The 144179-nt window shown below is 34.9% G+C and overlaps 4 protein-coding genes across 4 annotated transcripts; 3 read left to right on the top strand and 1 right to left on the bottom strand.

The window, feature by feature from the left end:
- Window positions 1–23886: 23886 nt before the first annotated feature.
- On the top strand, window positions 23887–68749 carry Smp_137480 (serine esterase, putative; the record flags this gene model as incomplete). Its single annotated transcript, XM_018790981.1, has 14 exons — window positions 23887–23970; window positions 24012–24383; window positions 30088–30261; window positions 31919–32021; window positions 39265–39397; window positions 42952–43001; window positions 44311–44454; window positions 45464–45537; window positions 47669–48132; window positions 54868–55282; window positions 56460–57017; window positions 64140–65121; window positions 67006–67366; window positions 68706–68749. Exons 1-14 carry the CDS (start codon window positions 23894–23896, stop codon window positions 68747–68749), a joined length of 3951 nt encoding a protein of 1316 aa, XP_018645773.1. The 5' UTR covers window positions 23887–23893.
- A 2366-nt stretch (window positions 68750–71115) lies between these two features.
- On the top strand, window positions 71116–73228 carry Smp_137440 (hypothetical protein; the record flags this gene model as incomplete). Its single annotated transcript, XM_018790980.1, has 2 exons — window positions 71116–71479; window positions 73023–73228. 2 exons carry the CDS (start codon window positions 71116–71118, stop codon window positions 73226–73228), a joined length of 570 nt encoding a protein of 189 aa, XP_018645772.1.
- A 22803-nt stretch (window positions 73229–96031) lies between these two features.
- Smp_028210 (calcyphosine/tpp, putative) lies at window positions 96032–99521 on the bottom strand (the record flags this gene model as incomplete). The annotated part of the gene is made up of 5 exons (XM_018790979.1): window positions 96032–96133; window positions 97062–97190; window positions 99053–99133; window positions 99164–99341; window positions 99388–99521. The coding sequence occupies 5 exons, from the start codon at window positions 99519–99521 to the stop codon at window positions 96032–96034; spliced, it is 624 nt and encodes a 207-aa protein (XP_018645771.1).
- Window positions 99522–104034: 4513 nt separating this feature from the next.
- Smp_028200 (Troponin I (TnI), putative) lies at window positions 104035–126563 on the top strand (the record flags this gene model as incomplete). The annotated part of the gene is made up of 11 exons (XM_018790978.1): window positions 104035–104094; window positions 105738–106028; window positions 108660–109272; window positions 111258–111380; window positions 113393–113599; window positions 115654–115808; window positions 116749–117062; window positions 118628–118778; window positions 119402–119716; window positions 121848–122200; window positions 126464–126563. 11 exons carry the CDS (start codon window positions 104035–104037, stop codon window positions 126561–126563), a joined length of 2682 nt encoding a protein of 893 aa, XP_018645770.1.
- Between the last annotated feature and the right edge of the window lie 17616 nt (window positions 126564–144179).

Raw genomic sequence — 144179 nt, 5'->3', positions numbered from 1 at the left:
GACTGAATGAATGAGTTCATTTGAAGCATATTAAAATTCAGTTAATCTATCTTTCAATATACAATTAAACATGTTTATTTATTAAGATCTCTTTTGATGAAGTTTTGTTCTCTGAGCTGGATGGTTTGGTCATAGAGCTCAGAGAACAAAACTTCAAAATCATCCACCTAAGCTACAAATCTTCTCCACTACCTCAAAAATAAGGATCTCTTAATTATTTCTTCAAATAGATTACTTTGATTTATCTATTCAATATGAATAAACAAAATAAATCAAGTGAACACTTGTAAAACTTTCTTCAATTTTTTTTCTCAATTTACAAATGAAAACATTTGTGGATTAAATTCTCATTTTAATAATCATAATAAATAAACTGTCATCATCATTTTCTGTTTTAAAAAAGCAGAATAGTTATTGACAATCACTTCCCATTAGTTATTTAGTTTGTTTATTTGCATGAATACATACATTCACAATGATAATTTACAAAATCCAAATTAGAAAACTAGTAAAAACTCAAAAAAACATTGGACAACTGTTTCCTTCTGGTGTGGGACTCTTTGACAGTAAAACTATATCAGGAGTCGAATCCAGAACCTTAAGGTTTCCCATGAAGCACTTAACCGTACGATCATGGAGCTGATATTCAGTGACTTACATGCATAACGTTAACGGTATGATTTTATGAGGTAATTCTCACAGCTCCAGTGAAAAAATGTGACCATCATACTACAACCATATCTCATGTAACTCAGTTAAAGTCATTTGAAAATAACTTGATAATATAGCAAATCAAATGAAGTCACATATTTTCACCATTAGACTCGATTCATTGTTCAGAATGTTTAGCATTTTGACTGGAAGATTCTGGGTTCCATCCCAAATGCGGTTATTGATCATAACTCCTGAGAAATTAGATACTAAAAGGAAGCTCCTTACCAGTCATCCCTGGTTTATAATGATTGTATATCTAAAACTAAACAATAGTGAAGAATATGAAATCGAACATTCTATATTAACCGCCTGTGGCAAAAGTTAATTCACTAACTACATAACAAAAAAAATAATAAATCAAAGTACGGAATTATCTATTACACTAAACTGATTAGATTATTATTTGCTTACAACTGCATAGTTAATTTCCATCTAATACGTTATTCATTGAGTTTGACTGAATTTTAAATAGAATTGCTTCTTAAAATATAAGATCTATGCAGAGTAATGATTCTCCTACAATATATACTGAGTTGAATAAACTATCAAAGTTATAAACTTGTTCAAGTTATGTTGTCGAGCCACCTAGACTAGTGACCACATTGCCACTTGATCGATTCGATCAGCACTAAGACGGACTTGACACGCATGACATTGATCACTACCCAGTGATCAATCAATTGTGATTAAATTTTTCCCAAGGAATATAAGATTTTAAGATGATAAGTCGTGGGTTTTTTCGTAGCGTGACGTTCAAACTCGTTTTTAACAATTTAACTCAAAATCATTTAGAATTGAGGAGACGGTTAATCCGAAATACCTGCTTACCTACGTTTGTTGCCTCTTGTCGAAGAGCATAGGCCTCACATGAGCAATCTTCGTCCAACCCTGTCCTTGGCAGTCCTTTCCAGTTGCTATTCATCCTTTTCATATCTGCTTCCATCTCCCGATGTAGTGTATTTTCGGCCTTCCTCCTTTCCACTTCACTTCAGGATTCCAAGTTGGAACTTGCTTCGTGATGCAGTTTGATGATTTTCCGTAATGTATATCCTGTCCACCACCAGTATCTTTTTTAACTTCCTCATTAGTTGAAAGCTGATTTGTTCTCTCCCACGGTAGATTGTTGCTGATGGTATTCTCTCAACGGACATTGAATATCTTGTGTTGAAAATTGATTATAAATTATCAGTGTCTTCATGATGATGGTTGTAGTAGTTCCCCATGTTTCAGCTCCGTACAGTAGGACTATCTTGACGTTCGTATTGAAGATTCCACCAGTAGCTCTTCTATGTTTGATGCTGGTCCGTAGCTCAAGTAAAGGAGGAGAGCTGGGTATGGGGTCAGCAACCCCATACCATAGAAAAGAACCTTGCGAGAAAAGGCTTACCAGAATAAACAAACTAAATTGAAAATACACTAAACACATATTTGAATGATTATATCATTGGTTTGGAGAGTACTATTTAACACAAATATTAGATAAATTTTAGAAGTTTTCACCCTTGTTAAACTGAAAGTTCCTATTCGTTTAAAAAGATTCAGTTTCATAAGAGAAAATGTGTGGATACTTTTATCGCGCTGACATTTTGAGATCAATATTTTGAAATCCCTTAGAATATTTATTGGTGCTTTGTTAAAGCTATGTATAAGAACATTTACACTGGAAGCATTTCACATTGATCAACACACAACCAATCAGTACATGCATGCATAAGTTGTTTAAAATGAAACCAACCTTCATATTGTACAATATTCAATTAAGCCGATTACCGATTCAAAAATAAAACCTAAATGTCTCACTAAATTAAGATTCATGAGTTAACGCTTTGAAATTTGTTGATTTGTGTTGACAAAATGCGATTCATTTTCAAATAGAGTTCATTGATATTATATAAACTGATATTCCGTGATCCACGTTTGCTATTTTCCAGACTCATCTATTTATTGTCACCTTTTAGTTTTCCTTATACTACTGATTAGTTTTTCTCACAAATTCTGTATTATGTATAACATTTATTCTGTCTCATTGAATTCAAACTTCTGTAGACTAAATAGATAATTAAGTTTGTTTTCTCTTGTTTTTTCTTGTTTAAAATCTAATTTAACGAAAAATAATAATGATAACGATACTTTATCGATGTCTGAAACCTTCCTTTATCAGATACCAGTCTAACCGTTTACATGGTTTAGTAAGCAGAAATATTTTACTTAATAATATTACTTATCTATGATCAAGTGATATAAAATCAGGCTTGACAACAGAATAGGAAGCCAACACAGTTTGTCAATTATTTCACATTGCTTTTGTTTTCTGTTTTTATATGGCTATAAACTACTTTCACGACTGATTAGTAGTAATGTAAAAGATAAAACAAATATTTACATATATTCAAAGTGTTCAATTACTTAGCATAAACCATAATTCGAAACTTTTACATCCATTTGTTGTATATATATATATATGACTGGGGTTATTCTCTTTAGTTGTGAGCAGTGGAAAAAAGGATGTCCGAAATAAATGGTTGTTCTCTTGGTCGACATATTAGCTATTATCTTCTGAATTCAGTGTATTCGCTTCCATGAAACTAGATATATTAGTGACTAGGTATTTCCATTTGTCTTATTATTTAACTGTCGATCTTTTGTACCATTTATTAATGGTGAAGTGACTTAGAAATCTGAAAGTCATCCAAATAATATTTATGAATGCCAACAACATAGTTACCTTTAAATAAATAATTCAACAATTGGCATAGTTTTCCAGATGTTTTTTAGATATATTTCAACAGGTTCACAATCAACATACTTGATTACTTCTACAGATCATTATTATGTCATACACTATAAAACACCTTTCTAGTAACGGAACCTTGTTATCGTCTCTCTCTATAAAACAGTTATAAGAAATTAGTATTCTACCAATTCTTGCTATATATAGTACTCAAGCGGCCACATAAACAGTCATTATTTGTGGCTCACTCAATGTAACTTCAATTTGAAACATGATTTTATATCCTTTGAGCGTATCCGTACTAATAAGATGACAATATTTTGTAAGAATAAATCACCATTGGAAGATACCCTTAAATGTTCGAGCAATAGTTGACGAAGTTAATTTCGGTGGCCAAAAGGTTCAGCAGATGATAGATATACTACTTAGGAGAGAAAGTATTGTTTGGAGAAAAATATAAATCATTTTATTCTGTGTAAATAATTTAGCTAGAGCAATCTGTTTCATCATAAACAAAGCAGTTTTATTCCTATTCAAATTAAAACAATATATCAATTCTTCTGAATCAAAACTAAGACTTTTAAACATCCTCAGCAACGTAAGAGTTTTCATTAGAAGTTGGTAGTGCCAGTTATTCTTTCATGTCATAGCATTTAGTGACATAACAAAATGGTCACCTAGATACGCAGTTCATAATTACTTGTTTAACAAACTCAATACTTGGAAGAAATAAATGATGAATTACTGAGTTACAAAGTTTTAGACGTAATTTTGAAGAAGAAGGAGTAATAATAATACAGCTAACTTAAGAACTGATGTTAGTGGCATTTTGCAAGTTACGTAACAGTCTAATTTTACAGACGGAAACTGCAATCGAAACTGTTCGACGTATTATGGTTATTAAAATCGGAAGATAGATTAGTAAAAACTTTGAAAGAGATACCTAGGAATTATAACTATAAATCATGAAAACCGTATTTTTTAGACCGTCTTTTTCATCAGCAATGTCATAAATGAATATGATAATGAAAGCTAAGAATAATCTACTTAACTTAGAGATAATGGTTACTTGAATAAAAAGGATATAAGTGATCGCTTAGTAATAACCCGAAATTCCACAAAACAACCTTCGCCAGTTTGATTAGGAGTACATAAAAGTAGTGACACTATTGTTACGATTATAGAAATTTATTGAAATCATGAACCGATTAAACTTAGGCCATCACAGGAAACGGTAGATTGTTTGGAGTTAAACATTAACCCTGTTGGATGCTGGCTCAGTGGTCTACAGGGTGACTATTCTGGCCCAAGACAAGAATTCCTGGATACGAATTGCACAAGCGGGATCTTGGATGAGCACTGTTGAGGAGTCCCACTGTAAGACAAAAAGGGCAGTTTTGTGATTCTAGGTTTTCATTAGTGGACCAAGTTAGAATGGTTCATGATTTCATTGAAAAACACCTCTGTTAATATAAAAAAACCTAAGTTTCTTCGTTGACTTAAGTGAAGATACATCAGAAAGTGAAGCTGATTAAGATTAAGATCGGATAAAATCTAGCTGAAGTACTTTGATAGTTAGGAAAACATTCGTTCTATAGGCAATCTTTAGAAGCTTAAATTGGTATGTATTTTTAAAATGCTGACTGATTTGAAACTAAAATTTCGGGCTTTACACTATTCTCTTCAAAACATTACTTTCGAATAATGATTTTTCTGAAATGCGTCTTTTTGGTATAATAACTAATGGATGTTCACATTTGAATGGTTTGCTATTTAAAAGAGTATTATACTAATCTTCAAGCACTAACCAGTCTCAAATCGAATATTCGAATAGACGGATATTGAATTATGAGAGTGAGTAGAAATGGTCGTGACTACATCTTGAAGTGTAGAAGTTCAGTTCATATCTATGTATAATGTACCACCTAAAAATTGAGACATAGAATCTATTAGTTAGAATTAATATTAGACATAGTTAAAGTCATAAAAATAATTGACTGTGTGAATTATTGAATAGAATAAAATCTCTTAAATCTAATTTTAAGAAGAACAAACCCTGAAGGAAAAAATACTTTTCTCATCAGTAAGCTAAATTTATTCGTCTTTCGTAGTGAAAAAAGTAAACAAAAGTTCCAGTCAGTAACACATAAGAAAAAAACTAAATAAAAATGCGATTACAGCTATGGAAATTTTGATCATATGTAAGTGTTTAGAAGTATTAGTTGCATTATAATGAGCAAACCTCATAAGTTACAACAAATGTCCGATAATAACATAAACCACTGACTTCATTTTGAAATGATTTGAATTATCTTGTTTTTGGCACTTCAATGAAATTTGATCAGCATGCGAATCTTGTGCGGATTGCTTTGATGTAGGCATTATTCCACAGGTCCAAATAGAATAGATGAACTATGGCTATTGATAGTATTTAGAACCTTGAAAATTCAAACATAACTAGTTCCTCTCATTAGGTAACCAAAGTTTCACCATGCCTGATCGTGATCGTTGTACCCGAAATTGTGGGGTTATAAGTTGACAAATAGTAAACACTTTCTTCATTTTAATATATATCAATAACTCTTAGTTACTTGTACAAAACTGTTGTGCTAATTATTAATTGCTCCGTACATTATTCTGAGCATGATTTAAGTTATAAAATGCAATATCTTCCAGTATTCTCATTATTTTCTCTATGACTTGAACACCTATCCATTCTTAACTACTTGAGTACAGACTTGGTTAGCCAGTTTTATTACCTTACAAATCGCTCAAGCGATAACTGTTCTGTAGTATACACTGAATCGTTTTTGAACCCATAGAGAGGCCTAACTTCCATAAAATAGTCAGGTAAAAAGAGCAAAACGTCAGAGATTTTATACTTGAAGTACAAAGAATCATCCTGTAATCGAAAAAGCATTTAATTGAAATGCATCAAAGCTCTTTGATGTAAAGTGAAACTGCTAGTAATAATTATGAGCTTGTAGTGACCGGCTGGTCTCGATAAGAACACGATTGGAATAACAGAAACAATTATTATTATTGTAACCAATTGTACCAGAGATTGTTTTACTGTATTTGTTTAACTGTATCAGAGTCACTTCTTGTTCCAATATCCGCTTGTTCGGTTCGAACTTTCTTACGCTCTGCCCATTTTGCCTGTACTCGTTGGCACGTCTCGGTATTTTATCGATATCATGAGATCGCCAATAAATATACTTGATCTGGATTAATTAAAGCCTTCTGATTTACGAGTTATCAAAGGAACCAAGTCGTTTTTAGGCGCGTAATCGAATTGTGGTAGTGATCATAGTCCATTCTCGACTCGACCCTACTACAATCTAGTAAACGATCTTATGTGCAAAATGATAAGCCTTGAATGCAAACTTTTTGTTTGTTTGTTAGTTGAGGTGTTGGCGAATGATATAATGATGAACTTCTGGTTTCGTGATTGAATATGTATTTGGAGGACAGAGTTTTTATTTTTTGCCTTAATTTTCTGCTGCTGAGGCTTTGCATAGATATGTAGATGGCGTTGAGTCGCGATTGACCATGATCACCACTATAAGAAAATTACGTGCAAGATATTGACTTGGATCCCTAGGTAGGCCGAAAACCAGAAGGCTGTCGATGGTTGAAATAGGATGTATTTGTTGACGATCTAGTGGTGTCGAAAGAATACCGAAACGTGCCAAAGTTTACGGGCGGAACTGCCGAGCGCAAGCAGGTTCGTGCAAGGTCACAGGCAACGGGAGGAAAAGTGTTTTTGATACAGTTAAACAAACAAGTACAGTAAAACAATCACTGGTAAAATTGATTATAATCGCGTTCTCGTTATAAAAGCAGGTCACTACACATGCATTTTGTAATTGATCCTTCTTGAAAGATCGCCCTTTTCAACATTTTGACCGATACAGACAAAATATTTGGTGAACGAACCATACACTTAATGTACAGTTAAGCGTTTTATGCTAAGTTTAAGCCTATCATAATAATACAACACAATCTCAAACCACGTACTTCGAATTTGATTTCTTTATTGTCTCTAGCTAAAGTTATAGACTTAATGTAATTATTTCTATTTCGTTCTGTCATTTCAAATTCATGTCTGAGATCTCAGTTCAAATTGATTCAAGTAACCTGGAGGAATCGCCCGTCAACGCATCATCTCGGAAAGTGGAAGATTATTTAGGATGCTTTGAAGCTTGATGTTTGTCACATAACATTAAGCAAGATAGCATTTTAGCTCGATTTGTTACTGCTATTAGTAGAGCGGTCCGTAGATTGTTGAAGAACCTTGCATATCTTTCAAAACCTATTCTGCTTTCGTACAACAAACTGAAGAGATTACTAACAAATCATTTTCACGTGACATCACTCAAGACACGTGAAAAAGCACGGTTCAAAAAATTAGTTCATTTTCCAAACCGCACTATTATAGGTTTCAAACTACAGCATCAGATATATATTTCTAGGTTCAATTTCAGCAAACAGTTGCGTATTCAACTTCGTAGCCTCCTGATCGTTGTTATAAACGAATCTAAACTCGAGAAGCAGATCATACAAATCACTTACTGAACTTTCCAGATAGCTAAATACCTCTGTTTCACTTATGGTTCTTGTGGTGCTTTTATGGAGTAACATGAAGTTCTGTTATCGAATGTAGATAAACCTTCTCTACTACAGAAACCTCAGAATTTCGACAACAACAGTTTTGACTCATTCAAACAAGTGAATAATTCGAAAATCACTTGTTACTCGTCTTTGGATATTAAACCCTGTCATTTATGTAGTAAGCTGCATTTTAGTAGTACATAACAATCTCGTTATGCACATTGCCGTGGGCGTGAAAAGGTTGAACATTTACAAAAAGTTTGTAAACGTTCCAAGTCTTTCACTATAAAAACACTAAATGATGCTGTCTCAAGATCAGCCAATTAGGACAGAAGATTGTATTTATCATCGTCCGTTGCCACCTGCAACAGTGCTTCACATCTAATGCGAAAACTAGTTGCTAACATAGGTAAGTATCATTCATTTGTCGTAGAGTCAATTATTTCTAATATAAATTTGTTGCTTCTTTATAATGATGTTCATTTAAGCCCACATATAGTACATTTACTGGCATCACTGACCATCAGTTACCCGTTATTGGTGCAGTTATTATTCCACTGAGGAAAGAAGAGGGTGGTTGAGTCAATATTCCTTTCCTAGTTAATGAGTGTGGTTCATCTGTGATTGGTTTAAAGGGTCCCATGTTAGTACGACGCTCTGCTTCAACATCTGAACTACCTGTCCCTGTCACCTGGATATTTCAACAACTTGTCCAATTTTGTTTGTTTGAATACATCATTATTGCCATTAATCTCATAATCAGGTGTTTCATAAACGGCGGTGGTTGCGTACTTGTTGTGATTAACGTTGCTTTTGTGTACTTGTTGCATCAAAAAGCGTTCTTGGTCTACTTAAACTCGAATTAGTTCGGTTAAGGTTTAAAATTTTGCTAAGAACTTTGTCTTGTGGTAGCTTCTTTCTCAGTGACTCTGACACTTGTGTTACTATTGTGATCATATTATGTTTTAAACCCCAATCTGATTTAAATGGTTGGCAGTACCTACAAACGTGGATAGCCTAACTGATTATTCCCCGTGGATGAAGGAATGCAGTGTGATGAGTGCAAAAGTGGTTCCACAAGATGTGTACCCGTCTAAGTCCCGCCGCATACAAAAGATGATCCAAGCCTAACTCGCACTGGCTTTGCATGTCTTGCTGTACAAATAGAACGTTACTAATCCAGGAGGCTATAACCCTATTGACTTTGACCTGTAAAAAGAACGATAGTGTTTGCGCTGATAACACAAGTACTGACAGTGACGACTGTGTCAGTGTTGTACGTGCAGTTGCAGGACTCGATAAACACCCTACTGTGACTTACGGAAAAGTGAAATTTACGTAAAAAATTAACGAAGAGTAAGGCACCACTTGATATTGACATGTGTAGTCATGCATCTCCAGTGGAATAAAACCGTCACTGTCTCAAATAGTCCCGATGTGACTGTCCTGAGTGATGAAAAATGAACGCCAGTACGGAGAAAAAGAAAAAAAGCTAAAAGTAATACGCACTTGGTTGGCGATTCATTGGTGAACTCGCATTCTGAATCACACAATACACTACCAAACTCTGGTGGTAAAGCAAAACACCCTAGCGTGACTGAGAAAAATTTGATATCATCAAATATTATTGTGGGTAATTTTCTGGAGTCAAACTATCCCGATCCTAAAATTGGACACGCCCATAACTTGGAGAGGCTCGGAGAATATATCCGTAGCATATAACCAGATAACTCTAAAGGTGTTTATGTCAAAAAATTGGTCAGAATAGGTAAGTGGGCCGACTATAGTGTTCAACCCCGACCATATAGACTCCTTAAGGCAATCTTAGGGTCGGAGAAACAACGTGATCTTCTGTTAGGTAGTGCTCGTATTCACGACATTTCTGACATTCAAGTAAGACCTGATATTTCTTTTGAAGATAGAATAAAAAGAAAGACAGCACTAGCTGAACTAGAAACCCGTCGACAAAACGGTGAGGATAATCTCAGATTAGTGGGTTTTCGAATAGTTAGGTCTTGAGAGCGAATGTTGCCAAGGTCTGTGTGGATAGGTCATTCTCCCTAGGAGTTTTACATGCCAACGCTCGTAGTCTACGACATACATTCTATGAACTAGGAGTATTAGAGGACAAATTAGGGCCGTTCATTGTAGCTGTGACAAAAAACTTGGTTAGTCCATGACTTTGACATTACCCCAGAATTATCCGGATACCACTGCTTAAGAAGTGATAGACATTCATGCAGGAAAGGAGTTGGCGTCTTTTTATACATAACCAATAATACAAATATCTGCTCCTCCGTTTGCCAATCTCATGATAGTGGAACTTGTGAAGTCATTAGCTGTGAGCTCACTATCGGATGTTGTACGTTTGTACTCGGTGTTATCTACCACAATATAATCTGCTTAGCTGATGACTTTATTTTAGAGCACATTCGGCTATGGAGTGCAAAAAACAGATGCTTGGTATTGGGAGACTTTAATTCACCTAACATCAGTTGTACTGTGATGATCATGGAAGGATCAATAAACTCCTTTGATAGTAGGTTCCTGGTAACCGTGATGGAGCATGCATTAGTACAGCATGTATCCAGACCTGCATGTTTTGGTGTAAACCAAGCTTCTTCTCTGTTGGAAAAAGCACTGGAATATGTTCATCCCCACTGGCTTAGAACAGCACAGATCCAGTTATGGTAAGATTAGAAATACATGTAAAGCGTTAATTAGTAAGACGAGACGGTTATATGAAAAACGATTGGTTAGGGATTGTAAATATAGTCCAAAACTTGGACCTGGATCAATGTTAATTTGGTTATATATTCTCTAAAGAAGTGGCCTACACTGAGTCACGAAACGTCAGAAAAGCTAATTTTTCTGCTAATTGGGATACTACAAATGTCTTAATTTATTTATAACAATCTACCCAATGCTCAATTTATTCAAAATTATCAAATCAAAACTTGATAATGATACCTATAGACCAAAACGGTTATTCTCGTATATGGAAAGGCGAACTCAAAAAAGTGATGGAATGCCATCACTTTTGGTACAAGAAGATCCTTTAATTTTGGCAAGAAATGATATCGAAATAGCCGGAGCTTTATCGGAATATTTCAGTAAAGTATTTTCTATCCATAATGAGGAACGACCACCTATTCATTGTGATTGTGGCGGCTTGTTGGTGGACCTAGTAGTTATTAAGAAAGATACTGCCTTAAGACTACTTCAGCATCTCAAACATGATAAGTCCAGTGGTCCCCATGATTTGCATCCTAGGATTATGAAAGCCCTATCAGATGTAATTGCTGAACCTCTAGCCATACTGTTTGATATGTCCTTGCGGCAGTCCAGATTGCACAGAGACTGGAAAGACGCGATAATTAGTCCGGTTATAAGGCTGGAAGTAGAGGTTTAGTTAGTAACTAGTGCAGTTAAAAAAGTGATGGAAAAAAATTATTCAGATGGCTGTTATAAACTATGTGGAAGGACATGATCTTTTATCCAGGGAACAACATGGTTTTTGGAAAGACCTATCATGTTTGACAAATCTTCTCAATGCAAGAAAAGATTGGGCTGAGGCAAAAGATCGCAATATTCCTGTAGATGTGATTTTCGTAGATCTAAGTAAAGCCTTTGATAAGGTCTCTCATTCTGGTCTTAAATTAGAACCGTAAACTTTTGAAATTCATTATGCAGTCATAGACTGGACAAGTGACTTTCTTCATGACAGGAGACAAAGGGTAATAGTAAATGGAGCTCTCTCATAGTGGGAACCAGTAAAAAGTGGAGTCCCCCAAGGCACTAACCTCGGTCTTCTCTTTTTACTTAATGTAAATGAATTACCAACTGTAGCTAGGTCATCCGTCCTACTCTTCGCCGATGACACAAAGATTTGGAGACCCATATATAGCATGTCAGACAGAATAGTATTACAGGAAGATCTTAACTCATTAGTGGCATGGATGAACGGGTGGTCACTAGAAGTGAATCCTAACAAGAGTGTAGTGATGCAACTAAATAACTACGATGATTCGTATTACTACACAATATGTGGACTCGTATTGCCCAAAGTAAGAAACTATAAAGAATAAGGAGTCATACTAAGTAATGATCTCAAAACAACCAGTCACTGTAAGGCTGCTGCTGCAAAAGGTTATAGATCTTTCCAGTATTTTGATGAGGAAATGTTCAGATTATTATACCCGGCTTTCGTGTGACCATATTTGGAATAAGGGATTGAAGCAGCGAGTCCTTGTTTCAAATATGGAGTGGATATGCTGGAACGAGTCCAACGCCGAGGGACTAAAATGGTAAAAGGTCTCTGTGGCCTATCTCATGAAGACAAACTGAGACACCTCAACTTATTTCCGTTATCTTAACGTAGAATACGGGGTGATCTAATATTGGCTTATCGTATCCTGAACTATGACCTTGGTACTAATATGTTCTATCTTTTCCTTCCGTGTAGGACTGATAATTAGAGAGGACATTCGAAGAAAGTCCAAAAACCGCGATCAAATCGTCTACGTCTGGAGTTTCGTTTTTCTCATCAAGAAGTGAATTACTGGAATTCTCTACCAGAACACGTAATATCAACACCCTCTGTTGATGTATTCAAAACGAGATTGGACCTCCACAGTGTAACAAACTGGAAGAATTAGTATAGGTCAATAGGCCTCCTATCCTTATTACTGATGACTGAACCTATTCAGCTGCGTTTCTGAAAAATGTACAACCTTTCGTTGCACAAGTTACAAAAGGCACAATCAGAGATATCCTGGTTGCTGGCAGGCAATATGCAGCGAAAAGAATGTACATTATTCAGATGTCGATTTATTGGACTACTAACTTCTAACTGGTTATCACTCAATACTTGCCGTCAGGATCGACCAAGAAGTAAGAAACTTGTTGAAATACTTTGTACTAAAATATATATTGAGCAAAGCTAACAATAATAATCATAGTAATAGATGTACTTAGTTCTTTGTGTACTAATTCTTCTGACGGCACTTTGATCAAGGATCTAGCCTTAAAATGCTAGAAGGCTATGTGAGGTATGAAAATTCACCTACTACACTTAGAAGTAGGAGGATAGCCTATCTTCTTGAAGCTTAGACTAATGTCATATGGTTAAAGAGAGACTGTAAAGAATTAGTTTGATGAGCTTGTTGGAACAGGGATAACATTTCTATTTGAGTCGTCCAGTTGGGCTACACCAGTTTTGAATCCATTAAAGGCGGATGGAAAAATACCTCTAATTTGTAATGATTACAGCTTAATATCAAATGCTCAGCTATGGCAACCAAGTTGTAACACTAAAGAAATCGAAAATATGCCATATAAATTACAAGGACCAAAGCATTTTTCTAAGATTTCCTTTAAAAATTAGCATCTGCAAATTCCATTGGGTCGAACTTCCAGTTTACTGACTACTATTAATACACGATTCGGGCTGTTCAGATACTCATTCCCACCATTCGGAGTAACTGTTTACCCCCTGATATTACGAAAGATTATAAATCGGATTGTCCTTGGTCTTGATGGTGATGGATTGTACCAGGATGATATCGTAGTTAATGCTGAAAATGTTAAGTTGCATAATGAACGTGTTTCAAAGTTACTTACACTCTTTTGTTAGGTAGATTTGGCCGTAAACCCATCAAAATGTCAGTTTCAACTTAATTCCATCAACTGCCTAAGATATGCTATATATGCCAAAGGTATTAAACCTAATGTGAGTCACCTGACTCCACTGATTCAGGCACCATCACCTACGATTGTCTCAGTAATCAGATCATGAAATGGTGTTCTTCAGCTTTATTTCAGATTTGTTCCCAACGTTACAAAAGTATTATCTCCACTTCTGGAATTGAGTTCTGGTAAAGAGTTGGTGTGGGAACAAAGACATAAAAATATATCAAAAAACTCTTTAGTTTTTAAATAGTGAGGCTCTCCTCTGAGTGTTTTCACCGATTGGATAATCTGTCTTTGCTGCAGATGCATCTCCATTGAGTTTGGTGGGGTACTAGAGTAAAGATGAGTTTCCGTTATTTTTATTTCCAGGCGACTATTAAATAGTGAACAAGGACACTCTCAGATCCAAATGAAAGCTTTAGTTGTGGTATGGACCGTTTAAAGGTTTCAAAAGTACTTGTTTGGTGTTAAGTTTATTATTGTGACTAATCACCAGACTTTGAGGTCTGTTTATCATCCAACTAATTCACTCCATTCTCCATCCGCTGACATGGTCCAGAGGTGAAATTTAAAGTTAAGTGCTTGTGATTCCACCAATGAGCACTGAGTGTCCAAAATCATACCACATTAAGGTTTTCTGTTGCCCTGTGGCAGTAAATAAATCCCCAAAATAAATAACTCTGTAAGTATTCAACATTAGATCTGACCACATTAGTTTTAATGGACTCACCTAGCTGAAGGGGCTCGACCATGCATCCGGAACAGATCGTGAGTGGAAAAGCCTTGCTCAACATTTACTGCAATCGCTAGCCAGATTTGATCAGTCGATCCACCATATATTGATAACCTATCAAATATACCTTCGAACCTCCTCACTTCTGTCTTTTGATTTCACTTGGTGGGTACGATTCATAATAGGTGTTACTGGTTAGAGAGTTGTCAAACTCCGAATACCTGCGGCTTATTCTACCCTATTCCTAATTTGAAAGACCACCTAACGGAAAAAGAGAATATACGTTGCTTCATTCTGAAGGCTTTTTGTGCTTTAACGATACAGTAATCATTCTCCCTACACTTAGATCCACAGTATTAGACGAGCCTCATTCCTTCCATCACGGAGCAGCTAAAATGAAATCACTTGCTTATCAGGCGGCCTAAGATTGATGATGATATGGGTCTGAAATCCCAAAACTGTCCTACTTGTTTACATGAGCTGACGCATAATAAACCTACTTGCAATCCTTGGCTTACATCTTATGAATTGTGACGGCGTATTCATGCAGATTATCGTGGCTCATTTCCAAACTCATGAAATACTTTTGTTATTATTGACTCATTCGTACTGGCCATAAGTAGTCGTAACGGACACCATACTTAAATTGTGATGAGGAAGATTTCTAGTCATGAAGGTATACCCAATGTATTATTATCGTTTAATGGAACCAATTACACAGAAAAAAGAAGTTAACAGCTGACTTATTGATATTGGGTGTCATCATCAATTTACTTCTCTACGACATTCTCAGTCCAACGATTTAACAGAAAATTTCATCAGAGCTTCAAAGAGTTCCATCACATCAGTGAATCCAAGTGATCCGGAAGAGCTAGAGAAGTGCACTGACAATTTATTGCTTGAATATCATGATGCAGACCGCTCAACAACTCATGACCGTCCGACTAAACTCTTTGAATTTCGCATACTTTGAACTCTTTTAGTGAACAAAACATCAGAAGTTCAGTTTTGTCGACAAAGTGACTACCAACCATCTACGGCGACTGTAATTCGGAAGATAAGTTATCAGATGGTTCAGACTCTTGATTTAAACGACCATTTAGTTCACAGCCAACACGAAGACCGAGTGAATGATAATGAAGTAGGTGATTCCAATTTTGATTCTAATCGTCCTCTAAATAACCACAATTCTGTAGAAAAAGTTATATTCGTGTTGGCAGATGTGTGCGTCGGTGCATGGATGTGTGTGTGGACGAATTCTAGAGTGAATGATGGTGATTATGCGATGAATTTTTGGTGTCATTCATTGAAGTATTGATTGATTCCAACTGGTCGGACAGCTTATTAGCTCTTCGGTAACTCGCAGCTAAAAGTAATTACTAGAGGCTTTACATCAGAAATCTATACGTCATGGGCAAATCATACACCTAGCATTTGGTGGCGAATTGTCGTTATTGTATGAGAATGGTATAGACTGCACGGTTTAGTTCTAGGTCGGCAGTAGTGCACGTTTACACCCACGACATCTACATCATCTGGGGCATTGTAGACATGCACCAAAACTAAGGCTACACTTGTTGTATGGTACCAGTGATGGCTCTTCTTTCTCTGGAAATCAAGTAACACATCAGCACATTATATTGTTTACTCAGTATATGACAAAGTGGAGCAATTTTATCTGCACCTCAACTCATTTTAACCTCATCCACTTCAGTCCAACTGGCTTCTTACTTCTCCGAGTCTCGTTTCACAAGTCAGAGATAGATTTCACCACTCCCCACTCCAACTCAACTCCACTTCGTATTTGGAAAAAGGAAATGGTTGACGGATTTTATGTTATACATCCTGAGCAAAGGATATGATTCGCTAGCAATATAAAACGTGGTTTGTCTGTTATAGTGAGACATATATACAAGGTTCAGCTGATCTGTACGTCTAATCGAACCTTTCTACCAACCATGATTTCGCTTGTGCATTTATTTCTCTAAATCTGTAAACATCTGGGTTTCTTCATGTGATGGTTTACAGCGAAATGTATGTATATCTGTGAATTCAAAGTCCAGTTTCCTTGAAAGGTTTATTTCTTCGAAAGTTTTAGGAAGACCCTAAAAACTGTAAAAGTATTCTCGTTACTGATCTCTTCTCCCTAAAAAATTAGTCCTAACTTACATACAGACTTAACAGAACGTTTTAGTTTATTCGAAAACACAGCTCAAGATGCCCTCTTGGAAACCAGTGAATGATTAACTAGATTGCGATGTATCGTTGTCAAAAAAATCACTGTCTTTTCAAATGGTTCAAATGGTTGAGGATGGAACAGAAGAAGCTTTCGCTTAATGGGCTTCCGTGTCTAGTAGCAGTGGATCACTAATACCTCCAGGCAAAAACCTAGGTATATGAACGATAATAGAGGAAAAAAAGAGAATTTGGTAAATCATAATAATATGTTATCCTTAGTCCTTAAGAATAAGTCAAGTTTCCTCTTAAAGGACTCCTGGGAGGTCGCTTGGACTAGCTCAGTCGGCAGCGAATTCCAGTATTTGACAACTCTAACGGAGTAGAAGTTGTGTCTGCAGTCTGTTCTGCTATATAGGGTCTCCAATTTCTGGGTGTTGCCTCTCAGGTTAGTGTTATGACTAAGCTTAAGAAGATGTTTAAGGGGATGACCAGAAGTATTAAGGATACTGTAAGTCATAAAACGGTCACCTCTAAGACGCCTGTACTCTAACGGGTAAAGGTTAAGTGATTGAAGGCGCTCTTCATAAGGCTTGAATTTGAGTCCCCGAATTGATTTCGTGGCTCGACGTTATATACGTTCCAGAGTGTCCTTATCCTTTTGGAGGGAGGGAGGAAATACTATGTTTCCGTACTCTAAATGGGGACGAATAAAACTGTTGAAGATTATGTGGAAGGTTCTACCGTCAAACTGGCCAAAAATGCGCTTCAATGTTACCAGTGCAAGGTTAGCTTGAAAGGCGTTTTTGTCACAGTTTGCATACGATTTCAGGTCATAGGGTACCAACACTCCTAAATCTTTTTCAACTTGGGAAACTTCTAGAGGGGAGTTACCTAAGTTATAACTATAGTCTGCAAAATGTCTCAGATGGACTACTTTGCACTTTGAAGTGTTGAAGGTAAGTCCGTTGTCGTCTGCCCAACTTTGAAGTCGGGTCAGATCCTCCTGAAGAACTAGTATATCATTATGATTACGTATCTCTCTCCAAAGTTTCACATCATCAGCAAAAAGCAATAAGTCAGATGAAACTTGTTGAGGAAGATCGTTAATGTAAATCAAGAAGAGAAGAGGTCCTAGTATTGAGCCTTGGGGGACCCCACTAGGACATTCTATAGCCTGAGAGAGAGTGAAGTTAACCCTGACCTTAAAGTGTCGGTTTTCTAAATATGAAGAGAGCCAATCAATCAAAGGGGGTTTTATACCCAATCGTCTAAGCTTCTTGATAAGACATATATGGTTGACCCTATTAAAAGCTTTTGAGAAGTCCAGGTGGATGACGTCAACCTTCCCCTTGCAATCAAGGATGGTTGTCCATCTATCCACCGCAGTCAGCAGGTTGGTCATACAAGAATGACCTTTTCTAAACCATGCTGTTGAGGTGAGAAGAACTTTGAGGATGATAAGTATTCTAATATACCGTCGTATATTAGGGATTCCATAATTTTGGAAGTTATGGAGAGAAAGGCCACTGGTCGGTAGCTTGAGGGTTCACTGCGTCCACCTCCTTTGAAAATTGGTGTAATGTGGGCCAGCTTCCAAATTTCCGGTAGTTTGCCTCTGCTTAGCGAGTGTGCAAACATCACGCTAAGTGGTGTCGCCAGGATTGAAGCTGCTTCCCTCAAAACAGAGGAATGAACCATATCCGGACCAGGAGAAGTGTCTTTTCTTAGGTGCTGCAGTTTACGGAGCACCAGGTCAGCACTCAGATCCACTTCGGAAAGTCCTGCACAGGTGCAGGTGAAGCTTTCGTCAGTATAGTTGATGTGGGTCAGATGGAATGTCTGGGAGTATTGTTCAGCCAAAAGGTTGGCGGCATCACCGTCGTTATTGGTCGGGCCATTAGGACCAAGCAGTTGGGAAACTCCAGTTTTGCCTTGTCGAAGAGAAGCTGCGCAACTGAATAAGCTTTTCGGATTGGAGACGAATTTATCGATAAGCTTGGTCTGGAACTGAAGCCTGTCTTCTCTTATTGCCTTTGAACATATGTTCCTTATGCGTTTATATTGCCTGTATGCGTCGTTATTGTCGGTTCGTTTATATTCGGCCCAACAGTGCCTTTTGCGGCTTAGCAAACGACGAGTGCGGTTCTTGATGATTGGAGGTTGTTTGTAGCTTTTTGGGACCATTTGAGGAACTGAATGCTCAGTAGCACATAAGGTCGTGTGCAGTAAAAAATCCCAATGAGCATCCACTTCAAGTTGAGGGTGAACATCCCAATCCACCTGTTGTACATAGTCCTGTAAAGCTAACACATTCAACCGTTTGAAGTTCCAGCACTTGTTGCTAGTAGGATATCTTAGCTCCGTTTTGCTGACAAAGTTGAATGATAAGACGGCGTGATCACTTTTCCCCAGGGGAGCCAGGATTGAGAGGTTGTCAACTAGGAATTCTTCATTTGTGAATACCCAGTCTAAGCGCGACGGCGTCTGACTGTTTCTCCAACGAGTTGCCGACTTCACATTTTCGAATAATCCCAGGTCACCGATGCGGTTGAAGAACAGAGCTTCAGCAGAGTTGTCACCTCCAATGTATGTATGTTCCAAGAGGTTGATTTTAGGAAGATTGAAGTCCCCTAGAATCAGGATTTGAAAGAATCCGAGACGCGTAGAGCGAGTTAATCCTTCCAGCAGACGTTTGTCATACTTGATGTCGGCAGTGGGCTTCCTGTAGATGACCCCAACTAGACACCTCGAGGTGGTAGACAATCTTACTGAGCACCATACTGACTCATCAAGATTGAGAAACTCTTGGTTGTGAAGTCGGTGCGCATCCAGGCATGACCGTATGTATAGTGCTACCCCACCCCTCATTCCTGTTTTTCTGTCGTTGCGAAATAAAGACATTCCAGTTATTGCTAGCTCCTGGTCCGTAAACTGAGACGATATCCAAGTTTCGGATATTCCTATCAGATGGGCATCATTAGCGTTGCTAAGTTCACGTAGCCCATCCATTTTAATTGGCAAGCTCGCGGCGTTCGTGTATAGGCAGTTTACGCTTTCAATTTGGAACGCGTAAGCTTCTTCCTGTTTGTCTATATGAGCCGTGCGTGAGTGGACAGGTAGCCTACCTATACGATGTTTACCGAGTTGGTAGTCCCTGTCCTTTACACGTTTTTTTATGATCAGGACAGTCCACGAGTGGAATTGTCAGCTCCAGCTTTCGTTTGTGCTTGATCCTGCTGTCGTGGGGCCTATCCGGATGCATATGGATGCCAGTTGGCAACCGACGTCTATTGGCACGAAATGCTTCCAGAGTTGCAGCCGCCATATGGGAGGAGGGGAAGGTTATCTTCAACAGGCGGGGCCTAGAGTCTCCGTCTCTCTTGGCTAGTCGCATTACCTGTTGGGTCAATATGTTCTTGAGTTTCAAGGAATGCTTAATGAATTTCCATTCCCGAATATCAGAGTTTGCTTGAGTTGGGTCCATATTTTCCGGTTCACCTTGCACAATGATATTTCGTCCACGGAAAAACGCCTCGCGAGATTCCTTAGGGATGTTCCGGATGAGATTTCGTTCAGAATACGGTATGTCGGGCAGTATTCTTACGTTCCCATCGGATTTCAGTAAGTGACTGGCTAGCAGGACGTCCTCAACGTCGGAGGCATTCTTAAGTGTAACACGAAGCAGCCTCGGGTGGTTTAGGTGGTTAGAGTCCTTCCCCCGAGTGAGCCGTGTGACGGTCAAAGGCTCTATTCTAGGGAGTTTAAGCCTCTTGTTTAATTCTCCCCAGAGCATTCTATCATTTTTGTCCTGCAAACTGAGAGGAAGGTCGGGGTTGTCAATAAGGTTCATGATTATGACAGAGTCGTCACGAATCGTAATTGATTTCCCAGGTTATCCGGGGCGTCTAGGTTTGGTATCTTGTTGTTTGGATGTCGAGGCGCGTTTTCGATTCCTGGGCTCAGTGATGACCGGGCGGACAGTCTTGGGTGTAGACTGTGCGGCCAAAGCATCAATTGATTTCCGCACGGTACTTGGGATGTTCAGTTTCGACGGGGACGCTTGGGCCTTTTTACTCCTGTTAACGTGAGTCCAACCACCTACATGATTTTTGGGAACCACTGTCTCATTCAAGGACTCCTCCCTGGGGGACCCAAGTTTACTGAGGGAGTCGATGACAGTCGATGTTAAGATGGTGCTGAGTTTCAGCACATCATCACTCGTGCTGTTAACAGCACCGTTGATAACCGACCTGTCAATATCCTTTTTCCTGTTTGCCCTATGCGTTCCAGTTTTGTTACCCGTCATGATACTATCATTTGCCAAATTTTTAGGCAGCTTATCTCTCAGACCTGTTAGTAAAGTAATGATGGTACCCAACATAACTACGGTATCAGTATTGCAGGTAACACATACCCACCTACGATCAGACTTGCTGAGTCTGCTATAGGCTGCTGCTGTTAGATCTGTACATGCTTCGTGGAACCAACCTTTGCAGTTGTCACATTGCATGCCAGATGTAACAGCGAAACGGCAACCAGGTCTTTTGCATGAATTTTTCATGGCTAGTGATTTAGACTGTCTTAAAAATACAAGCAGTAAATTAAGAACCGTTAAAAAAACACACAGTAAACAGAAACTGGCAAAAATGTATAAAAACAGTTAACGACAAGTTAAAGCTAGTCTTTACGTGAAAACTATAAAAAAAACCGATAGTGAGCTGAGGCAAAACCACAGTTAACTGTTAAGTTGAGTGAAACACAAAAAAAGAAGTAATCTACCGAACGTATAGCTCAGAATAGATTCTTCAGATCGGAAATGGTACTTTTGTTGCGTAAGAACACAGCAAAAGTTTGAGAAATGTAAATCACATTAGGACTAAACTTCCCGTTCGAAAAGCGCGCGTAATTCATTGTCGCATCCACTTAGTCTTAGTTGAAAGAGTCTCTTACGATCACTTTTGTAGAACAGGCTATCATGCTGCTACAGTAAAATACAAAAAATGTCCTGGCCTGGTGAGCATGACTCTGTTGACGGAGATGGATGATAAATAATCTTTCGGTTATTCGCCCGATGAAAATATTCACGAATTTACCACACAGCCTCCCAATAACAATGTGTTTTTTCCCCAGACAAGGCATCTAATACAATTCGATTTGTTACTTTTGTATCTGGAATTTTCGACAGAAACAGCATTGTTTTCAATACTGAAAAACGTAGAATTCCAATGGTGAATACGTAGAAGGATTAACATATAGGATATAACATGGAAAAGATATCAAAACATTTTATTTAGACATTATGACAAATGAATTCAATTGGCTATCAAACTCCTTAATGGGAGCAATAGTAATGATAATCCATACGGAATCCGCCAAGAGATGGCTCCATGTATATTTTAGTCTGGGCGATATTTCACTGTTCAACCAATGCCACTTCTATCACAAAATTTATTTTACACTTCAGTCTCAGAAGAAGACAACGCGATGACCACACCATTCCATGATCACTAACACACTTCTCTCAAGTAGCAAACAGGTTTTCAGTTGGGCCTTGAAAAGTTCCCTGTTTGGAGGACAGCTGAGAGAACTTGTGACGACAAATAAAGCTCTGAAATAAATGGTTTGTTAAGTTTCTGATATTCACGCTGACCTCAATAATTTTAATGGACACCCCCTTGCTGAGGGTGTTCGGTCACGCGTCCGAACCAGATCACAACAGGGTACTCAATGCTACACGCTCTTTACAATAATTAGCCGGCTTAGGTCAAAATCTCCGTATATTGGAAATCCTCAAAATATATCTCCAATATCCTTTACTTTTGACTTCCGTGTTGACTAGATTTGAGATATTTCAACCATAAAATCGTTACGAAAGCGTCAATCCTAAATATTCGAAACGACCTTAGGATTGCTGAATGAATTCAAAACCAAAGATGACCTAAATCGTTGCTCAAAATGAGCCTTTTCACCTGGTGAACAGCTCTTGAATTCACTATTTGATCCGTGCACTTATATGGCTCACTCAAGGGAAGCTAAAAGTAAAACAAACAGGTCACCAACCCTATGTTCTTAAGGCATTACTCTGAATTCAGATATTTAAAGGTTTACGTGAGCAATTAAACTGCACATGTCTTTTAGCTAGAATTGTAAATACATCATTAGTTCCATAGCTACTGTTTTAGATACTAGTGATTTTTTCGTACTATTCTGGTTAGTTAGAAGTAACCTAAAAAAGGCGCAATAAATGAGCTAGTATTTTCTCATCCGGTAGGGCTTTGAAATGGTCCTTATGGTTGCGTTTAGTGGTGTTAATTATTCTAAACATTTATGGGTGGATCATAATTCTCTAACTGCACCCAAGGTTTTCTGTGCTCAAATAATTTTACCAATCTCAATATTCATGTACGTATTTGATCCCACACGTCTTAGTAAAGTATTTTCCGTATTCCACCTGTGGAACATCTGTTATTTCAAGACGCTTCACTGAAAATTTTATTTTATGCCCTAAGGTCGCAGTCGTACACCAAGGTTTGCACTTTAGAAGATTATAAGAAAAGTTTAATTTTTTCCACGATTATGCATGTATGTAATTGTATATCTCAACATACAGTCCCAATTCTCAGTATAATTTGTTGATATTTGTTGTTTGAACAACATTTCAAAAGTTCAAGAAGCAAAACAACCTTTCCTCTCAGCGATTCAGTTGCAGCACAAGGTGTTTTAGATAACTGGAATTAAGCTACTCTCGGCTTTTGGGGCTTATGGACAATCCTAACCTACCATTGGTACCTTTTAACGTCTTAGTCCTATCGCCTGAGCCTCAAGCATCTGTCACACAATGAATTACCTTTTTTTGGATCCGTTAAGGATGTATTCAAACATCGGAAATCCTTAACGCAGTCGTATTAGTTACTCTAAGTGGAAGCTCCATGTTACGTTGTTCCATGATACCAATGCCTTTGTGTGCTTCAAAATCAATATAGATACCTGATTCTATGGGTAGATAAAATATAACAGTTCACAAAAGTGTGTGAACGCTAGCTGTAAAAGAGTGGTGCCCATCGCTTTCACTTTTCACTTCATTACACTGCTCCCATCAGTAGTTTTTTTGCGGCTCATTTTCACCATATTTAATCTGACTTGTGTTTTATTATTCGATATAATAAGATTACTTTATTGTAATAACATTGCAAATCACTTGTGGTATTTCAAACCCGACTTTTTAGGTGCTGATGCCTTTAATCCAAGCCACTTTATCGTTGGTTGTGGAACTACGCGATTTCCATAATATCGATCTCTACCATCGTGGGTGAGTTATTTGCTGTCTATGATAATCATAAATTGAAATAGCTATTACCAAGTTCGTACTCACTTAAAAACAGGTGTGCATCCCAGTGCGACTACTGGATCTAACAATGGTAAATCATCAGCATTTGTTGAACCGCCAACCCGTTGGGAACGAGCTAGTACACGATTCAAAGTACCAGAAGCTGTAAAAGCGAGTTACATCGAACCGAGTGTTTCTGTTCCAGCTCACACACCAGACAAAGCATGCAGCAAGACATTGTTGATCATATATCGAGATGAGTCGGCAAGGCTATGTGATGTGTTTGAGCAGAGGGTATTAGTCCAGGTCGATCCGATTAATTTAGAGGAGTCTTTAGTAAGAAACGATCTTTTCCTATGCGTTGAGCTATGGTTTGTCGAAGACCCACTTGATAAGTAAGTCAAATTTATCATATTTAATGAATGAGATTAATGTGTTGGATTTTAAACACTTTTACATTTCTGATCTTATCTTTCCTGTAAGGTAACTATTCCTTTTAACATTCCAATAGGTTCTGTACTTCAAATGACCTAATTACCGTTAACTTTGAGCAATAACAAATAGAGCTCATGGATTATGGTTTTCTTTAATTTTTGTCAACTAGAAAATGATTATTTCTATCACAAATAAATGAATAAGAAATATGACTTAGATATTAAAGGTGAAATAAAATCCTCGAGATGCAACTCACCAGTTATCATCTACTTTGCTATACTGAAATTACTGACTCCAATAGTTCTTAAATTCCTACCAGAGCATATATTTTCACACCTTACATAGAAATGAATTGATTGACATTTGATTCCATATAGGCTCATCAAAATGTAATTAATAAGTCAGAAAATAATGATGAGAAATTGATCATCCATAGTTTTAAGTCTTCGAGAGCAACGCCAAGCAGTAAATTTAATATTCTCAGGATATTTATTACCCCGGAATTTCGAGAGACTTTAGTTTGATATCGTGCAGTCTACTGCATCTCTTGTGGTTATACCTCGGTAGTTTATAAATATGGCTAGCATTGGACTTGATGTATCCGTAGTTTATATTTACTTCTCTAGAACCAGGTTGTCTTTCTCAGTGCATTTTTAATCTATAATGATATTTATTCTCGTTTCAGCACAAAGTAAAATAATTTGGCTTTGTAAAAGTTGGCCATTTGTAGTTTGCTGTCTGTTGTGTATCATATCTTGTAACTTTTAACTTATCTCTCATACCCAACATAACGAATACTTCGTTAAATCTTATGCTTGAATAAACTCTTTATGTTCAAATGAAAAGTATATTGAACACAGATTTCTTGCAATTAATGAGAGGAAAAGGCTATTATAGTTCAAGTATTGTCCAGTTCATTACTTCTTTCTATGAATAATCTCGACTGTATCATATTTTTCCAATTCTTTTTTCAAATCTTCATTTTGAATTTATTTCGTCTGCGAATGCCTCTAAATCCACACTTTCCAATTCTACATATAAATTTGGAAAGTGAATTCCTCTAAAACAGATGCATACTGTGATCCATTTGACTGTACAAATGGTATCATTGATTAGCTGAGGGTTTTTCAAATCTTCATTTTGAATTTATTTCGTCTGCGAATGCCTTTAAATTCACACTTATCGACCAATTATTAAGTACTCCTCAATATTTTTCGTGAACACTCGCTCACTTTACACTATATCATCGTCAATTACTTACTTACTTACGCCTGTTACTCTCAGCGGAGCATAAGCTGCCGACCAGCATTCTTCAACACTCTCTGTCCTGGGCCTTCCTTTCTAGTTCTATACAATTTTTGTTCGTTTTTCTCACGTCTGTCTCCATTTCTCGGCTCAATATGTTCTTTTGTCTTCCTCTTCTCCTTTGGTCTTAAGGATTCCATGTGAGGGCTTGCCTTGTGGCGCAGTTGGGTGCTTTCCTCAATGTGTGTTTTATCCACTTACGGCGCTTCTTCCTGATTTCTTCCTCAGCTAAAATCTGGTTTGTTCTCTCCCACAGTAGTTTGTTGCTGATAGTGTCTGACCAACGGATCCGAAGTATTTTGCGTAGAAAACTGTTAATAAACACTTGTATCTTCTGAATGATGGCTTTCGTAGTTCTCCAAGTTTCCGTCCCCATACAGTAGAACTGTTTTGACATTTGTATTGAAAATCCTGACTTTGGTGTTATCAATTGGAGCTGGCATAAACTATATTTCTCTCTTTATCATCTCAATTGTCGGTTATCTAGTTGAAGAATTACCAGAGAAATAGTGCGCACTTTTATTGTGTATGTTTTTGTCATTGTCTTCGGTTTTTTGAATCACGTTATCGAGTCAATTTGTAATAATCATGGCAACATGCAACAGGTTTTTACTCATTATATGATTTATTAAATCTCAAACTTTGATAAATGTTGGTATCTTCCTTATCAAGCCTCAAGTAAAATTTCAGGTTCTGGGTTGAATTCAAAATCGGAGATTGGCCTTAAAATCCTATTCTTTTTTCATATGTCACTAACTGAAATTTATATTATTTATTTATTTAAACACGTAAATATTGATACAAAGGGGCACCAGATACATATGCGCCACACAAATCTCATTTGATTTGTGCGATGGCTGTGATAACTGAAAAGGAGAAAGGTTTTAAGACACAAGATTTCTGTCAGCGCTTGCCGCCGAACATCAGACTAATTATGTCATTCCATTAGTAATGATTCGGCTTCATCTAAGGTTCGAAACATTCCCCAGACTTCGTCCTGTCACCAATTGATGGTTGCCATGTCAAAATTTCACAAATATATCTTTTATCTTTTTACCTTACAATTGTAATACAGTACATATTTTTGAGAAAAAAAACACTGAAACAAAACACTTAAATAACTATGATTATTCTCACTTAACAAGTGATCGATGAATAATTGTTAGTCCAAGTATTGATCAGTATTTTTTCTTTGATTTTCGTCATCAGCGGAAAATGATTTACAGTGTTTTTGTTGCTAGTGTTAATAAGTTTTTCTGTTTTAAAGTAGTTTTATTTTATAAGACTATGTGAGTGATTATGTTGATCTTATATGATACGTTAGAATTTGGTTGTTGATTCTATGCTTTGATTTACTGCACAAATCGTTTCCGTAATTACGTCATCTTTGTATTTTTAATAAGTATATACAGACAATAATTGTCTGTTTCTTCAAAACAAAATAAAATATTTCGTGCAGAATTAGTCAGAATTTATATACTCTACTTTAACAAATAACAAATCAAGGTTATGTGCTTGTTCAGTAGGTTTTAGGTCAAAAGAAAACAAGTATTAAGGTATCAAATATAGATTCTGAAAACAGTTGACAAAATGATAATATTTATGGAATGTGATTCTTCTGACGGTTAATAAAATTAATATTCTGTTAACTATTCGAAATTCACATCAAATTTAGTTGTCTAATTTGACTTTTGGTTAATTTCTATTAATTATAAGCTTAGGAATTGTCATCGATAGACTGTTTATTGGATGTTATCCAATCCTCTCAATAAGTAATCAGCGACCATGTCTTTTAATAAAAATATATCCATATACATCTCTGGGGAACTTAAATTTGTAAATACACGTAAACATAGGTTTCTCTCCGCCGTTATAAAGGGTGCAAGTAGGCATAGATTTTTCGCTTATTTATTATACCTGGTGCTTCCCAGTTTTCTCATTAAACACGATGCTTTTAAAACGATACACTTTCAGTCACCTTCTAATTCTTTTTTTTTGCCCCTATAATTCTATCAATAATGTTAGGATTTTATTTCATATTTTAGTCAATCCTAACAGATAATTCAACTTACCCACATATTGTTGCGTTACTTGCACACACCGATTTTACTTAGGAGAAAATGAGTTGTTGGTTCTTTTGACCAAAGCCCTCTTTTTACAATCCATAATCGTACAGTCCGGTTACCTTTTTCCTCCCTGGCTAACTCGATGATAAATTAATATCTCTTGGGATTGGTCAAATAAATAAAAAATCTTATTTCACCCAACAGTATTAAGATAACGCTTTTTTACGCTCTTCACTGCCGCTGTCATCATTATTTTACTCATGTGAAATTTTCCGTCTTTCAACTTGTTTTGTATCTCTGAGTACCTTTCAAAGCAAATTTAAGCACATTTCCTTACAACCTGTGAAATAACACTCTCAACTGCTGTTCCGTCTCGTCTGATTATAAGCTTGATCAATAACGAAGTCGTAGCCAAGTATTTTGTTACATAACGGCCATCTGGCCAGGATACAATACACAAAATCTTAGACTCAATGTAAGACTAAATTGGACAGTTGATAATGTCAGTTAAGACAGAAAAACATCATCAGTAATCTTTCTACACCAGTCACTGTGCTAGACTGCTTCAATACTTATCAATCAGTCAGTTCAACTTATTTCACATTAACTCACTGGTTGTTAATTCATCTGTATTGCTTATACCCATCATGCTAACTTATACGTACGCATTCATGTACTTTATTTGTATTATTTTTCGTTTAGTTCATTTATAGTATCTCAATTTCATTTGATTCCAACTGAACATGGTTTATAGTATGCGTATATGTATGCGCCATGCACGTTGTTGAATTTATATATGGGCTGGGATACACTCGTCATAGTAAGCCACTTTCCGAGCCTATCACCCAAATATCTAATCCATAAGGGGATGGAGCAAGGTTAGATGCGCCCCCATGATAGCGGGTGACCAACAATAGATTCTCGACCGTTGCAGCTACCTTGACGTGGTGGTCGGGCTTGCCTGTCATAATAAATCAGTCGAGCTACACTGGATTGAACAATCGTTCCTCAAGGTCCTACCATGCCAGACAGGCCGGTTGAAGAGCGGTAAGACTAAAAGAAGCAAACCCAAGGTCCGAGGGCAAAGTCGTACTGCTGACTGTACAGAGGTGTAACGGCAGTAAGATGATTTCTTTGGACAGCCAACATAACAGCGATGCTGCCTTCCCACAAGGAAGGGTGGGGTTAAAAAAGATCAACCCTGAAAATAAACACCTCGCCTTATCCCACGGATATCCATCTCCGGTGATGAAGTCTCAACAAGTACGGAGCTAACACGAAAATACTTACAAAAAGGTCGTGTGTGATCGGCCTCAAACAGTTGTTCCTCAGGCACTGTGGTCACTCTCTCAGATCACTAAGACCACCTCTAACCCAATTTCCTTTTCAGGCATTTTTGGAAGAACCCTTCCAAGGTATGGGCAGCCGGGAAGTGATAACCGTCCTCATACCTCTAACGGCACTCAACATTGGATTCATACGCTATTCGCTCCCTCGTGACCTTAGATCTTATGTGCACCATTGGTTTGGAAGCATGGTTGAGGCGCTCGGCTTCCCACCTTCATATATTAGAAACTCACTTCATTTACGTTGATTTGAACACTCTTCACAAAATCACCGTGACTCAAAACCAGGATAGCTATCAACAACGTAGAACCTGGCACATGTAATTAGCGAGCGAGGTACATGCACATCATTTCCATGAAAATATGACCAATATTGATTTTTTTTTCAGTAGTGAATTCATTTCTGTTAGCGTGTAGTAGATCTAAGTGTTGTTTTTATGATGACCTTTGGATTATTATTGTCACAATGTTTTTGTTTTGAATGATTTTCGTCGTACTTCAAAATAAATCAGCTTTTTTGTTTTAAGATGTAGCTAATGATAATCACGTATCAGTTATCTCTACTCTTTCATTGTGTAATATTTATTTTCCCATGTGATAATGTTTTTGAGGTCAGCTTCTCATTGTTTACTAGTATGGCTTGTTTCCACACAATTAGAAGTCGTCTATTGACGATATGGTATTCTCACAGTTATTCCACATTGAGATATAGTGTCGACCCCTGTATCACAAGATTTGGAGCACGGTTTATGGTCATCTCTCTGGCAGTATGCTAGACTTATTCTCTTTGGAGACCTAGGGATTGAAATGAATTCGTAAGCTTTCTTCAGTTACGTTTCGGATATAGAGGGTTACCGAATATTAAAAAAATGATATATATATATATATATAATTTAACGAACTGTTCTGATTTTAAATTAATACAAAAGATTCGGTTTTCCTTCTAGACCATTTGCTCCTGAATTTCTGACTAAGGTATGTGAGCGTCAACTACGTATTCATTTAACACCATCTCGTGGACTTCACTATCATTTCACCGTATTCTTCGATTATTTTCATTTATGTGCTATTGAATTAGCACTTTATGGAGCATTAACAAATATCACTTCAAGTATTATTAGGTAAGTACTTCTTCAATATCCATTTGAAATAAATATGTATTGTAAAACGTTCTACAAATTACTGGTTCATACATTCATCCTTGAGTCACTTCGTTCGTGTCAGGGTTAGTAACACTACCAGTCTGCTCAAAAAAAGTAAGACAGGGTTAGAACCTACCATCTTCTGGTTAAATAAGCTAGACACTGACAATTCTGGAGCTGTAGCCTAATGGCTTAAACATTCATCTTTTGTTCGTCATATAGTTTATATTCGTCGCAGAGTGGTTTCAGCTTGCATCTCACTAAAAATCAGGGAGCACTGGGTAGCCTTTACATCTTAGTAGGGGACTACTTAGCAGTGCACATTTACAACCCAACCTGTGAACTTCAGGTTTTACCTGAAAAGCTTAATTATTAGAACCTCTGAGTTAACCTCCAACGGTACTACTCTATTCAATCAATTTCTGAAAAAAGTGTGACATCCATCCAATCCCACTGACAACAACTGCCTGGCTCCCAATATGTCTGAACCCCATCAGTCATAACTGGAACCTCTTGAATGAAGTCACTAATGAGCTGACTGCCAAAGTTTAGTTGTAATGGCTTTGTGATGGTCTTTTTTTTTAGGTAGTATTCGTCAAAGATTAAAAGTTGATGTATTTCACTCTACCTAGTTCCATATAGGCAATCAGATAGCATCACCATTTTGTATCTATAAAGCCTAAATCAGAACCGAGAACACATTTATTTGCTTACTATGTTACACTGTTTTCCGGTCTATAAATTGTTAACTTGTGATTCACTTGAAAGTCGGTTGTCTATCAACATTTGAACGTAATTTCACAACTTAAATTCATTTTTCAGAAAATATACTTTAGAATTTCCTGTCTTGTTTAAGAGATGTTAATATTTCTTTCTTAGTTTTTCGAAATTTAATTTGTGCTTTTGAAACATTATGAATATACAAAATTAAAGTATACTTCCGGCTTTTAATCTTTTCATTTACTAACTAATCATACTGTTTTATCAGTCAGTTCAGTATATGACACATAAAATCAATCCAGATTTTTCGTACCATTTTTTTGTCCAATCCTTTTATGAAGGCATTAGCTTAGTGGTTTAGGCGTTTGACGTTCACAGGTTTGAACCCAGCCCCACTTACTTCGGTTTTAGCGACTAGGTATTATCACTAATCCTCATACCTAGGAGTGTGGCTGAAAGCCTTTTGCATGAATCTGTACCTGGCAAATGATTTAAATAATTAAAATTTATGAAAGCCATCTTTTATTTGTATACTTATATCGAACGATAATTACTGTATTTGAGTTACTTCTGTAATTTCCATACTGCGTATTACGAGCCTATGCCTTTGATAGTTGGAAAAGCGGAAAGATGTAGTTATTGTATGTTATTGAATGTCACCATGAATATGTGGGTACCTAAATATGTTCCATGGTTAGCTTCTCGGTGTACGTTCCTGAGGATTCTCATACCAGGATGAAATAACTCTAGGAATTCCTATTTTTTTTATGACTACCTATCTAAAGTCATGTAAACCGTAAATAATTGTTTTAATTGAATGAAGCCAATTTGCAAAACTGTATTTTACTTCAGTAATTTTAACTATTTGCTTATAACAAATAATTTAGAAAGCCGTCTTTTTCTCTTTTATACATAGTTGGCCAAAATTTTCACCACATAATACACCATTACAAACAAACAACCAACTAATTAGTTTAGCTCAACAAACATGGCATGGTATCATTTGCAGTATTAAACAGGTGTGTACATTATTTGATTAATTATTTATGTTCTTATTCCTATAAATCATTCTGATTTAATAAAATCATTACTATTTCTTTCATAAAGACAACAGAATTCATTTTGTTTATCCAAAACGGTGGATGAATCGTTTGACTAACCTTAGTTCCAAGTTTAGCATCATTTATCTTTTTACATTGAGTGAGATTTTGCGAAATTTTCCATTCATAGTATGCATCATGGGCTAATCTTAAATAACTATTGAAAACCAGGAAACTAGTTAACTATTTCGTTCTAGTATGAAGTTTATTAACAGTCCATATCCAAGTCATCACCGAAAAATCAAATCCAGGACTTTTGTGTTTTGTGCTTAACCCTTTAATTCACTTACCCATCATCCAGTGGCTCGCGTGTCTAACTAGTCAATTCGTGATACTGTGCGACGACCTTCCACTACCTGGCTCACGTCTAATATGATTGAACTCTAGTAGTCGCGTTTTTTTACCATAACTTTTAAAATTACCTATCGAAGTAAATTACTAGTAGGCATATGATTATTATTAGTATAGGTGGTTTTAGGAGATTGTTTGAATTTTCTCAGCTTACATCTCGAACTGATCCTAGGTGTTATCGTCGATAATAACAATTGCAAAGTTTCCTACTACGACGAGACAACCATCTGGTACTTCTTAGTTTTCAATAATTGTCTACAACTAAGCCGTTATGTAAACTGTTAAAGTTTTCTTTCATTGCGATTTTTTTGATAATGAAATAGGAAGTCATTGAGAATTATTTATTTTAAAAATATCGAAAAAACCTGTTCCTGTCTTTTCTTAAAAAACAATTAATACTTATTTGAACAACATGACTTTTGATCAATCTTTATTAAGTGGATACATTCGCTTTTTATCTTAAAGCACATATACCTTTTATTCCATGAATTCATTTTTTCTTATCGAATTATATTGTTTTTGCTTAATATCTTCTACAAATATTTACTGTTACAAATCCCTTTCCTCTGGCAGTTATCCTAATAATTTAATCTTACTGTGATCATTTAGTGTCGTAATTTGAAGTGATATACTTATATTCCAGGTTCTACGTTGCTTACGACTGACTGATTCTTATTGTAAATGACTACGCTTAGAAATACTAATAGAAAATTACACCAAGATTGCTACAGGCTTCTATTTTTAAACAATATCGGATGTTTCAAGATACTAGGTTAGATGAATACTTGGACCCAGCCCAAAACGTCTTTGTGGACTAACAAATGTTAATCTTATATATATATATATATATATATATATATATATATATATATTTCATGACCAGATATGCGTTATCACCCATTTTCAACCGGAAAATTTAAACTAGATCAGTATATGTCTCTCTAGCTTCTATACTATGAAGGGGGGCTTTATCTACTTTCTCTTCACCATTGGCTCCTCAAACACAGTAGCGTCTCGACTGTTTACGACAAATCACCTTTAGTATTTACGGGCTCAATTTCTTGTTTGGATGCTTCACTTCTATGGCCAAAAGACCCTAAATATGACTTATCTCAATCAACTGCCTTTTGAACTGTTTGACTACGTTCCCAAATCTATGATAACATTAATATTTATCCAGTTTCTCTTACAGGCTTTCAAATGGAATCGTCTCTCCATAATATATGAAACCTGGAACACATCAATCTACCTCCTCTTTACATCAGATTGGGGAGTCATTCTTTCAAACTGTCTTAAAATTTCGTAACAACCTTTATTAAATTTACCTAGCAATTAAAACTGATAAATCTTAAATGAATTTTATTTTTCGCCCCGAGACATTAAATGGATTAGTCTATCAAGTTACTAACTGTTGGTCTGATTCCTATGGACAGAAGCATAATACCTGGTTGAGGTCCACATTATAACGACAGTCAGCGGTTTGAGACTTCAGGTGATATGGCTCGAAATCATTTGGAGTTGAACGGATTTACTCACTCTTTATCCTCCTTTTGATCTTGAATTCTAGTATTCTTCCATACATGTCTTTCCCTTCTCAAATCACATTCTTAAGGTTTAGTCTTTCTTTTTATCATTGCTACTACATTATATCGGTGTTTTCATCTTTTTGTGCTAGTTGGATAATAGCAACATCTTTATCAAGCTCTATTTTGATGATGACTATCTGTCTCTTTACCCAATCATTTTTAAAAAAAAATTTAAGCATTGATCTATAAGCTGAACAACTGTGAAGACAGACTATTATTACTTGGTTCATTTGCCATAGACCAGACTAATCACAGCTAAAATAAATAGTCTGATTTCGATTATTTTCAGTCACTCAGTGTATCATAGAAACAACAAAATATATTGAAACCATTAAATAAATGTTCATACATATCTTTCTTATTTTTATGTCAAACCACGTTTTCTTTTCAAGTAGACGTGATTGAATTCACCAAACATTAGTTTGCCTAGCACTTCCTAGGTCACTTTTAACTGTTACAGTTCAAAGTAAATAAATAATACCTTTTGACTTGTAGTAAGGTTATAAGGATTCACTTCAAGGTTTTACTTTTTATTATTAAAATTAGTTATGCTACTTGACTACCTATATCTAAGTAGGTAGAGGTTTTTTGTAAGTCATCTACAGTCGTACTGTATTATATGACTCAGAAAATCAGAATCAAGATAGCAACTGTCAGATTTCGCACAGAATTTAGATTTCAATGGTGAACGATATTGCGGCACTGTAGAGAATATCTTCATTTAAAGCGAATATCTCACTTTTTATGACACTGCGGTAAACATGGCATGATGCTATTACCAAAGTAACAGGAAACACTTGATTTTTCTATTGCAAATTTTATCCAAAACATAGATTTTTAGTCATTCATTCCTTTTTTTCTTTATTTAAAATAAACTTCCGGTTAAATCATGTCATAATTGATGCATTGAGTAGCAATCATTTTCGTATTTTACAAATTGGCTGTAAACGTCAGATATTCCGTTTACATCATCTTGAAACCATTATCTTAAAATATTGTTTCAACAACTTCTCAGGATCTTTGTTCAGAAATATCATTAAAACTATCAGAAATAATTCATGAAAGCGCATATGATTTGTTAACATGATCAAGGCTATACTAATTCACTCTGAAATGAACTATCGTTGTGAACGAGAACATAGGTGGGGACAACCGATTTTATTCAAACACAAAATTACAGAATCTCTTGGTAAAACATGAGAACCATACTTCAATTGAAAATTTCCCTCATTGGTCTTTCACATTCTGTATGACTTCCAAATCACAATTCCTATCTACTTCCTTTACTGTTTTCCTCAAGTTGACCCTCATAGCCTTCTAGTGCCATGGTATTACATACACATATGTCTGTTAACATAAGTGGCATACACCACACTATTTTCCATGTCGAAAATTGTCTTCTTTAGAATAGATTATGAAATTTTACTGATGTAAACCTTGTAAGAAGTTCATAAACTATTTTAAACCATCATCTACATGTGGTTAAAATCTAGTTTTACAAATTGAACAATTATTATTATTATTTTTTAATTTCTGCATTATAATATAGTTTTAGTCATTAAACAATATGATGAAGTAACCTCTTTAATTTCATTGCATTTTCTAGCATACTTTTAATTGAACATAATGCTTCATTTTTCCATGAACTAATCAGTTACTTCTCTCCATAGTATGGATACCTTCCTAATAGAAATTCTGATTATCATAATCACTGTGTGATATTTTGTGACACTGTCCAAGTGTCTTTGTTAATTTAAGTTAGTGGAGGTAAAATAAACTTTTTCCAAAACTATCAATATTTTTACACCAAATATCAACGCATGGTTGAGTGGTTTAGTTTTTTTCTGCTTAACATAAAGATTAAAATCAGCGTTTTTCCCAAGACTATCTGAATTAATTTGATCAGACGTTACGAGTACCCCTAACTTGTTCCTTGTCAAATGCAAAATGATCTTTTCAAATTACGTAAATGAGATTTATGTCGAATATAGTTTCTATACATACATACTTAGTTATTCTATATCATGTCACTTCTGTGATGAAGATTTGACTTAGTGTTTAAGCCGTTAAATTTTCAGCGATGAAGTCACAGATCCGAACCCTAGCTCTACCGGATTCATTTACGGCAACGAAGTAGTATCACCAGGCATCACAATATGATTGTTGTTTCAAAGCTAAATACACAAATCTGTATCTGGTAAATGAGCTAAATAATTATAAAATGTTATCAGTAACTTACTTTTCACATTAATCAAACCATATCTTACGAACCAACTAATAAACAACTAATCGATTTGTTCTAAACTTCGACAAACTGAATATCATCTGTATCCACCATGCACATTACTCTTTCGTTATAATCTCTGTCTTTCTTAATTAAAATGATTTGCTTTAATTAAGATACAACGAATTGGAAAACAATAATTTTGGTTATATTGTAGGTCAATTGTTAGTTTCGGTGTTTACATCTTTTATCTATGTTATTATTATCATCGCCATTGTTAATACGATTCGTATTTCCATACTATCCATGTGTAAAGGCAATAATCTTAATATTAATTCTCTAGAAATAACTTATAACTTAATTTCAAATTCTTTTTGTAATGACTTTAATTAACTGACATGTTGATAAAACATTCAAAAAACCAACATCAGTTGTTTATCATGTATACATAAATGTATTCTGATTGAATATATCTGCACATATATCTAGTAATGACCTCTTATAAGTCTTGTGTTTACTGAAAAGTATATTAATCAACTGTTAATATTACCCTCTTGGTAGCATTCAAACAAAACAATTAAAATTCTTAGCATTGTTTATAATTTATTTTGACCATTAAGTAAATATTTCAATTTACCGAAATACAAGTTCATTTACTGAGCTTTTAGTTATATTTTGGTTATTTAAGCGGTTGTATTACTGCTCGGTTTGTTCATAATTGAAATAAGTCGCATGAGGATTGTGTTTGAACCTGTGGATAGTTATTTACAATCATAGGACTCAAGGTGTGCATATATCCTTAAACGTGAACAGTATTTGGGAATTTATCTGTCTAGTTCGCCTGTGTTAACGAATACAGCAACTTCATTAACATTCCTTACTCCTTAAGATGCACATACAAGAGTAATGGGACGTATACAAGAAATACATATTGACTAGAAATTACAGTCAAGGACGTGCTATCATATCCTTTTATCTTGAATTTGTAGCTTGATTATTCTTAAATTACACCAAAATTCTTGTCATAATTTGAACTGTACCACTGATCATGTTGGATTTAATTGTAATATGAATCACTGGATTATCCCTATTAAGTTATTTTCTTGTTTTCTTACGTGATTACATAACCTTTGAAAAGACTGTCATTCTCCGTTTACACTCCTTCATGTTTTTATGACTAGTGATTTTCGGTGTGATATGGAATTTTTCGGTCTGTATTTTGAAGACTCACTGGTTTGCTATAAATATCGAATTTCGAAAAGGGTTTTGATCTTGTCTTGTATTGTATCCTCAACAATCAGCTAAAAGCATAGGACTTCTGTGTTATGATTTTCAGTGCACATTGACTAGGTTTATCTTTGAATTTAAGCGATCTTTCGAAAACTGCGACTCTCTTTACACAACATCATTTTAAAACGTGTACTGCTTCACGTCTTACATCACCCCCCTATCTTTTTCGGCAATAATCCCCTTTACAATACTCCAGCTCTACAACCTTGACTACGGTCAAAATAATATCTATGATTGATATGGGACACCGTCTCTTATAACGTTATTTTCACAATAATCGTCACTTAGTCATAATCAATGTACAACATTTTACGAATGTGCATCAGTCTCAGTTGTCATACTATATCAGTACAACACGATTAAATGAACAAGTTGAGTAAAAATATTGGTAAGACAGACTAAACATTGAAGGATAGGATTTGAAAACTAGAAATAAATTCCTTAATAATATTGAAGGTCAAGAATTAATTTTGGGAATTGACTAACATGACATTTTTTACCGTTGAATGACCACTGCGGCTAATGACGATAAGCGTACCTGACTTCGAGAACATGTGGTTTGTTGTTATTATTATTACTATTATTGGCAAAGTGTTTTACGTGCTAACAGTTTCTGCAAAAAAAGTATCTCAAAAATACTTATGTTCTGTCCAACTGTTAAGCACCGTCGTCGTACAGAATCACTTTTATTCCTTTGCTTATGTAGTGTTCAAATAAAATCCCCATTTCATCATTAATTGAAGTATTATAAACTATCCGTTAGAAGAGATACATTACTAGGTGTTATACATTAATTTTATTTCAATCTACGTCAATTCATGTGTAAATTTAACCAATAACGCTATATTCCAGGCCGATTTCATAATCGCAAACATTACACTATTGAGATATTCATTGCAAATTAACCCCAGTTACTTGAAAATCAAATAATCTAACTGTAAACCAACAAGCCAGATAGTTTTTTCTTGAATTGCAATACTGATAGAATGCAAGGCGTTATTCCTCAGTGCTATTTAAACGTCTGACTTCTTGCCTTCTCGCGCAGGTGTTGTTTACGCAAATGAAAGAACGAAAAACAAATGTCCGACTCTTTAACCGGGTGACTGGACATAGAGGATCCACCTAGGGAAGTTGGAAAACCCTGATTCCAAACCAATGGTGCATATGGGCTCCAGAATCCTGAGAGAGCGAATGGAGTATGAACCGTTTGTTAGTCGTCGGTTACTATGGGACTTCATCTCCTGACGTTGCTTCACTTTCTTGTGGATTAGAAGTCTAGATCAAAGGATCGGGGTGTGGCCCCTTAATAAAACCACCTGCTTCGGTTTGGTTGCACGGGCAGTATCTCAGTACTCACACAAATAAAATGATTTGTGTGGTGCATATATATTTAGTGTTTTCTTGTGCCAATGTTTAAATAAATAAATAATTTAATTAAGCTGTTTTTTTACTCTTTGTAGAAACAACTTAAATTAATTTGCGTAACGTCAAAAGTTTTGATTGTTTTTCAATGAGATACCACAAATATGTTTTTATTTTATAATTAACAATCTACCCCGTGCTCAATCTATTTGAAATTATTAAATCAAACTCTGGTAATGAATAACCCTCAATTCTTATAATTGATGTTTGTTTTTAATTATCAAAGTTTATTGTGTTCATAATTTCATCTAATGTATTGCCTCATTAACATTTTTAAAATTTATTCTAGCCTAACAGATATCATTTTGCACGTGCTATTCATCGACATCTCTGTCAAATATTATTAGCGGCAAGAGAATCTATGTTGTTATTTTGGCGTGAAAGTCTTCCGTACTTACCTTCAAATGTGAAACCACGTATTGGTGAGTTTCTTTTGGATTTTCATTATTAGCTATCAGTTACTTTTTTCCCGTATATTTTAAATAAAGAACTTTAATAGTTTATATAATACTAATTAATGACTGACCATAATAACAACAGAGACGATTAGAGTATCATTAATAGTATCAGCGCGTGAAGTTACTAACTGTTGATCTGAGCCGTATTTGTAGGTTCAGACTACTTGGTTGTGTGTCCTCGTAAATATAGTAACCCATGGTTGGATGCGTTGAGTAATAAGGCTCTGAATCAGCCGCAGTTGCACAGATCCGTCCACTCTCTTTCCCTTGCCTTATATTTCAAGTGTTAAAATTATGCCATATTTTTCTTATCCTTCGAATTCATCCTTCTCAAATCATATCGTTTATCTTCAATCTTTTCTACTGATACTGTTACTAATTATACTATTGAAGTATTTGTCTGAATAACTTTACCTAATAATGCTGATAGAATATATCAAATTGAATTGTTATACATATGTACCAGGTTCTATGTTGTTTATGACTGAGTACTTGACCTTTAGAGGTGGAAAGTAAAATAAAAGCCTTATATGTTATTTATTGAACTTTTCATCATTTACTGTCTCCAATAATGAGTTCGACATAGTTTATGCTGTATACTATCCATTTGAATTTTTTTCAATAATTTACATTAAACTAAATTCTTTATTACATCTAAACTCATTCTTGTACTTCATACAGAATATTGAACGTTTGATTATAATGTATAAATTCAAGGTTATTTCCTGTACACCTTGCTGACGAGTGCCAAGTAGCACGAAACCCGGGTCCAGAGTTTCCTGTTGACCACCTCCAACCACCATCTTATCTCAACAAAGTGCACGCAGTGTCGAGCCACCTAGACTAGTGGCCACATTGCAACTTGATCGATAGCATTCGATCAGCACTAAGAAGGACTTGACACGCGTGACATTGATCACCACCTAGTGATCAATCAATTGTGATCAAAGTTATTTCCAAATTTCCGATTAAATGTCTTTCATAAACTGTCTTGTATTCAACAAAAGAATGATATGAATTATTTAGGACGAAAATGCATTTTCTTTTTTTTTAACTACATTTAAGCGTTTTTAGCATAATCATAAAAACGTGACTTATAATGATTTTAATACTGAAGTAGTAAAATGTAACTAGTAATAACATAGATTATGTAACGTTTGTAGTATAAATAAAGAAAAGATTTAATTTTAGTGTATAAAATTAATAAGATACGCAAGTTGAATTATTGTCTTGGGAAAAAATTATGCATGAGAGAACGAAGTTAAAGGGATACGAAAAAAAACAATTCAAAGGAAGAAAATTCTATAAATATGAGAAATAATTGTAATGCTTTAGTTCAAATGAATGGATTATGTCTAGAAATGTAGTCCGTAACTCACATTTCCTCCTAGTTGAGGCCCATTAGTCAGATATACTTGCATCCCCAGTATTGTCCGTAGTGGGACTCGAACGCAATATCTTTCGCTTCTAACAATGACTTGTATATACACTGACCTCTTGAGTCCAGATAGTCACTAACGTGTTCACTGAGTATGAAAGTGTTAGTAAAGGTTTGTAACTTCCGGGTTTTTTTATTCAGGACTACAACTGACCAGTCTCTTCTAACATACGTGCTTCCCGGGCGGACTGTCTCGACATAATCCTTTTTTTTTGTTAATAATAATATAAACGTCTTGTTAGTTGGAAATGTTGGCGAATATCTAGATGCAGCATCTCAAAAGATTACAAATGTTCGTTTGAAGTGAACTATGCCAGATTGGAGTCCCATTGTATGCAGCAACACTGCAATCCTGGCACATCTGTCTGACAAGTCCCATATAAGATAAAACGTGCATCCTGGACCTCACTGCTAGCCAAAATCTACCTATTCCAGGAAACCTGGCGACAATATGGCTATAATATAAACAATCATCCCAGTATGACTATATGCCGTAAAGACTAACTGAACTTTAGTCCTGAATATCAACAACGGAATAATTCGAAACCTTTCTCATTCCGATGTAACATATTTGGGACAAAGTATAGAAAAGTAATGGATATATTTCGTTTTCCTAGAGTTTGGATTTTAGTTCACACAACTAAGTTTTTATTGTTTTGAAAAGCCTAATACAAACATTTCAATAATAACACTATATCTGTTCATGGATCATGTGTTTTAAATTACTGATATCAATAAAGTCAAATATTTCTGATCATAATTTTTATACCGTGAAAAATCCTTCTGAAATAGTATATTTCCAATCATCAGTTACCATCGTTTCTCTCAATAACTTGGGTTTTAAATAAGAGTCTGTTAAACTACACTGTATACTTGATTAGGGGAAGTTTATAAGCTTTAGTATTGACTAAATAAAATTGCCCAATTCATTAATTGCTTTGTATTTCAATACTATCTCGAATGAAATATTAAGTATTTCAGTTTGAATACAGTGTATTAACGGGTTGTAATTATTAGCTAGGAACATTTGTACCATATACATTTATTGATGTACGAAATGTTTATGAATACAGTGTGGTTATTGAACTTTGGAACTAACTTAATACTTCTAATTAATTATTTATATGCACACAACAGTCAATTGACATTTGTGGTATATACTTTTCTACTGTTGTTATCTATTCTGGTAAGTAATCATAGCATAATTGCATGAGAATAAAACAAATAGAGTACTGAAAACCGATGGCTGTTAGTCTTGGCGATATATATATCCTTCAGTTTAATATAGCTTTTATGTATGAACAGACCATTAATCAAAGGTTAATAGAGCTTGATTTCATTGTAAGCATCTAGAAATCAGTACTTAACGAATAAACAAGATTTCGAATACCATTTTCAGTTGTATGTGAGAGAAAACTTATTATCACTCTCCCTTACGCAATAAGATTGATTTTCTCTCATTCACTGAACTTGTATCACATTTGCTCCTTTTAAACGGTATTTCATCGGTAGATTCTCACTGCTCACTTTTCATCTTGTTAATTTTCTCCTGATGTGGTGATATGCAGTGTGGCAACTTGAACAATGTCCTATACTGATAATGAAAAGTTTTAAGTCAAATAAAAGCAGTTATTATAACGTAACCCCCAAATGAAAACGTGGTGTCAATCCATGAGATTATTGACTGTCGGTCTCGGCAGCTTATATAGGTACCTATTACCTGGTTAAGGTCTGCTCGATACTCAGTCATCGTGGCCCAGATTCTCCCACTCTTCATCTTCTTCTTGATCTTGAGATCCAGTATTCCTGTATACATACCGTCTCATTTTTGTGTTTTCGAAATATATTTTCAATTTTCAGCTGCTTCCGACGTCATTGATGTCTAACGATTTTGAATCCTTTCTTTTCGAAACTTTTTAAAAGAATTCATATCGTCGTCTTAATGTGACATAACAGTATGGACCAGCACATACTTGCGTCAGGCCCTACGTTGATCATAAGTGACTGACTGGCTGACATTTTAAGTCTTTATTTATTGTGTTTGTCTAGTGAATAACTTAATTTTTCTTTGAAATTACAGAACCTGTTGACTTTCAAAGTAAATTGGATTCACTTGTACAAATAGCTCAAGTGAGTTTCAGTAATGTAGTTGTCATTGGTTAATCCTTTAAAAAATTTACCGTTGACTGTCTTTACTAGGTGACTGTGGACATATTAATATTCAAGTCTAACGTCGCAGTGCTCCAATCGTAGTAATGTGTTTTTATCTTGTCCTGGATATAAGTCCAAGAATATATGTTGCTGACAAATCCAAATGATAGCTAGAACAAAGAAAACACCATTTGTCCCTTGGTATCAATTTACCATAAAATTCTGTTTTTAAATTATCTATTTTTTTATAAACTGTTATGAAAAGTTGCAAGTCCTTGTCATCTGCTTTAAAACCACGCGATTTTACACATTATGTTGGCTGTCGCTCCAGTTCAACAAGGTTGTTTGAACATATACATGATTATAAATAAAAATAATATATTTGTAATATCCCAATGAGTAGAAAAGTTAAATTTCCTGACGTCTCGTGGTTCAGTGTAAGCCACTTGTTTAGGGAATACATAACCAAATTGTTAGAAGTGGCCTACACTGACTCACGAAACGTCAGAAAATCTAATTTTTCTACTCATTGGAATACTATAAATAGATTATTTTTATTTATAACAATTTACCCAATGCTCAATTTATTTGTAATTATCAAGTCAAATCTTAGTAATGGTACCTATAAACACAATTTATCACTGGATGATGGACAGTGTCATACTTGTCTGGTTCGCTAGTTCTCATAGAATTTTCACGATCAGTTCACTAAAAGTTGAAGGTACTCTTTGCCAGAGATTGCCAGCTGTCTTGAAATCGGAATACAGGTTTTCCTGTCGACCAATTCCAACCACGTAACAGCAAGACATTAAGTCGCCATTGAACGAGAGTGACTTTGTACGACAATTTGACTGAAGATAAAAATTTCGACAGTAGACTCCTGAATCTGTGTCTGAATGATGATAAACCGCTGACTCCCAAACCCGTGTCCTTATTTCGCATCAATGTCAGTTATTGTTTTGAACTGGTCACGCGTCTCGTGATATTAATAAGTGGCTTCTGAGTGACCCTTGTTTTCAATAGTTCATTAACAGATATCAGTTCGTCATGATGAATGTCTTCAAAATATAACCGAGTATGTTGTATTCCAATTTGTAACCGTAGAACTTAAGTGAGGATTTACTAGAAGAAAGTATTCTAAGTTCCGTTTTACTGTCGATGGTGTATACTAATAAATTCTACCACACATATAGCAGCTTAAACTAAAAGTCTCAATTCATTGATATTTCTCACTCCACTTTCACAAATTTTCTTCTGAAGTCAAGTTATTATTCTTCTGTTTTTACAGAGCTTAGAAACCGATGATGATTTAGCGAATCAAATTTCATTTGATGTTGCTCGTCTCTCATCTCAAAATACTGTTCTATTTAAACAACTATGTAAATCTGTCACCTTACAATCTAAACTGGCTGCTTTTTTACGTCGAAGGTTTCATCAAATTCGTGTAAGTCATGTTAATTTTTATCACTGAATTTGTTGTGCTCTTCACTACCTAGCACTTACTGGATAATCCATTTCATTCTACTTGATGTCGTCGACGATAACAATAAGTTAGAAACAGTGTAGTGTACACTTTAAAACGTAAAAATTGATAGTGTCGAACGTATGGAATCATTAATTCTCACATTTTAAGTTGTATGTGGCAGTCAAATTGACCGTATTCCCAAACACTAAACCTAGACCCTTAATCTTGAAATAAACCTTAGCCTGGTGAATGAACTAATCAGATACCATGCCTTGTATTTTCGAGTAAAATTCATTTATTCATACGGCTAAGGAGCAATTTCACATTATAGCTAAATTCCAGTTCGTGATTAACACCTCAACCCTCAACCTCCAACCTTCACCCTAAATACCTAACACTGACTAGGAACAGTGTGAACTTACAAATCTGTTTGAGTTCTTATAAGGCTTTGAGAAGATGAACACTTTCTAACCATAAGTACGAGTTTATATGTCTTTTTTCCGATTTACAGGCAGATTAACCTGTCACATATATCAACAAATGTATTAATTACATAAAATCAGTCCACACTGCAATACTATCCAATTTTGAAGACTGTTTACTGATTGGCTAATTGGAAATCAGTCGCAGTTGTTTTAATCTCGTCCCTAAAATAATAATACTTCTACCATAAAAGACAACACGTGATAACTCGGCTTTTGAAATGTCAATCTCTGCTTGTCATTCGTATTAGTTTTCGTAAATTAAAACTACAGTATAGTTAAGTGCTTGCTTGGTTTATCTTAACTGACTTACATAACTGATTGTTTAGAGCAAAAAACATCCCATTTAGTTATCAGGTACTTTTAAGAATACAATTCATCTTAAATGTAGATCTTCTCCAATAGGAATTTCAATGTTGTCATTAGATTTCATGCCTTGTGTTACATCTCTTTCGTTTTTTCGTTTTTTTTTTCATTTTTGAAAAATAATTTAGATGAAACGATTGGCTGAGGCATTTTTCTGTCAAGAATTATCACTTGTCAATTTACTAGCTATTTATGATTCAAGGTAACAGATAATTTTTGTCTTTATAAAGCTGATTTTACATTATTTACGTAGTATACATCACTTTTTTTCTCAATTTGTATAGTCGTAGTGCAGCCGTAAATCAATAGTTACCAACAACCAGCCCGTAGTCATTAAGTCACAAAATCTTACTCTTATGTAGTTGTTTAGGTGTGGACGATATGCTAGTACCATAAACCCTCATTTTAATCGTGTATTTCAAAGATGAATAGATTAATATGTATCTACAAAATAATTCACTATTATACAGTCTTGTTTTAAATAAACTCCACTCTCGTACATGTGCATTTCGCTTCAAGTTGTGGCATCCCCATTAGGACAGCTAGATGACTTCATTACCTTATGATAACAACGTTGTGATTATATTTCGCTTGTTAGAGTGCATTTAGAACAGGTTCAATTGGAATTTTGATTTATTCACATGACTTAAATTTATTTAACTAATATTGATATGAACTAAATGTCAGAATAGAAAATACTTTACTTGTCAGTATGCAATCGGTCACCTGTATTGGTATATAAAATGTGACTGAGTGACCGACACTCGAAAAGATTGAACTATTGACTTAAAACTTCTAAACGAATGAGAGATCAAACTACGAAACAACCAACCGTCGAAAAAAGCTATTCTCCCCTTTAGAAATATGGTACACTCATAAAAGTAATTGTAGCATATAGTTTTTCAGATTGTGACTTTATTATCAGGCTTACTTCTTGTCCTTCCTATCATTTGCATTGCTGACTACTTCGTAGCAGTAATAGGATTAAATTGAAATGTAAAGTGTTGCTAGTGTATTAGCTTAATACATTTCAAATAATCTTATGTTAAACAAACAAGCTGAACTAGTGATCACAAAGACGCGCTAACACACACTAATGATATGTGTCATACAAAACCTAGAGAAAGGAAACCAAATGTCTGACTCTTTAACCGGGTGACTGGACATAGAGGATCCACCTAGGGAAGTTGGAAAACCCTGATTCCAAACCAATGGTGCATATGGGCTCCAGAATCCTGAGAGAGCGAATGGAGTATGAACCGTTTGTTAGTCACCGGTTACTATGGGACTGCATCTCCTGACGTTGCTTCACTTTCTTGTGGATTAGAAGTCTAGATCAAAGGATCGGTATGTAGCCCCTTAATAAAACCACCTGCTTCGGTTTGGTCGCACGGGCAGTATCTCAGCTCTCACACAAATGAAATGATTTGTATGGTGCATATATATTTAGTGCCTCTTTGTACCAATATTTTTGTGTTTAAATAAACAAATGTCTCATACTTGAGCGAAACAGCTATCTAGTGCTTCCTGGTTTTCAGATATTGTCTAGCTAAAGTCAGTTAGTTAATTTATTCGAGTTGTATAATTATTCACATAGTTGTGAGCGGTTTCTAACATAAAGTAATAATAACGAGAATAACTGTTGAAAACCAAGTAGATTGTAATTCATTGATTTTGGACTTCATAGCTATAGAAGATATTACTCTAAGTATGAAAAATATCAAAAGATCTTATGCTCAATTCAATATGAAATATTGTACCATATCTTACAATCGTTGATTTTGAATAATAAAGGTGTTATTTCGTCAGAAAAAGTAAATTACATTAGGTAGCTGCCGTGTCTACAAATATTAGTTCAATTATAATATGGTACCTCTATCGAGTGTACACAAAAATCGCAACCAAATAGTTAAAGATGTCAGGTGGTGACTAAGCTCTGATTCGGTTGAAACGACACAGATCTATCCGCTCTCTTTGTCCTCGTCTTAAAAGTATGAGTTTTAAGATTATCTTTTACTTTTTTCATTCCACGATTTCATTCTTTTTCCTCACATCTGGTTGTGCATATTTAACTTGTTCAATTAGTACTGATACTGTTACTACTTTGTATTCTTTAGCATTTGTCTTGATAACTTCATCTCGGTTTCGCGATGAAGTATAACAAGTTGGATCGTTGCCCATATATAGGCCATGTTCTACATTGTTTATGGCTGATTGAGTTTAAACATGACTTAGAAATTTTCGATTACGTTGTTTGATTTTACATTATTTTCATACAAGCTTCATGTTATTTTGGTGCTTAAAGATTTTTCTAAGAAATTTCCATATTTCAGTGTTGTAGGACATGAATCACTTGCTAATGATGTTCGCCAATCAGTTTATTTTCAAAACCTCCCAACCTTACCAGTTACCTGTCGTGAGTTAGACGGTGATGTTACTAATCTACCTATTATCTTCGAAGACATCTTCTTACCACATAATAATAATAATAATAATAATAATAATAATAACAATAATAAGACAAAATCATTGAATTCATCTCAATCAATTAATGGTAATACTAATAATGGAATATATACAACCAATACACCAAAAGCAAAATATACATCAATGGAGTTGTTAACTCATAAATCTTCACCTCCAATTGATGATGATGCATTTACACCAATGAAATCTCGTTCGGATGATAATGAGTCCGGTATTTATATGGAAGAAGACGTGGTGGGAGTAAGAGTAGTATCAAAGACTGCAATTAAGACCAAGTCAACTGACTTATCTAGCTGTGACACAATGCCAGGTAAATGAATATAACCTTTTTCATTTTGTGTCTTGTTTTCTCCCTCTACTATGCATTTTCCACCATTTTCAAGTGCTATGATGACTGAATGGTTAAAACAGTAAACGTTATCTTCGTCTTATCCCCACGTTCAAACTTCTGTCCATCTAATTTAGTCTGAACTGTCGAGTGGTATCATCTAGCGCTTACATAAATTATGTAACTTACAATCGAATCTAAACGAGTATCGTCATTTCAACCAACTAATGTGCATACTTTTGTAAACAAAAAGATATCTCTTCTGAACTAGGGCTAAATGACCTCTTTTTATTTTTAATCAAATGTTAAGAATAGAACTCCAGAGATAAGTTAGCTAATCAGCCTGAGCAACTATGTTACTTCTCACCGTCAAATCGCTCATCGACCAAGGGCAACCTTAGGGGAATAAATAACTCATCCTGAGTGTAAGGACGGCTCGTTGGTGAACTATAGGAAGCCTCAAGAAGGCCGGAAAGAGCCGAAGTCATTCCATCCAATCACTGCTGGGGGAATATTCTAGAATGTCGACGTGTAGCTTCCCCATTGAATGGATAAGAATGACCCCTATGTGCCTATTGGTTGACCGAAATGATGATTTACATTCAGCCAATAACTATAAATACATGAGATTTCTGTACTATATTTTGACACTGATTTGGGGAATAAACTTCCTACTTACTAGTCTTCTGTTTTCTCTCGTGCGACGTTGCGGGTTCTATCGTTCAAGTAGTCTAGTAGTTCGTGGCATAGTGAGAAGCAAAGCTCTAGATATAACACAGAATTTCTCTTGTTGCTTAAGGTGTTCAAAAGGCTATGTTTCTTCAACTATTTAAATATGTCACACTGTAAATCAATCTGTCGAATCAAATAAATATTAACTTTCGAAGCATGTATAACGATACTGGGTGAAGAGGAAAAATATTGAAACTGTTTGACATGATTGATTTAACTGATGGTTCAACATAATCTCCGGCTAAATAACCTCTCTTTGGGTTATGTACTTGTTACATAAAAACGTTTCAATAACTATAACTTGAACATGGTTCCTAAAGGTTTTTGAGTGTTTTTTGTTTGAACAAGTGATGCTTATGTTGTGTTTACATGCTGTTGTCATGGTAGCTCCAATGGTATCCTGACATCATATTTTGTTTACTACAGTAATAAACAGCATATATATATATATATATATATATATATATATATATATATATATATATATAATGATTTACATAATCTTTGATTTCCCATAGTGATGATGTTACTTATGACGCTGTGAACGCAAAAAATACGCTTTCCCATCCTATTTTTTGGCAACGCCTTCCTTTAGTTTAGGTTTTATTAGTTTTTGGAGACTTGTTTTTATAAAGGGGAAGTTATAAAAGATATTTGTTTCGGAAAATTTTATACATTCGATACGTTATGTACACATGTGGCTCTTCAGTTTAATTGTTGAACGAATTGGTCTCATCAGCTGAACTCATTTACCAGGTACACATCCCTGTGTTTGGATTAGAGTCACATCCTTATTGTTAGAGCTAATGATGGTACATGTTTGTCCAAACTGAACTAAATTAAGGTTGAAGGTTAAGACTTAGTGGCTAGAAGTCGAACACCCTAATCACTACTTAGTTGTAATGTAGTTTCAAATTAGCTTCCGTCATAGGCACTGAATTAAATGAGATAATAATTGGAAATTACTTACGTACTTACTTACGCCTGTTACCTCTCGTCGAACGGCATAGGCCGTTCATCACCATTCTCCGTCTAACTCTGTGCTGGACAATCCTTGCCAGTTCCTTCCAGTTGCTACTCATACTTTTCATATCCGCTCCCATTTCCCGACATAATGTGTTTTTCGGCCTTCCACATTTCCATTTCCCTTCACGATTCCAAGTTAGGGCTTGCCTCGTGATGCAGTTTGGTGATTTCCTCAATGTATGTCTTATCCACCTCCAACGTCTTGTTAGTGGGACATAGATTGGATTAAAGCATGTTTTGTGCATGATGGTGTTGCTGCGCGCTGATTGGCTAATTCTAAATCGATCAGCCCGGGCATATTATTGGAGAAAAATCTAGAAGCTTCTTATGTATATACTATAAATATATGAACGTTATTCAAACTAGTGATTGCTGTTCACTTACTATTGTTATTTTGAATACAATTTGATTCCTGTTCAACGTGTTCTGATTTGGGGTCTTGTCGAGTGTCATCGTATAAGAATACTAAGCAATAGGAATAGCTGGGTCGTTTATATAGCAAAAATACAATTATAACACGTCTTTTCCTAATTTCTTCTTCACTTGGAAGCTGGTCTGTTCTCTCCCACAGTAGGCTGTCAATGATGGTGTCCGGTCAACGGATATTGAGTATCTCACGTAGACAACTGTTTATAAATACTAGTACCTTCTTGATGATGGTTGTACTAGTTCTCCACATTTCAGCTCCATACAGTAGGGTTACCTTGACGTTCGTATTGAGGACTGTGACTTTGATATTGATTGACTGTTGTTTTGAGTGCCATTTCTTCTTCAGCTGTAGTAATGCTGTCCTTGCTTTGCCAATCCTCGCCTTCACATCTGCATCCAATTCTCCTTGTACATCGATGATAGTACATCGATGATAATACCCAGGTACGTGAAAGATTCCACATCTTCCAGAGTTTCTCCATGAAGTGTGATTGAGTTGGTGTTTGCTGTGTTGTATTCGAGGATCTTGGTTTTTCCCTTGTGTATGTTGAGGTTTACTGCAACAGCGGATGCTGCTACATTAGTTTTCTTCGTCTGTATTTGTTGGTGTGTATGCGATAGAATGGTCATATCATCTGTGAAGTCCAAATCGTCTAACTGGTTCTGAGATGTCCATTGTATTCCGTGCTTTCCCTCAGGTATCGAGGTCTTCATAATCCAGTCAACCACCAGTAGAAAGAGGAAGGGGCAGAGTAGACAGCCTTGTCTAACTCCTGTTCTCACTTGTAATGCGTCTGTCAACTGTCCTCCATGTTCCACATTGCACTGTAGTCCGTCGTATGAATTCCATGTGTTGGTGATTTTCTCAGGTAAGAAAGTTTGTGTGTGCTGCTTTAATGTCCGGTGGATTCATTGGAGTTTTTGTTAGTATCTCCAAGGAAGGTTGTCCGCGGTACAGCAGCATCTCTCTCGTATGTAGCCTGTGCTATCCACATTGGGTCCAATGGGTTTCTCTGATTCCAAGTACTGTCAAGTTGTATCTCCTCATTTTCGTTGCTATTCGACTGGTCCCCCAGTTCCCCCACACTGTCCGGACGTTCCATGTACCTATGTTAATTGTTTCTCTGGCTGTCAGAAGAGGCATCGATCTCGTGACTTCCGAAGAATCTCTGCTTTCACCCTGAGGCGTCGTCATAATTCTTCTTTCAAGTTCCAGGACAGAGTTTAAATTGTTTAATTTGTTTAATCTGGTTGATGTTTTTCTAGCAATGTTGTCTTCTATGGGATGGGGTTACCGACCCCATGCCCAACCCACCTTCTTTTGTGTGGTCTTGGGACCGGCAGTAACTGAAGAAGAGCTACAGACGGAATTAAATTGGAAATTAAGGAATATTAAATATTTGTTTCGTTTTTGTTCTAAACTAACTAAAGAGATATTAAAAAAGGTTCCTGCCTATCTTTCGTGCTACCTCGAAGAAATAGATTTAATACCCGTACACACACACTATCCCTCCAGAAATTGAAACAAAAACTTACATTCCTCGAGACAATCGCATTTATCTTTTAAGCAATGAGTTAGCTTCTGGTATCTCATATTTACAATTTCATTCAATGCCCGTACTATAATTCGTCAATTGTTTCTCACTTCATTTATTGTAATCGTTTTAGACTGTTAGGATTTGATGAAAAGATTGTTTTCTGTTTCATTATAAGAAAAACAATAAACTTCCTGTTACCTTAAAATCATTTTAAAAATTACTGTAACGTTGGCATAATGGTTCTACCACTTGAGTTTCTATCATTCACTAACACAATTAAACTACACTTTACCTACCTCCTGTTAGACAGTTAAGTAACATCCCTGACCCACACATGTAATTTGTCTACTAAACAGTTTAAGGAGATACAATAACTTTTTTATGCACTTCTATCATTTCCACTTTACTTTACAGAGACTACACTTAGACTCTACCTCTTCTATACCAAGTATTCTACAGTACTAAATATTGGTCTATACTTTTCTTAATTTTTCTATAAAAGTGTGTTTTTTTTTAGCTGCACGTGTGTAAGGATATTACAAGTTTATAACTAACCTTTCAATTGATTTCCACATGAGTAACCATTTTGCTTCTATTGTAAATGTCCTTATTCTTTTTATCCCACTTTTACATCAGGTATTTCGTCTAGTTATGCAAAAAATGTATGAAACCGGGATGTCAATAAAAACAAGGGGTGTAAGAATAAAACAATAGCATTATTGGTTGGTACGTTTTGTATATCCCTTAAAATCTACAAGTGTCTGAAATAGCATTCAACAGAGTTATTCAAAATTAGATTCATCCTACCCAAATGCCCTGGTACGACCGGGGTGGGGAGAGTCAGCTCTTTCTCTCGAAATGCTTTCACACGACCACGCGTACATAGCCACTAACAGAGAAGCTCTACCCACCTCCTTCTCGTGGTGAGGGTGTTGTTTACGGAATTGAGAGGACATTAAGCAGATATCCGGTGCCTAAACCAAGTTGGTAGGTATGGAGGATCCACCTGAGGGAGTCAGTTAACCGCAATTCCAAACAAATTTAGCACATGGGCTCCAGATTCCTAGGGGAACAAACGGCTTATGAACCCATTGTTAGCCACCGGCTACCATGAGCTCGTATCTCCTAACGTTGCTTCACTTCCCTGTAGGTTGAACGTTCGGGTCAAAAGTTCAGGATGTGGCCCCCTAAAAAAACCGACTGCCTGCTTTGGTTTGGTTACCCTAAGAATATCCCAGCCAACACATGAATTAGACGCATATATAATTTGTTGTTCATTTGTACCAACGTTTATGTGTTTAAATGAATAAATAAATTCAATCAGCTACCCGTTGATTGGAACTCGAAAATTATTCTCCTTAGAAGTTCTGACTTGATTACCCCAAAACATACGAGCGATTCGTCGAAGATATCTATAATCGAATGATAGTAACCTACAAACATTTTCTCTTTATAAACGCCATTTTTTACAACCATAATGTAGAATAGAGTGAACCATTACACATTAATCTCATCCTTTCATTGTCATCGGTTATGACTAGAATAAATTACTGCTGTTAGCTAAGGTTGACCATCGCCTTAACTTTACAGATTTCAAACTCTTACCAGAAATACAGTGTTAATTAATCAACTCAAATAAATATGATCATCGTAACTCAACTTAAATGAATACTATTGTTCTTTTTTAAATGTACCGTATCACTTTAGATCAAACAATTTTCGAATAAATTGACTTCTGTGTTTTCTCATGACAAATTTTTTTTATATTCATGATTATTATTTACTATATTTTCAAACACTAACATTGGTATAAGGAGGAACCAAATATATATGCACCATACAAATCATTTCATTTGTGTGAGAGCTGAGATACTGCCCGTGCGACCAAACCGAAGCAGGTGGTTTTATTAAGGGGCTACATACCGATCCTTTGATCTAGACTTCTAATCCACAAAAAAGTGAAGCAACGTCAGGAGATGCAGTCCCATAGTAACCGGTGACTAACAAACGGTTCATACTCCATTCGCTCTCTCAGGACTCTGGAGCCCATATGCACCATTGGTTTGGAATCAGGGTTTTCCAACTTCCCTAGGTGGATCCTCTATGTCCAGTCACCCGGTTAAAAGAGTCGGACATTTGTTTTTCGTTCTTTCATTTTCGTAAACAACACCCCCGCTGCGATAATGAATTTAAACTATTGATTACATATGTACTTCAATAATAACGGTGAACGTATGATTAGTAGGAGAGAAATATGAGTTGGGATAGTATTAAATGGGCATTCTACAAACCAAATAGACGCCTTGAAAGTGCTGTCATGAATTCAATTATAATAAGCCTGGATTAGACATGAATAAGAATTGTATTCGAGTTACCTAACAAGTTTTCCTATTTTAATCAGAACAAATAAATATTGATTCAACTGTACTGCCATTTAAATGGAATTAACAATAACCTGATTTAATCGGATATAAATTAAACTGAATTAAATAGCTATGAATTATATAGATTATAGAAACGAATGCAATCGACGGGACTGATACTATTCGGTGGTCTTGGAAACATATCTGCAATCACGTATATATAAAATTATACATATATAAAAATTCGTAAGCAGGTCACATAGATGTGTACACTATAAAAAATGGAATCATAATTGTCTGTTAGAATGAAAAATGTCTGTTGGCCACATAAAAATTCAACCTGATTAGTAGGCCACCTGATCATATACTTAAAAAAACCGATCATGTTATAAGCATCGCAAATTTTGCATGCCTCCTCATAGTAAACTAAATTACTTTTTCTACATCTACATCAGAACTAATGCATGTCTATAGGGACATTTAATCTGTACTAACAAAATAATTCACTTTACACTTCTTATTTACAGTTAATAAAAAAGAATCTACACCTATATCAAACTATATATATCCATCAACTTCATCAAACCATCCTTCAAACTATCAACTTCAAAATTTTTCTCATTCAAGTCCTGATCTCTTGACACCATCAACATCATTACAGCAAATTCATGTAACAACTAGACCAATTTTTAAACCATTTCTTGCTACAGTTAACAATGTCACAACCCCACAACTCTTAGTTAATGGACAATCTAAACGCAGATTTCACTTACCTAGTAACCATAGTCGGAAATTTCATTATTTTGACAAGTCACGTGGACCTAATGTTTTATCACATTTAAATAATAATAACTCAAATGTTAAATTAGTTGGTTATCGTTCTATTCAACCAGTAGAGGACAACGTTACAATGAATCAATATTCTGGTTTATCTGACAATCGTCGTAGATTGACTGAATCCTCTTTAAATATTGATTCCGATATAAATCATTGTTCATATTCTTCTATTGGCCTACGTCCTATCGGTGGATTGGCTATTCGAGAGTAAGTAGAATAATGTTTTGTTTGTTATTTTATTCATGAACTATTACATCAGATTGAAATGTAAAATTTGATATTTGTTTTAATGATTTTCTATACTAAAAGTGATAATTATTTTCAGTGTTCCTATCAAGTTCTTAGAAAATTTCTAGCTCTTCTTTCTGTAATTGTTGACTGATATCCATTCGAGAATAGAACTATTAAGACACAGTCAGTTCGTTGATCAACCATTCTGTCTACTTTCATTTTTAACGTTGAGATTTGTCTACTTAATGGAAATAATATATCAATTTGGGAATCCCATTATTGTAGGTTATTTAACGAATCACTTAGACTAAAGGTATTACCTTCTGAGAAATCGCACATACTCATTGTTGCCAAGTACCAACTGGAATAAGACCTAAGTCTATTGTTTGCTCTCAACAATCTCCAATCACCTAGGATATCGATATAATCCACGTCATGTCTAGTCACTTAAATTAATGGTCACAATACACTTCTATCACCACAAAAGGATTAGACAAATATGACATCAATAACCACGTCAAGGAGAGTTGTAATTTATTTTCTAAACTTTCGTTCACACTTATTCCCATATAAATGAGTACAGTTTGTCGTTATATTTTGATCCTAATACACATTGAATATTTCCTGTGTTAAAGAAGCTTATGTATTGCGGGATTTATATTGTTGTGAGATTATCAATCCCCAAATTATATGCCATACCACAAACACATTTTATTTATTTTCATAGTTTACATTCAAGAACAACTGAATTTCAATAAACAACCACCGAAAACCAGATAGTATTGAACTGCCGTTCAGTTCCACTATGCAATTAACCTTTAGACTACTCAGTAAGCATCCAATAGTTTACATTTCTAGCTTCAATTCACGATATTACTCACCTAGCTTTCACCAACATTCTCGGGTAAATTACCTCTCATTCGGCATAGTTAGAAACTACTGGTTACTACTTCCCATTATAGTGAGACCGGAAATTTTTTGGTCGCATCCCTCACGAGGAGTCGTACATAAACATTTTGGGGTGTCTTACACTAGAACTAAATAGCTACTTTTTTACTGATTTTCTGACTCAGGTCAGTTAGTGATGTATACTATACAACTCAACAATCTCAGCAAACTCATGACACTAACCTTATTTATTTTGATTTTTTAGCATGCGTTCTCGTTCCCTTTACAATTTATCACTTAAATCACCTCAAATAAAAAGTACCAATTTAGAAACGATCAATATAAATAATAGTTCATCAAAATCTACATCTTTATCTATGTTGAATATTTCAAGCGAACTGAACGATACACCATTGTTGCAATGTTCAACAAACAATAAAGACAACAATATTTTAAATTCAACTTCATTTACGTCATCTACAAATTACACCAACTCAAAGTTGTCCAATCATATTAAATCTCATGAAGTTATTGCATTAGGCACTTTAAAAATACCTCCAACAAAACCACCCGGTGGATGTGTACCATCTGAACACATATCTGACGAAACAGATTCCCTATTGCCGTGTAATCATCTTTACAAAACTAATATTGGTAGCAGTTCTGTTTCCCTACCGAATATTCCACTTTCATGTATAATTCCAAGAGTAGTTTCAGAAGGATGTCTTACAAATATTTCATCAGTAGATCAATTTTCTTGGAGTAAATCTCGAAGGCGAGTAAAAGTGCGAAATCTTAAAAGAAATCATATGCTTGCTGCTAGGTATGTTGATTTCATATTCATACATTACTTCACGAACACCTTATGTCAAAAAAATTCACTAACAACTCTGTTTTGAAACATTTAAATACCTTGTTTATATCATTCTTATTACTATTAATATGATCATTATTATTATTATTCAGAAGTCCGTTTTCCTCGTAATTAATATTTATGACTGCATTTCGACCAGTCCTTGTTGGCATTAATTCATCCTGTGTGAATTGCCCCCCAATGTAACCATTTTGCTCCCGAATTCCCCGGTACAACCGAGGGTGGGAAGAGTCCTCTCGCCCTCTCAAAATGCTCTCACATGGCCACTCGTTTACAGCCACTGTCTAGGAAGTCCTACTCACTGCCTTCTTGATGTGGGGATGTTGTTTACGAAAATGAAAGAACGAAAAACAAATGTCCGACTCTTTAACCGGGTGACTGGACATAGAGGATCCACCTAGGGAAGTTGGAAAACCCTGATTCCAAACCAATGGTGCATATGGGCTCCAGAGTCCTGAGAGAGCGAATGGAGTATGAACCGTTTGTTAGTCACCGGTTACTATGGGACTGCATCTCCTGACGTTGCTTCACTTTTTTGTGGATTAGAAGTCTAGATCAAAGGATCGGTATGTAGCCCCTTAATAAAACCACCTGCTTCGGTTTGGTCGCACGGGCAGTATCTCAGCTCTCACACAAATGAAATGATTTGTGTGGCACATATGTGTTCGGTGCCCTTTTGTACCAATATTTATACATTCAAATAAATGAAAAATATCCATTTTGTCACAATTTCTTTTCGAAGTAGAAGAATTGTAGCTAGCTCAAGGACTCTACGAAATGGATTTCGTCTTTTGTGGGATTTATCAGCTGGATGCATCTGCGTCTCAGTGTTGATGCATACATTTTCGATATGATAATTGATTCGCTAGTAAATCTCTTGACTTTATCTATTCACAGTTAATCGGTTATTATCCGTAAATCTCCAAAATCAATTATTAATCTTTACTGTCTCTCCCCCCTCACCAATTCATCATTTTGTTCTTTATCAAGATGCTCTTACTTAGAGGTGGCTCAGTACTTTTGGAGATAGATTTGTTCAAGATTATCTCAAGACGGAAGTTCAAGATATCCTACTGACTACCTTCAATCACGTGAAGTGGAATAGTGTAGTTGCAATCCGCAACCGATTGGTTGAAAATTGTGTGCTCTGTACATCCACTGACCAATTTCCTCAAAATATCAGTATTAAAAGTGCCGTTTAACGTCAAACAACCATTAAAAATAAAATGTTGCCCAACGTTATACACTCTGAGAAGAATGAAATCATAAAGTGCTTTCAAATAAACCAGTATTTCTACAAAATGTCTTCAATTTACCAGTAATTTACCTCAAAAATCTCATAGTTCCATCGAGAAGTCATGACTAATGAAGTCCAAACATGTCTTGGGGGAAACAGTTGGATGAGATGATCGTTGCACTATGCCGCAAGACTGATTGGAGTTGAAATCATACCATCAGACACCAACCGACTAATTCTAATTGCTAATCATTCGCTACGAGTCCTAAAGATCTTGAGTTCAATTTAAGTTTGAGTAATGGGCCGACTGTTAAAGAGTTCCATACTAGAATAACGCATATGTCCGATGTCATCTTATTTCTAGTGGTAACGTAACTGAAATCAATCTGTGACTAATACTACCCACAAGAAATGTTATTCATATCAGAAATAATGTTTTCTTCAAGTTTCTTTTATTCCCTAGTATATTTATATATTATTACTTATTTGAACACGTAAATATTGATACAAAGTGGCACCAGATACATATGTATCACACAATAACAATAAGAATAAAAAGAGATAAAGAATGTAAGGTGCGTATAAGAAAAAGTTGAACAATAACGAGCAGAAATTAGTGCATAATAGTGAAGTAATAATAATGGGAGAAGGAGTTCAGTTAGCAAAGGTACAACCAGAAAGAATTCTTTCAGTCAAGGAAGTTACGGCCACTTTTTACGAGGAAAGTAAAAGAATATTACAGTAGGAATGCCACTGATTTCTATTCTGAGCCATATCTGATAACGTCTCTAGCCACTTTGTTGCACCATCTCTAGGACCCCAACCAGGGATTCGTGAGAGATTAACAAAAGCCATTTCTGTGCAGCTTTCTCTCATACCACGACACCATGTCATACACTGACCACCTTTCCCTTTTTTCAATCAGTTTCAGTGTCGGCAAATAGTGAATGACGCGAGGTTCTCTCGGACGACATTCGTAGGACATTTCCAAGCCACCGAAGTCGATGTTTCAAGACAATGACACCAACTGAATTATTGTCGCTCTGTCTGAACACACGATACCGAAACCTCTGCATTGCTAACACGGTTTTGCCACTGGATGTCAGCAATCCTTCAGAGACAACAATGATCAAATAGAGTCGTCTTTTAACACGTTTAACTCTGAGGTCAGGTCTCACAATCATAGAGCAAAACTGCTGTCATCGACGTGCTGTAGATCTGACCTTTTACAGCAAGACTAATATTACGAAGGCTCCATAGATGGCCCAGATTGGCATAAGCTGCTCTGGGTTTCACTATACATGAATTGGTCTTATCACCCACGCCACCATCAGCACTTATGCAGTTACCCAGACACATGAACTTCTCGACTACTTCAATCTTTTCACTACCCAGGGTAAGTGCAGTATTAGGGTCCTGCCAGTGTTGTAAAAGTACATTGCACTTGGAAGGTGCAAATCAAATACCATACCTACGGACACTAATTGCCAACTGATTAAGTGTGGATTGCATGGCTTGGGTATTATCGTACAGTAAGATAATATCATCCGCATACTCAAGGTCGAGAAGTCTTTCTCCAGACAACAGACCCACATCATCATTACCTGCATCCATCAGAGCTGTTTCCAGAAGGTCATCGATGGCAAAGTTGAAAAGGAATGGTGAGATTAGGAAACCCTGTCTAACCCTACTGCTTGAATGGAACAATGTGGAGAGGTGGTTGTATGCCCTCACTCTGCTTGAGGTGTTTGTACATAGGGCCTTTAAGTTAATAAAATTCTCAGGCACACCCTTCCTCAATAGACAATCCCAGAAAACAGTTCTGTCCAACGAATCGAAGGCAGCCCTGATATCAAGAAACACTACAGTTGTTGGCCTGCGATAAGTACGACAGTGTTCTAACATTTGGAGGAGGTTGATGATATGATCAATACATCCTCGACCAGAACGAAAACCAACCTGCTCCCCGCCAGCCAATCTTTCTCGGGTTTTGAACAATCTACGAAGTATGACAGAAGCCAATAGTTTGGACGCAATCGGAAGTAGATGATGGTTTATGTAGAAACGACATGAACCCTTTTTAAGATAGGGACAACTATCGACTCATTCCATGATGTTGTGACACTCTCTAACTCCCAGACCTTTGTAAACGACGTAGTCAGTTCCTTAACCAGAAAGTTACCACCATCTCTAAAGAGGTTCGGAGTTAGGTCATCTTGGTCCGGTGATTTGTAGCGTTTCGAGAGTTGGAGTTCGTTGAGGACTTCCGCCTCATTTGGTGGATCGGTCGTCACCGGCCGTGGAGGATAAGACAATTTGATCGATGTTACCGGGGCAGTAGACTAGTTGAACTGTCTATCATCCGAAACGTCGATAGATGCTAGTGATTGGCATCCCGTCATCTTCATAGATTGTTTCGCTCACACCAGACTTCTTGCTGCCAGTGGCTCGGATGAGTTGGAAGAGCTTCCGGCAGTTACCAGATGCAGCTGCTGCTTCCAGCTCACTAGCACGCTCCGATCATCAGGCTTCTCGGTCCTCATGCGAGCTTTGTCCAATTTCATTACGTAACAGCCTTGGTTTGTGGTCAAACTCACGTTCACTCGGAGTAGACCAACGGGTCTTGATGAGTTGTAAGGAGCCTGAAGAAACCCAGTGCTTATAAGCGGGACGCTTCGCGAAGCCGCAAGAGACTTTACTCGCCATTTTCATGGCGTCATGCAGTTGCAACCAATGCTCATCTGTACTTTTCGGTGGGATGTTAGCTAGACTTGAATCTAGCTCGGTTAGATATTTACTTGCAATCAATTTACTGACGTCAATCCGTTGATGAAAATCAATTCGTTGGCCACTGAAAAGTAAGGTAAGATTGGCACAGACCAGGACATGATCAGAGTCCAAATAGTACTCCAAAAGGAGCGGCAGTCTTGTACACAACCACGCCAGCGGTAGTTGATTGCGTTGTGATCAATCTGAGTCCAGGCTTGAGATGCAGAGGGAGGACGCCAGGTGGCACATCGGCAATGACTGTGCCGGAAGCTAGTGCTAGCCAGAAACAGGTTGTGGTCTCTGCACAGTTGCAGTAGACGGTCCCCGTTATCTGTTCTGAGACCAACAAGTCCCCATCAGCCACCTAAACGACTCTCTTCTGTGCCTAGACGCCCGACCTGAGCATTCAAGTCTTCGGTCAGTACTACGCACTTTCTGAAGAAGATCAGTTAACTGGTGGTAAAATTCATCCGAGCTGCAGTCTGTCGAAGCATAGGCGGAGATGACGGAAAGACATCGTTTCTCACACCGATTTCTTTTTACTTTGATGGAACTTTCTAATCTAACAGCTCATAACCAACTGTTAATGGGTATTCAATCGATTAGTGCTACCTCACCTCTAGCGCTTAGTGCGACACCAACGCTAGCAATACTAGACGAAGATGCCACAGGGTCACGGAATAAACGCGCGTAAAACAAGCTTTTCGAAGCGGCAGATGGAGAGCGGATTTGTAGTAGTTTCTCTAGTATGCACTATGATGGTATGTTTACATGTTATTATCCCTAATCATACTTTACTTCTGTTGTTTTTTGTATCTTAGAAAATCGTACTGTAGTCAATTAAAAACTTATACTGCAGAGTAAGTTCATTCCATTTTCTTATTTATTTTCTTTAATTAATTTAGTTGTTTATAATACAATATGTTAATTTTGAAAAATTTTCACCATTACTGAATGCGTTTACACTGGTTAAAAACTTAATCTTAGCGACTAAAAAAGTGAATGTTCAATTAAACCAATTTTCGTAATTTGTCGATGCTCTCTAAATTCATCTAAGAATATGATGTAACTTGTAAAAAACAGAATGTAAAATAATCCAACAGCTTAATACAAGAAATTTTATCAACTCTGGTTGCATTATCCCATTATGGATTGTCTTTTAAATAATCCATTCGATCAATTGAGTGAGATCATAGGAGCTATAAAAAAGAGCACATTGGACTGATTTTTCTGATAATTCATAACTATTTGTTTGATAATGAAGTAGAATAGAACTGAAAATCGTTGAATTTTACAACTATAGTACCATTAAGTCGAAATTCAATATTTTATGTTTTGTGAGGTTGGTTGCTGTTTATACTGTAGTAGGATGATACGATTGTTTGATGTTATACCAGTGAATAATGTACTCATACTCCAGCTTACCAAAAATAGATTTTCCGGAAATTACATATGAAAGTTTCATCAACCGTGATGTGTTAGCATCCGACGAAATCTCGGCAGAGATCCCAAACTCTAAGTTAGCTTTTCTCACATTGTGTCGCATTTATTATAATCTGTCTACCAACTAAAGGATGAAAATCCTACGCAGCAGTGATTACGCCTTACTGTATGACTATAAAACATGGCTCTTAAAGATTGAGGATATTCGTAGCTTAACAGTATATAATCGTAGACATCGTTGATCACAATGACGCTGATGCATCGACTCATTGTCTTCCCCTGGATCCTGAGTTTGAAAACTATCTTTCATTTCTTTGTCCCACGAATTCATGTTTTCTCCCCGAATCATAGTGTCTGTGATTAGTATTTTTTATGCTACTCCTTCTATTAATACTCTGTGATATCTAAACTTAAAACAGCTCCTAGTATGGTGAAATGATTGAAGTTAGAATTTTGCATTATTTTACCCCAGCCCAGTGGTTTAAAGGTTATGGGTCCTCCCTTGAAATCGAAGGTCCTGGGTTCAATTCGAAATTACGAAGTAACGAATCATTACTTCTAGGATGAAGTAGTTACTTCTAGATTTTCAATAGTTACCTAACTGAGATCGATTCATGATCTCAATAAAATTCAACAACCTCCCTAATCCCATAATGTTAATCAATAATTTTGTAAAGCATCAATATGACCGATCCAGAAGTCTTCATAAAAAATGACTAAATTACTTTACATTGTGAACTACTATTACAATTAAAGCTTCTGTTATGTCCTATGCCCTACCAAATATCAGTTGACAAAATCACCAATCAGAATACCAACTTCTATGACCTTGTCCCTGTTCTAAACCAATGGCACGCCAACCAGCACTAGCAGCCTAGAGTCAACTCTGAGTCATTATTGGTTCTTCGCGCCTAGCCCTGTCCGTTTGAGTCCAAAACACAATCTCAGCATCCACTGTATGATTGATATATTTCGGACATACATAGTTTATATACAAGCAAACCAGACAGTATCACACCATAAATTTAAAAAATAACAATTGTGCCAGATCAATCTAAAAGTGGCTGTAAGTTTGAAAGACTGTAACTAATAGATTAGAAATACGATAAGAATAATAAATTGTATAATAGTAATCAATAGGTCAAATTAATGCTTATGATAAAAGACATATGAATATATAAATATAATCTAGTCACTTAATAATTATTCAATAAGGACATTGAACTCATCTAAACAACCAAGTTATTGTATATCGTATGACGTTAGTGACAAAACAACACAGCAAAATAGATAAGTTTCATACTTGACTACAATCAATATCGTTTCAGTTTCTCCTAATGTTTATTTACGGCATACATAATATACTCTGTCTGTGTAATTTATCATTTATACTCTACAAAGCATAATTCTGTTCATCTTTTCATGTCAGTCATTAGTGTTATTAAATTTAAGCTTATAAATCTTTGTTCATTTTTATCTATTTGTTTTTCTTAGATTAAATAAATTTAGGGCGTATAAGTAGTCTTCAAACTGGCATTATTATCATTAAGCTTTATTTCGATAAATTTATGTCGTTTGTTCAGTTTATTGATGTGTTTTTTTTATTGTTTGCTTGTTTTTAGTTTGGCCTATTTGAGCAGTTGTTCAGATTTACGCCTTGGTATATTAGAAAATGAATTTAAAACCACAAATTATCACCCATTGTCAATAAATGATTCTTTTACAATGATTTCAAATGCATCTATTCCTAATTCTTCGTTCGAATCAAAGAAACGTTTAACTAAATCAAGTACCATTTTATCAACCAATGAAGAATTCATTTTGAATAAACCATCTTGGCTGACATCATCATTTTCTAATATTGACTTGGTGGATGGTATGCAACAACAGAGTATGAATGGTTATAGTTTTCTATCACATTGTTGGCCTAATCAACGGAATACTACTGGTGGTCGTAATCATTATAGACAACAGGCAAATAGTTTAAAAACGTGTAAAGGTCATTTAGTGAGTACAACTTATACTGGTGGTAATGATAAAAGGCGGTCCACCATCACTACTCACAATCATAATAACGGTAACAATTATATTTACGATAGTAATGATAATAGTAATTATAATAACAATGGTAAATACCAGCGACCGAAATCGCTAACTATTGGAAATAATCAAGCGAATAGATTAAATCAACAAATTATTACTGAATTACATGACTTTTCCACAAGTATAACATCTTGTCAGTATGATCAAGGAAGAAAAGTAAATCATCTGAATGGTCCTGTTAGTACAACTCAAGCAACTATTGACAACTGTAATAATAAACAACGTTTATCTACTAATTCTGATTCTTCACATTCATCATTACATTGTAATAAATGTTTACCATCATTACCTGCAGAATCATCATCAGCATTATTAATATCATCGGTACACGATAACCGATTGAAAGAATGCGGTTATCAGGTTTCCAATTTATTAAGTAGTGATGAAGAATTATCAAATAAAAATTCACCGAAACTTAGTGTTATAGAAATGTTGAACACCATCGATTTGGACAGTTGTGATGATGTACTACCTAAAAAAGCTACAACTATCAACTATGCTGTAAGTATTTTGCAAACGTTCATTTGTTTTCATTTCATAAAATAACTAATTAGCTCACTGCAAATCAATCATCGTTTTCTTGTATTTTTTTCTTTGTTTTACTCTGTATTTATTAGTTAATTGTTAATTCGCTTAAAAACTTTTTTCAGATTAACTATTATTACTCTGTATGGGGTTGTGGAGATTGTTAAGTTTTTGATTGAGCTCATGAATCGATCGATTTTAGATCACCATTGGAAACCTGGAAGCACTGGATTCTGTCCATCAAGTCACTATATATATATATATATATATATATATATATATATATATATATATATATTTCAACTTTGTGATGTTAAATTATTAAAGGCAATCAAGTGGAAGCTCTCTGGATCCAGGTTTCAGTGTTAGTCCTCATATCCGCAATGCTGTGGAGTAATCCATGCTTCCATGGGACTCGAACTCTTGTCACTATTACTAACCTATTTCATCATTATGTTATACTTTTAATCTCTAGTTAATCGTTTATTAATAGTAGATAAATATCATGTCCTTCTGTAGTGCTCACAACCGATCAAATCATATGATACATATTTTATATTTGTGTTATTTATCAATCGTTTGAAGTAGTTGACTGATTCATCATGTATGGTAAATAACAAGAATTCCACCTTATGCCTCTTAGGTTCTGTATTTTCTATCCATTTTTATCTGTAATTAGTTATTGGATGACAATCTTGCCCCCAGTGCAATATATAAGAAATTACGCTATTATGTTTACTGATTATCCAATTTATATTATTTTTAATCGAATCTAAATGAGGTCTGACTCTTATACGTCGTTATATTTTTATACAAAATTTGGGAAGCATACTAAGTCATTTTAAAAGTTTACACTTAGCTGTCTCTTTTACTTCAGTGAAATAGCTTGACTATAAATCACACTTCCGTTGACTCATAAACGAGAAGATCGGTTGCTTAATCCCGGTGTACAAAAGAAGTTCATTTACCTATCACTTTAAGGTCTTTTGGGAATCTTTACTAATTTGCTACTTAAGAAAGGTAGTTTGATACCGTACAATCTAGAAAAATGTACTCAGAGAATCCAATAGACAATTAGACTTGGTACAAAAACACGTTGTTTGAAGCAAGTTGTTCACGAAAGTCTCTTTAAGAAACTTAGTAATATATTGAATAGCGAATCAGATTCATTGCCCATTCACAAGATAACTGGTGCTATCCTACATGAAAAAATTAGTTTGAGCTGTTAAAATAAATGAAAGTGAATCTGGAATTAAAGTGATTTAGAAAACTTGGAATCGTGAACGCATTGCGCAGGCCGTTTATACACGACCCTATCCTGACTAATTTCAGATGAGATAACTCTGTACTTTTAGGGTCTCATCTCTGGCGATGGAAACCCTTGAAGTAAACTGAGGTGTATTTTTTAAAGGTTGGTCTTCTCTGATCCTCTCCTTTCGTTGTGGGAAGACGGAAACGCTGGTTGCTTAAAGCAAATACTTAACCGTTGTCACAATTCTCTTCTTTTAACCTAACCGTTCTCCAACTGACCTGCCCTAATATAGTAGGACCTAAAAATCAAGTATTCCAGCCAACATGGTTCAACCAGGTCACTATAATAGGCTAAACTACTACGTTAAGGCACCTGCGCAGAATCTGAAATCATCACACAAAGTATGTATTTTAGTACTGGTGTTATAAATTTATACCTGATATTTCAGTTGCAGTAAGTCACACTTATTAAAGCTCAAATTCGTTAAATACATAGTGATCCCATTAAGTCAAAACTGCGTCTTCAATGTACTATATTATTCAATATTCATAATACTATCCTGGACATTCCTACATAATTCTTTTAAATTTTCGTTTTTCTTACTGTAGACTTCTAAGAGTTGCGAACTTTCAACACATTCACTTACTAATCAAAAACAAATTCAAAAAACGAAATCTTTAACTTATACATCTTCGTTATCATCCAAAGAACAAAATGATAATAATCGAAATACATTAAATGGTATCCATTTAAATATTAAAAAAACTCACTCACTTGTTGATATATTATCACCTGGTGTAATAGAATTTTTACGTTTGAAAGAACATGTTAAACGACAAATCGCACCACATTTTCAAGGTTATGTTTATAGTGATTTCGCTACACTTGCTGCACCATATCCATATTTTTCAGAAGCACCTGTATTCAGTGGTGATGTACATCTTATAGTTTGTGTTCATGGTCTAGATGGTAAGTTTACACTGTTTATTATAGAACTGTAATTTTTGAGTAAATGGTATACGAACCAAAATTGTATCACAACATATATATATTCCGTTTTATTAATGGTGATTCGGATATCTTTCGTTATAGGTTTATAAATGATTATAAGTATCTATGTTCGCTCAACCTACTAGTTACTTCTTAGATCGATTTCAATGAGAAAGACAATCATTAGTTTTAAAAATATCATTCGTTATTGCTTAATCCATTGCTTGGTTTACTGTTAACAAAATATTGGATTTGGTTAAACGAATTATTTCCAATAGTTGGGATCATGAGTCAATTGAAGCTAGACCACCACGGAAAACCTGGAAGCACTGGATAGCCGTTTCGTCCTATTGTGAGACTCCTCAGCAGTGCTCATCCACGACCTCTCAGTCCGGCGCACGAGCGCTTAACCTCTAGACCACTGAACCGGCATCCAACAGTGTTAACGTCTAACTTTAACCGATCCACGAAATTGAGTGACATATCCACCATTGTCATCAGTGAGTTGATATCTGACAACAGACCTGGTTGAACTCCACTGGTCACTGCTTCTCACTAGAACTCCAGGAAATACCTCTTGAAGTCAGTCATTAGTGAGCATATGTTGAATAATATCAGAAGGGTTTTGTGGATATTATAGTAATTTCAATAGTCGAGATCATGAGTCAATTGAAGCTAGACCACCATGGAAAACCTGGAAACTAATTATCTATTAATAAACGTTAATACAATAGTTTTAACAATTCATCTGTGAAAACAACTTCTTAACGACTTGATGAATTATAGGAGAATTCAATTCAGTCTTCAATTTATTTCATTCATGTACTGAATTCAGAGTGAACTGTTTTTACACTAACAACGTTCTATACGCATGGACGACCTTAAGTTATCAATACGCTACAAGGACGACAAGATTGATGCCCTATGCTTGACGACGGTTGACCCAATACTAACCAGCCCCGAATGAAGAGGAAGAACACAAGACCAATGATCACCAGTTCAAGATTGTTTTTTATATTTCAAACATACGCAGTTTATGTACAAACAGACCAGACCACTTCACACCACAAAATGAAAAGTAATAATTACACAAAATCAAGCCAAAAGATGACTGTGAGTAATAAAACTGTCAACAGACTAAAAATAATAAATCATACAACAAAAACTAATGGGTTAATCGAATGTTTATGGTAAAAGGAATATATATAGTGAACCCGTTTTTATGGATTCTTGAGTTAAATTAAATGTTTTATGGAAAATAATGTTTTAGTGTCACAAACGTTTATCATTGTTTTTTTCTTTTTCCTTGCTTATCAGGTAATTCATGTGATTTACGTCTTGTACGTGTTTATCTTCAATTAGCTTTACCAGATTGTAATTTACATTTCCTTATGTCAGAGTGTAATCAAGACGATACATTCGGTGGTTTTGATATGATGAGTGAGAAATTAGTTAATGAAATTGCAAATTATATCGATGAAATGGATGAAAAACCAAAGCGAATTAGGTAAATACTTCTTATTTTGTTTAGTTTACATTCCCAATATTTCATATTGAATAATGAACAATTGAACAAGCCCTATTCAATGTGTTCAACGTATTTATTCATATGATTACATAGTTGAATATCATTTCTACTCGATCTGTAAATGAAGCATAGGTGGATAATACTGATAATGGAACAGTTTTCCAATCCTCTCTTGTTTTCAATGACTTACTTGCTAACGTTAATCTGTAATAAGGGCTACATTCATAATTAATTACTTCTTAACTTACCAGCATAATTGTTGCAAAATATTTAGTTCTATACGGTTTATAATGAAAGGCTGTTCACTAGCTTCCAGCGGTATTTTAACAAATTTTTAGTTCATGGTAAAAGATATCTAGAAACTAAATGTTAGCCATCTAAAGGGAATCGAAAGACAATCTACATCATATAAAGCCACTTAGATTAATAGTCGCTACTCCTTGCAATTTGATCGATGAAATCTAATTATCACCAAAGTATTAGCCAATTATCACAATGGCTACATCTTAGTGATGAATCAAAATAACTATCTTTAATTTGATTAAAATCTCTGAAAACTCCTAAACTGTGTAAATCTTCCGAAGGAAAGAACATCAAAATTTGTAAGATTAAAATACAATAACAAACCTATGATCTATGCTTTTATTATGAAAGCTAATGATACTCTCCAACTGACTAAATTTTTTAATAAAGCAAGGTTTGAACCTACAACCTATCAACTGAAATCCAACTGTAAAATATATTCTGTATTCATCATAACGCCAATAAGCACTGCAGCTACTCACACTTTAATACGTCCAATCAAGACATCCAGAGGTTTAATGGCTGACAACAAGTACCGTTCGTTATTTAAACTGATAACTGACATGATCATATTAATATAATATTAGATGAAAATCAACACAAAATTATAGATGTCAGTAGGCGTATGTATAACTCGTTCATTCTTAATATGATCAAAATGGGGTTTAATTGGAAATTGTAGTAAATTTAATAGTTGAATTCATGAGTCGATGTAAGCTAGACCACCATTGAAAACCTGCAAGCACTGGACAGCCGCTTACATCGACTCATGAATTCAATTATTAAAATTACTACAATATACTCAAAAAACCCATTGTGATTATAATCATCATGTGCTCATTAGTGACTGAAGTTCTAGTGAAAAGCCGTGACCAGTTGAGTCCAATGCGTGTCGAATAGAGACAGGTATCTATCTTAGATAATGGGTGAATGGTTGCACAAGATCATGGATTGATTGAGGTTAGACATTAACACCGTTGGATGCCGGCTCAGTGGTCTTGAGGTTAAGAGACCGAAGGTCTTGGGTTCGAATCCCGTGTTCGTGATCGTGGATGCGCACTGCTGGGGAGTTTTATACTAGGACGAAACAGCCGTCCAATACTTCCAGGTTTTCAATAGCGGTCTAGCTTACATCAACTCATGAATTCAACTATTAAAAACTTCCTTAGTATAAAAATAAGTGGCAAAATTATAGCTTATTCCAAGTGGTTTAATGAAATATGGTTTAATTGTTATGTTGTATTCGTTATAAATCTATCTCCATTAGGGTACCGAAGAAAATCACAGGGAAATCAGATAACTATTTGGTTCCACTGTGGGTCCCTCATCACTACTCATCCACAACCCCGCTAGGAATCGAACACTAAAACTTCATGTTCTGTATCGAACACTTAACCATTAAAACCACTGGGCCGACGTCCTATGGGTCACAGTGTCAGATAAAAGGTTAAACGCTCACCGCAAAACCTAAAGTACATTATACTTCGAAAATAACTGTTTATCTTTGCTAAACAATGCAAGAATCAAAACATTTGCACAATAGGCTTTCAATCTTATTTATATTTGTCCTTGACACATTGTAGATATACTTCTCAAGCTATTCATGGAAGTTTTTATGTATTTCATCGTCCATCAAACATTTTGTGAGTATGCAGACAATGAAATTCGTATTTTATTTTTATGTAGCTCCTGGGTGTGCTTAGTGACAGTATTTCAATCAACGTTGTTTAGATCATTAATCAGCTCGCGGATTATTTCAAGACTAAAATCTACTAATTGAACTACTCGATTTGTGAAAATTGTCTTTATACATCCATTAATTTTCTTATTCTTACGTTTTTGATTGACTCTTGCTTTGTTATGTTTTTTTCTTTTTTACAGTTTTATTGGACATAGTATGGGTTGTATTATAATACGTGCAGCATTATTGAATTCACGGATGGAACCATATTTGTCTAAATTGCACACATTTCTATCTTTAAGTGGTCCACATTTAGGCACAGTATACAATTCATCTGGTCTCATTAATATGGGCATATGGGTTATGCAAAAAATTAAAAAATCTGAAAGTCTTTCACAATTAAGAATGCGAGATGATCCGGATTTACGTAATACATATTTGTATCGTTTAAGTACTAGTCCTGGCTTGGATCTATTTCGTTATGTTCTGTTAGTTGGAAGTCCACAAGATCGTTATGTACCGTATCATTCAACACGGATTGAATTGTGCAAAGCTGCAATTAAAGATTCTTCTACTCTTGGTTAGTTTTATTTGAGTGTATGTGTCTGTATGTATTCTTCTGTTTACCCCCCCCCCCTTTGATATCCATACAAATATCGTCAAGTGTTTACCCCTTGCTTTTTGTGAACAACAGGGTAACTGACTCGAACTTTATTGTTCTTCTTAAGTTTGTAACCTCACCATTATGTAAGAGTACAAGTTTTCCTAGTTGCAACCTAGATACATTCACATTAAAGATTTACATTTTACATTGAATGAGAAAGTAGTAAAAATATGACATTAATTAGGTCTTCTTCGATAATCACGATTTGCACCTTTAATTATTGTTAAACACTAAGAATCATAATTCAACATTAATATTTGATTATAGCTGGATTTTGAATGAATGACCTTTGAGTCAGTAGATTTTGGGAGGGAGTAAACAGAAAGATTTGTATCTGAGTCTCCAGGTTAGTGTGACATCCATTGGTAAGACCTACTTTCAGTCCAATTTTCTGGCTTTGATGATGATTCGCTAGAGTTGCATTTACATGACTGTTAGTTAAATTGATATTTCATTACGCTTTCTTACTAAAATTAATCTATTACTCTTTTATAAACACTATTAATTAACCATAACTTCCATGTGATATCTACCCGTATGATGGGAAGTACAGAAATCCTCAGCTTTAATTAACTCACTCATAATTGTCTTTCACGAGACTTTCCTTACAATGTTAACAGGTTGGAGGCAATCCCAACACTTGTTCTTTGTACTAGTTGGTACTCGTCAGCAGAGTGTATGGATAATCTTAAAGGCGGGTACTGTGTCTCTGTAATATTCAAGCCCTCATCATCATGTATATATTCAACACTTTTTGACTAGTTACTATTTAACATCCAAGTGAAACTATATGATTTAGTATTTGTATTGTCAAATTATTAATTACTTACCTTTATCTGTAAAAAAGATAACATATAAAGTTAACTTAATGAAATTGTATTTGCTGTGGAAAATGTAGTTTTTCAACTTGACCTTGGTGAATTTCAACACACACAAATAATTAGAACTAGTATTCATATTGTAAATATTCTAGATACAAGTTATTTGTTGTCATTTCTGTATTCACATCCAGATATCGATGTAAATTAATATAAACTTATCATTGTTACTTTTTTCATCATTATTGAATCGACTCTAACTGAACTTGAGTGTGATGGATAAGGTTTGCGGCTCAGTTAGATTCCTCTGTTGCGGTTAAGTTCTCTGAGCCATATGATTTGATTGAGCAGCTTTCATTGCCATTCCAGTGAACATCATCAGCTCTTACTTCAAGTATATGTGGACTTCTGCTGAGGAGTCCCATACTAATACCAAACGGCCGTCCAGTGCTTCCAGTTGGTCTAGCTTAGGTCGGTTGGTGGATTTAACTGTGAAAAGACTATGATCTCCACAAATTCCCATGCTAATTGTTATTGTCTAATACTTTTTCGTTTGATTTTATCAAATTCTAACATTTTACAGTATTTTATATCAATAGTTCAGTAATATTTCTTACATATTTTATTCTTGAATATGACAGGGATTATTTATATGGAAATGGTTACAAATTTATTACAACGTTTCATTCAATCAACCCGTACCACTGTAGTACGTTATGATGTACATTATAATTTAACAAATTCAGCAAATACACTAATTGGTCGTGCTGCTCATATCGCTGTGTTAGATTCTGAAATATTTTTAGAAAAATTTATTTGTGTTTCAGGTGCTAAATATTTCCGGTGATTATAATTGAGTGTACTTAGAAATGGTATACAGTCTGCCGCTTGCTATGTTATTATTATTATTGTCTATATTGAAAAAGAATGATAATGTTATGCAATTCAACGTAACTTCTGTTTACAAAGTTATGTAAGTCTTCTATTTTGAGTAATATTATAAATATGCATGATGAATAAGTCGGTTTTGTATGCTTTGTGAAATATATATATATATTATATACTGAGTATTGTTAAATTGCCTCCAATGAAGTGAAATACTATATCTAATCTATCAGGTTTAATTTTTAACCCCCCTTCTATCGTATGAACCTGATAATTAATTTTTTATCAGCATGGGGTTTTGGAAGATCATAGTATTTTCACAGTTAAATTCACCAACCGATCTAAGCTAGACCACTTGGAAGCACTGGACGGCCGTTTCGTCCTAGTATGGGACTCCTCAGCAGTGCGCATCCACGATCCCGCACACGGGACTCGAACACAGGTCTCGCGCGCGAACGCTTAACCTCTAGACCACTGAGTGGGCATCCAACGGTGATGACGTATCACTTCAATCAATCACTTTTCTTCATCGTTTTAAGCAATGAAATGATTGGAGTTAAGGCACTAATCAACAAACGACGAGATAAGATGTTCAACCATATTCAAACGTAAATAATTATGAGATGATAGTATAATAGCATATACTTATCAGGTTTATTAATTACAATACAGACATCTATTTGAATGTTTTAAATTTTACACTAAAAATAGAGAAAATATACTCATAACTTTTTACTTTATGAGTGAGATGATCCACAATGAAACATTCAATTTATCGGTAGCAGACAGAAACTAAAATTCAAAATGTGAATTTCAAATCAACTAGCGTCTAAAGGATAATATGATTATCATTATGAATGGATGACTTGGAAAAAATAGATTATCTAAGTGCTCAGTTAATTGTCATCTGATCATCTCTACCTTGTTATGTGATTCCTACTATGTTGAAGTTATATAATATTGTTTTATGACAGCTATCGATTACTGTTTAACTTTACATTTCTTCAAATGACAACAGTCGAAAAATATGTGAAATTGTATTATTATCATTATTATTGTTATTACATCCGAACAAAGAATAAATCAATGGTAAGTGTTAGGAATTATTTATCGACCATTATTACATACATTCCTATTGGATAACTATTACTTACTTACGCCTGTTACTCCCAATGGAGCATAGGCCGCCGACCAATCGGTTCCTGTTATGCGATTTACCATTCCTAACTTATTCGCAATCTGTTAGTTACAGTCTCGTGCACTGATCTATCAACAAATATACCGAGTCCAATTAAACCTTTTTGTATTATAACTTTTTTTTACTGATTAGTTAGTTATTAGTCTTTAAATTGTAAATCATCTTATCATTTCAACCGTTGCCAATAACAACTGATTTCTGACTTGTAACTTACAGCTGTTAAACAATTTCCACTGTATTTTTTCTTTTAATTTATATTATTATAGACATACATGTATCCGGTTATACTCTATTGTTTGGTAGCTAAATGCAATATCTGTTCAAATTACTCGATTCAACAAAAGAAATCTTAATATACAAGATATATGGAGGAAGTACGCAAAAGTCTATCGCATTTACATGTTTTCTACAGTACATTTTATGTATATATGTGTATGTTGTAAACCTGTATTCAATTATAAATTGTATTCGAACAAACATATCAACTAGTGACATTGGGTTTTGTTTGTTTTTTTCACTTTACTCATTATTTACTTATTTCACTCCCCTCCTACTTCTTAATGTTTTCTAATAATAGAATTCCACAATTTCAGTAGTTTACCCAGTGTACTTATTTTGTTTTGTTTTGTTTCAATGCATAGTAGGATTAGTAATGTGTATGTTTCCTAAATACTACTGAAATACATACTGCTTGTAAAACGATATCAGTAGTAGAAGTAATAGTGTTGAGAACAACACTGAACTGTACGTTCGTCTTTGTCTGCTTAGTTTGTATTGATGATTACGTATAGATTTTTTAATAATCATACTCAATATTGCAAGTTTATTTTTACTTTCCTTTACATAATCATACATACTAATAAATGATACAGGATATAGGAGCCTCCATTTCTTGTATTATGTGTGCAAATGCAACAACGCACACGCATTGTGATCAGCTTCTTTTTCAAATTTGTTATTTTGTGTTTCATCCCTACATACTTTGTTCATTGTTTGTACTTCTTTTGACAATCGCGTGTTGTTTTGTTTCTTTACGTCATTTTCTATTTCGACTGCCATATTCTATATCCTCATGATTAATAACACACAAGGAGGTAACAATGACGAACAATGTATGTATGTGCTCTCAAAAGGTCCTAGAAAGAAAAACGAAAAATACAGTGGTATGATAACCAACAGTGTCACTGTTAATTCATGATGTATTCATCAATATTGTATCATGTACGGATCTGTTCATTTCTTTTTCAATTTGTCATTGTTATCATTATTGCTGGAAAGAATGATGCTACTTCGTTGTATTATTTTTCTGCTCCGTAAATGCTAATCTGATTATTGCATTTCTATAGGTCTACTTCGCAGCAACAACAACACTCCCTTCTTTCATTTCTGCATAGTCTAGACTTTTAACTGCACTCACAATGTGACAACATTTGTTCAATTGATACAAAACTTGTATTGTTATTTAGAAATCAAACATGAAATATTGTTAACATTAAAATTATTATTCTCTTGGCTACTTTTATTACCAAGTGTTTTAAACAAACATTCAAATTACTACTTGGATAAATCCCTAATGTTTTTTATTTTGTGCCTTATGGTGGTAATGTAATCGATATATACTGATTCCAGTTATTATTTGGTAGCTCTAGAAGAGCAACAGGTGGAAACTCCCTCCTCACCTTTTATTAATTCTCCCATCCAAATAACTAACCCTTCTCGTATATATTTGTCACCACGCACCGCCAATGCTAATGATTTTAGTTCATGAGATGTTTTTCCTGGTCTCCTGAAACCACTCTCTAAACTACAAGTTGGAGCTTTTAATGTTACAACTTTGTGTCAGATAGAACAACAGGCTTCTTTAGCCAGGACTCTAGGATCTCGCGCCGTCGATGTATGCTGCATATCTGAAATACCCACACAGGATCCATACGCAGTCATTCATCTAACCTTACCTCGTCAATATGAGGGACCGGCACGATTTACCTTCGCGTGTCTGGTGACTCCACCGCTACTTCCAGTGACTTCGCCGAAGTAGTGTGATGTTTAAGAGTATTTGAATTGTAGTATAAACTAGTAATTACAGCAATAACGCAATTTATTCAAGAAGTATTAGATGAGCACGAACGAACGTACTGTATTTGGAATTCAAAATCAAAACAGTCATCAATACAATAGAATCATTGGTTCATTCAAACACTACATCCGCCACAGCTTAAATGAGGATCCAGATTTCTGCGATCAATCGCACCTCTTCTCTTTAGACTCATCGTGTCTGCCCGACTGTGTAATAGATGTGGACTCTGTACGATCTAGAATACTCATTGGTATTAGAATTAACAACCAAAATTGGGACAGACTCACCTGATTCCTAGAATTGCATACAATCATCATATCGGTTGTGTAGTGAAGCCACTGATATCTAGAATTTGCATCATAGACTTTCCAACACTATCTTCCCTCACGAAATAATGTTGGGTCCTTACGTCGCAATGTTATAACCAATTCGACGTTCCTAATTTGCATTATCTTCTTATATCTCACAATTCGATTATTATATGTGAGTATTTGGGGATAAACACTGACACGTTATTTGAGGCATTCCATCATGTGACTTTGACTTGCACAAAAATTATGATACATATTCGTTTTGTTATTCATATTACAACACACAGATAAATATGTATTGATATGTGTAATTAACATGTGATTCATCTAGGCTTGATTCACCTGCAAAACAATCAAATGGAAAACATGCATTTGCCTCATACTTATTAGGATAATCTTGGACTTGATTTGCATTATCTGCCTGAGCAAACTTCATATTTGGGTAAACTGGTTCTCTGATTGCTTCAGGAAAACTTGCTATTCCCTCTGATTCATCAGTCCACTGACTAGGGTTTCTACTGAATATATATTGTTCGTGAGAATACCCAACATCTGATACAATAACATCAGAAATGTGACTAGAATTCGACTCATTGGGAACATATTTATCACATTCATTTGGAATATCTCTAGAGATAAATCCATCGCGACGATGAATAGCATTTGATACGACATCTGGATTTGATTTTTCTGAAATACTTCCCTCAAATTTATTAAGAGTTTCATTAGAGAATAATGGATCATTAAAAAAATAAGCGTCTACCAAAACTGAATCCGGTTTTAGATCATGATTTGACTCATTCAACATATTATTCTCCGAGTTGTAAGAAACACTCATCAGAAATATGTGAATCGTGACAAACCATATCTGGCACAGTAACACGAGAAATCTGGTTAGATGTTGGTTGGTTAGAAACTTTTGTCTCACAATGATTCTAGGTTTTATTCAACTCTGAACTGCTATATGACGTTATATCGCTTCTAGAAGTCTTGAACAAAGATAAGTGATCATTAGCAACATCCAACTTAGTAGAATCACAAATTTTAGCATTAGTTTCAGCGAAATGAACCATTGTATTACAAACTGACTAAATGTGTTCAGTTTTACCACATTTAAAGTATTTAGAATTACGAAATAAACGTGAATTAAATGGGTGAAACGTGTCACAGAACAAGCATTTACCAAACTTGTGCTCATCTTCGTGAACTGTTCACAACTCAGTGAATTGTTATCTGATTAACCTTGATTACATATTGAACGACGTAGTAAAGTAGTGGAATTCCTGATGTTCTGGATAGTCATTTCATTGAATTTTCTCCCTTACCGCATTCGAAATTTGTATAATTTACATGGTCCAGTAGTAGTTGCTTGAGGGTTGCATAAGGGAGTGAAATCGGCTAGTCTGGAAGTGCCAAAGTGTTTATTAAGCTGTATGCTTCTTTTCCAATGAATGTAAGGAAATGGGGCACAATATTAAAATCCTTAACATCTTCCTTGGTCATAGTCCAGATTTCGAACCTCTCCATGTTATCCTCAAAAGCATTAAAATCTGAATGTATATCCAACCGTTCCATCACAGGCTGAAATACGACGCCAATATGATGATTTGAAGTATTTGAATGGTAGTATGAACTAGTAATCCCAGCAATAACACAACTCAATCAAGAAGTATTAGATGAGCACGAATGAATGTACTGTATTTGAAATTCAAAATCAAAATAGTCATCAATGCAAAGAAATCATTGGTTCATTCAAACACCATAAGTAGGTATAGTATTAAGTTCAAAAGCAAAAGAGGCTCTGTTAGGCTGGATCCTAATAGACAGTCGCCTGTGTGTAGTGTGATTGGACGGGACAGTAAGAACTTGAAAAGCGAGAGACGCACGCCATTGTCTTTACCTACGCTCTCACTAATCGTAGCTCAGATCAAGTTAAAGATGAATTTTATACGAAACTATCCAACGTCCAAAATTTTAAATGCCCTGATGTAATAATGGTGGGCGATTTTAATGCTCAAGTAGGTAGATTAAACCAAAGCGAACAGATAATGACGAGTGTCTGTTGCAATTTTGCTCAGATAACAGTCTTTTTCTGCCAAATACCAACCTTAAACATAAGGAGAAACATCGTCTGACATGGTTATCTCTACAATCGATGGACTCAAATAGACCACATTTTCATCAGCCAACTTTGAAGAGGCTCGGCCGAAGACTGGTGCTCATTCTGGAGTACATGTTTGGACCCGGATCATGCTTTAGTACAAGCATGTATCTTGCTGGACGTAGAAAGAACCGCAGCAAGTAAATTATTTAAAGTTCAACTTAATGATGAAAAAGTTAGGAATATATTTCAGAAACAACTTAGAAGGAGTTAGTCAACCATACAAGTGATATCCATTCTGAGGTAGCTTGGTATGATATCCAAAAAGCTGTGGAAACAGCAGTGATATCTACCGGCTACTTAAACCGAAAAGTTAAGAAAAATCTGGAAATCAGCAACGCTTACAGAACTGACAGCACTCAAAAGCTCATCCCGTCTCGCCCCAAACACGATGAGGGGCGCAGGCATCATAAACATATGCTGCTAAAGAGACTACTCAGTGATCATGAGCAGTGGTAGGAAGCGAAAGCAAAACAGACGGAAAAGGCAGCAGCGATAGGTGACAGTCACAACTATTCAGACTTATCAAACAAATGGGTATTAAAAATCCGGATGTAATTGAAACTCTCTGAAAAAATCGGGATTATTATTCACATTCAATCCATGTGTTTGAACGGATGGGCAAAACACTTTAGGGACCAGTTCAGTTGGTCTTCAACCACACCTCAGCTACTCACTACCTCCAGGCGACCTAAATGGTGAATTGATGTAATACTAGATTACATGATACGAGTAATAACAATAGATTTAGTGAATATAAAAAGATGATTAAAATGAATAAAATGTTTTTGTTATGATAACTAAAGGTCATATTATTATTACTCGTATTACGTAATCGATTATTATAATCTTTCTATTACATCATCTTTGTTATTAGTGTTCACATTTCCTCACGGAATTAGTACTTTAACAAAAAATTTTCATATATATACGATTGTACAGTTTGATAATAAATTGGTTGAAAAGAGATTCCGTCTCTGAACTTCGTGTTTTTAATTTTTAATGTTTAAATGAAAATTATCTGTGAATTGATATAAAGTGACGAAGAGCAGCAAGGTTTAATGGACTAACTGCTGAGACTTTTCAGAATGATGATTCATATTTAGCAGTTAAATTAACTTAAATCTTAGCTGAAATCTGGGAGCTGGATGCCTAGTCTTTCCTATTACTACTGTTACTACCTCTACTATTCATTGATTTTGCCCGGCAAATTTATCTCTCGTTGCTAAAGGGGTGTGGCAACTCGAACCGATGTACATACGTACAAGCGCTGCATCCAGAATTCACCGTCAGTTTTCACTAGCCATGTGGTTATTTCTGACTGGTGAGTATATTGGAGTTTTGTTTTGGCATCAGGCTTTTATCTAGTGTGTTGAGTAGTATCACACTTAGCTCTGTTGCATTTACAACTTAAAATTGTGCTCCGGCTTTCTTATGTAATGCCTTTGATGCCTCTACTTACGAACATGGTCGCTGCTGATCACAGGATACACTTCTAACCCCGGTGTTTTACCTGTGAATTTATATGCTAAGAAGCAGTACTTAGTTTTTTTGTAAAATTTTTCCGTATTACTAGCAAATGCTTGAATGACAGTTGTAAGTGTGACTTTAACCATCCAAGAGTAATTCTAGAAGCAACTAGTAAGGACGCTTCCTGCCATAAATATCAGAACATTGATTTTAGAGCTTGTCTATCAAGGATACACGAATGTTTGTCGTATTACAGTCCTTTGGGCTTTTCCAACATCCGCGGATAAATAAAAACAGTATGTTATAAATATTCATCCATATGAAAAAGTCATACTTCTTTGTAATCCTTCATACAGTAAAATATGGTATCTAATCCGTACGCACATCGCCCTAACGTTATTTGTATATAATAACCTTACGCACACATCTAATCACAGTCTCATAAAATGATCTCCCAAAACAGCACCTTTTCTTGTAAGTGCGTTATTATTACATTTTCATCGAAATCAGCAACTGTGTTTTATCGATAATCAACATGTTCTTTTAACCTATGAAGCATAAGACTACATTTGCTCGTCCATTCACTTTAGTCTGACCTTCTTAGTTATATATTGGTCTGTTTCTTTATGTACGTTAGTTAATTTTATGACTTCTTATGTATTAATTTCACCCTAGGTAGGCCTACATTTTTTAATTAGTTAATGGTTTAATATTTGAAACACAATTGCAGATAGTTCTTAAAATGCCAGTCTCTATTCAATTAACATATTAACATCTTTTAAACATTGATTATTGTCATGAAACTGTCAATTATATTGTTCCCTCTGTCTCTCTTTAGTTAGCCAAAAATTAGTTATCACGTTTAACAAATTGAATGTGTTTTTTTTTCTATGAAAATGAATTCGGAATCAAATTTGCAAACGAAATTTTCACATAAAATAATTTTTATTACGGGAATTAAATTAGTTCACCTATTATAAGACAACATCAAATATATATATATATGTTAATCCATGTTCTGAAATATCTTTCTACCATCTATTTACATTATAGACTTTTTGTAAACAATGGTCTTTAAATTAAAACACAATTCCATGGTCTCACATCCGTTTACCTATAAATAAGAGTATGTAGGATTATTCCCTTCCTAGATATACTTCTAAACAGACGAGAAGATGGCTCAATCAAACGATCCATTTTTCGAAAACCGGCGTGGACGGGTCAATACCTTGCCCTGTGCAATGCAAACGGAGTTTGATAAGGCGCCTATTTAAAAGGCTTTATCGTATTTGCACAAATGACGCTATTGATGATGATGTTAAGTTGTTAAACAAGACATTATTGGGGAATGGTTATCCACTTAAATGTATCAATAGATGGAAAGTTCATGACACAGTGAGACCTACTGTAGCCTCGGTAGAAAAAAAGCCTGTCTACATCCTCTTACCATTTAGAAATGATTCAAATAGCCTTTTATTGAAACAAAGGCTTATCAACAAAACGTATTGTGCAGCGAAGGTCATTATCAAAGAAAGAACGAGGTCCATGCTTCATTCAAAACCTAAAAGACATCAAATCGATTGTCACATCCCACTGCATTTACCAATTTAAATGTGTATGTAGTCACACATACATAGGGAGGAGCAATCGTGATCTGAAAATTAAGGTGGGTGAACATGTACCAAAATGGTTGCAAAAACAAATACAGTCGAATGACCCAATAAGAGTAGAGGATAAACATCCATCATCCTCTATTGCTAAACATAAAATCGAAACAGGTCATAAGATTGATCTAAACTCGGCTTTTGTTGTGTTGTTTAAAAGTGTAAAAGGGCGTATACTAAGGTTTATTGAAGCCTTAGCCATATGAAAATTTAAACCTCTTTGTGTATTCAAAAACAGTTTGTTCTCTCCTTAAACCTACCCTAGTAATATTAGCTTATTATCCAGAGTGACTAGGTTTCAAATTGTTTTCACATTATTTTTATTATTATTATTATCGTTTTCTATCCTTACCCCCATTTCGAGTCTAGTTGACCTTTTATTTTTATATATAAATGTTCTTAACAAGTATATGTGTGATCAGATTGTTCGAAATGTTTTGAGCTAATATATCGTCACAGTTCTGATAATCTTCGTCTTATTACACTATTGAAACATGTAGTATTACGTAATATAGATCGCTATTGAGTGTTATAGTGATTGATAAGTTTGAAATCTCACATCACGAATTGGTTTTGATTAGACAACCATTAAAAGTCAAGAATCACTGCACAGCTGTTTCCCTTTCGTATGAGGCTCATCAGCGGGAATTCACCACGAGACATCGAACCCAGGACCATTAGGCTTCATAGTAAGCGTTGAGTTGGCGTCCAGTGGTTTAAATTTATAAATTCAATTAATTATTTTCCTGGCTTTGGAAGGCTTTTTAATCAAAGTCAGTTCATGACGTGAAACTCAAAGACATGTGTAGTTAAGAAAGAAACATCACCTTCGTATTCTACTGAACACCCCCACAAAGTAACCATAACACGTATAATTATGTAGAACATAATTTATAATGTTTAACAAAGAGTTTATAAAATAACTACACTAATTTAGTTGCATGCAACTAGTTATCCATTTATCCAAACTATCAACACTTCATGTATTTTATAAGAATACTTTAGTTGACCTGATTAGGGATCCGCCCAAATATACTGCCCTTATCTTTAAACGATCTTTAATTAACCAAGGTACTGTTTCTTTTGTATACACTCATGAAAAGGGAATTCGAATTATGATTTTATTCAAAATTGGCTATTATCTTCGATAAGTATTAGTTAAAAAACAGAGTCGTTTTATTATTGTTTTCTGATATTATTCCGTTATCCTTGATTATTATTCGTTTATGATAACTGAAATAAGGACCCTCATATTAGGTTGATAGAATATCGGTTTGATTTATCCTTATCTCAACTGAAGGAAAAGAGGAAACCTTATCAAGAAGGAGTGGTAAAAGACTAATCGATTCCAGAGAGATCGTATGTTATCTCAAGGCCTCATAGAAGAATAGCTAGCCCATCGTAAGTAATTGAATCATTAACCTAACCAAGGTCGTCACTATATATATATATATATATATATATATATCATATTTTCATCTATACAATATTGATGTGAACAGAGAAATAAAGAAGTCACGACGAACAATGGAAGCTAATTTTGGGAACATTATCTCATTTCAAAGTTTGTAAAATACTAACATTTAGTTTTGTCCCTGGTTATTTTTATAAACTGTAAGCTTCCATTTGATGCATGATTCACTGCCGTATCCTTTTCTGTTTCAATGTTATTGTAATTTAACCGTAAGCTTTTGTACTTCATCTTCCTACCCTAATGGTTATCTGGGAAACAATTGTATTTTTCTAATTGTTTATACGTTGTAGTCGTGTCAGTCATCTATTTATTCATATATCTTTTAACATTATTCTGAATCGGAAATCAGGACTCAGTCAAGTAGTGTTACTCGTTGACTCATCTCTCTCTCTCGCTTGTCAACCAATCAGGTGATCAAATAGTTTTCATTTCTGCCCAAGACTATTAATGTCAATTTGGACTCACTCGTTTCTGGCCTCAATGTTGAACCAGTCAGCCTATCGTGTCAGATATCGAGATAAGTAATTTTCTGTATATTATTGGGTAGACAGATCAAGGACATAAAAAAAGTGATCATCATAGAACACCAAAACTTTAAAACGAATTATTAATTATCATATTTAGTCCAGCGTTTTGACAATTATTGTTAGTTATACAATCACATAGTGCTCTATGTCTTACTGTCGATTGTTTTACAGTAAAGCAACAATCATATCTGAACATCAGTTTTATACTGTTTCCAAATCATCAGAAAAGTATATCTGAAGTTTAAAGTAAATCCAAACCAATCCCTATTAAATGAACTCGACAGACTTCATGAAACACATAGAATCTATAACTACCCGACTAAACATATTTCAACAAAATACTCCTCATGCATGACAATACATATACGTTTCCATTGCTAAACACATCTTTCGTGGTTCTTAAAAGATTGGTTTTTTGGTTGCCTCATAGATGATTGTCCGAGCCTTACACCACCTTTGTAGTCTTCGCACCCCTACCTGAAACCTTTGATTCCCCTAAAACTACAACTTTCTTCGATGCACAATCTCCATGAACAGCTCACAATATTACACAAATTTCCAGAGTTTTCCACAAATTTAAACAAATTCGTATATTCACTAGACAAACCATATACAACCAAAGCCTACAGGGAGTAGTTTTTGAACTAAATAACACTTCTGGCTGAAGTGATATTAATGTTAGTTTGAGTTTATACATGAGTATTAAGTAAGAAATAAGTTGTAATGAATCCATTCAATTGAAATCGAACATTTAACACTATCCTATGTTAATTTATGTTCATTAGACGTTAGTGAAAGTTCAAACAAATGGTGTAAACAATCAATTATTGAAGTCATAAAACTAGATAATGGACATTGAAATTAATTGTTTTTTTCTTTAGACCAAACTTATTTGTATGATTTTACCGTAGTAACAAGTAAATCATGCGAAATATTGAATGACCTTTAAAAAAGTTAATTATACCATTTTTTTCTTTGATTTATAAAGTCATTTAACATTTTTCAGGATTTATTTTAATGCACTTAAATTTAATGGTTGAATTCATGAGTCAATTTAAGCTAGACTATGCTGGTTAGTAATAAAATCCAGAACACATGCTGTCTGGATGAATCAGAATGAAATGAGTTTTTAGTGCTCATGGTTGATTCCAGTATAATCGAACAATAATAATGGTAACGGAACACATATATCCTACTTGTGTTTAAAACAATCGTTTATCAAGTTGAAATACAAATGTCTCCATTCACTAATACATCTGTTACGAACGTTATTGAATGCAGACCTTAAGCGAAGTGTGTTTAAAATTTTATAGTCAGATAGATAAACGTAAGCTAATGACAAATATCGATTAGGGTAAGTGATGAATAGACAAATGCACATATAGAAGTCATCGGAGTTACAGTTGAATAATTAGCAGAGATATATTATGTGTACACGATGACTCAAAAATAGGAGATTAATTTGTCAGTTCAAAAGTTGGAATAAATCAAGTGAATCACTACAATTTAATGTGAAGCCGAATATGATGATAATTATAAGTATTCGAATTAATGTGCCAGCTAAGAACTCACAAAATAGTACAATTTGAGGCAGATATAACTAGATGAGCACGAATGAATGTATTATATTTGTAATTCGTAATCAGCGGGCAATCAAGAACAAAAGAAGCATAAGTTCGCACAAATACTACGTATGAAGAACTAGTCTTTCTGAGGAAATGTAAGTGCTACAACGATACAATCTTGTCTGACTTCTAACCGTTTAAAAATACTATGTTTTCCAAAAACGTTTTGATAGATATTAGTATTGAAAATGACTTTCGTTATTACAATAATCCTATTGTTAAATGAAATATTCAAATTATTATCAAATTATTATTGTCTTACTGATGATCAACCGGTATGTGAGACGCCTTTAGAGGAGCTTTAACTAATGTGAATTTATATATCTGAAGAATTAATTAACAATGAACAAGTTTATCGACTATAGAAGTTGCACCGTTTGAAAACAAGTAACCCATGGTATTTCACTTTACTTTTTGGACATTTTGAACATTAATTAGATATTCGATTACCTTCACAACTCACTGTTAGATAATATAGAATTTATTCTTTGATCTATTGAACCAACCTAAAAAAAAATGCTTCCTTTCGAATAAATGGGTTTGCGTATTTTTTTAGTGGACGTTACTTACCAAATAAATGAGTCACAAGGTTGTAGTTCAAGAAAATGGATTCTATTGATATGCTGAGGTAAATTTATAATTTCAGTATAGACGATGAACTGATGTTAGGTACAGTGCACTTGAACTAAAATGCATACATTACCACTGTTAATTTTACTGGGAGGATGTTAATATTTTTCTAACTTTGTTTGAGCGAAATCCTTTTTTTCGAATTTCTATCTCTTGGTTAGTTCAAATAGTTGTTTGTTCAACGGTACTAAGAACCCTCAGTAGAACCTAAACTACCGTTTTCAAAACATATAAAACTTAGTACATACGGAAGAGATAGTTATTTTGAAATGATTCTCGCAGGACACACATATACCAACGAAATCGGTCAAACATCAGTCAAGAATATCAACAAAGGGATACGTTAAACATTTTCTAATAATGATATATATACAAACAGTTGATAGCACCAAGATCTTGTTGAAAATTAGTACTTAAGAACAAAATTAGTAAAGTCATATCTTACGACTTCAATCGTTTTGTATTAAAAACGATATTAGTATTGAAAATGACTTTCGTTATTACAATAATCCTATTGTTAAATGAAATATTCAAATTATTATTTGCCTAATGTATTTTTGAATACAATGCATCACTGGTTATCATTCCAAATAAGATAAAGTCTATTCGGATTTCAATCTTTCAACTCTCTTCTACTTTTGAGAAAGCAACAATGTACATAAATTCTTAAATGTGACCAAAATTGAGTCATCAATCATCACGAGTTGATTTAAACTTATGATATTACTGACCACAAACTGATTCGTAAGTTCAATAACTTACTATTTCCATCACGAGGTTTAGCAGTCTTTAAATTGATCTGAAGACAAGTCTTATCATTTGTACTTTTAGAGATTTTAGTAAAAAGGAAAGCTCCCATTAACTGATTTTCTTGTTATGAATGTCGATATTAATTTTTGGTGGAAACTGTTTTCAAATTTAACCAGGTTAATCTCTCCTAACAAATAAATACCGTCGAGTTTCAGACAATGAACACTCAAGGGTCCTATCAAGGATTGAATTCAGGAACTCTAAGTAGAGTAACGCCTTCTTCATGAGATTTTATCGCTGATACATGATAAAGGCACACATATGTTCTGCTAATTAATCCCAAATAAGGAGAAAGCAATCTTCCAGTGCTCCGCGGTATTCATTGGTACCCCAACTAGCATCAATCTATATTGAGTAACATCTATATAGTTTTTTTCTTTAAAATTGTGTGATTTATCACATTCAATTAGTTAGTTGTAGTTTATTTTCACGACTTAAGTGTAGTCAATAGTTTTGGCTTGATTTTACTACGGGTGTACTCAACTAAAACGCGCAGAATAAACAGTGGTTGGTTTTTTCTCGTAATAGGTATATATTGTAAGCCAATTGAAGCATTCTACTCTATGCATTTATCATCTTAAATAATCATAATCCTATTAAAATAAAGAAAATTAGATGAAGGTGATTGATGAATCAGCTAGTAATTATATTAATTACTACACTTCGGCTAATAAAATGTCTAATCAAAGCTATAAGTAAATTACTAACAGAATAAATATGGATGAAATTCTACTCCTTCATTTATCCAACAGAAATTTAATGTTCATATCATGTTCACTTGAAGCATTAGCCATACTTTACTTTGGATGAAAGTCATTTGGAGAAAACATCTAGGAAAGAATACATAAATGTTATAAAATGCTATAGAAAAGTATTCTAGGAAATATTAACCCTGGCATAATAGGGTCTGACTTCCCTTCTTGGATTAATTAAGCACAAAGAATAATTGTAAATATATTAACAAAGAAGAACTTGTAATCCATGTTTGAAATTCAAACCAGATTACTTCGCAATACAACTGGAATGTGTACTTTACTCCATTCCGTTTATCTAGAGCAAATAAATTGCATTATTTCATCCACATCATGCAAGATACAGAATAGTCTACTTCAAACCAGCATAAATCAAGAAAAATGACCTGAAAATGCTACTTGTATCATCGATACAAATATATGATAGGAACTAGTATTTTACTATACCAATATTCAGTTGTTTAAGAAAATGATTTGGTGAGTGTTCATTGTCTGAAACTCGACGGTATTTATTTGTTAGGAGAGATTAACCTGGTTAAATTTGAAAACAGTTTCCACCAAAAATTAATATCGACATTCATAACAAGAAAATCAGTTAATGGGAGCTTTCCTTTTTACTAAAATCTCTAAAAGTACAAATGATAAGACTTGTCTTCAGATCAATTTAAAGACTGCTAAACCTCGTGATGGAAATAGTAAGTTATTGAACTTACGAATCAGTTTGTGGTCAGTAATATCATAAGTTTAAATCAACTCGTGATGATTGATGACTCAATTTTGGTCACATTTAAGAATTTATGTACATTGTTGCTTTCTCAAAAGTAGAAGAGAGTTGAAAGATTGAAATCCGAATAGACTTTATCTTATTTGGAATGATAACCAGTGATGCATTGTATTCAAAAATACATTAGGCAAATAATAATTTGAATATTTCATTTAACAATAGGATTATTGTAATAACGAAAGTCATTTTCAATACTAATATCGTTTTTAATACAAAACGATTGAAGTCGTAAGATATGACTTTACTAATTTTGTTCTTAAGTACTAATTTTCAACAAGATCTTGGTGCTATCAACTGTTTGTATATATATCATTATTAGAAAATGTTTAACGTATCCCTTTGTTGATATTCTTGACTGATGTTTGACCGATTTCGTTGGTATATGTGTGTCCTGCGAGAATCATTTCAAAATAACTATCTCTTCCGTATGTACTAAGTTTTATATGTTTTGAAAACGGTAGTTTAGGTTCTACTGAGGGTTCTTAGTACCGTTGAACAAACAACTATTTGAACTAACCAAGAGATAGAAATTCGAAAAAAAGGATTTCGCTCAAACAAAGTTAGAAAAATATTAACATCCTCCCAGTAAAATTAACAGTGGTAATGTATGCATTTTAGTTCAAGTGCACTGTACCTAACATCAGTTCATCGTCTATACTGAAATTATAAATTTACCTCAGCATATCAATAGAATCCATTTTCTTGAACTACAACCTTGTGACTCATTTATTTGGTAAGTAACGTCCACTAAAAAAATACGCAAACCCATTTATTCGAAAGGAAGCATTTTTTTTTAGGTTGGTTCAATAGATCAAAGAATAAATTCTATATTATCTAACAGTGAGTTGTGAAGGTAATCGAATATCTAATTAATGTTCAAAATGTCCAAAAAGTAAAGTGAAATACCATGGGTTACTTGTTTTCAAACGGTGCAACTTCTATAGTCGATAAACTTGTTCATTGTTAATTAATTCTTCAGATATATAAATTCACATTAGTTAAAGCTCCTCTAAAGGCGTCTCACATACCGGTTGATCATCAGTAAGACTGGTTAATGAGAATGCACAAACCGTTAAATACTAATCTATATTGAGTTGAATTACAAAACTTCTCAATTTTCCAGAATATCTATTAATCAAAATTCATTTTTCTTTGATGACCTGGTATCCTGCTGATAAACACTAATCAGCAGAAAACATTTAACTTTGAAACTCTTGGAAACAAGAGAAAACAAACATCAGTGGGGGGTGTAGATTGTCGAGTGCTACTGAGTTACCGAAATGACTTAATTAAGGTAGCTATTGAAAGGTAGAAAGTACATGACAGCTTTTTAATCCTATTATTAGACACCATGGTAGTGCACATCAACGAACTCACCCGTTATCGAACGTAGGTCTCTTGTCGAGCATTCAATATTGTACGCATCTAACTACTAGCCTAAGTCAAAGGAAGATTGTTGTGCAATATCGCGGATTGATTAAAGTTATAAATCTCACTCAATGGATGCCAACTCATTGGTTTAAATATTAAATGCTCGCTGTGATACTTGGTTTCCATTCTTAGTAGGATTCTAGATCTTCACTGCTGGGATGTACCATATTAGTGTGAAACACCTATCTAACACTTTCTAGTCTTCAGTGGTTGTCCAGCTTATGTCGGCTCGTGATTTCAGGAAAAAAAAGGACGCTTTGTTATTTATAAGGTCTTTTATTTCTTGAAATGTTTTTTAACAAAAACAAAGCAAGTATTATCACAGACAGGAGGTAGACCTATATATATATATATATATATATATATATATTGAGCTTGTTCGGAAAATATTCAATAGCAAAAAGGAAACCCAATAAAAGATATAGAAACACAAACTACAACCACAACATTAAATGAATATTACAAAACTCTTGCAAAAAAAATTGAGGTCATACAACTGAGAAAAACGGATAAAATACTTTCAAAACAAAGAGGACGGATAAAAACCAATCTAAGGCAATATGTTTAAATAAGTTTCAAAATAAAAACGACCAAACAACGAAACAAAATTGGGAAGAACAAACGAGGATAATTACCATAATAATAATAGCAATAATAATAATAATAATAATAATAATGGTAATAGTAAACAGGAAAGACGATTTCGATTGAATCTTTTTTTTATAAAGGAAAAGCAAATAACTAAAACTATAAATTTTATATTACTATACGCATATATGAAAATAGCTTAACCAAAACCAAAAAAAATAATAAAGCATTTCCTTCTCTGTTGTTAGCCTGTTTCTCACTGACCCATTCAGTTTTACTTACTAATTAACAGTTGTTATTTTATAATTTAAATGAGCATCGAATCATTAAATCAAAATAAGCGTCATTGTCAACAGATGCACTGAGACCAGAGTAGTAATTGAAAAATTCTTCACGAGTTATCTAATTTCAAAGAAAATAAAATTGGAAAAGGGGTAGAAATTATTGATAAAATCTGTGTTCAGTAGAATTTAACGCAAATGTCCATCAAACCAAATTGTCATACTAAATTATAAAAAGGATATTAAAATTAATCAAATGAATTTCAACACAGTATTAGTATCAGGGATATTAAAAACGATTGCAAATTAAGCAGAAAGAATCAATTACAGAAATAAAGTCATCTAAAAACTCAGGATCTAGAAGTGTACGAAAAAAGAAAATGTATCCCTCCCATTGTAACAGATTCTAATCTATGTTGTTTAACGTCCCCAATCACTGGTAGTGTTTATCGCGTGTAATACAACCAGGAAGTCTGCATCAGCCAAAACAACCAATCTCATATCTTGATTCACGCATCCGTAACTTTCTTTCAACCTGCTTCTAGCTCACTCAACAACACTGGTTGAAGTAGGCAGTGGCTGGGTATAAGTAACGCATGTCCAAGCCACCTCAATCAACGAAAATTGACAGCCTCATCAACCGAGTTTTCATCTTTGTATGGTACCTTACATCTAACCTGACCATGACAAACTCAATCTTTCTACCAATCCGAAGTCATACTTTGAAAATATGTATGATTGAGTACTGGTAACCTGAAAATGTTTTCTACTTCTAAAGGCTACGTTTAGCAATCACCAAGTAAAACAGAGTAAACTGCTGTCAAGTTTCCTCGTCTCTTTGTCGGCCAAAAATGACCTTGTAGGTAATGCAGGCATCCAACCGGTCTTTCTCTATCTGAGCAGAGAATACGTCAGCCAATGACCTAATAGGGTCAACGACATCTCGAAGATAAGTGCAGTGATCGACACACCTAGAAGTTGATAAACATAAGTTCTGTGGCAGGGGGAGGAAACGTATCCCAAGCATGGTTGCAATGTTACTCAAATAAATCAAAACACTTCGTTTCGTCGGATTTTTCGCCAGCCAAGACGACGTTATCTGTATGTTCTAAATCTGTGAGTCACTCAATCTAACTAATAAAGCTGGACTATCATTCGGGAAAGATGTTGCTGTACTCCGGTCACGAGGAAAGAAATGCCGAACATCCTGATGGCAGACCGAAACGCCAAAGTCGAAATGGACGACACCGGATATGAAGATATAATGGAACGACATGGACTGTGAGAGAAACGAAAACGGAGAGAGATTTGCAAATCTATGTTCACTCAACAAATTGGTTATAGAAGGCACAATATCTCCACAAAAACGCATGTTCAAAGCTGCATGGATCTCACTGGACCACAACACAGAGAACTAGATCGATCACATTTGTATCAATAACAGATTCTCAAGGACAATGAAAGATGTGAGAATCAGGAGAGGAGCTGATATAGATTCAGATCACCACGTAGTTGTGGCCAAGATGAAACTGAAGCTAAAGAAACACCGGAAAACTGGGGAAACAACAGTACAAATGTTCACTACAGCCTTCCTACAAGATACTATCAAACTAAATGAATTCAAGATAACTCTCAACAACAGGTTCCTAGCTCTACACGATCTACTCAAATAAGAAGAAACTACGATGGAGGACAACTGGAAACGGATCAAAGAAGTATCAACATCAACGTGTCAGGAGGTGTTTGGATGCAGCAAACATCATCATAAGGAATGGATCTCTATCGACAGCCTGGATAAGATTCAAGAAGACAGCAATTAACAACATACCAACAACAATAGAGAGGGTCAAAGCACAAACTAAACGCACAGAAACAAACAAGAATGTGAAGAAGAGCATTAGAGGCTACAAGCAGAAATATGTGGAAGACTTAGCAACGACAAAGCAAAGATCTGCAAGAGAAGGGAATATGAGACAACTATATGATACAAAGAAAAAAACTAGCAGGGAGATATAGCAAACCTGAAAGACCTGTCAAGGACAAAGAAGGAAAGACAAGAACAGATGAAAAGATGGGTAGAATACTTCGAGGAACTTCTGAATAGACCAGCTCCAATGAATCCACCGGACATTGAAGTAGCACACACAAACCTTCCTATAGAGTCACTCCACCAACGATCGAAGAAAACAGGATGAATATCAGACAAATGGAGAATGAGAAGGCAGCACGACCTGACAATATACCAGCTGAAGCACTGAAGTCAGACATGGAGGTGACTGCAAACATGCTCCACATTCTATTCAGGAAGATTTGCCAAGAAGAACGAGTGTCACTGACAAACTGGAAAGAAGGACGCCTCATCAAGATACCGAAGAAAGGAGATCTGAGCAAATGTGAGAACTACAGAGGAATCACACTTCAGTCAGTACCAGGAATGGTTTCCAACAGAGTGTTGCTTAACCGGATGAAAGACGCAGTAGACGTCCAGCTTCCAGATCAACAGACCGGATTCCGTAAGGATCAGTCGTGTACAGACCGAATCAAGACATTACGGATAATTGTTGAACAATCAATTGAATGGAACTCGTCACTATACATCAACTCCATTGATCATGAGAAGGTATTTGATAGTATGGATAGGAGAACTTTATGGAACCTTCTTGAACACTGTGGTTTACATGAGGAAAACACCAACAACACACGAAATTTATACGACTGATTATAGTGCAAGGTGTTGCATGGCGAGACGCATTCCATGTGAGGACCTACGTCAGACGAGGCTGCCTACTCTCACCCTTTCCCTTCCCCCTAGTGGTTTACTGGATTATGAAGACCTCGATATCTAAGGGGAATCACGGAATATAATGGACGGGTTGGATGTAACTAGATGAGTTGGACTTCGTGGATGACCTAGCTTTTATATCCCGTGCAGGTCAACAAATGTATGTGAAGATAGCCAGTGTAGTAGCATCGTCTGCATTTGAAGCAGATATCCAAAGGATGAGTAGCAGCTCGGAAGAACTGGAAAAGGTTGTCCAGGACATGGTTGGATGGAGAGTGCTGGTGTGCAGCCTATGCTCCTCGATGAGATGTGTCAGGTGTAAGTAAATAAGTCTAATCTTCCTTCTCTTAGATTAGATATGCCCTTTTCATCTTCGTTAACATTTTGAGGGAGCCCATACTTATTATTATTTAACTCAAGTTGTTTGGTTATAGTCTCAAACCAGAAGGTAGTTGAAGCCCTATAGGACTGTTTAATTCATTATTTCAATTATAGTCCAGTCTTTTTCGGAATAACTGTCACTGACAGCTGACATTTTTAATACTTGTTTACTTTATAATTCTGAACAGTCGTCTCTTATTACTTATCACAGTTGTCTCTTCCATCTCCTTTTCATTCGCTGACCACCATCGCTTGCTATTATTTCGTGGACATTTTTCCAGTCTTCGTTTTATTTTACTCTTCATTTTATCCGGAGCCTGGTGGGATAATTTTTCGATTAATCAAACCACAGTTGTTTAGATATCACTGCCAAACTATATCTGAGTGAACACTTTCATGATCGATTACAAGCCTCTCCAGTTCTTACGCTAAGCTCTAAGAGCTCTTTCAGGTTTATACTCTTCTATGCTAGGTAAGAAACATGTTTACGGAGAAACATACTTTAGCATGAAAAAGCTGTTTATCAGTAGATCATGGACTGATTATAAATATACAGTATAAAAACAGGGTATATGGAGCTAATGTGAAAAAGGTTAATGCGATAGTGCATTTGCAAAATCTAAGCAACACAAAAGTAAACTCAGGTTATGAATGAACAACAAATATATATCCACATAGAAAGCATTCAATTCACTCATTCATGCATAGATATATAGTTATAATAATAGTTATTATTATTATCAATTTTTAATGCTATTTTTCGTTACACAAATGACATCAGCTAAAGAAAAATTGAAAACCGTTCATTGCCATAAAAGATACCCACCAAGTATTCATGGATTCTTAGTGATCTTCCGTCTGGTATTAGCTAATGATGGAAACTAATTTGATGTTGAACAGCCCTCACGGATATACCAATAAAAAAATAATTTATTCGAACTCTGTGGTCTTTGAAATAATAAAACCATATGATTGAAAATTATTATTTTTTTAAAGTGTTGAGCATCGTGTTCGTTTTTTTAAATAATTCCTTCAACTGTTTCAATACTATTTCTCCAATTAGTTTTGTTCTTGTATTTTTCTACAATCATTCTGAAATAATAACTACATTGTCTACTTTAATAAAACAAAGTTCTACATCTGTTGTTTTAGGTCCTTCTAAGAAATGCTCTACATTTTGCAGATCTTTCTTTTATTTAAACTACTCATTACAAGTTACGTTAAGAATTATAAAAAACAGGCCACTGATTTTAGCCCAAATCAAAATTAGTTCAGACTCTGTCACATCCCGAGCAAAAATGAATTAATATTGCAAGAGCTTAGAACTAATTTTATAAAAGAAGTTAATATCTGTAACTTCTGTATGACCCTACTTTTGTACAAAAAATAAATATTTCGTTCGTAATAATGTAAATATGAAACATTTATTGACTTACTAAGGAATTTTCACATACATATATACGTACATATTAATTCAAGATCCTAGCATACAATTGTTTATTGGGCTATAAAGTATCTACATTAAATGGTCGCTTACATTACTGTGTGACAGACTTGAAGTTCTAACGTGTTGAATAAAAGTCTACTCACTTATTGAGCTATGACCTGACTATCGTTTGTCAATAATATCTTACTGTATTAAGATTATATATATAAGATATAAGATCATCATCAACATGTGCACAGTATATAGCAGTTGACACATGTTACGCTTTAATTTTTACACACAACAAACTAAAAAATTGCCTAAAATAAGCCATACGTATACATATATACATGTATATAAATATATACACTGAGTAAACAAACTTTGTCCAGTTTAAATTTTATAGGCTTGTCGTATCATTAAGTCGAAATAAGCATCATTGTCAATTGATGCGCTGATACCAGTGTAATAATTGAAAAATTCTTCTCTTGTCACCTGAAATATTTAAAGTTAGTGTTTTTTTTGCTTCATCACAATTAATATAGAGGAAAAACACTTATCTTTAGAATATCAATGGTTGACAATTATGTAAATTGTGTTAAATAAAAATGTTAGGTAAATTAAAACTACCAAGAAATAGTGATTATCCCGATTTCAGTGCTCGACAAAGTCGAAGATATATACACTCTCAAAACATTGACAACTAATAAGAAACAATTATTCATTTCTGCTTTCGAATACCCAGTAAATTTTTAAATCTTATGTTGCTTTTCTCAAATCAATTCCTCTACCGAAAATTATCTATGTTTATAACTGGTGGAATCAAAATAATAATAAACTTTACCTTGTCTCCGTATAAACTCATTTGCTTTATAGGTTTCTAATTACCGCTTAAAAGGATAGATTATTTATACTACATGGTATGATATAATCAGATCAAGTGTTAGAGCTGAGGATCTGTTATTGTTATGAATTTGCGATGACAATTATAGTATATAATGGCACAATTTTAAAGTCTATAAAATCTAAAAATCAGACATATGTCTGCCACAAATATTTCATTTTTATGTTTACAACAAAACAAATTTTATCAAACAGCTTGTTGCATCATACTTTTGAATACTATTCTCGGATAACTTAATGTCTAAATGAAATCGAAAATTTCTGCTGCATTCAAATATTACATCTGTAGGTGTAAGTTCAAAACAACTGCAATGTTCTGAGTATTAAGGAAAGGATTAAAAAGTGTGGCAATAGTGATACATAAAATTAAAAATAGTAAGAAAATTACGGACAAAAAATATTCAGGACTTCTTTTCATAATGCAGTCAGAGAAAAATATCGTAAAATCTGAAAAAAAAACTGAATGTCAATGATAATTATGTTCATAGAATAATAAAATCATATGTTCAAAACTGCTTACAATTTCATCAGCATTGTTTTGAGGTTGAAATGTTTTCAAAAACTCAACTAGAATTTCATCTTCAGTTTTTTCTCCATTTATAAACTTTGGATGATTTTTCACATTATATACGCCTTTTAAATCTTCAATCTGAAATAAGCAATTCAAAAAATCAGATGATTTGTTTAATTATTGAATTCACCAGTAGGTAACTTACATAGTAGTCAATGATCTCAGTAAAAGTATGGTATATTCTTGAAGATAAGTGAAGAATGATTGCACCAGGAAAACTGGAACTAACTCGATGTAGGACAAACTCTTGCGTTTTCAACTAGTGTTTAATAACGACTACATCTAATGTATTAAGTGACATCTATAATTTTCCTCAAATTCAGATGTCCATGGCATGTACAAAAATGGATCATTTACATCCAAAAAATCTCTTCATGATTACACAATACACTTTTGAACTCTTCAATATTTTTCAACTACAAGGATTAAGTAAGTTAAGGGATGAATAGTTCGTAATAACAGAGATTTGAGCACATCGCTTGGTAAATTTACACTTAAAGTTCGATTAGCTTGAGGAATAATTTTGCCTTAAACCTCGAGAGCGGATTACGTTACTGAGAGAAGTTGCAAAAAAACAAAATAATTCACTTCTCTCCTGTAATAGAACCATTTGACATTAAATGTAAACACCAAAAAATGTGGTAATTTGCAGCTGAAGCTACCATCATTTAAATACTCAGTACATAAAAAGTGTTTAATAAGAACTCATTCTTTAAGCATTACTGAAACATAGTCAAACTAAATTATTTGGAAGAATATTTGTGATATCGTTCCTTTACGCATCTTATTACGGTAAAAACAAAGCTTTTTTATAGGTGTTCAAAGTTAAATGTCGGTTTCTCCCTATCTGTTAAAACAGTATCTGACTTCTATCACTTACATCTATGGAAAAAATGTGCATATTTTACTGGCACAACATAAAATGTCACTTCTGAGCATTTATTTTGAAATCGTAATCACTGCTAAAATATCATTTGCTTATATATTGCTAACCGTAGTGAAAAAGGATAAGACATATTAATTATGATGTGTATAAATTCTTATGATAAACGCAGTTTCTATAACTTATGATACAACCTTCAGAGGCCAAATAGATCAAAGGTCATGAGATTGTACGAGAAATTGTACTAAGCAACATTTGGGAGATTTAGATAATTGCAGAAAGCGATATAAAGATGAAAGCGAACGAGTCTTCAGTTATAGTATGTTAACTTCAAAAACAGTAAGTTACTCTCAATAGTTAATATCACTTAGATAAAGATACCTAGGACTTTATTAAGTTTTGTGAACAAAAGTACAAAATGGCAATCTGAACAAAAAAGGAAAATTATTGCTGCATTTAAGTGAAGATGTAATAATTTAACAGGTTGCAAAGCCATAATGTGTATGAACTCAGTTTCAGGAACATTATTTACGATACTTTATGTATTTACCTACATATCGGATCAATAAGTTGGTGTATTTTAATTGTTTAATCCCAATGTGGATGACAAAAGTGTTTATTGAGATTATAATTAACACATTTCGCTTGACATACTCTCTCTTTCTCGAGCATCAATAATAATAGACTAGTTTTTCGATTTGATTTAAAGTTTGTATGTGTAGAAACTTCTTCGAGTGATACCCACTGCCTATGCAGACTTGTCATAAATAGTCGATTTCCGCAACGATTCTGACTGAGAACGGGTTTTAACTTTAACTTTTGACAGTATCTGGTTTATTCCACTTCCTTTTCCAATAAACTAATAGATATTTCCGGGTTTTATATTTCTAAATTCCTTGACATAATCTATTAACCGTGATGTGAGTCGTGATTGAATTGGAACATGACAATAAAAACCGACCTAACTATCATCGTCAAAGGTTAAAACGATTCCAATTTAGGTCGATGTACGATCTTGTGGGGTTGAATATAAAAAGAATTCATAAAAGAAACTTACCGTTATTGCACCATCTTTCGTCTTATCCATTTTCAGAAATGCTTTGTTCAATACATCAAGTCTACACTTGCTCATAGGGGGCTTAAACTTTATTAAATAGTCAAATCTTACCCTTAAAGATATTAGGAACTCATCAAAATCAATAAATCCACTCTGGTCTGTGTCTATTTCATCAAAAATCTCTTTAACTTCTTCTTTGGACAGATCCACACCAAAGTCTTTACACCCCTTCGAAAATTCCTTAAAGTCAAGTTTTTTGTTCCCGTCATCATCAATAATTCGAAATTGTCTATTGTTAAAAGAACATTAAAAGCCAGCAATATTTAGATATTTACCTTCCTATACCGGCTATCCCGGATGCACCACGTAAAAGACACTGATATCTGAGCTTTTCAATGGGCTTAAGATCTTTTGCGAGTTGCTTTCTTGCTTTTTCTTGCAACAACTTGTCACTTCGTTCTGTTTCCATTACAGGAATCAGGACGCTAGTACAAAAGCGAGCATCGATACGAACAAGATAATTTAAACAGATAAACAAATTTCGAGTGTTTTGACAACTGTCTGAATTAACAGATTTTATAGGAAAACTAAAACCTAGGAAGATTAATTAAATGTAAATGTGACTTGAACGTTCGAGATGTGATAATATCTCCACATTTCCAGTAAAGAATGGACAACCTAGTTATACTGTAAGATGTAAAGATGCCACATATATGCAGTGTTTCTTTAGGCTCTTGTACGTACTACCTTCCAAAGAAATTTCCAGAGCCCAAATAAACCGATGTCCGCCATGTATGTACTCAATTATATATCCGGAAGACGGTCAGTGCGTCAAGAATTGAACAACCCTAAATTGAGTAATTGTTTTAATAAATGCGCAACATCGTGTGACCAAGAGTTATCTAGTGAGGATGCTTGGTTACCCGTCTTCAGTTGGAATGTGTCCAGCAATAAATCTCGGTTCATCGTGTTAATCTTCCACTCTTCATCATTTCCAGATGTCCTGGAAATGAAGCAAATGTAAAAATGATGGTGGGTTGAAATTCATTTGTGCTCATGTGCGAAAGGAAGTCGCGAAAAAATTACTGTCGTTTATTCAATATACATGCGCTTGATTTTTTCTATCCAACTATAGCACTTCACGAATTTTGAAAATTTATATTACATTTAGGTAATTTTCATGCACATTGTCTTATATAAAAATTCCGTTCATCAGGGTCATATTCATTCTAAACCCTCAAGTTTATTAACCTCCCGACGTTTCAAACTATATTAAGTGATCTTTCACTTCATCTACTTAAAGAATGGCACATTTGGAAATACACGTTATTACAGAGGGAAGAACATTTAAGTTGACTCCCATATACTTGAATTATAAACACCTACTTGTTTAATACAGCTGTCACCTGTACTGTTAGTGACCATCTGAAATCTATTCATCTGAAGATGCCAGGAATACTCAGAGTTTGATAAAGCTTTCGTCTTCAACACATTTTCAATTGAAAGACCTAGCTTCAGTTAAGCCGAAACTCAGGAATATGTTCGAAGTTGTGTTTGGAGGTTTGCTGAGAAGCTTTTGAACTAAGCTGGCTAGTCCTTGCAAGGTATGTGTGTAGTGCACATGTGGTGCAATTGTTCCTAATCACACAACCCTCAAAGCTGAACATCAGATAACTTGGAAAATTTATACTCAACAGTTAACACGAAGAGAAGATAAACAGTGCAGACGGCGTGAAGAATTCATTCAACTCAGTCAGATGACATGGCACAGTCTTGTCGGCATGGTCATTCTGTATAACTTGTCTTCACTTAAAATAAATATATCATTCTGTCTTCAGCCTAACTACATTCTTAAGAAACTACGGACATTGCATTACTTATTGTTACGACACGACGAGTTAGAATAGACAATGATGTGACTCCATCCTTCGGGGGGTGCTGATAGCTATAAGTGGACTGCCAAAGGTTTAGAACCGGCAAGCTTCCCTTTATAAACACCCATCTGAGAAATCACTGTGTTCAGCAACATCCTGCAATCCTGGAAAAAAAATAAAGTGTAAGTCAAAAAACACTGGTATAGACATAAAAAGCAAGATATGCAAGGAAAGCTTAGTAATTATGAGCAAATATACTATTCGTCAGCGTGAAAAATTTCATCGTATACGCCTGTATCGTATGCATCCTTTCGTTTTTAATTTCCTGGCTGGTATACGTAGAATGCAAAAACATTATTAACCAAATAAGTATTTAGGCTTGGTATAGGGAGATTTGAAAACACTGTAGAGTTTTCGTAGTTTAAATAATAAATTGATCCCAGTTAGGCTACTTGTTGGAAACCTTGTAGCACTGAACAGCCGTTTCGTCCCAATAGGAGTTGAAATTCATGACCTCGCATCTGACAAAGAAAACCCAAGACTTTCAGTCTCGCCCGCGAACCAATAACCTGAATCCACGTAAATATGAACGAAACAGCCTTCCAGTGCTTGGCAGCTAAGCGCACGTTAGTGTTTTAATGTTTTCGGTACTGGGTAATTCACTGTAGAACTAGTGAAATGTCCATCAATTTGCTTTTTAGAAAGCGAATTTCTTATGCACCAATTGTGTCCGACAAAATGCAGGGAATCTGTTGTAATCTGACGTTTCCGAATGTTTACAATGATGCCGTGTTTCTGCAGTCGTTCTAAAGCAAGGTCCAGAGGCTGGAGATGAGATTCTCCATACGAACTTGAGATTTAGCTGTCATCCTTATATGCATGCACGAATTCGAGACCTCTGAAGACGTCACCGATGAATCTCTGAAAAAATTGTGTGGCATTTTTAAACAGGAAGACATTCGCAGAAAACCATACTGTCGGAAAGTTGTGACAATAGCTATTATAGGAATGTTGTCTGTAGCCTTGGTCGTTGCTATCTATTTTAGGGATCATAAGCAGAGAGATGCTCATCTGTTGTTTGATGGCCGAACGATCGCTTGTCGGTACGCTTTCGAGAATATAGATGATCCTGTAGTCAAGATGTGGTGTATAGCATTAATGACTACGTATGGTAATTTCGGTCACATTTGGCACAGTTCGGAGTACTTGTTGACTACCCGTCGAAGGTATAGATCGTTTTTATTCTTAACCGCGACTGCGCATAACCTGTAACCAGAAAATGAATTCCACATACAGATAAATTGGCATTTGAGTTCAGTAAACCCCGTTTTCTTGAGTCGATGAGCAGACCATGATGTTGTTGCAGGTCCACACCAATAATTGGCATAGAAACACCTGCAACAATGAAAATCCGGTAAATGTGTTTGCGTAAACCAACTTTAAGACAAATATACATCTTACCGTACGTAGTGTACAGTTTTCTATTTGCTACCTGAAGGTTGAAGACCGGTTCTAGAAAATGGTCATTAGTATTCTGCGTCAGTATAGACGAGATAAAGAACTTTCGTCACCTCATCGGTGATGTATAACTGGCGACTATTTCCACCAGCTACAAGTTGCTGTGAACACATGCCGGCTGGGCAGTTTCTCGAAAGATTTTCTGTGTCGGACGGCTTTGAGATTGAGAAACTGAAGGGTTTTTCTGAAATTTCCAGTAGAATTACCATAAGCTTTGGGGTACCGACGTCAATTAGGATTGTCTGCCTCTCGTGGTCTAGAAACAGATCTTTTTCGTGAAGAGCCTCTTCTAGGAGTTTGAGAGTGTCTGTGATTATTATGACTATTAAGATAACGGGTGAGACTATAACTGGATCTGTATTATTTTTCTGTCGTTTGAGACTTTTCTGTAGAGTGTAAACCATAGTGCCGTGGGTTCTGATAGTCTCCAGAATGCGGTCCACAGATGTGGTTAGTTTGTCTGTTGGAAATGCTTGGACTACAAGAACTGTCTGAGAAGGTACTAGAAAAAGGCCCATAGACAAATGACCTATCTCATACGTAGTGTTATTTCTGTGACTTAGCTGTGTTGTGACTCGACGTTGTAGAAGAGCTGGTTTAACCTTTGTCAGTCGGTTAATTCCCCACGTTTAAGGACAACCTCCCTTTAAGTGCCGTAAGGTTAAAATACATCAATACTAAACATACTAGCTGTGACATATTGATTGAAAACGTGCAGTAGTGTCTTAACTACTCCTTAACCATGGATGTAAGCTTCTGTGTAGCACAAGATAAAATATACAAATGGGCTAAAAAGCATCCGAAAACACAAAAACGATGATTAAAAATAAATATCAAAAAAGGATGTATTGAGTTACAACAAGGAAGAAAATCACAGTGTATTGCTTGGTGTACCAGATCACGATGCGCTAGTCACTTAAGATACCACAGGTATTCGGAGTTTGACAACGCTTTTATACGTCATGCCATTGTAATCAAAATATACCAACCTATTCAAATCAGAAGTCAAAAATGGATGAGTTCGAAGATTTGGTTGGAAGGATATCAATATTTCGAAAAGCGTTGGTCTAGATTGTCTAGTAATTGAAAGGGATACGCAACACGGCATACCCACTCGTAGTCTGTTGCAGATGAGTGACCGAGCGCCTTTAGCTATTCGAGTCCAGTTAAACCAACGAGGTCAGCATTAATGTCAAAGAATTACAGAATCATCTATATTTGCGAATCATTTACCGCTACAAGCCCTAGTACCTACTTCCGTAAGGACTTGAGGTCGGTCTAGTACTTAACATGAAACCTTGAATGATCTAACATATTTCTACAGAAATCACAACAATTTAATTTCGAGAGGAAATAAAAAATGTTCTGCTTAATTCCAGTGAATGTTCTCATATTTATTTCTAAGCTTATTGGCGGTGCTTGAAAAGTAGATTTACTAATGTATGGGTACGAGCAGTTCGTGAGTATTCTTTTAGATGTTATAATTTCCCGTTGCGATTTCGCCATGGATATCTAAGAGTGTTTATTTGTTTTTCAAAATCTTTATACAGGGAGTCATGGAGCTTAACGGGGTACATAGCCAATCACTCGATGAGCAAGTGCCTAACGGGTCTCTTAGCACGGGGTCGGGAAGCGCAACTCAAGATCCAGGTTTGTTTCTACTTAGCAATCTTTCTGTTAATTCCTATTGTATTCTCAATAGTTAGAGTACTAAAAGCAGTACAAAGACAAGAACCACCCACAGGTAGACTTGCGAATGTGCTTCTCCCTTTATACGACCTCGTTTTCTCTTCAACCAACTTCTTGATTATAACGATTACTAAATTATCTTTTATTCTTAGTGTCTACTTAGTTCAAATAAGGCTCCTCTCACTCGAAAGTTGGACACTTGATTGTCAGAGTCAAATGGAGTCTGAATTCTAATGTTTACATACTGTGAAGCCTCTTAATCTGAGGAATCATCAGTTTTCGGTTTAGATTCACTATACACTTGGAACCATCAATCATATGTTTGTAAACACGACCGAGAATGTCGAATCATCTTGTCAGAGTCACAACTAATCTAACCTAAGAATGGATTGAAGTTATGTCTATGCATAGTTGCTATCAAAGTAAATTTGATAACTTAAGCAAGGTTTTAAGTATATATCGTTAATTAATATTTATTTCGCTACTCTCACATATGTTTTTCTGTTCATGGAAAACAAACTACTACAGGACTACTATGACTCAATCGTTGCTAATGTATTTGCAGAGTTTCTACGACTGTATGTGGATGGTCACTATTCGACAGTTTTTGGTGTGGAATAACGATCGTCCATCTCAATCCACCATGTCTTAGACTGGCAGTCTACCTTTTTCACCGTCACATCAAGAAAAGGTCGTATACGGAAAGGCGTCAAACGTTCTCGATTTAGTTGTGGACTATAAAGCAGGATTACTATCACTTCAGAGTTGTGCACCCCAGATTAGTGCGGCAACAATGATTTATACTAATAAATTTGGCCTATACCACTCGTATACAAGCAAATTCTATCTGAATAGTTCAAAATCCATCGTTCAGGTATAAAGTTTACCTACTGAGTGACGGGGATTTCATCAGTTTGTTCATCGTATTACTTTCTACTCAAAGTTAGAAAACATATTCCGGGATAATAGGTACTCATCTCTATGACACACTTCTTTCAGAGCCTGCCTGGAATCGCCATTTATAATCTAGCCAAAATGGGCTCTTGCCCCTAATTCAGCTTATGGTTCAGAACAGTAAAGAACAGCTAGTATATAAACTTGTTCTACATAGATTGCTATTATAAAGGGCTTTCAAGATTTCATTTGGATTCTTAAATACTTTCCTAGCACAGTTCCAGAACACTGTATTGCCCTATGAATCAAAGACAAAAGTTTGTCAAGAAGTATCCCAACTTACCCCTGAAGGGAGACAGATCTTTATAAATTGTCAAAGTCTTTAGAGCAAGAGTAGATGAATGGACGCCACTAAATTACGGACATCAGTATTGAAAATGGTTCCGAATAACGCACTTAGTTTATTCACTTGAGTTCCATACAGGTTTACTATGTTTTATTTTTTCAACTTAATTCATCCTTACATTGTGTATTTTTGTGACCCACTAAGTCCTCTTTTGCGTGCTCCTGGAAAGTGCAATAGCTTAGTCCTGTTATTCTCAGTTTACTGTTGAACATTTTAAGTGTAACAGCTTATAACCGATACATATGTATAATGAGTACTGTCTAGTATGATCACTTTTTTGTCGCTCCATTTTATCGAAACAGAGCTCACTAGACCGAATAGCGCTGATAGCTCCCAACATCAACAAGCCCCTTCAAATCACAGTTCAAGTGCTTCACTGTCTATAGAAGAACGACTCAGGCGCGTTAGAGCTGCCGAGCAACTGAAACAGCAGCAACGGTACGCTGCCTACGTAGAAGCTCAACAACAAGCTGAAATGGCACGTATGCGCCAACAAGAGGAAAGAAAGCGCAGAATTGAAGAAATGCGACAAAAGGAACAAATGCGCCGACTTAGTGCGCTAGAACGACGTGCAGCCTTGGAATTATCAAATCAAGTAGGCTTTTCCTAATATTTAACTTGTTGAGAATTTGTCTCAGTACTTTAATATCTAATAAGGTATTCCACTGGTGGGTTTTATGTCCAAATATTTGTTTTTGTTAACCCTTATGAAATTGATGTGGTATGTAAGAATTAGGCCTAACAGTTCATGATCAAAAAACGACTAACCTACAAAACATTTTGCATTTCCCAATGATATCTAGTAGTGCTTGTTTTACTGTTTATAGTATGTATATAAGTATGTTATTTTACCAGAAAGTACCTGGCTAGTGATCATCTTTGATATCAAATCATTCGAAACTCCATCAGCAACCATCACGCGACCACATCATCTCATTGCATTTCATTTATCAATAGGCATTCCGTTCGTCTATTTTAACAGTTCGAAACCCCCCAAATGCCTTGGTACGGCCGAGAGTGGGGAGAGTCTGCTCTCCCTCTCGAAATGCTCTCATATGGCCACGCGAATATATAGCCTCTGCCAGGGAAGTCCTACTCACTGCCTTCTCGTGGCGGGGGTGTTGTTCACAAAAGTGAGAGGACGAAAAGCGAATGTCCGGCGCTTTAACCGGGTTGGTGGATGTGGAGGATCCACCTAGGGGGTTGGAAAACCCTGATTCCAAACCAATGGTGCACATGGGCTCCAGTATCCTGAAGGAACGAATGGCGTATGAACCAACTGTTGGTCATCGGCTACCATGGGACTGCATCTCCTTACGATGCTCCACTGCCTTGTGGATTAGACCTTTAGGTCAAAGGCTCCGGGTGTGCCCCCCTTAAGAAAACCACCTGCTTCAGTCTGGGCACCTGGGCAGTATCTCAGCCCTCACACAAATCGAATGAGATTTGTGTGGCGCATATTTATCTGGTGCTTCCTTGTACCAATATTTATGTGTTTAAATAAATAAATAAAAATAAACAGTTCGAGACCCGTTCACCATCCATTTTAAAACCCTCCATGGCAGGAACTATCCACTGCTTTTTTTCTACCAAGGTACACTGATATTTTATGCAAAAAGTAAGTTTTCTAAAGATATGTTACAAGTATATGCTGTGCTAATGTCATCCCACTATCTTGATCCGGCGTGAAAACTGGCTATTGCACATTTGTTCCAGACTGGGATGATTATGACTTACCGTATACCATGGATCTCAATATAGAACTTATTCTTTCTTTCGTACTTGCTACTTTATCTTTTGCCTATAAACGGACTATTTCCACAATAATTTTCATCTCAAATTTGTTGTCAGTTCTTAGTATCCAATTTTCCTCTGGTGTAAACTTGTATGTTAATTTTTCATGTATTTCTTAAAATCATATCGTTGTCGTAATGAAGATGACACTTAAGTTGGTTTTTTCCTATGATCTAACTTCGCTAAACACAGGGTAATGTTTTTGATGTTGGTTTGTTCTCTGAGCTGGGTGGTTTGGTCGTGGAGCTTTCATCGTCCTTCTGAACGACATCATCAGCACAAACTTCGGGTAGAAGTGAAGTGTTTGAATTTCTCCACATGTGATTCACAGCTTGTCCTGTGCACCTCGACGTTGATTGGTTCAAAATCACCCACCTGAGCTACAAATCTTCTCCACCATCACAGGGTAATGTGTTCGGCTTTAAGCCATAGTGTGTGAAGGGTAGTGATACCATTCAACTGCGTGAACGAAAGAATGTGCAAAAGGGCTTTCCTGATATTTCTCGTTTTTTATGTGTAACTTTCATTTGTGTTAGACAGACTATTCAGTTAATCTTTTCACAAAACTATTTTCGGTTTTACAATAACATTCTTTTATGGTTTAAAAATGCTATGAAAACTACCTGTCGAAATTTCGGTTTGAATTGACGCTTCAAACGAGCTTCTAATGTAAGCTATTTCCGATTATATTCTGTCGATTAAAGTAACTATTTATAGGAGCATGTGTTATTCAATAGTGTTTAATATTTAACAACAATATGAATCATACTCTTGCTAAATAAACTGGAGGAGCGGTCACTACCCAGACCGTTAACCCATAGTTATGTATTACAGTTGTAACTGAGTAGTTTAGATGCTTGACTCGTACCTACACATATTTAGCTAAGTATTATCACACCTCCTGGTTGTACTCGAAATTCTTTTTGTTTTTCTATAACCCTTGGAATAGCTTTAAAACATTGTTTCACGTAAGCTTTGAAAGATGCACGCCATTTTTAGACCTTTCCTACTTTACTCAACAACTTAACTTGTCATTTTCTTTAAGCATATTCAAATAAATTGGAATGTTTTCCAAGTATAATCAACGCTACTCAATTGACGGAAACATTACAATCACCAAGCTATATGTTCATATAGCTTGTTCAGTCAATCCGTTTTATTGACATCTTTCTTTCGCAAGCTATTCCATCTGTTTTTATGTTTAAGACAAAAGTTGAATTTAATTTCATCAGATTATTTAAGTCAAGCAAACGTCATCCAATTAAAGCGTGATTATTAAGTAGAAATTACTACCTCGCTTCGGCATGAGTTTTGTGTTGAGTTCCTCCACTCCGTAATAATTTCAAAGGACTTCTGATATCTTTTAAAGTTTATCCGAATTCTTTCATAATCTTTCTTACTGCCATAAACTCTTTTTTTAATCTCTTTCCAGGCACGGATAGAGCGACTCCGAGAGCGGTCGGCAAATCGTTCAGGAAACAATACGTTTCGCCGCCAGTTTGCAGAACATGATCATTCTGGCCGTACTGCAAGTGCTTCTCCTTCTTTGGGAACCTCGCGAAATCCAAGCACTCTTATGACAACTTCGTGCGTGGTCGCCTTTGGAAGCAGCGCTCCGCGCTCTATATGTACGCAACCAAGTGCAGCAGCTTTACGTTTGAAACAGGCTTTTGAAGCGCGATTAGCTAGCTACCTTACCGGTCGACATAGTGGGTGCTTTTTTACAGCAGCTGCAGCACCTTATTATTCATGCTTTATAGATCCATCACATGGACCTCGGCCTCAGATCTCTGTATATAAATCAAGGCCCTGTAATCGAGATGCAACACAGTCTAGGCGAGCTGTTTCAGCTCATGCCTCTGTTTTGCGTCAGACTAAGTCGTCATTCACTCGGGTTACCCATGCTCGACGTCAACAAAATTCTCTCACTAACAGAGACACTGTTTTCAAAGCTGGTCAACCTATCAGCACTAAAGACTTGAAGTCCCCAAATACTACTACAATTCCTGATGGGCACAATTCCGAGAGTAATCAAACCAGTGAAGGTTTGTCTGCATCCCTATCGTGCCTGCTACCCCCGCATACGAAAACGTTATTTTCTCTGAAACGGAGTATCATATTTCATGCATGCCGAACCTTATATCTCTCATATATGCTTTTATATATGTTCAGCTTTCATTCATTCGCGCAGTGAAGCTTCTCCCATACTTTTATTCGGGTTTTCTCAAGCTAATTATACTTGCATGTTACTTTTTAAACGTAGATATTTACACTGATGTAGTCTAAAATGTAATTTTATTATTTTGGTCGAATAGAAAGTTAATTTATCATTTCGCCACTATATAATACTCAGCGTTCTCAATAAACCGGTGATTAACTTTTTGCCGTTTGTTTAGTTCATTCACGATTTATCTTGATTCGCATTCTAACTTTCTGTTCTGGAGTTTTTTAAACATACATTTGTGTGTTTACAAAGTTGACTTGAATCAACTTAACCAGGATTTTTCTTGTAGTATTTCAATAGTATTCGTTGCAAGAGCTACCGTGCTACTTTAATACTCTCGCCTTATTATAAATAATTTATTATCCTTTATTAAAATGTGTCCGAATTAAAAGTTATTAAAGTTTTAAAGGCTAAATTTATGTTTCACATTGATCACCCAGTTACCTTTATGCCTACGTTAGGTCTTTTATAGTGAGACTGTTGCATTTAATAATTTCTATGGAAAAACTAAAAACTATCCTATTTAATGTTTCTCTAATATTTTTCTTTATATCTTCATATTTCGAGTCTACAGTGTTTTAAGTATCACCTTAGCTAATATATAATAAATGAACCTAGACAATAGTTTACTTTCAATGTTTTAGTGTACAAGGATTGTTTGCAAGTTGACAGTTTAGTTATTGTAATGCCTAAAAAGTAAACTAAGAAACTAATTGCAGCTACATCATAAAATAGGACTGTCAATATGATGAGTAGACTTCAAGTTATAGATATATTATAAATGACCTGTCATAAATCTGTAGTTTCTAACAATAGCAACTATTGAATCTAAAGACAATAAGTTTAAGTTAAATGTGCCTTAGCTTCACATGTATGCCATTAAGTTTGTGTACATTTTTTTAGCATCTCGTTATTAAAGTCATCAATTTTGTTTGCTTTCTAATATGTTCTCATGTATATGAGTACGAGTAAATACGATTATTTTTCTAGCTTTCATTGAATTCGTTTAAAACTCATTAATTAAACTATATAATACATTGTTTTCCATATTTATTAGTTGGAAGTGTTATATAAATCAGTAAAGTAGTAATCTGTCTGCCTGTGTTATTACTTATGAAAAAGAAATCTGTTTGTATCTTCGAGTTGTACTCGTATTTGCTTCCTAATTGATTTAATTTAACCCTTTTGGTTAGGATCTATTCAAATCCTTTGATAAGTTTAGTTCATAGCTTATGAATTTATTGTAAATATTTAGGATTAAGTTAGCCATGTTGATAATTTAGTGGTGAATAAAGATATTAGTGGTTTTGTATTTTTTGTAGTTTTTGGTGTTGCTGATCACTTATTGAAAACAACGAATCACCCACACGGAATTCCATAGTTCATATTCCTTCAACTCTATCAATAACTTATTCGTCACTTGTCAAGTAAATCAGCTCGATGTTCGATCATTTTTACATGATTACCTCACGTCCTAATTGGGGTCTAACAGTACTCCACTCATATTTTGTTTATAATCAGGATTACAGAGTTTAAACAACATTTGTGTATGTTGTAATTAGTGTGTAGTGCATTTTCGAATTCGTTTTATTCGGTGTACTCGTTGTGTTCATCGCCTCAGCTTATTTCATCCCGAGTTTCATTACTGTTTTATTTCATTAAATCAATCTGGTCACTTTATCTATTCATCGTGAAAATAATCGATTGATTAAATCATCGTAGGTGTTTTAATTGCATGCCGATTTTTGTCATTATGTATTTATGTTTTTTTAAAAAACTTAAATGATCTCCCACTTTTAATTTTAGTAATTTCAAATCGATCTAGTTCATCCAACGAGTGTGATAAAATTGGGCGTTTTAATCATCATCCCAAAGTGACAAAAAGTATTACTGCTCCCGCAAATATATCGAAAGCAAAGGAACAAACAGGTAAAATATCGCTTTCATATTTGTGATGTTATTACTATACTTATTTTCCTTCATAATTGTTGATCAAAAACTCACCTCTGACATCATTCTTGGAAAAAATACGTTTATACTCAAACATATCTTTGTTCAAAAGATATTGATAGTTTTTAATACCTGTAAACGTTCTAAATTCCGTGGGGTTTATGATCGACGTTTTTTGCATTACGAGCTCGCTTAATAGATTTCTAAACACTGGTGTAGTTGCGTTCTGAAAGCTAATTTCTATTTGATGATACCCAGCAAGACAATGAAAACTTCATACTTGAATTATTCGGGTCATAGATTGCAACTCCTCCAAAACCACTTACTTGAACTACAAATCTTCTCCACCATCTCTAGATATTCTCTCGATATTTTGAAAGTGGTTATCAGTGGAATTCATTCTCTTTGGACACATCAGGAAAAAAATTTTGGTACATTTAACTAATGAGTCTGAGATAGGACCACATTCTCATTCTAAATTCTAATGTTAGCCGCTATCCAAACTATTTACTATCTCTCATCGTTCATATTAAACGAGTACTCTTTGTAGTCTTCATTACTTAAGTTATTCTCTATTTTGAACTTTGCGTCAGAATTAGTACCAAGGGAACATTTAACAACCTTTACAGTTTTTCTCATGCTTGTCTTTGACTTGTTTACTAGCTCTGCTTTAAATCTGTCGCTGTAATTTCTTGTGGAATCTGTTACACTAACTCATTTACATTCATTAACTAACCATAGATAAACAGTCATCCATCATAGATTATAAAAAGTTGTGCACTATCATGAATTGGTTGAAGTCAGACATTACACCATTGTGTGACGGCTCAGTGGTCTAGAGGTTAGGCGTTCTCGTGTGAGATTTATAGTCCTGTATTTGGTTCCCTGCGATGGGATTGTGGATCCTCGCTTTTGACGAGTCCCATCCTAAGATTAAACGTGTGTTTATTGCTTCCAGGTTTCCCGTGGTAGTCTATCTAAAATCAGTTCGTAATTCAAATTATGAACGCCCCCCTGTCGTAAAAATAGATCAGAGTGACGATTACCTTCGGAGTTCATTTATCTCTAAATTTTTTAATAGAATCTGTTTTCAACATCTTTCATGAAATTATTACTGAATTGTAATCAAATCACATAAAATTTACGTTAACGATATAAAAATTTGTGATCATGATATTTTTAATGATTCCTTAACTTTTTCAAATTTGACCAACTATTCAGTTGTATTTCTAAATTGTTCTAAATGATCATTTATGTGAAGAGTTCGTTGTTGTTGTTGTAAAGAAACAACTTATACAATATTATTCAAAATAATGAATTGAAAATCTACTTAAATTTTTCAAGTCGATGATACATTTTTGTTACATCTGGTTTATTCAATAGCGAATTTCACATCAAACGTCTTAGATATTTTAATTCCAATATTCTGTTGTCTTGATGTTTTATGTTCTTAACGGCTTCATTTAGTTAAGTGTACATCTCAAATGGTCTGTGGTGTGATTTTTTTCCCATTTTTTAAGCAGTTTTATGATAAATAAAAGGGACCTAGTTTTAACACAGTTTACTTTTCAATTTGAATTTATGCCATTTAGTTTTCACCTAGTTTAATATAATTTACGAGTACTATAGTGACACAATAGCTGACGTTCTTCAGAGTACACTATTCAGTTAATTGATGAATATTTTTACTGTGAGGTTATTTGTATATAGTTTTCAGTCGTTTAACAATATATCATAGGACAACTTTTAAGCTAAACATTTAACCTAGTCAGTCACTTAGGAGAAAATAGCTCATTTTGATGTTCTCATGTAATTCCTGATTAAGTTCTCTGTTAATTCATTAGTCGAACGCTCAGTTGGCATATTATTTCATCTTTTCCTTCAAAGACTAAGCCGATTAATTAAGATAATCAACTGTGATTTTACTACTTGTGATTATTCTAAATCAAGGAAATTCTATGAATATCAATACCCAATCTCATCTGTTATAGCTAAGTTGGGAAATATGGTCCCACTTCCAGATTCCACTAGTTCTACATGTTCCGATTCTATTGAGAGACGATCTAGACAACCAACCATTTCTGTATTCGAACGTTTAACAATGTCTCGTTCTGTCACTACCTCTGGAAACGTTACGACAAATAAAGCAAGACCTGCCCATTCGTCTGCTAGTACTGTGCATGTTCCAAAAAGACCTGGTAAGTTTGTATTTTTCTCCCAAGTACCATGCCAAATTGTCTAACCTTACGTTCCAAGCTGCTAACCTTCAGGAAGTCATTTTTCTCTGTTTCAGCCTCATCACACAGTCTTTAGTTGTAATGATATTTAAAGAGCTATGAGTGTCAGTGTCACAGTTCAGTTTTTTTTCTCAGATTAGCAATTCATCATGGAATTACAGAATATCGATTTAGTTACTTTTCAAAATGTTTGTATATTCCCTTAATTTCACACTATACATCACTAATTTAGCTTTCTTGATAAGAAATTTAAAGTTCGCTGACTTTCAGACCAGTAGTCGTCTTGATAAGTTAAACTATGATTCCATTGTACCATACTTCTCATGTATTGTATGAAGTTCAGTAAATAAAATATAATTAGTAAGTTATAACATCTCATATATTTTTCGCTCGTTATTCTCTACCATGTGAATGCAATTTTTACACATGATTTTTTACGTAAATAAAATAAAGATTTTTACAGAAGCATTATAATGAACCACGTTACTTAATCACATAGCCACATAATAATCGATTTAAATGAGTTAGTGGACTTTTTTTCTTCATTAAAATACTTCTGGATTATAGAGAACATGTGTACATAGTACATAGCAAATACGTAAAGCTACGTGAAAGATTAAATAATTGATACCTTTCTATTGTCTTTTTGAGCCTCATGCTCAATGCATAGCCTTTTTCATTGTGAAACTTCCCGTTTTGACATTCACTAAATAAAGAAGGAACGTATCGAGCGAAGAAACTATTAGTTTTTCATCATGGCTCTATATGATGTATATATATATATATATATATATATATATATATATATACATATATATATGATTTACAATAATGAAGTAATAATCGACTATAAAATAACATTGAGTAATTGGAAGAAAGAGGATTATAATAATCAAAGCAATTATTCGAAAATCAGGCAGTTACTACACTGCATAATATATAAAAAAGAAGGAACTTGACGAATGTTGAGAATAAGTAAAATACAAAAAAAAATACGAAAATAGTTTATCAAAGTTCTATTGCCAACTCGCTCCTATACCGATGGCCAAAGTGGCAAGAGTAGTTGTACAAACTTCTTTTGGATGCAAAGGTTTGGTTTGTGAACATGGATTCCAATGGCTTCAGCAATGTGCAGAAGATGAACTCGTAAACCACGCGGCAAATTTGGTGGAATATGGTGGGTAACCTTAAAAGCTATATTCAATTTAACTGGGTGACCTGTGTCCACCAAGTAAGTGAGAATAGAACACTTAATCACTCTTAGTTGTCCTTTGTTCAACCAAGACGGATGATGTTCTGTTATGTGATGACGAACTTGCCGAATCGTACGCCCTATATAACTGGCTCCGCAGGAGCAGTTGAATTGGTAAATACACATGGATGAGGCAAATTCAGGCAACCTGTCTTTATTCCTGTTTACTTTGCTATTAATCATGTCAATTTCATCTCCCCGTACTAGTGCGGTATGGAAGCTTGGACCAACGCACATCTATGCTAGGCTCTACCTTAATGAACAACCAGATGACTAACGACGTATTATAGGGTTACCCGTATTTTTTGTGAGCTTTTAGTTGGTTTACAGAAGTATAACGTAATGTGTTTGCATAAGCTACCATCATTTATATTGTCACTGTACCTATAGATGGACAAGCTGCTACTCTAGTGATCGAGAACATCAGCGAGTACAACCGAATGTATTTGAACTCAACATTACAGAATCTCATAGTAAAATCTGAGAACCATACAGTAAATTCTTCATTTGCAAAATGTCATTCGATTGTCTCAGACTTTACAGTTTCGTCGTTTCCACATCAATCACTCTCTGTTCTCGTTCTCTTTTCTTTGATCTTGTTAACCTTCTACCACCAGACATTTCACTTCCGATTGGTGATATATACTATTTATATTTGTCGACATCAGTAGCACACACCACAGTTATAACATAATTAAACAAACAAATATTTTTACAAATGATTTACATCGTTCCCCCATCCATTTTTTAATTAACTTTCCAGAATGCATTCGAGAATCCAAACGTAATGGTAACTCTGTTATGCTACCTGCTATGTCTAAATCCATTTCTGGTGATGTACTACATCTGCGCCATCAGAAGAAATCAGTGCTCCCTTCAAAGCCCCTCTCACCACCCTCTTATCCAACCAAAATTCAGGTTAGTATTTGGTGTGTTTGAACATTTTTAAAATCCGTTTTTCACACTAATAATATAACCATCTGTGTTGTTCTTCTATATGTAACACATTTCTCGCTGCTGTATGATCAATCGTAACATAAATCGCTACGTAATTCTTGTTACTGTTATCTGTGTTAGAGTACTAACATATATCAAACTTTCGTCCACAGGACGAGACTTGCTCACTTCTAGTACACATGGTCTGAAGGAAGCATGACTGGTAGTACACTCCTGCATTTGTTTTCATTTCTGGAATTGAGTCATACTTTATTTTGTTATAACTACTATTTCTGCCCGCCTGTGTCCTTTTGTCCTTATTATAATCTCTTGTACCTGAAGATTAGTTAAATGCTGACCGTTAGTCAAACGTCAGAGACTTCATGCTCCCTGAAAGCTGTTCAAACATACTCTTCTAAACCACTTACATAGACCATCACTCTTACTTGAAAGCAGTAAACTGTCTTCATAAACCATTAATTCCAATAATGTGTACTAATATTTTCGTTCTGAATGCCTATCATTATGTCGTTTCGATATCGTCAAAAAGCCATCCATCTATGATGGCACACTTTTGTAGAGAAGCATTCAGTCAAGCTTAAAACTTTAAATGAATGCTGAGGTTTCATTTTCAATGTATACCTACAAAATGTTTTATTTTTATAGTGATATTACGATGTTGTAATAACGTCTGTCGATAGCTTTATTGAACGTGGATTACTGCTTACTTTCTCAAGTTATTTATTGTTTAAATAGTAAATTGTCTCAGTTATCTGCAATTTAACTCGAAGTGTTCCTGAAGCGTATGCTAAGTACTTTATTTAATTCTGTCTACATGTCTTAAGAAAATCGGCTATACCTTTTATCTTTCCTTTAAATGTTTTCCTATAATTATATGGTTGATATTTCATCCATTTTGAAGGAACCAGAAACAGCTATTTCCAGTCTTCCCCCTTTACCTCAGTCTTCATCCGAGTCAGAAAGTGTTGCTCAAGTAGCTGAAGATATCTCTATTGCAACAGTGCCTTGCAACGACTTTGCTCCATCTCCTTCATCTCAAGTTAATACTGTGAAGAATGAAACTTCGTCCATTATTCCACAAATAGGCCCAATTAAGGCTCAAACACATAGTTCAGGTGAAGGTGCAGTTTTATCTGAAAATGAAGCTGAAATCTATCGTGCTAAACTTTTTGAACAACGTCGCTTGGCAAAACAGCGAATGGAAGAAGAAAAAAGGTCAGTACATTTGGCATATATGTATACTTTTAGCTTGTTTACCGTACTTTCTATGGTGCCAACACATGTTATGTCGGGTGGTGCTTAGACTATGACGTCTACGGCTTCTGGACCTCCATCTACACTTACAGTGTTAGTTATTCAAAAACTGGAGTTGAGCTATCTCTTCAGTGAGGACGTCAACTGTTTGTCGTAAATTGGCGATCTCTTCAGTTGAGTTTGTTTGTATACGTGATACTGAGCGAGTCCTAGTCTGTTCGCAAATTCCATCGGCTATGTCTGCTAGCCTATCAAAATCGTCATCTTCGTGTCCAATTGCTAGTATCTGTTGGATGTTTTGCGTGAGACGTTTGAGCCACAATTGATATAATAGGAGTTTTTCTACTATACGATTCTCCAATACATTTGCCATGTGGCGTTTTAATTGAGACGGTGTGCTGTCACCATGTTTTACATTGGCTAAAAGTTTATCAATTTTCTTCTGGTCGGTGAGATATGTAATACATATGACCTACCTTTTTCAGCAATCGTATGGTGAGTCTGGATCCGGCTTAAAAATGACGTCAGGCACTTATTCAATAACGTCGTTCTCCCTACAACGACTTTGCGTAGCCAAATCTCGTGCTCTGACTTGTGATTCTGTTTGCAACAAAAAAGCTTTCTAAGCGTGCGAACGAGAATTCAACCCTTTCGAGGGTTAAAAACAGGTAAAGGTATAGAAATGGCACCCACGAAAATAAACTTGGGTGAGTATTAATCGGTTGTGGATAAATCACTGATTGTCTGTGTGTTACAACCAATGGGAGAATAGATAAATATTGATGTGCAGACATGCGCTCAATCAGACTCATACAATTTTCTACGCATTGGAATATCACAAAAATATATTTATTATTAGAAAAGGATGATTATTCTCATACGAAATGACACATGAAAATATACCTTTATGGAAAATTACTAATGGCTTAGTACAGACATAGATCGGTTTATAGCTCAGGTAAATACAACATAAAACACTACACACTATTCCACCATAGAATAATCGAATGTCATAAAAGTATGTACTACTTAGTTATTTCATAATATGGAATGTTACTGTCCTAAATGTTAGTGGTCTGTTGATAATTCAATCATTTACATCGATTGGCTATATTCTTACATCCAGTTTTTATTTTAATTTAGGAATTTGTTAAAATAAGTAATTCAACTGAGTATTCAAACAAATTTTCGTATGCAGAATTATGTAACATCAAGTAACCATTGATCGATAGTAATCCCTATATTTTTTTATTAATGTTGATTACTTGTGTTTGAACTAGTAATCAACTAGTTGATAGACTTAAATGATAATTATCGGGAAAGACTACACCCACTAAAAATGGCTTAAACAATATGCATGTATGCTGAGAGTTTTCACCTGATAAATGGTTCTATATTTGTACATTAATTACCCATTAAACAAAAAGCCAACTCATCCATACAGCATAATTCATGTTTAAGTATTGTTGACAGTTATTTCTCAATTTATTTGTTTAATGTGATTTAGAAATTATATATATTTTTAGACGATTGGATGAGGAGAATCGTAATCGACAAATCCAACAGGAGCAAGCTCGTCTAGCTGCTGAAGCTGAAGAAGCTCGTCTAAAAGAGGAACAGGCTGCTCGTCTAGCTGAAGAAGCTCAACGTGCAAAAGAAGCGGAAGAAGCCGCTAAGGTAATTATTTCCCTTTATCCTATCATTTCTCTATGAATATAAGAGTATTTCATGTTTTATGAATGTTGAGACTACTATCTATTTACTCTTAACATTAATTTCAGTCAAAATTTTCATCTTGAATTATAGTGCTAAATAGTCACAGTTTGCATTTAAGTATTAAACAGGAGTTCCTTCAGAATTTTTAGTGTAGCATCTAATCTCTTATTAGTGAAGCAAACTAAAAATCAGGTTGTATACATTCATCAAACATTCATTCCAAATACAGGTAAGAACTTATAGTTCTCGTATAAATATCTTAATTGATTCACAAATGACCTGTTTTATATTTCAAAGATGTAAGTACATGACTTTATCCCATGAAAACTTAATGTAATTTAGTGAAATATTGGTTTTTGTAAAATAGCTTTTAATTCTATTAGTTTTTACCACACAGCTTTTTATTTTGTACACTAAGAATGTACTTTAATATGATTTAAATTATCTTTTAAGTACTTGTTTAATTATGGTTTTCTAAAACTCTTAGATTAGTTTTTCAGTGTCAAAGCATTAAATGTTATTTCAATGGTTACTACTTTAATTTGTAGTAGTACTCTCATTCTTTTGTACTGTAATTATTTTAGCTCCAAGCAGAAGAATCAGAGCGCCTTGCGAAATTGCAACGTAGTGAAGAAGAGAGAATTTTACGCAAGAAAAAGCTGGACAGTATAATGTCTCGTATCAAAAGACCAGTAAGTACAGTGAACTTAACACCTGGGACAACTAGTGAATCTGAGTGTACAATCAATCTTCAATCAACAGATACCACACAGTCATCTTTAGTACCTTATACTATTGCTTCGCCTGATAAAATTGTTAACCAAGAACCAACTATAGATGTTGAAGCACCTAAGATGGAGATCAACGCATCAGAGATTTATGGAACTTCTAATGGCAGAGTAATTTTTACCTTTTATTTATTTATTTGTTTATTTATTTATTTGAACACATAAATATTTGTACAAAGGGGCACCAGATACATATGCACCACACAATAACGATGAGAATGGGAAGAGATAAAGAATGTAAGTTGGGTATAAGAAAAAGTTGAACAATAACGAGCAGAAATTAGTGCATAATAGTGAAGTAATAATAATGGGAGAAGGAGTTCAGTTAGCAAAGGTACAACCAGAAAGAATTCTTTCAGTCAAGGAAGTTACGGCCACTTTTTACGAGGAAAGTAAAAGAAGGTTACAGCAGGAATGCCACTGATTTCTATTCTGAGCCATATCTGATAACGTCTCTAGCCACTTTGTTGTACCATCTCTAGGACCCCAACCAGGGATTACGAAGGCCCCATAGATGGCCTAGATTGGCATAAGCCGCTCTGGGTTTCACTATACATGAATTGGTCTTATCACCCACGCCACCATCAGCACTTATGCAGTTACCCAGACACATGAACTTCTCGACTACTTCAATCTTTTCACTACCCAGGGTAAGTGCAGTATTAGGGTCCTGCCAGTGTTGTAAAAGTACATTGCACTTGGAAGGTGCAAATCAAATACCATACCTACGGACACTAATTGCCAACTGATTAAGTGTGGATTGCATGGCTTGGGTATTATCGTACAGTAAGATAATATCATCCGCATACTCAAGGTCGAGAAGTCTTTCTCCAGACAACAGACCCACACCACCATTACCTGCATCCATCAGAGCTGTTTCCAGAAGGTCATCGATGGCAAAGTTGAAAAGGAATGGTGAGATTAGGCAACCCTGTCTGACCCTTCCACAGACTGTTTCGCTCATACCAGACCTCTTGCTGCCAGGTGGATCCTCCATATCCACCAACCCGGTTAAAGCGTCGGACATTTTCTTTTGGTCCTCTTAATTTCGTAAACAACATCCGCGCCATGAGAATGCAGTGAATAAGACTTCCCTGACAGTAGCTGTATACGCGTGGCCATATGAGAGCATTTCGAGAGGGCGAGCAGACTCTTCCCACTCTCGACCGTACCAGGGCGTTGCCGGTGAAAAGGTGAATTAATCTTCGGTAGGGTTATATTTCAAATGGATTTATATGACTATTACGGTGGCTTATGAGTTTAGTTGTTTGGCTAGTGAAACATGAGTTTGAACGATACTTCACCTACATAGTTTTTCGCTTTTACAAAAACATCATTTTGGTTGCTAATTGTTGTCCAATTTAAACGTTTTTATTTCTACTATTCATTCTTGTACATTTACGAAGCAATGGCCCAGTAGTCAGAACATATGGCTTCCAACCAACAGCTGAATGATATTACTAACCTTCACATAAATAATGTCTCAAATCCGAATACTATAATCTTCCAGCAAGGAATATCTGAATTCTCTCTGTGATTGCTTGTTTCTGTGTCAATCATACATTACAGTACTGCTAATCAATCAGCCACCCGGAGATTAAAACTCGACAGTTATTCTCCTCTGATGCTCGCTAACCAACATGAATATTTTAGACAATTAGTTGTGTATTCCTTTTTCCACTGATTTGGAAGCCGCTTATTAGTTAGTATTTAAACTAACAATGTAAATAGCGGTCTGCTTGAATATCTGGGTTACCTGTTCCTGACATCTAGATATTTTAAAAAAGTTATTTGTATTTTGTTTGTTTTAACACATCATGTTTATTAATCGCATAACCTATTCAGGAGCGTTTATGAAAAGTTTACGACCATTCTCTGTACAAGTAACAAAATGTACAATCAGAAAAGTCTTAGTGGTTGGCAATATGCATTGAAAATAATAGACAGTATTCAAGTTTCTATTCCTGAACTGTTAACATGTAGCTGACAATCACCCAACATTTGTCATCAGAATCGCTCATGAAATGAGAAAACGAAACTTGTTGAAATACTTTGTGCTTAGAATTCTATATTGTACTAAGAATATAATATTGAATGAAGCCATTATTAATAATAAATAAAAATAATTCAGCTGAATCCTAACACCTAAATCTTCATTGATATTTCTTTATAGAGAATGTCCTCAATAAATTTGAAGGAAGAAAACTAACCGTTATACACTTTTTGTGTTATTTGATTACAGCCTTCACTTTATGAAGAAACTGTCAACCAGTCTTCTCTTTCAAACACACTTATTGAAAACGATTTAAAAAATAATGTAAATAACACTCTTGAAGATCACGTTCCCAGTACTACTACTGCCATCAATGGAGAAGCGAGCAATAATAAGGATACATCATTAAATTATCTGAATGATGGAGATACATCATCTCTTCTGTATCCATCACAAGCAATAAGAAATTCAGATTGTACAACGATAAAGAATAATTCTAATGCCAGTCCTAGTACACCCCAGTTCAAATCTGCATTGCTACAATCCATGCTAGGCACGGGTCGTTTGTCAACACATGCTAAAGATGCCGTGTGTGGATTAAGGTGAATTACTATTTTCCTTCGGAAAAAAGGATCGTATATTTGCATTATGAATTCTTGTTTCATAATTTGCCTTTTCATATATATATCACCAGAAAGCCTTATGTTCACTCTAATAAAGGGTCTCTTAAAAATGTGCACATCAATAAGGGTGATTTAATGATAAGTCTTGTTGATTGAACGCTATACTCGGATCCTAAACTAGTCTCGTAACCTCCAAGCTAAATCTACACAGTGACTTGAACACGAGAGAAAAGGCACAAAATATGGGAGAAGCGCTTTACTCCAAAGGTTCATTTATGTACAGAAAATATAGGGTTTTTATAGTATTTTAGAAGTCCTTGGGTTTTCCTGAAAATTCTAGAATACTACTAAACATAGTAGCAGTGTAGCAATCAGCCAATCAGAACCTCTACATGTGACTTTTCATTTTCGCAATGTTTCTAGCAAAACTTCTAGTCAAACGCTGATCGGATAAAATGCCTCTTAATGTTTCCTGAGCTTGTCATGTCTATTTCGAGAAATTTTCAGGATTGCTCCAACATTTAAAAATACAGTAAAATAATACAACCGATATATAATTTACTTTATTAATCCTGTCACCCCCAATGAAGCATAGGCCGCCGACCAACATTCTCCAACCCACTCTGTCCTTGGCCTTCCTTTCTAGTTCTATACAATTTTTGTTCATTTTTCTCATGTCTGTCTCCATTTCTCAGCGTAATGTGTTCTTTGGTCTTGAGGATTCCATGTGAGGGCTTGTCTTGTGACGCAGTTGTGTGCTTTCCTCAATGTGTGTTTTATCCACTTCCAGCGCTTCTTCCCGATTTCTTCCTCCATTGAAATCTGGTTTGTTCCCTCCCACAGTAGGTTGTTGCCGATAGTTTCTGGCCAACGGATCCGAAGTATTTTGAGTAGACAACTGTTAATAAACACCTGTATCTTCTGAATGATGGCCTTCGTAGTTCTCCAAGTTTCCACTCTATACAGTAGAACTGTCTTGAAATTTGTACTGAAAATTCTAACCTTGGTGTTGGTTGACAATTGTTTTCAGTTGCGCGTGTGATGGAAGAGCCAGATGATCTGAGAAGTCTAGATCGTCCTGCTGCCTCCTAGCAGCATCCCATGCCTCCCTCCAGATGTTGACGTATTCATGATCCAGTCGATCACCAGGAGAGAGAGAAAGAACGAGAGTAAGCAACCTTGCCTGATACCGGTCTTTACCTCGAATGAGTCAGTGAGTTGTCCTCTATGCATAATTTTGCAGTTTAATTTGTTATATCCCGAAGAGAATTATGAATGGTAACTTTGGGAACTAATTATGGACCAATATGATATGTATATTTCCTATTGTATTATTGTTAAGTAACTTAACTATTCATATTCATGCTCCTTTTATTATGGGCTTTATTTTGACCCATAGACTATTACTCTACTATTTACCATTCCTGAGTTATACCCAGTCTATTAATTACTGTTTCTTCTATTCACAGCCACATTTGACCGAATCTTGTACAAATGTTCTTTTCTATTTTATGGTACGATATGGTCTGTTTGATTGGTATATAAACCCAGTATGTTTGAGAATAATGATTCATATTGTAGAGGCTGTTATTGGTGTTCTGGACTTAATTGGGTGAGCTAGAGAGAAGGCAGGACTGATAAGTGCTCAAGACTGTTCGTACTGATTTCGCGTGTCATTGGGTCGATCAATAAAATCACTGCTCTCTAATTGGCGGGAATCATCACGTCATACGTTAACAGGGCTCTCACTCACTCGATGTAACATAATCCATCATGGGAATTCCGTATGATATTGACTATCCTCTCAGACACGCCGTAGTTTCGAAGTAGCCTTCGTAGTTTTGTCCTATCCACTCTACTAAATGCTTTCTCGCAGGCAATGAAGTTGATGTAGAGTGATGAATTCCATTCAATTGATTGTTCCACAATGATCCGTATTGTTACGATTTGGTCGGTATACGATCGATCCTTACGGAATTCAGCCTGTTGGTCCCGAAGTTGGGCGTCTACAGAGTCCTTCATTCCGTTTAACAATACCCTGTTGAAGACTTTTCCTGGTATTGAGAGGAGGGTGATGCCCCTGTAGTTATCACATTTGCTGAGATCGTCTTCCTTTGGTATTTTGATCAAGCGTCCTTCTTTCCAGTTTGTTGGTACCTGTTCTTCATCCCAAAGAGAATGTGGAGTCTCTTTGCAGTTACTGCTACGTCTACTTTCAATGCCCCTGATAGAACGTTGTCTGGTCCAGCTGCTTTGCCGCTCTTGATTTGTCTGATGGCCATGCTAATCTCTTCAATTGTTGGTGGGCCAACATCGACTGGGAGATCCGTGGGTGCTGCTTTGATGTTGGGTGTGTTTAGTGAAGCTGGTCGACTCAAGAGTTCTTTGAAATGTTCTACCCACCTGTTCCGCTGTTCTTCAATGTTGGTGATTACTTTGCCTTCCTTGCTTTTCATTGGTCGTGCTGGTTTACGGTAGTTTCCGGCGTGTTTCTTTGTTGTGTCATACGGTTGTCTCATGTTTTTTTCTCTTGCATCCTTTTCTGCCGTCATGATCAGTTTACTGAAAGCACACACGTTTGCAAACCTCTCATCGTTTTTGTTCCTTTCTCCCAGTCCATGTCGTCCCATGATGTCTTCATATCCGATGTTGTCCATTGCAATCTTGGCATTTAAATCTCCCATCACAATGGTCAGGTCCTTTGTTTGGCACCTCTCGACGATTGACTACAGCCTGTCGTAAAATCGATCTTGAACATCTTCATTGTAGTCGTTGGTAGGCGCATAGCATTGTATGACGTTCATTGTAATGCCCTCTCTCTTTGTTTGAAGGAGGCTTTGATGATCCTTGGTCCATGAGATTCCCATTTTTGTGCTCGTTTGGAAATCATCAATGCGACTCCTTGTGTATGTGGGGCGTTTTCTTGTTCGCGGCCGGAGTATAACATAAGCTCCCTTGAAGCTAATCTTTGTTATCCAACCTGCATCCAATGTGTTTCACTGATCCGAAGCACCTCCAGGTTGTATCTCCTTATTTCTGCAGCAATTTGGAAGATTCTCCGGGTCTTCCACATTGTACGAGCATTCCATGTACCTAGATAAATGGTTGCTCTGGTTGTCAGAAGGGGCATCGACCTCGTGACTTCCGAAAGAACTCGGCTTTCATCATGAGACGTCATGACTCTTCTAAATGAAGATCTGACTCCCGGGACAAAGTTTGAATGTTTGAATGTTTTTTTCTACTTGGCGTTTTTTGGCTAGGTAGTTTTCTACGGGATGGGGTTGCCAATCCCATGCACAACCCTCCTTTATCCGGGCTTGGGACCGGCAGTAGCCCCCGGAGGGGTTACAGGCGGAGTCACTGATATATTAACTGAATAAAAATAATTAATCAATAGTGGTTGTCAAAATAGCAACGTAGTAATGTAGTGTTTTACTTATTTGATTACTTGAACACATAAATAATGGTACAAAGGGGCACCGAATAGATTGTAGAGGATTAATTCCTCTATATTTGACTCCAATAAATAAATATTATCCCGTTAACTGAATATTTAACGCAGGCTAAATCTAGTAGAATTATGGATTTACTCGAGATTATTCAAAAGCCCGAAGACCAGTTATAGAGATAGTTTATTCTTAAAGATTGGTAAAATCCGCAAGCGTGCAGATAGCAAGCACACAGGGAAAACAAGTGTGCATGTAAATGAGTGTTGAAAATCCATTTATATATTTATGAGTGTTAATGGATTGTAGATAAATTATTGATTGCCTTTGCTTACAATCAATGATAGAATAGATTATAGATTGATGTGCAGACACGCACTCCATCAGACTCACATAAATTTACAAAGTGGGTTAAATGTCTAAATTACAGAGGGGACACAAATAATACAATAGTTGAATGTGCTTGCTACAACATACGCGCCACACAAGTCACTTGATTTGTGTATGGGCTTTGATACGTTCATACGTTCATACACCATTGGTTCGAAGTCAGGGTTTTCCAACTCCTTTAAGTCGATCCTCCGTATGCTTAGTATGATATGGATTTTCATTATATATTTGTTTTTAATAATCGACCACTGGCAACATAGAATAGTCCTTATAGGTATCAGTTTCTGATTCGAATAAAAATTAAAATAAGTTTTAATAAGTTGTTTGGTGTATTGTGTGTGCCACCTATTTGTTTTATCATTCTGAATAAAACATACTGCTAATTATTTTCATTTCTAATGTATAGTGGTATGCAGAAATCTGGTAATCCTGTTTACTTATGGCCGGAAGGTTCTGATCATGAAGTTTCCAAACCTGATTCATCATCTTCTGTTCCTCAAAATTGACGGTAGGTTGATTTGCTCCAGTTTTTTACAAGCTTATAATCTCTGTTTACTAACAAAAAATTATGTTTTTGAAATGTTAGCGTAAAGTTTTTCACAGATCTCTATTGTCTTGTTTGTCTACATACTAATCCTTCATTTTATGGGTCACTGATACTAGCTCCCTGTCATCAACATTAGTCTTAACATTCGCTTTTTTCCCGTATCAGTCACAGATGCCTTGCTAGAAACTCAGTACACAAATCTATTTAAAGAAAAATGGCTATATCTGTTATATCCTAATGAAGATTAAACTATGGGTAATTTCTGAGAACTATTAATGGACTAATATTATGTATTTATATTCTTATTGTATAACTATTCAGTAACTATATTATATATATCTATATTCCTCTTATTATAAGCTTCATTTTGACCTATAGATTTTTATTATACGACTTACTGTTCTTAAATTATGTTCAGCTTATTAATTACCGTCTCTCACGTTCACAGACACTTTTTGGCTTGAGCTTGTACAAATATTATTTTTTATTTTATGGTGTGATGCGGTCTGTTTGGATTGTATATAAACCAAGTGTGTTTGAAATAAATGATTCGCATAGTGGAAGCTGTAATTGGTGTTCTGGACTCAACTGGAAGGGCTAGGAGGATAAAGGACCAATAAGGATGCTAGGCTGCTCATACCAATCTGACGTCATTGGTTTAGCACAGTACAAAGATTGAATAAGTTGTATTACGATTGGTGAATAAATCATGTAATAACTAGTCGGGCTTAAAGTCACAAAAATATCCATAACAGCATCTGCTAGTTTGATGGACTGAGTGTCGGCTCAACTTCCATCCGTGATTTGAATGAAGCGAGCAATCGAATGCATACGACATGCCTTTCGTGAACCGTTATTAACTCTGAGTTCAATGAATGCATCTACTCTACTGTCTGAATAAAACACGACTGTAGAAATAAGATATTCTTCGTACCTGATAATGGATTAGGTTGTAAGTGACTTTCTGTTATGTTTGCTGGTCGACTGTTATGACTGTCACCAGTTGTTACATCTGGTCGTCACTGATTTTTATGTCGGAATCGCTTATCACTTATACTCGAAAACGAGGAACCACTGCAATTTCCACGACGCGAAAGTAAGAACACAAAGACTGGCACAAAGAAGATTTACTAACCCCAAAAAACACGGCGACAACGACTCTAGTCGACACCTCAAGTGGTGTCCGGTAATTCTGTCAACTATCTCCATTTCATTTCAGTTTCATCATAGACACCTACTGCTGGAAATAATGTTCTCGTCGTCTGAATTTTCAGGAATCTATCTCCTACCAGGAGGTCCACTTATCGACTTGGAATACACAGATGACATAGTCCTGTTTGGTGAATACACTGATAAAATGCAGTCTTTTGGTAGCACTCAGCAACAATGCCAGGATTTTAGGATGCGTTTCTCCCTCTCTAAATGCGAATTGTTGCTTCAGGACTGGCCTATATCAACACCTGAACTAAGGATAGGGAGTGAAGTAGTCGAACGCGTCGACAACTTCATTTATCTTGGAAGTCTGTTCAGCCCTAATGGAGTGGTGTCTGATGAAATCTCTGCACGGATCCAAAAAGCTCGTTTGACTTTTGCCAACTTACGTCACCTATGGCGAAGGCGAGATATCCGTCTATCAATTAAGGGACGAGTATACTATGTGACAGTTCGTTCTGTTCTACTTTACGGCTGTAAAACGTGACCATCAATAGTAGAAGATACTCGTAGTTTACTAGTATTTGACCACAGATGTCTTATAAATAATGCTTGCATCTGCTGGGATCACCGGTCAAGTAATAGTGAGGTTAGACGCAGGGTATTAGGGAATGATGGTAAATCAGTTGATGAGGTTGTAAATGTTCATCGGCTAAGATGGTTAGGCCACGTTACGTATGCCTGAACACAGATTACCACGACGCGTAAAGCTAATTTGTATTTGGAATGGTTGGAATAAAGTTAGGGGTGGCCAAACCAAAACGTAGCATCAGTGTTTGAAGTCACTAACTTCTAGTCTGAGCCATGTTGGTAGATGCAGACTACTTGGTTGGGGTCCGCGCGACTATCGTAACCAATGGTTGGAGACTGGGTGACATGACTGAGAATCGATCACAATGGCGTAGGTGTATACGCTCTTTGTCTGCTCTTAAACTATGAAATTAAAATTACCTTATACCTTTATTTCTCGAACTAACTCTTTTTTCCTGTATTATATTCTTATACGCAATCTTTCTTTTATATATTACTAACATCGAAGTAACTATTATAAATTTAGTGTTCATCTTGTTGTGCTAATGAGGTGTGGCAACTTGGACCGATGCATATATGTGTCTGGTCCTACGTTGTAGCTTTGTGACTAAGTTACTGAGTTATCGCTGAATATTCTATAATTATTTTTACTGTTCTATTCATTGATTAGTAGTTTATTCATAAATCTATGTTTATTTTTACATTTACTATTTCCTTTGTCTTTCTTTTCACAGTTGATACATCAACTCACTGAATTTTATTGCGATTAGAAATACACAAGTTGGTGAAAAATTTTAATTCAAACGCTTACATGCTTCCACCTAACTAAATTGATTCATCTTACTGTGTATTATTCTGAGCTTTCCAATTGATTAAATAACAAACATTGATTCCATCAAGTAGCTTTTGCTCTGTAATTTCTCTCTCACACCCTCCGTCTATCACTGCATATATACATAAACATGAAAATTTCTTCCAAAACTCATTTGCACAGTTTTTGTGTCCCAGTTCCCTATTTAACATATACATTGAGAGTTGAAGACTGTGCACACCCCTGTGTGTATTAATTCAATTTATTTGTTATTACTTAGTTATGATGATGATAATGATAATAATAATAAAATACCTCTTCAAGTCTTTTTTCATCTCCATTCTAGTTGTTAATTCTGGTTATAAATTGTACAATTTTATGACTGATTAGTTGATTGATTGTTATTACATAATCAACATTCGATTTGGATTTACTACTACTGCTTTGACCTTATGCTTTTTGTGACACTGTTAGTCAACGACGCTAAATGAACTCAATCAAGAGCTCTTTAAACAGAAATACAGTACCACCGAGTATTTAGTGTCGTTGACTAACGGTGTCATAAAAAGCATAAGGTCAAAGCAGTAGTAGTAAATCAAAATCGAATGTTGATTATGTAATACCAATCAATCATATTATATATATATATATATATATATTACTTTCATGATTCGTTTTCTCCCTGTTATTGCTTCTGGTTATTTGCTGGTATAGCAAGTGATCCTGCGATTTTTTAAGCTGTACTTCGTGTATCCTCCCCTTCCCCAATACTAAAACAACCTTCTGTCTTCCTCATCTATCCTTTATTTCCCGGTACACGCCGATGAGTGCCATAATGCTTCTTTATAAACAGGCGAAGATTTCTTGTTTTCATATGTCATATCCACGGTACCCAGTACATAAATCTCTTGTTACTTTTTTTGCACAGTTTTACTGTTGTTCGTTCAATTCACTGATGTTTTGTCATATATTTATGCGTGTGCCTGTACGTTTGCCTGCATTTTATGTACTTGTAGGTTATGTGAAAAGAACAAGACTATTGAACTTTTGTCTGTCATATATCTCAATCGGTCATTTCATCATAATAATGGTAGTAATCATTACTATTATTATTATTATTAAACGTTTGATTATTTTATTCTCCCATTCTCTTCTCTTTATTTACATAGCTCCGTTTAACTCATATCTGCCATTGTCTATAATTTATCTATGATGAAAGAAATAAAGATTCATTAGTAATAATAGTGATGACAATAACTGTCTTTTTATATTACACTTGTTGACCTGTACACTGACCTATCCTTATTATGTATGAACTGTTCTAAACGAGTTAAAGTGCATAATTTACAAACTGTTAAGTTGTGCGTTGCTTCTTTATTCTTAGTGTCAGCTTTGTTGTATCCATAGTCCTATTGCATATACTCAGAAACGGGAATCACTACAGTTCACATTACGCAAAATCAATACACAAAAACTGGTACAAATGTACATTTTTTGACTTTCTAAAAACACTTCAAACTAGTCCAAAAACGTCATTCAACCAAGTGTGCTTAATTAAATACTCATTTTATACACACTTGACAATTAGTTAATGAGTATAGTTTAAATGAAAAGAATATTACAAGGAGTCTGTCACGCTGAGGGTAAGTTCACATTTGTCATGCTGAACGAAATTGCTATGAAACAAACTGATCTGAAATAATGTTACATTGGGAAATGCAAACCCAGTATCATACTGACTAAAATGTTACACAGAGAATGTTATATGTTACATCGAGTCACGGGAAACGTGAATGATGAAATTCATCGCGAATTCGACTCAACATTACCATCAATATCATAAGAGATCTGCATTATTTTTTAGATTTAATGCCATGTTTAACAAGTATAAACTGGACGATGACAACATAGATTCTCAGTGCTTGTTTATTCAATTGTTCTTCCAACTGTTTTTTTAATCTTGATAATTTCAAATAGATTTAGCATTGGGTTGAGAGTTAATAATATATTTTTTCGTTGTATCCCATTTAGTAGAAAAGATTGTAATTTCTTACGTTTCGTCCACTTGATGTAAGGCGACTTTACTCCAAAGAAATTGATTTTTCAAAAAAAGGAGTCAAATCCCCGACCTATTTTTTAAAAAAAAGATCTGTTCAATATTGTATCGTATAGTATAGATAATTGATTGATATTACATATACATTCACAATGAAGAAATTCGTTCAGAAAGTAAAGTATTTAAAGGATGATAATAATGAGCTTTATTTAGTATAGTTTAAAATGTTTTATTTATTTTATTATTTTAGTTGTAGGTAAATGAAAAACAAAGTGTGTAAGACTTGTGATGTGAAATGATGTGTTAAGATAACATATTGTATATATACGTAAGTGGTGAGATGAGAAATTTCATTCACCATATATTGTCTCTTGTTGGTGAATTTTTAAGAAAACATACAATTTTTAATATATGATATCATATATGTCACAGCATGCACAAAAAAAGATAAATAAACAAAATAAAGGAATGAATTCAAAGAGCAAGAATGTATTTGAAACTGAATATTTGTTACTTTAATGTCCCAGTTAATTGTTTAACAAATTTAGATAAGTCGACTGATTAGAATCATTGAATGTAATTGTTGTCACTGGGAAAATACGAGACAGATAAAATGGAAAAAGAGTTCCCATCTCACCATTTACGTATATATACAATATGTTATCTTAAGCACTTTTCGTTCCAAATCACGTCTCTTACGGATTAATACATATACCTAGTTGAAACATTTTTAACGTTGATTGGATGACCTATTTAGTATACAATGAACCGGAGAACTATGTACCTGTTTATATTCGATAATTTTGATGTTTGATTATATTTCCTTGAAAAAAACTTGGACCAGATTGCCAAACGAAACGTTGGATTTACTTCAAATTCATTCGCTGAGATTTTACAAATATATTTTTCCTATTTAATGTCTCACAGTAAGTAGATTGTAAGTTGGATACAATCGGGAAATGTTAATTCGTCGAGATGAATGCATTTTTTACTTATGAAAATTTGAACGGAATTATTATTTTTGGTCTGTTATTATCAATTTACTTTCAACCTTAGTTTTTTAATGTTTACATTAATGAAACTGTATTTCAGATGTGAGTGTCTACTAATTGATTAGTATTTTAGTAAAATTATAGGAATTATTGTACTTTTAAATTCGCTTAGTATTGTTTGTTTGAATCTTCCCATTGATGTTTAGGACTGCAACTGATCAGTCTCTATTTGGCATATGTACATTCTGTGCGTATTGCCTCAATATAGCCCTAATTCACAAGCACTATAAACAGATGGATAGCTTAGTGAATAACGCGATGGCGTTTGAAGCGATAGGTACCGGGTTCGAGTCCCAGAATGAACATCAACTCTGAGATGCCGGTACATCCAGGTGACAAGTCCCAAATAAGACGAAACGCGCGTCCTGGATTCTACTGCTAGCCACTATCCACCTTTGATTATTGTACTTTTAGTTTTAAAAATGATTCGTTTATTGCTTTTAATCATATGCACACCTAAGATATGCCGATTTCCCGATAATCTGTAGAATAAGTTGCCTGTATACTCGTTCATTGATCAAATGTACGGTTAAAATTTCAATACAAGCAAAAACACTATACTATAAACGAATACATGGTACTACCGAAAACTTCAACATAAGTTGTCCTATTTCTTCTGAATAGCCGATTATTAAAAATGGAGCATCAGGTGACCTGTATTAATTAAGAATCCCGTCTCAACTTAAAGATCGCAATTAAATGTCCCCATATTGAGTATTCTAGTGAATAATTACAATGGTCCATGTTTTGTCACCAAAAAGGTTCTAGACCTATATTGGTTTTTTCGATTTTTCTTTAATAGTATTTCCGTCAATTATCAGTAGACGCTGAGGGCGAACAAACAAACTTGATAATACTTAAATCATTCATTATACAACAACCCAACATAATTATATTACTTTCCAACTCAATTACATGGTGGAAGTAGGTTCATCCATTTCTTATTTTTGTTTTTAAAGATGCTGAAAAACTGCTTTATCGTTAAATTGTCTATTTGTCAATAGTTTTGTTTAATTAATGGATTTAATGAACTATTACTAGCATTTTTCCTAGATGAAATTGTTTTGACACTCGGTGTCCATGTCTATTACTGATACCCAGACGTCGCGCATGTAAATCTTCCTGCGGTTACTGAGTGAGAAGAATAAGATTAAAGAAAGAATTCATTTTTTATTGTTTGTTTGAATCTTCTCACTAATGTTAAGGACTGCAGTTGATCAGTCACTTATTGGCATATGTGTATCCTGTACGGATTGACTCGATGTTGCCTTAAGTCACAAGCATTATAAGCAAAGAAGTTTGTTAGGCTAAACCGAATACATACATATATATATATACTCAGAAAATAAAATCATTTCTTACCCCATAACGTCCACTTGTCATTAGGAGACTTTTAATTGATCCAGTGTAACAGAAATATATGAATTATATTGTTACTTTGTGGATTTCAATGAATCAGAGATCAACTATTTAATTCATATGAATATGATCATACAAATCAGTATGTTTTATTAACAATATTAGGTTGAGATAATTTCATAATTTAAAATTATTGTTGAGCAAATGACGATTATTGTTTCGACTGACCTCCTGTAGGCCTGAGGTATTTAGAGACGTTTTGGGATTAGATATTAACTGATGTTATTTTTGTCTAGGTCTTCCAATTATATTGATCAAGTTGCAAATATGATCAGTTCTATTTGTGTGATTATCACTCATCATTTTATGTCAAATATTTTCACAATCATATCTTTATATTAAATTGACCTGATTACTATACTGTATCTTGATTGAAGTATGAAAGAGATTGTTAGTTCAGTCATTACAAATTTGCTGTCTGATTGATTTCGATATGCTAATCAAATTTTTAACACAATTCTCTAGAGAACGAATTATTGTAATCATGTGAATGTCCAAATTAATATAGTTGGTTTTATAAATATTTTAAACACTGTCTGGAAATAGCCTGTGTGCTTAATCTGGCGAAAAATTACTGTAACTTCATGTTACTCCATGAGCATTAAAATTATAAACCACTGACTTAAAATATAATGACTAATATTTCTGAGTTCACTACATAGGACAACTTTTGATCTAATATGTCATCAATGATAATCATAATTCATTTTCAACTTGATGGAATTCATACTGGAACTCAAAACTTTTTGCAACTGCCACCACTAGTAAGTACGACTACTATCAAGGTAATGTGTATGAAGTGAAAGGTAGTGGTTTCGAATAGTGGAGTGAACATCAACTCTGGGATACAGGTTTATTCAGTTTATAGGTTATTAATAAAATGAAACATGCGTCCTGGATTTCACTGCTAGTCGACCACTTGTATCTATTCTACATATTAAGGTTTTATTTAAGAGTGTCCACTGTAAAGTTTATTGTCATACAGCTGATGAGATATTTGTGATGAAGAACTAAAATGAAACTGAACTGATCTTTGCAATGGCCTAACATATTAGTATCACATATTCATGTTTTCATTTGTTGGTATGAGGAATATTTTATGACATTCATTGAGGTAATAATTTTGTGTCTTTCAATCAGTTTTGTTTGCTTAAAATTATTGTATAACTAACGTATCTTAGTAACTGTTCCCGATGACCCAAGACGAGATCAGATGTTACCAATAATCATATAGTTTCTGTGTCCGTATCCATAATTCTTTCAGTTATTTTGATGACCGTATATAAATCTTTGAAACTGATTATTGTTTGTATTAAGGGATGATTAATAGAATGTTTCAAGCTCCTTGCCGATCGCTGAATAAGTTTGCGTGAATCCTCTTAATATTCTCTAACATTCTTTGTATATAAATCAATTTCCAGCGATACTACGACAACAACATAGGAATGATAAATCCCACTCTATCTTCACACTTATCTGTGAAAATAACAATTAGAAGATAAACACTACAACTTATCCACTCTTGTAAAAATTAGAATATACAACTGCCAGAATGAATTCAGTTGAAAATATGTTTAAATTGTCAATAATTTATTCACATTGGCTTTCAAAGTGTATTTAGAAGTTTTTATATCAGGTCAACTAGAATTCGATTGACAGGTTGATATATGATTCTATCTAGCATTTTGTGATAATAGTGTATACATGGTTAACTTAAAGTAATATATATTGGGATTTCAGTTATTTTGTTCTGATCATAATAATAATACTCAAAATTATATAAATGATCAGGTATTTGAATACTCACAAATAACTTTTAACTGATCATGAATAACTATTTGAGTAGATTTCTTTATGCATAAATCAGATTTCAGACTCTTGATAACCTTAACCTCTGAAAATTTGGTAATAGTACAAATATTTTTATTGTTTACTAAGACCCTTGACAAAATTTACAACAGTATTAATTTGTTCATTACTACTTAAATCACTTATGTGTATCTGTTATCAAATATTCAAGAAATGCTTAACACATTCCCAGTAATAATGAAAAAGTATCACTATTTTAGAATATTAATAACTCATGAAATGTGTTGAAATACTCAATATGTAAACATGTGGTGTGTGCTACTGATGTCGACAGATATAAGTATAGTATGTATCATCAATCGGAAGTGAAATGCCTGGTGCTCAGAAGATTAAGAAGATCGAAGTAAAGAGAACGAGAACAGAGAATGATTGATGTGGAAAGTTAGGAAAAATTAAGTCCGAGATAATTGATTGACATTTTGCAAATGAAGAATTTACTGTATGATTCTCAGAGTTTACTAAGATATTCTGTAATGTTGTGTTCAAATATATTCAATTGTTCCTAATTGTATTTTTGTTCAATACGCTTGGTGTTCCTGCCAACTAGGAGGGGGGGGAGGTTACTGTTCTGCGGACGCCGTTGCGGACCTGGAGCTGAAGTGCTAGTTGGAGGTCTAGAGACTAAGCGTTCACGCGCGAAATCGAAGGTGCTGGGGTCAAGTGGAGAATATGGTATCGTGGATATGCACAGCTGGGAAGTCCTATATTATGATGTCATGTTCGTCTAATGCTTGCAGGTTTCAATAGTGGTCTAACTTAAATTGGTTCACGATTTCAGTGGATTATAAGTGCTTTATAATACTTTCCGTTCATGCAAATACACTCATCTGTTTCCATTGTTCAATGTACCGTTGAAGTTCCTCAGAAGTCAGATCGTTTAGCTAACTCGTGCTTTGCTTGGACTGTATACATAGACAATTTTTTAAATTTCGATTTATCAACATCTAACCAGAAATGGGCGGCTTTATACAGCTGTATAGCACAAGTGAATCCACATGTTTGATATTTTCATCAACATAGGGTGTCGACAATTAATCTGTCTATCCGTTAACCGTGTATTTCTCACCGGCCTCACTGAAATGTGTGTGCGGAATGAAGAAAAGTTGTTTTCTTCACTTTCTTAGCTTAGAATAATCCTCTCAGCATTTCATGAATTTCTTCAGGGTTTTTCCTAAACTTTTCATGCTATGTTCACATGAAAGTCACATACATCATGTAACCCATATCGAGAACGGGAATTTCAATTAACGTCAAGACTTCACTTAATGAAGTGTTCACAAATGTGAAAATATAAGTTTGACCATGGTTTATTGTTTTTAATCATAGCATTAAATCATGATTCCCACACTGTTTTATGTATCTAAACTAAAAAACTCATCATTTTATGTTTTAATTTGGTGATGTCTATCAGAAGGTCAAATATTTTGGATATGAGCTCTGAAGGAGTTTTAAATCTATGCATATATTATCACGAGGGCGTATTGTAATTTACATATTTAGTAATTAAGAAAATGGGTCATTCAGAAAGCAAAGAAAGAATTCAAACAAATTTTACTCAGAATATTCTGATTTTATTTCCCAGATAACAATTGGTTTATTCTTAACTTAAACTATTTATTACACGTAGTGATTTAATACGTGCAATTCAATCAGAGAACCTGCCACCCGGATATAAATCACACGTGAATTATGACAATCTATTAAAAAGGTGAAATTCGAACACACGCCTATTTTACTTCCGTTAAAAAAGCTTAATGAAAATACGTAACAATTATTGTTCAAAAGTTTACCTATTCATGCTAAATATCTCTATCGGCAATAATACATAAATCACAACTGTATGTTTCGTCTTTCACTTTATAGAAAAATGTTTCTGAGGACATTTATACATTGTGTTAACTTAATCAGACGGAAAATTTCATTCTATTAGGAATATTTCATATCTCTTAATTTGTATGAATGTAACAATTGAAGATATTAGAAATAATAGTCTCCTACTATTTGTGTGTGTATGAGCATAAATTAATTGATTAAACAAAACGTGTTATCACATTGTCTTTGACATAAACTGTTCCGTTTTAAATCAATGGAGACGAAACAGACACGTACATACACACATTCACATACAAGTGAGAAATGATGACCAGTAGTTGAAGCGTAGATAATAATAAAGAAAAACCAAGTTTATAACAGTTAGAAATAACCGTTCATGTACTTGGTGAACAACAAAAATATTAAATATATCGGGAGGGTGGCTAGCGGTAAAATTCAAGACACATTTAATCCTATTCTGAACTCAATAGCTAGATATACCTGGATTTCGGATTTAGTGTTCACAGTTAGACTGTTAGTGAATCATATCTCGGTAGATGAAGTGGCAGATACTAGGTTTGAGTCTCAGTGTAAGCATCAACACTAGGATGCAGATACTTTTAACCGACGACTCCCAAATAGAATAGAACGTACGTACGTACTGTTAGCCATAATCCTATATACTAAGACATAATAAATGAGTTGTGTTGAGAAAATCACCCACGATGTACAAAGATGGACTGAAATATGAACAACGGAATAATTCAAATTTTTATGATTACATTTGAAAGCTGGTCTGAACTTTCACTAGCTCACCAGTTTGCGGCGAAAAGTGACTGAACTGTATAACTTATATATATTAAGTTCTTTAATAATAATTATTATTATATGAGTGACTCGCTTCGAGAATTCCTGATTTTTCAGTAAGAAACTCATAGATGGCATTCAGGTATGTTGAGATTGAAACTGATATCATCCAATGTATAATAGAATAAAGATGCGCTATACAACTAATTGAACGAATGAGGAACTTTGAACCACTGAATTTCTATTAAATAGTATTCTTTCAGTGAGAATCGAAGGCTCGATGTGATGTTTTTAGTCTTCAGATCATTTCTTAACAAGCGTCATCAGTTCATCCTGAAAGTTGTCTTCCCAATTTAAAGACATCACCTTTCCATTAGTATTGGTTGAAGTTAGTCATTAACACCGTTGGATAACGGCTCAGTGGTCTATCAGTTAAGGGCTCCGGCTAGAGACTGGTAGGTCCTGGGTTCGAATCTCGCGAGTGCGGGATCGTGGATGCACACTGCTGAGGAGTCCCATAATAGGACGAAACGGCCGTCCAGTACTTCCAGGTATTCGATGGTGGTCTAGCTTCAATTGACCCATGATTTCAACCATGAAAATTAGTATAACTGTCAAATTGTACAAGCATATTTAAATATTACATTGATTGTACAACAAAATATATCGAAATCGAGACGTTTCTTCTCACATTCGGCCAATTGTTATATAGTAGAAGGTAGGAAGATTTTCGTAATCTACGTGACGAACTGATATTAGATCAGTGAGTCGACATCCAAATAGTTCGCAACTCTAACTTAAATCGATCTGTGACACAGAATGGTGATAATATAAAGTATAAAATATTCAAATGGGGTAAGGGGTGGGTTCCCATGATCTAGTTACATCCTCTGTAAGTTAAACAACTAAGTAGACGCTTTTGTGATACGATGTGACAAAAGCAGGATTTCGATGTGGTTTGACCTACACGTTACTTCGTAAGCCATCGACATTTCGTGTTCTTAATTCACAGATAATCAACCAATTGATGTATGGCTCAGCATCTAGTAAAAAAGTATCTTGGTTATCTATACGTATTATGACTAGCTATTTTTAGTATGTGACTTTACTGTTATTTTATATTCATCATCACATGTTCTGTGATCAATAGTCGTGGGACCATCGATTGCTTGAATGTATCGCTTCATACTTACGGTGCCCAATACTAATAGGAGTAGGTCGAGTACAAAATACGTTTCATAGCCTGGGTAGATTTGTATTATAGCTAATGTCAGTTGCTGGCGAAAACCCAATAGTTATAGCTCTCACTCACAACGATAGCGCAACTCCTGTACGGTAACCAGGACTTTATTATGATAGGAATTGTTTGTCATATTAAGAACGGTATTGCGATATAATTTTATAGCTATATATATCAATACTGCGAAATCCGTGAGGAAAGAGGATTTCGAGAAAAGGAAATCTCGTATAGCAAATAATCTCAGCTGGGACTAAATAAAAGTGCATGGTGAATTCCTAGTGAGGTTTTATCATATGTTGCTATGTAAACATAATGTGCTCGTTCAATGGTTACCTAAGGCAAGTTTAAGGATTATTTTTTAACATAGTTTTCAACTTGCCATCTCAGGGAATAATGTAATTTTTTCAGTAGTCTCCACTACCTATTAATTGCTTAGTAAATAACTCTGTTATTTATCTAAAGAAATGTTCAGTTAAATTGATTTATTTGTTGGAAAATAAATGATCGATCAAAGATAGAAGTCGAAATCACTGAAGAAACAGTTAAATTGCATACACTACGAACGATTATGGTTTCCCTTAATGTAACTAATTCCCTGACACTAGTTAAGAGTTAAAAGAAATAGAAACTCTCAGTAAAATATGGTTTATTATAACAACTCTAAAAACGACGTCCATAATCTAGTTGAAGAGATTTTGCGAAGATCTGTTTAATTTTTAGGTTGTGTTTTTGATAGCTTGATTTCAATTTATATATTGTTGTAAATCAGGGACCACATGGTAGTTGTTTCGCTTGGTATGGAACTCGCCACAGGTGCTCACTCACGATCCCACCAAGGATTAGACCCAGAACATTCTAGTTTTGTGTTGAATGTTTAGGAATTAGGACCGCTCTTTCGGTATCCATTGTAAAAATCTCAATTATAACCGATCCGCGATATGACTCGACGATCATGCACTGAAGTTGGTGTTGACTATTTCGTTCTCAACATCTTTAAACTCTGTCATTCACAACTCTATAGAATTTCTGGAAAACCTTGAACCAAGTAACTTGTGAACTGACCCCTGAGAAATCCCATTTCAGGACGAAATAGCTGTACTATGCCTCCTTATTTTCAGCAGTGCCTCACAGGAGATCAGTCTGTGATGAATACAACCCATGAGTATAATTACCATTGATTAAGAGCATTGTCGAAACGGTACTATATATTCAATATTTTTACGTAGACATCCAGGTATGTACACATTCGTCATTCTTCTAGAAACCACATATACTTTTTTCAAGTTTAAATTACTTACGTAAAGGTAGCATGCTAATTAATCCAATGGATTTTAATTGTTTTTCTTTTCAAAAAATGAAGATTAATTCAAACAATCAATTAAAGCCGATCGATAAATAATGAAATATTGATCGTGAAACAAGATAAAAACGAGTCACGGATATTTATTTATTTAAATATATAATTACTAGTATTCTTATAAAGGAGTTAATGACTGAATCTTTTTGTGAATCACAATCGATTTGAAAAGTAAAAATGATTTGATTGGATCAATAGACTATCATTCCCAGTTAAATTTCTCAAACGATAGATTTCAATTGAGGAAACTTGGAAAGTTAGGACATTTGTTGAATTCTTCCACGATCCACATTCTTAACATAACCGTTGCAAATATTGAACCTAAATTTTTTATTGAATGACACTTATTAATAGAATATGTCTAATCTTATTCGTGGGAATGTGAAACTATTTCATTTACTTTCATAGTCAAAGATGTTTCTACAATTGTATTTAGACAGAGTTGTATGGTCATACTGTTGTTGAGTTTAACAATTAAACTAAACAGACGTTTTAATTTTTAATGATTCTCTAGTTGTTTCACAACGATCAATATCCAACTTCATCTTACACTGATCTCTAGAAATGACTTAAACAAATGTTCAACCTCCAATTCATTCAAAAAAAATCAATAGTTTTGATAACGATCGGACATAGTCTCATTCAATAAATAATCAATATGATGATCATAGTAACTAATATTATTATTGTAAGCAAAGATGGATAGTAGCTAGCAATAGGATCCAGGACGTGTATTTCGTCCTATTTGGGACTCGTCAACCGGATGTACCTGCATCTCAGAGTTGATGTTCACTCTGCGACTCGAATCCGGTACCTTTCGCTTCAAACGCCATTGCATTATCCACTCGGCCACTGAGTCCACTTGCTTGTGCAATGGGGTGAAGTTTAAATTCACTTGGTATTGTTTGTTTGAATCTTCCCATTGATGTTATTATCATTATTATTATTATTATTATTATTATTGTATTAGAGAAGTCAAAGTATGGTTAAAAGTTAAACGTTTTATAATAAATAATAATTTTTTTTTCATTTTTATTATAATCAATATTTATTATCATATTTCAATAGTTTGCCGTAAGTTTTTTTTATTTGTTACAAAACATTTTAATCATTTATTATTATAAATAAAAGTCAATTTATTATATAAGTAATTGAATTTGATTAAATAATTTTAATGGATTAAATAGTTATCATCTATTGATTTAAATCATTTTTTATTGTTGTTGAAAATGGTACATCATTAGATGAACATGATTTGTATCCAGTAAAAATTAACAACTAGAATAACGACAATCAAACACATTTCAATGGAGAAATAAATAGATATTGAAATTAATTTCACGTCTTATATCATAGTTATTTAGTCTGTTATAAACAAAATAGAATTTAGTCCACGTGTCTATCGGATCAAGTTAGTAAAAATTCATATTAGAATAACGTAAATAAAGCAAGAAATTGACAAGATAAAAAAAGAAACCGAAGTTGACATAGTAAGGTATTAACGATACTATGGAACAATTAAACTATACAAGAGAAATTGACAATATATTGAAATTTTAATAGTTGAGATCATGAGTCAATTGAAGCTAGACCACCATGGAAAACCTGGAAGCCGGCCGTTCCGTTCTATTGTGAGAATCCTCAGCAGTGCGCATCAACGATCCCGCCTTACGAGATTCGAACCCAGGACCTATCAGTATCGCGCGCGAGCGCTCAATCTCTAGAGCCGGCATCCAACGTTGTTAGCGTCTAACTTCAACTAATCCACGAAATTCAGTGGCACATCCACTATTGTCTTCAGTGACTTACTATCTCATAACAGACCCAGGTTTTCCATGGTGGTTTAGTTTCAATTGACTTATGATCTCAACTATTAAAATTACTATAATATCCATAAAAACCCCTTCTGATATATTAAAATGTAAGATTTTGTGTGAGAAAAAGATTAATGAATCTACACTGCGGTAATCAATATCCAGTTTAATTTTAGTTTCCGACTTTTTCCATTGAAAAATTCAATTCAGTATTAGGTGGTTGGCTAGAATTTGATCGATTCTATCTATATATTAATAGATCTAAGATTGATCACTACAGGTGAATGATCAATGTGTGAACAATTCCATGTTATATGTATTTGAAGAATGAAAGAGTTCAGTGATGAGACGTCTATGTGAGATTATCAAAGAGGGGTATTTGAAACTCACATGGAGCATCAGTTTCCTTATGAATTACAAATTACACTTTATTTATAAGTATCATATTGTAGTAACCTCATTACATGCATTCAGCAACATGTTCTTAGATTTTTAAAAATTACACATTTTCGAGCTTTTGTCTATATTTCTCAGTAATGGTTCAAACTCTTATACATACTTCTTCTAATTGTTGTAAATATTCATCCGCTTCAAAGTTAATCTATTGGTGGAGTGTGGATAAAATAAATTATTTCACCAAGTTGTGTATTCGCTCTTCTGATATTAGGTTATCAACTTAATTTGTTTAGTAGCGTTATCGACCAATAAAGATATACATAAAATATGACGGAAATTGTTTTGAAGACAGATTAACCATATACGCTTCATGTCAAACTCTAGTCTATAACTTGTATCCAAGATTTTTAATGTATTCGCCTGAAGAGCTTAAAGTTAATAATACAATGTCGAACTCTTAAAATAATGATCAAATTTTAGTGTATGCTACTTATGTCTGTCGACATAATTAGTATGTAACAGCAATCAGAAGTGGAATGTCTGGAAGCAGAAGCTTGCCAAGATCAAATTTAAGAGAACACGAATGCAAACAGATAATAACTGTAATAATAACAGGAATGAAGGAACGATGAATATTGAGACAATTAATGAAAGATTTGCAAATGAAGTGTTTAATGTATGGTTTTCACATTTTACTAAGATATTTTGTATTAAACAATAAATTGGTTGTCTCCACCTGAGCGTTCGTTCATTCCAGCATTATGGTTTGACCGATAGAATTTGAACAATATTCGGGATTCCGGTTGTTTCTGTAAATAATCAACGAATGTATGAAAATCAATTAACTTTAATAATCTAATTCAGACATCATATTTCATGTAAGAACGCCCACACAACTAAGCAGTGGATTAAATTTATTAACTCAAAATATTACGAACAAATATAATTCTCTCTGTAATAAATATATATCCACTTGGCAAAATATTCACTGATCAATAGCAATCAGTTCAAAAGGATACTTTTTTGTATCTCCATTTCAAAATAAACAATTCACGTTACCAAGGCAATGCTATCTCTACTGATTAATTTAATTCGTTTTGTTCTCGTCAATTAATAGGAAATTTGATTGTTTGAAAAATTCGAAATATTGACAATGATAAAAGTTCTTTTGGTTTAGCTTACATTTTTACTTTTATGAC

This window comes from Schistosoma mansoni, assembly GCF_000237925.1.
Source record: "Schistosoma mansoni, WGS project CABG00000000 data, chromosome W unplaced supercontig 0115, strain Puerto Rico, whole genome shotgun sequence".
Lineage (NCBI taxonomy): Eukaryota > Metazoa > Platyhelminthes > Trematoda > Strigeidida > Schistosomatidae > Schistosoma > Schistosoma mansoni.
The sequence above is the reverse complement of the archived record's forward strand: the minus strand, read 5'-3'. Positions and strand labels throughout refer to the sequence as shown.